The sequence below is a fragment of the Centroberyx gerrardi genome, chromosome 12, assembly GCF_048128805.1.
Source record: "Centroberyx gerrardi isolate f3 chromosome 12, fCenGer3.hap1.cur.20231027, whole genome shotgun sequence".
Classification (NCBI taxonomy): Eukaryota; Metazoa; Chordata; class Actinopteri; order Beryciformes; family Berycidae; genus Centroberyx; species Centroberyx gerrardi.
The window spans coordinates 23,695,838-23,839,260 of NC_136008.1; the positions used below are offsets into that span (position 1 = coordinate 23,695,838).

At 43.1% G+C, this 143,423-nt stretch overlaps 3 protein-coding genes across 6 annotated transcripts; 2 read left to right on the top strand and 1 right to left on the bottom strand.

Moving 5' to 3' along the window:
• The first annotated feature begins 2,799 nt into the window (after positions 1–2,799).
• snrka (SNF related kinase a) lies at positions 2,800–54,865 on the top strand. Of its 2 annotated transcripts, none has more exons than XM_071911770.2 (8): positions 2,800–2,984; positions 3,837–4,550; positions 29,101–29,242; positions 39,958–40,170; positions 43,846–43,980; positions 49,504–49,705; positions 49,926–50,041; positions 50,532–54,865. In XM_071911770.2, exons 2-8 carry the CDS (start codon positions 3,872–3,874, stop codon positions 51,760–51,762), a joined length of 2,718 nt encoding a protein of 905 aa, XP_071767871.2. In that variant the 5' UTR covers positions 2,800–2,984; positions 3,837–3,871; the 3' UTR covers positions 51,763–54,865. The 2 variants fall into 2 exon arrangements, with proteins under 2 accessions (XP_071767871.2, XP_071767872.2); XM_071911771.2 differs by having other exon boundaries at positions 2,800–2,979.
• A 687-nt stretch (positions 54,866–55,552) lies between these two features.
• Positions 55,553–84,034, bottom strand: ano10a (anoctamin 10a). The gene is made up of 14 exons (XM_071911772.2): positions 83,964–84,034; positions 82,874–83,026; positions 80,866–81,063; positions 80,027–80,161; positions 78,780–78,899; positions 78,415–78,599; positions 77,901–78,285; positions 76,883–76,938; positions 76,689–76,763; positions 75,910–76,098; positions 75,221–75,412; positions 74,431–74,559; positions 64,445–64,561; positions 55,553–57,321 (listed from the first exon to the last, which is right to left on the bottom strand). Exons 1-14 carry the CDS (start codon positions 83,971–83,973, stop codon positions 57,280–57,282), a joined length of 1,986 nt encoding a protein of 661 aa, XP_071767873.1. The 5' UTR covers positions 83,974–84,034; the 3' UTR covers positions 55,553–57,279.
• A 558-nt stretch (positions 84,035–84,592) lies between these two features.
• On the top strand, positions 84,593–97,282 carry abhd5a (abhydrolase domain containing 5, lysophosphatidic acid acyltransferase a). Of its 3 annotated transcripts, none has more exons than XM_071911775.2 (8): positions 84,593–84,758; positions 86,565–86,690; positions 88,237–88,316; positions 88,756–89,131; positions 91,788–91,942; positions 92,632–92,743; positions 93,152–93,338; positions 94,392–97,282. In XM_071911775.2, the coding sequence occupies exons 1-8, from the start codon at positions 84,727–84,729 to the stop codon at positions 94,479–94,481; spliced, it is 1,158 nt and encodes a 385-aa protein (XP_071767876.2). In that variant the 5' UTR covers positions 84,593–84,726; the 3' UTR covers positions 94,482–97,282. The 3 variants fall into 3 exon arrangements, with proteins under 3 accessions (XP_071767876.2, XP_071767878.1, XP_071767877.1); XM_071911777.2 differs by having other exon boundaries at positions 86,649–86,690; XM_071911776.2 differs by having other exon boundaries at positions 84,717–84,762; positions 86,572–86,690.
• The last annotated feature ends 46,141 nt before the right edge of the window (positions 97,283–143,423 follow it).

Here is a 143,423-nt window from a genome sequence, read left to right on the forward strand (position 1 = left end):
AACGTAGCTGGGAGTCAGAAATTGCCATGTTGTAACAGCGATCAATAAAACCTTAACATCAATTATATATCAAACTGGTAACCAGTGGAGAGATACTAAAATTGCAGATATATGATCTCTGTTCATCTGCACCACTTCATATGCTGCAATAGCTGTTGGATTCTGAATGATCTAGAGGTGTGAGAGTGATTTTTCACTGATGCAGGAATAGAGGAAATCTCAGTCTAAACAAGATGAGATAAAAGCATTTATGACCTTAATGAATGTCTGGGGGCTGCAGAATGTGTAATATGCACGGTGTGTGTTTGTGTGTTGTGTGTGTGTAGGTGGGTAGGTGGGTGTGTGTGAGTGTGTCTGAGGGGGGTGAGTATGTAGTGGTGGAGTTTTTAAGGTGAGTTTAGTTGCTTTTTCCCGTTTTGTTGTAAGTTATTCCATTAAATTATCAAAAATCAAAGTCTCTCTCTCTCCCTATTTCTCTCTCTCTGGTTACTTTAATTTCTGTGTAGCAGCTTTATCTCTCTCAACATTGAGAAAGTGGTTGAAGTCCATATACTGACGGATTCACTCACAATGCTTTGTGGGGCCAACAGTAAATAATTGTTGAAGAAATCAGGCTTTAGACTTACTGTAAATTCAATGTGCAGCTGCATGCAAAAGCTCAGTAAATAAATGAATGAAGTTTTGTAGAGACAGATCATGTTTGGATAGCGCTAAATGAAATGAAAAATTAATGAAATGAAAATGAAAAGGATCAAATATCCTGGATGCATTGTTGTGGCTGGGAACAAACTTACAGCCTAATGGAGGCAGATCATTTGAGATCGTAGACCATCTTGTAGTTGTCCAGTAGCCCTATCTTTTTTGTGAGGCTCTAAGTGGAGTTAATGGAGGGAACAAGGTGCAGAAAGGATTAGAAGATAATGTAACGATCCTCGTGGTGAAATTGGGTCAGTTGTGCTAAAGAGGCAATGAGCCGATCAGATAGAAAGAGAACATCTATTGTAGACTCCCTCCGTCAAACAAACCTCCTGAGAAGCAAAATATAATTCCTGCTTTCAGAGTGTACAGACTGTACAGTGCCAAGTCAAATGTGAAGCAACACTCCCATCTTGAGTTTGAAACATGAAAAGCAAGTTGAGTATGACACAAATATACTACAATATAGGTATACTTGAAATCATTTAACTATATAAAGAATCAATATGCATGTGTATGCCTGGTCTATGTAAATTAAAGCCTAGTTCTCCTTGGCCCACATTATCCCACTATAGGGGCCCCTGGGCCAGCTGGCCAGCATGCTCTATAGGCCCCCTAATGGTGGCCCCCGAAGGATGACTGCTGGCAGTGCAGTCACCACTTGTCTCTGTGCAGCTGCCCCAGTAAGCACTCGCCCCATCTGATAGGTTAGGCAAATTATGCTAAAATTCAGTGTAAAACTTCATTGCTGAGATAGTGTGAAATTTGTATTAAAGTGCAACTTTACAATTAAAATACAAATGTATCTATAGGTGTCAGATGGTCGGAGGCCCCAGAGCATGTGCCTGCATGCCCTGCTGTAATGCAGGCATGGTCTCAGAGAGACAGATTTCTCAGTCACTTACAGCTGAGAAAAAGTTTAAACCCCCCGCTCCTTGTTATCTTTTGCTAATGAGACATCTGACCCTGGAACTCCTTTCATCTCTAAGTGGAAACAACAGTGCTGCTTCCGGCTTTAGACAGCATTTTATTTTCAAGTCACAGTAAACATCCAGTCACAGATGACAGGAACATAACATACAGTATTCAGATAAGTCAAATAGAGGCCAAAACTATTGCCTGATGTATTTTGCTGTCTCGGCCACTAGATGTCACTGCACACCGCTTATTGGAAAATACTAGGCTAACCATAGACCAAACCAAATGTATCGAAGCCTACTTATTGTATGGAACAAAAGATGATCACCTTCAGTACGGTCGGATATTGCCATAATTGTGTTATATTAGATATGGGGCAACACATTGCATGTCCTGTTATGCGTGTCCCAGACACACCATTGTTGAACCCTCTCCTTCATATGGGCCCAAATGTCATATCTTTGTTGATTATATTGTCATTTTTACCATTTGTTATTTATCATTGCGTATATACAGCATTTTTCCCAGTCTCTCGGATCAAAGACGTTTGTTTGACGTCAGAGCTGAATGCGGTTGATGATGCTCTTATGTTGCCTTCATGTGCTCCTTGTAAACTCCTACCTCTCAGCTCCGAAGTAGTGAATATTTAAGACTTGTCGCGCATTCAAGTGCTTTTGGTCTAACATATGATACAAATTGACCTTTTAACAAAAATTGTTTTTGGTTGCTGTTGTAATAGACAAAAATCAAGCAGCACATAGCGACCTTGTGCTGCAGTGACAGAATGAAGAGGAGAAATTGCGCATCAGGCATACAATTGCTACAATAGTGTTTTACTGAATGTATTAACCAAAAGTAGTTTTATCAACAACTAAAAGTTAAACAAAGAATGAAAACAGAAACATGCAACAATACTAATCATTTACAGAGAATGTCTAACAATACCATATAATAATAATTAAAAAACATCATAAAATACATCACATTTACTGTTAGTTATTGACACAGCAACGCTCTCCGCCACTTTTGCCTAAAGACACGGAAACAGCACGTCTCAGCAGCGCGGGTATTGGAAAACACGATACTTCCAACAGCCCTTGAAGGCAGCATCAGCCCAACCGCTCTGGCTGGGAGGATACAACGATTCCGATGAGGGCTGCCGCTGCCAACGATGCAATGCCTCGTTTCACGGATGAACCCTGGGCATAGGCACCTTCTGAGTGCCACGGTCACCACTAAGAGGGTTTATCATTCCTGTCTGCTACGATAGTTTGAGATAAGCTCCTAAGCAAGAAGACCTGAAGGATCCAAACTAGCCGGCGAAGACCGGACTCGGGGCTTGATGTTTACCGGAGAGAGAAGCTGGTGAGGTGAGTCTAGCGAGCCGTAGTAACCTTAGCTTGCTAACGTGCTACAGGCTATAGCTAGCTGGGTGCTAGTTAAAGCAGCACTTGTGTTCCTCTACAGTCGGTGCTTTGTGTTAAGCGAGGTTTGTTTGGGTAGAGATTATTGTAAGACAGTTTTGTGAATGAGCGAGTGAGTTTCTAAAGAACAAAAGCCAGTTAACTCGCCTATCAGCTAGTTAGCTAACGTTTATCAATCAATGAACAACGAGAGCTAGCCGCTGGTACGCTAACGTTAGTTATCTGTGCTGCCGCTGGGCCTTATGCGGCTGACTTCTGAACCAGTCAGCTAAACTCTGCTGCGACAGCAAGACAGCCGGCTAAACATAAGCTCCTAGAAAGCCGTTCAAGATAGTTATCGGAAAACTTTACCTGGCTCATTGCAATAGCATGAGGCAGCCCGACAGGGTAGCTAATGCTGTAGCTATGATGCTGGGGTCCTGTCAAAACAAGCCCAACGCATGCTCTGAATATTCTACCAATTGGAGATTCAAGTATGTAGCTAAATGTTGTTGTAGATATTATTTTTACGCATCTTCCTAAAAACTTTATTAAATTAGGCTTATTGAAATTCCTTTCACTCCTCCTTATATCCAACCATTACTATCCCCACCAGTGATTTGTTCATATGCAGTAAAGGAGGGGGGCAGGTATATTGGTATTTTCCCTCATATTTTATGTTTAAGTGAACAAGGGAAATGCATTTCCAACCATCAAGATCTCATTCCCTTTAGCCCTGTCATATCATCACCTTTTCCCAATGTGATGAAGTCAGCGTTTGTTGAAATTGCTGTATTTTGTTTCCTCTGTGTCCTTTAGGAAGCTGGGGCCATGGGTTTCACCTACAGCCTCCGATGAACGGAAGTAAGCTGGACCCACATAACTCAGCCAACCTGCCCCCACCTCCAGCAGGGGCACCCCTCTCCCCATCCCCCTCCCCAGCTATGGCAGGCTTCAAGCGGGGCTATGATGGCAAGATCGCCGGCCTGTATGACCTGGACAAGACGCTGGGCCGTGGCCACTTTGCTGTGGTCAAGCTGGCACGCCACGTCTTCACCGGGGAGAAAGTAGCGGTGAAGGTGATCGATAAGACCAAGCTGGACACGGTCGCCACAGGCCACCTTTTCCAGGAAGTCCGTTGCATGAAGCTGGTCCAGCACCCCAACATCGTGCGCCTTTATGAGGTGATAGACACTCAGACCAAGCTCTACCTCATCCTGGAGCTGGGCGATGGAGGGGACATGTTTGACTACATCATGAAACATGAGGAGGGTCTGAATGAAGAGCTGGCTAAGAAATATTTTGCCCAGATTGTCCATGCTATCTCCTACTGCCATCGGCTCCACGTGGTACACAGGGACCTGAAGCCGGAGAACGTGGTGTTCTTCGAGAAACAAGGGCTGGTCAAGCTCACTGACTTTGGGTTCAGTAACAAGTTTCAGCCGGGGAAAAAGCTGACGACCAGCTGTGGATCTCTGGCATACTCTGCTCCGGAAATACTGCTGGGGGATGAGTATGATGCTCCAGCCGTAGGTATGCAAAACATGGGTAGACCTAGGCTGAATAATGTTGGAATAATGGAATGAGACATATGGTTAATGAGAAAGTAGAAGAGAAAAGCAGAGTAATAGTACAGTGCTATCAGATGGGAACTGAGCAAGGCTTTTGAATGCCTGCCCATGTATGGTGGCCTGGTGCTTTCAGACAGGCATAGTAGTTATTTTGCCTCGTATGATCCATTGATTGCACTGAGCTGGACGGACTAGGCGTGTTGCCTTTGGCACCAGCCCACTTATTAAACCCCCCCCGCCAAGCTTGTCCCTGTATCAACTCACAGCCTTGTGGCATCGAATCACGCAGGGCATCTTTTTGTAAAGCCATATTTGAACCTGGGTTCTACACCGTGGTGTAATGAGGTTGGCAATGTGGCTAGCACCTGCTTCACACATTTTTGTCACACCTTGTTGTAACACTTTGGCTGTTTGTTAGCTTACAGAGGCTGGACATGTGTTCGCTACGGCACGCTTTGTATTGACAGTTTTGATTCAAAATAGCCATCAATCATGTGTGTGGCCTCTGTGCAGCAGAGCATGCAGAGTTGGATTTGTTTTGAATATCAAGGTGTGTGTCCCAGCAGTATGTTTCTAACTGTACTTGACACTGATCATTGTGTGGGCCGCCACAGGCCATGTGCTACAAGGTCAGTTCCACTAGTGTTGGTGTCCGTGGGTGTTCCGTTGCTCTAAATTAACTGGCTCATTGATTTTCTATGAGGGCTGACAGAGTGCAGACAGACAGACCGACAGATTGTGTGTCCTTCACTGACTAATATGATACAGTCTTTCTCATCAGGTAGGTTCCACGATGACAAAAACAAGGGATTAGGTCCAGCTTTTGAATCAGATAATGAGATGTGCCTAGTTAAAGCCTGTTTTTGAACCAGTGTGGTTGTTCTTATACTCCTAATCCCAAAGGAGTCTGAAATCGGTCTCATGATCGTTTGTGCATGTAGGGAACACTTTCATAGGCAGTCAGCTAGATATTATTTGCTTCCCGTATTTTGGTCACGGTTCTCACAAACTTGAGGGGTGCGACCGAGGCAATGAGGAAACTGTGGTCACTTTCTCGCTGTACTTCATGTACACACACACATGTCACACACCCACGCCCTGATAAGATCTTTAATAGGGCATCTTGTACCCTGGGGTGTATGGCAGTGAAGGAAGTAGTGTATGACTCTACACTGCTGTTCTGTGCGGCTGTTTATGAGGTGACCTATACTATGACCTGTGTTATGATTGGCTATGCTGAACTGAATTCTCATTTTAAGTGCAGTGCTTCTTAAATTGCAAGTTTAAGTATTTTCACTAGCAGGTCCCCCTGTGGTGAGACTACTAATATGATTTTATTAGACCAGGTTTCAGACGAGACTAAATTTCTAAATTTTTTGTCCTGGTCTTTGCTCTCTGTTATAGCGACGATAAAACTACAAAATCTAATTTGGACTCACTAAGGCTAAGGTATGGTGGGTGTCCATACCTTGCCAAACCCATTGGATGCCCATGGAAAAACCCTTGTGTTTGTGTGCTATCCTGTATTGAACAGCCCCGTGCGGGTTTGCTCAGTGCTAGTGTGCTCTAGTGTTTGCTATGCAGAAACTATAGTATTGTCTGCAGTGCGCGTGTAGTTTTATAACAGTCTGCAGCAGTAGTGCATCAGATCAGGGGCTGTACTAGAACTAACCTACACATTCTGTTCTTGTGGGCCTAAATGTCCTGTGCAATACATTACTGGGGTTGTTCTGCCTATAAAATTCAAATGAAAATGTGAAATGGACTATATATTTTGTGTCTTTTCCTTGTGGAAGGTATTTGAATGAGTTCTAATGCATGCCTTTTTCTTGCTTAGTGCTCTTGAATAGTATACTGTGGCTTATTGCTGCTATTTCTCTTACTTGGTTATGTGCCAAGTGAGTTGCATGACCCTGGGCCCTTGAAACCTGTTCTATCCCCATTTATTAGTTTCAAGAATATGGGGTCAATGTGAAAATAAGCATTCTTTTCTTCATTCCTGACAAACCTACCTTTTGTTGATGTATTGTTTGTCCAAGTTCTTGTATGCTCTAAGTCTAACAGCCTATCCCAATTCAAGACCTATCACAAAGTCAGCACCTGAAGCTCAGGAGTCATCCTGGTTATTTTTTGTGATTCTTCTCAGTACTAAGCTGTGTGCTAGTGCAACTACAGATTCTGCAGAGACTGTACAGGAAAGTAGGGTTTTGAGCAGTCACCCATGAGCTTTTCTATGCTGCTGCTTTTTGTTGTGTGGAGCTGTTGTGTAACTGTATAACACGTCTGCAGTGTGCTATTTCATGAATTTGTAGTGTAGCACCATCTGCAGTGGCTGTGCTGAGAGGCTGTCATGTAGTTTGTTACGCTGCACTCAGAGTTATTGATAGCCATTGTCCATATGCAACTCACTATACTTTGCTGTACTGAACAGAGCTGTTTAGTAGGCCTAACAGTCTGCAGTGTCTGTGCCAGGTGGCTGTTTTGTATCCTGAACTTAGAACCATTGATAGTAATTGCCTAGCTACTGCTTTTGGCTGTACTGTGCTGTACAGAGCAGTTAAATAGTCCCGGCCCTCTGCAGTGGTTGTGTTGAGAGTACTTAAAGCCATTGATGGCCATTGTCTAGCTCTATGGTTTTGCCTGTACTACCCTGTGCAGAGCAGGTTGGTTGGCCTAAGCGTTTTCAGTGGCTGTTGTGGGGCTTATGATGCTGTGGTCAGAGCCATTAGCCTCCTGTACATGTTGCTCTCAAGATGGGCGTAATGAGGCGAGAAAGTGCTTATCGCTTGCCCACGCGCAAGCCCAGGCCACAGTGGGGTTTACTTTGGGCTTTCATGGTGCTTGTCTCTTGGGATTCTAGCTCTTTTTTTTTTATTGCCTAGACTTTTTTGGAGCTAAAACAGGTGTGGTTTAGCAGATGTTTGTGATTTAAAAATGACAATCACCTGTTTAGTTAAGCATAGAAATACATTCAAAGAGGTGATGTCTTGCTTGTCTGTAAGTTGATAGTGGACACAAACTGAAGCTTTCGTTAGAGGCTCAAAGTGCTTTACGCACCTCTTAGCTGCTGGAAAGCCCTTGACTCACGAAACCTCGCCATCAATAAGCAGCCATTGACCACCAGTGTCGAGCTATCTACAGCTCTGTCTGCCAGCCTGTGCTGTTCTGTGGCGCGTGGAGCTGTTTAGCGGGCCTAGGCGTCTGCAGCGCCTGTGCATCAGAACTATGTCTCCAGAGAGCAGCCGGAGGGGCTCTTAATTGCAGCCCCGGTTACTGTTGCCTGCTGCCGGTGAACGGGAGGAACAGTTAATCCATTCTATTGTTTGGACTGGGCCAGGAGAGGACGAGAAGGAGGCAGGCTGCAGCGATTACACTGTCCCATGTTGACACAAACTGGCTGGTTTTGATTAGAACACATTCATCTGGTTCCCACCACAGGGCCAAAGCACATCTTCCTCATTATCTATACTGTTTCATCTTCCACCCCAAACACATTTTTGTAAGTCTTTGTTCTTGTCGTAACCACCAGAGATTATTTATTAGCTTGGCTTTCATATTAAATAAACCACCGTTTCACTATGTGTTGCAGACACGTTGAGTTGGCCATGGTCATGGAAAGCCTCCGTTTGCCCTGCCGGGAATAACTGCCTTTTCTCTCTCCACTTGCCAGAGTGGATCCAAGGGAAGCGAGTTGCAGTATCACACTTATTTAGAAATGGTACCTGGTTTAGCTGCTGTCCATCAATATTTGCTATGGTATTCCTGTCCAGGGTAGTGTTTGTCACAGTAAAGCTGTCTCCTGTTAGGATTGTTTTTCATGGATATCAGCTCTGTCTAGCAGCAGCGGGATGACGGTAAACCCTGGCATATCACAGAATCACGCTAGCAGTATGTTGAAACAACCACTGTGTGAATAGGAGACGATACAAAATGCACAATTGTTTTTCTTGTGAATGAGTGAGATAATGCTAATCTTGTTTAGAAATCAATCAGGAGAGGGATCTAGGTTTCTTCTGTGGGTGGATTTGGACAATGCACACAAAATATGTTATTCAAATTCACATTGTAGATTATGAATGCAACACACTGATACGAATACCCTACACTGCTGACTGCCTGTATTTATCTCTCAGCTGCATTTGCTCTGTGCCTGAGGGATTCTATAATGACAGAACAGGTTGGAAAGATGCGCGCATGCCTGCACACACTCACAGTCACACACACACACACACACACACACAAACAAACACACACTCTGGCAGAACAGTTTCCGATCATTTGGAGGTGTCAGAGAGGCCATTTGTGCAAATATTATGTGTTGCGTAACCCAGCAGTCACATACCGACTGATTGAATATAGGTAGAAATCGTGTTTGGACAAACAGGTTCATCAGGGAGGCGGCCAATATCACGTCAGAAAGAAACCACCACTTAACTTTGCACACAGTCTTTGAGTATGATAACACTGCAGTAATAACAGCTCAGGGTAATGCCAATATATCTGTGATCCCGTCAATGTCTTTTCTCCCATGTTTTGACACATAAAGTAATTAACATATTTTCTGGAGACAACCAGTGTAAAGTAGGGAGGTAAAGTAGGGAAAGTATCTTTGATTGTCAAAGTCCGAAATTAACTTTTTTTTTTTTTAAACTTGCTCGCTCAGTTACACAATGGATGAAGTTTCATCATGAAGTGACTTGCCACATGGGTATAATGTTTAGTTTCAACTATCATGAGGCTAGATGGGTGTTAATGTTGGACTCTGCTGTAGGGTCATTCCGTGTCAACTCAACCAGAGCTCGGCGGCTCGAACTTTTGATTTTGATAATTTTTCTCCTGGTGGAAGATATACATAAATGATGAAGAAAGCCCAAATATTAAAGCTCACTGATCATTATTTACTGAGTTTCCCCCAATTTTGTAGAGTGAGGGTCAAAACGATAATTTTCGCCTATGATTTGGAGCAAGTTTAGGGCTCTATAAAGCAACACTGAGAAAGGTAGCAGCTCCACTATTTTTCTTTTACAGAGAGACTTGTAGGTAGACTACAAGATTCTGGCATTTTCAGCACTTGATTTTGTGATGTGTGCCTATGGCAGTAGCTGAAAAATGAAAAAAAGAGTTTAAATGTTAATCACTCCAAATCTATCAAAGATAGCATTTTTTTTTTTTAATGAAGGAAAAAGATACATTTCCAATTTTTATATTATCTTTACTTCAGAACCTCTTCTTTGTGGACACAAAAGACTAGTTTCCTACCATGTGCCACGCAGTTGGTTTTTGACTTTTGAAAACATGTCAAATTTGACTACTTAATTCTGGAGCTATATTCACAGGTCATTATCTAAGAGAATAAACCACCCAGGTCCTTGCAAATGCATAGCCACCAAGATATTTTTATTTTAAACCAGGAAGTAAAAGGATATTGAGGTATCTTTGATAAATTTGGAGTGATTAACATTTAAACTCTTAAAAAAACACGTGTGATGTTTTTTTTTTTTCATTTTTCAGCTACTGCCATAGGCACACATCACAAAATCAAATGCTGAAAATGCCAGAATCTTGTAGTCTACCTACAAGTCTCTCTGTAAAAGATAAATAGTGGAGCTGCTACCTTTCTCAGTATCGCTTTATAGACCCCTAAACTTGCTCCAAATCATAGGCGAAAATTATCGTTTTGACCCTCACTCCACAAAATTGGGGGAAACTCAGTAAATAATAACCAGTGAGCTTTAATATTTGGGCTTTCTTCATCATTTATGTATATCTTCCATCAGGAGAAAAATTATCAAAATCAAAAGTTCGAGCCGGCGAAGTTCCTGAAATTTGGTTGATTTGACACGGAATGACCCTGTACAGTAATCCTTATTTCACCATTACTTTTTACCTGCATAGAGATTTAGATTTAGATTAGATCAATAGCCAAATCTTCTACAAAGCATTGCAGTACCAAACCTTTCAAATACCTGTCATACCAAAGATTTTTAAAAGTCAAAGTATCCATGGAATGAGGAATCACTTCACATGCTCCATACAGAGCAGTGGTTTGTATTGGTAACATTGATTTTAGGACAAAAGGCATGCCAGAGTCCATAAGACACTAATGACAGAGCTCGTTAGCTCCCCAGTTTGGTCCATTAACTTGCTTTCTTTAATATAGGATAGCATTGTGTTGCGTTGCTGGACATGGCAGAGTAGAGGCAGCGAACAGTATGATGATATGTTAATTAGATAATTGAAGAGGTGGTCCAATCCTATATAGATGTAGATTGACTGACTGGTTCTGTCTGCCTGAGAAGCTGTGGGCCTATAAAACCTGTCAAACTGCCAATGGTAATTAAAGTGTATGTGTGCGCGTGTGCCACTGAAAACTCAGTGAGGTGACACTCAGGAGTAGCAGCCTCGCAAATGAGCGAAATCTCAAGGGAGAGAGAAGTCCGTGGCGGAGTGTTGCGTGTGAATGATGATCGGAATGTTTATGAGCTCTACCCCCCCCTTCCCGTGAGACACACATACACACACACACACACACACACACACACACACACACACGCACAGTCAGCCTGTTCTAATTCCACTAATGCCAGTTTTACTAATGACTTCAGGAGTTGGCAAGTCTGGTCTAGTTCTTCATATCAGCTCTAACGTGAAAATTCATATGGGCCTCAGGAGCGAGCTGCGCGCCCCCCCTCCTCCCACGGGAATTTCAGTTGATTTGTGGATTTAAACTTGAGCAGCTGTCTGTCAACAGTTGCCTTGCGGCAGGCTTTGACTTTAGGCTCAAGTCCCAAATCCTTGTGCTTTTCCTGTGAAGTGCACTCGCAGAACTAGAATGACTAGATGTATTTCCTGCTTAGCCATTCTCTTGCACAGATTTCAAAGCATAAGAATGGAGCAAAAGCTAATAGCTAACCTGATCCATGGTATGTGTGTATGTCTGTGTGTGTGAGAGAGAGTTTGAAACCCAGGGGATGGAGGTCTACTGAGCCGCCATGGCTACAGGCTGTGCAGAGCAGAGCTAGGCTGTCGGTCAGTCATGTTGGGGATTAGTCAGAGCTAGCCAGGCTCCCTATGGGCCATAACCAGCAGCAGAGAGAGATGAGACTGAGTGGGTGGGGTGACAGGTGGCAGAGGTTGTGAATTGGATTCAAACTAAAGACATCATGAGTACATGCTATGAGCCAAAAGGACGGCCCCACCAGTAGACTTAATTTCAGCGAACAGGCGACGCTGTCAGTATGCTTGTGATATTTCATTGCTTAAAGGAAGCAGCATACATTTCTTTATATGCTGTGTGTGTAACCACTGAATGTCAAATGAAGAACAGCTGTTAGAGAGCTATTACAGGTATTGAAAGTATTGCTTTATTTTGTCTTGTTTACTAAAGTTTTTAGTTGTTGTAGTGCCTTTCTTTGATCACTAAGATTTTCAAGTCCTGTATCTATATCAGCTGTGTTTAGCTGCATACAGGTATGAAAGCACCTCCTCCGCTCGGTGGTAATTTGTCCAAAGCAATTTGACTGTCAGCTGAAGCTCATTCCTCCTATTAAGTCTCCAAAAGCACAAAACACTGAAAGATGAGTAAACTTATTAGTACTCTTATGTGCGCTGGCCCACTCTCCTGCCCTGATTATCTAGCACAAGAATAGAATAAAAATGAATTGCACTTAATCTTTCAGCTTTTGAATGCAGGTGATGGGTGGGTACGGACAAGTGCATTGAATTCTTCAGAGAAAGCAAGTAGACAGTTGGGGAACTACCAGTCATTAGGGGCAGGATTAGGCTCAATGTCTAGGCCTATGTGGGTCCCTGGAGCAAGCTGCACAGTGGGACCACCTCACTCAAAGTGGAAAGTGGGAGGGAAAGTGTCAATTAGTTTTCGAACTTGAGCTGAAAGTTGCAACATGAATGAGGCAGTGGGATGGACCCCCTTTTCCTCAGTAGGATTTTTAAGGAAGGTCTTTACTTGACTGGACAGTAACCGTAATTTCTGCCATAACATTGCGCCCAATTGTATCCTAGAACCAACAAAAGCAGGTGTAGACAGTGACGTCATTTCATTGAGGAAATTCATTGTTCATGGGACCAGCACTGGGACCAATGTTCTTTTTCAGAATGGTTGTTATTCACACTTCAAGGACATAGCATGAAGAGAGCAATGCATGGGAAATGAACGTGCCTACAGGCATACTTCGGTAGCCACGGTGTTCCTGAGTGCTGGCGCCCTGTCAGCCCACTTCAACTCCCTCAAAACCTCACTCAGCTTTGTAATCCTCAGCCAAGGTTGGGTCCCATTTACCAGTCCAGAACAGAGGGGCGTGGCAGAGGGCTTTGCAGTGTGAAAGTGGAATATGACATGACAGGTATGTGATGGACAACACCACGGTCACATCGTGCTGTATTGACTGCAGTCTTTTGCATTTCCTTGCTGTGAACCAGGGTTGTCCCAGTGAAATAACAATATAAGGTTACCTTGACTTCAGGGAGAGCTGATTAGTGGTTATAGATCCCATCTTATATCTCTTATTTGCTGTTTAACTCTGTGAGGCAATGTAAGGGGGTCCCATGTCCCAAGTCATCATACCCCCTTTGCTTAGATACATTTGTGAAAGCAGGTTATGATCTATTTTGGAAGGGAAGATGTCTACTTCTGTGGTGTCTCGGGTTGACAGCTATTTGTCGCCTCTTGAGTCCTTGACTCTAACCTTTCTCTCTGAGGCCGCAGGCAGCTGAGACAGCAGCTTGTTGGCTGGTCAGAGAGGATCTGTTGCTACCAATTGCTCCAGGTTGTCTGTCAGTCAACCTAGCTGCTGAAGCCCACTATACACTGCAAATCTTACACACGTACACAGGAAATAGACTAACCAACTAGATGAGGTGCTGCAACTGAAAATCCACTTGAATTCGCTGGCTTCTCTAACCCTAACCCCTAACATGCAGCATTTTTCATGCCTGTATTGAAAGGCTACATTTTCTGACTACCTGGAAGAAAAATGAGATATGGAAATTGGTCCAAAAAACAAAGAAGGCTGTTAAGCCCTTCAGCCCCTTCCAATAATTGGCAGCAGGTCTGTAGTGTAGTGTAGAAAGAGTGTAGGTTCTCAGATTGCTTTTCATCATATGGTAATGGCAACAGACAAATTCCCCCCAAAATTATGAAAATGCTAATTGTGTTTTGTATCTGATAGTATATATATAATATAATAGCATCTTTCCATTTTAAATGGCTGGAGTAGTCACACTCCATCGTTGAACAAAACCTACTAACTGTGTGACCACCCAAGCCTGTTTAAAAGCGAGGGGTAAATTTGATATGTAGCCAGAGTTGACTGAGGAGCACAGCATGGTCAGTGTGTTAGCAGTTTGAGGCAGGAGAGGTGTGTGATATGTCCCTGCTATGCCCTGTGCCAGTATCTGTTTTCAGCGTCAGTGTGAAATGTTCCCACTTTGATTGCACTTCCTTTTGCCTCTTTTCATTACCTCAGCTCGCCTTGGCTTGTCCTCTCCCCTATCTTCTTCTCCCGTCCCTGCCACTTCCCTAACAACAGTCCAGGTTGAGGTGGCAGATGTCTAGTCTGTTCTGTATCTGACACATCTGCTATTAATACACACAGCGAGCTGCTGAGAGGGACGGTGACTGACTTCTCCAAAAGTTCATATCCTAGATAGACCAGGAGAGCCAGCACTGTACCGCATCTGGCCTACACTTAGTCAGCCAGCCAGCCAGCCAGCCAGCCAGCCAACCAGTGAGTCAGCCTGTCCACTGCTTTCTCATTTCTAGTCAGTATCTCTTTGCACTGGAATCGGTGAAGACTTTGGTGTTGTTGTTGAAGGTATTGTTTTTATCATAACCAAATTCTACCACCTGTTTTGTTAATCAGACAGTAAATTAGGAAATGCAGACCTGGCCTTTTTCAGTCTAGCGCTGTCAGATTTGTGAATGAGAGACAAACCTCCTACTCATCTTGACTTAGTCACAAGGTTAGTGCGATGATAGAAGTTGGCATCTCAGCACCCTGCCTTTCCTAATCTCATCTCCTCTATTTTACCTGGCCTTTATGTTCAATGGAATTAAGCTCTACCTGTCTTTTTCAGCACTGTTATCTCAGATGGACAAGAGGAGAGGAGATGAGGAAAGGCAATGATGTTGGGGGTTATTGAGATCTAACCAAAGACAAAGCTGGCTGGGTTAACCATTATCACAGCGTGATGCCACTGCACAGAGAGGAGAGCAAGCAGGCAGGAAGACAGAGACACATGATTAAGTGTAATCATCCCTTTCACTGATCTGTGAGAAATGAGAGGTGGTGCTATCGTGTGAAAATGAGGCCCATCTCTTTGTGTCTTTACAGGCCGCTGGGTAGCTGGCTGCTTGGCAGGCTGACTGACTGACTAGTTGACCAGCTGACTGACTTGTTTGTTGGATGCCTTACCGGCTGGTTAGCTGGCTGGGTGACTGCACAGATTTTTCCATTAGGAGCTTGGATCCTGTAGTTGCCCCAAAGATAAATGTCTGTTAATTAGTGACTCTTTTGGGATTTGAACATAGAGTGCCTACTTTAAAGTGGTTGGTAGTGGTTATGTAATGTTATGACTGAGTGCAGAGCATATGCTAGCTATTTTGGTTGGTGGTCAGGGAAGTTTGTGAGCAGCCTGGTTGACTGACTAGTCACACATATCATGGAACTCAACACTGACATGAGGTACAAATGGGTCCCTGTGAAAAATGGTTTAACTTGCAGTTAACACCCCCTAATGGCACCTAGTTGGGGCTTACTGGCCAATATAGTCTCTCATGTTGGTATCATGTTAAAAGGAGAGGTGAAAATAGTGGAAGGAGAGGATGAAAGTGTTCAGCCAGACAGGGTGACTTCATTCCTATAATTTTTTTTCATGGTTCCAACAGCCCAAGTTGGATTTTAATAGAATTCGTATTACTGTTTTATTACAAATAGAGGTGTCTCCTGGAGCCATTGAAATCAAATAGCCATTGAACATAATTTCGAAGAGGGGAAATGACCCAAAGTGTTTCCTGTAGGACATATTTTTCTGATGTACTACCTCTTCTGCTTGCATGCAGCAGAGCAGCACAGTCATACAGAGCATATGATCATCTGGAGCGTGATTTTTAGTTTTTACAAAGATTTACATTTGTGAGTGCAATGTGTAAATATGATGCGAAAAACCTGTGTAATACCATTCACTACTGGTACTCCAATAAAACAGCTGTTTAAAGCTGTTTTTTTACACAATTCAGTTTTCTCTTATTGATTATAGCAGTGGGATCTTACGAAACAGCCAAACTGTGACAAGCAGTGAGTGATGCGTGCTGCTCAGTGCCGATCTGGTCCAGCCCCCTCAACAGGCTCCCCTGTTATTGGTATTGTGGCTGTTGTCATTTCATGCTGCTTGGTGGTTTATCAGAGCAAAACGCCTGAATACAGAGGAGGAGAGGAAAAGATGCCAAGAGACAAATCCCACAGTCGCTAATTAAAGCATCATGGTGGTGCTGTAATACGGAGAGGAGGAGGAAGAAGAGGAGGAGAGGATGTTCAGGGGATCGCAGAAGAGTGGGGGTGTGTGTGTAGAGGAGAGGGGAGAGTGGGAAGGATGAGTGGAGGAGGACAAGAAAAGTGGAGCATGGTGCTGTGAGCCACAACACAAAGACATAGGCATCGGTGGAAAGGGGGAATAAGGAGGAAGGCGGTAGTGGAAACGGTAGAGAGAAGGAAGAGATGGGAGAGGAGAGGGGCACAGTACTGTGACCCCAATACTGAGAAGATATTAGCATTGGCCTTCGGGAATGGGGAGGGGTGGAGGTGATGTGTAAAGGAAAGAGGAGTGGGAGATGGAGAGGAAGGGACTTAGTCGGTGTGAAGGGTGGGTGTGCAGGATGCCAGGATGGTGGCCGGTGGAGAAGAAGGAATAAAGACGAGGGGAGAATGGACGGCTAGGGGAGTGTGATTGTAAAAGGGGAAAAAAATACTTTGAGGATTGAGGAAATTTGAGGATAAATAGGGTTGAGTAGAGGAGGAGGAAGGGGAGAAAAGGTGGAGGATGGAGATAGGTGAAGGAGGGACTGAGTCTTCCCCTTCCTGTTTCCTCTAAGAGCATTGTTTTTGTTGTTTTGTTTTGTTTTTTTTCCTCTCATAGGTTGCTGACACCAAGAGGGGGGATGGAGAAAGAAAGTGCTACTTTAGTAGTTTCCGACTGATTCTCATATTTACGCAAGCAGGGTGGGGTTGCACTCGTTATTGGCTGCTTGCAATGCTGGTACATGAATTCAAGCTTGTTCTGCTTGTAAGTCACTCTGGATAAAAGCATCAGCATAATGCCTAAAATGTAAATGTAAAATGTAATTGTAGGCTGGCAGCCTTCACTTTACCAGGCTGTGTGACAGAGAAAGATTGTAGACAAATATGGACGTGTAAGGTTGCCATTTTTTCACGTGTACGTGCGTGCATGTGTATGTGTGTGGACAGATTTGCCAGAGGGGCCTGGCAGAGGCAAGTTTAATTCTCTAATTCGAGACAGGCAGCAGGCGTTGCTATGGGAACGGATGCCGCGAGTGTGAGTGAGCCAGGTGTGAGGTGCTGGTAGCATGCCTGTGGTCCCTGGTGGTCTCTCTCTCTCTCTCTCTCTCTATCTCTCCCTAGCTTATGCACACACATAAAAACCAATGCAGACACATGCAAGCCACCCTTGTATAGATGCACGCATACAAAAACAAAGATAAACACACACTCTTAAAGAAAAACAGTAAAGGTAGAGGGGTTCAGGTTCATAGCTCGGGAACATGGATAGATCCCTGCCTGCCCCTTCTAGATTGTAAAAGGCATTCAGCTCTCTGTGACATTGAGCTGGGGGAACCACCAGGTCACATATTACTGCTGGCCCCTATATACTTTCGCTTTTATTACCCAAGATTCCTCCAGCGCCCTGCAGTCGAGGCTTAATTTATTACCCGAGTAGTAGTAGTAGTAGTAGTAGTAGTGGTAATGGTAACCCTTGAGTTAGACATAGCTGAGAGGAGACAAGCTGCTCTGTGCGTGTGAAAGACTCTGTGTCCTGCAGGTCACTCCAGGGTTACGATCTTTGACCTATTTCTGACACCAGTATAGTTTACACACTGCAGTAGGTCTCAGGAAGGCCTGGGATTGTGGTTTAGTTATATAACCCACTTTTCCACTGCAGAGCCATGGCTAAATGAAACATGTTTATGAGACAAGATCAAAAGCACTGTTAGTTTATGTGAAACCGCAGCAGTGGCACAGTGTTCAGATCATCTCTTTTTGCAGATGTGCAAATAATCACAGACAGTTTAGTTCTTGGGGGAAATTCAATGACATGAGTATTTTAATCAAGCCCTGGTGAGACGTTTTTGACCCTATAGTAAATACCACTATGTGTGCTGCATCAGCTTCACACACACACACACACAGAGTGCTAAAGGATGGCTTGGGCTGTCAGAGCATGTGACAATAGCCTTGTAAGCTGAAGGCCTAAGCCTCTCCAACCCCATGGGATACAGGATCGCCTGGCTTATTAGGCTAGCTCTTTGTTTGAAATTCAGGACCAGGAACTACTGCAAGTCTACTTCCAGCAATTACCATCTCACTCTCTAGCGAGTACTTTACACAAGATAGGCCTGGCTCAGTCTAGTGTTGGGCTCATTTTGTTAGTAGGAAGCAAGGACAAAGCATGAGTAATTATATGCAGTTCTGTTAATTATATGTGCAGGGAAGAGATGATGGATGATCTCCACTCTGTGCTGGGTTTTCCTTTTCCTATTAGGTTGGCCCTAGGTAAGTGTTAGCGATCATGCTTATTAGTAGAGAAGTAGGCTAATAGAGTAGCACTGACTTCTTATCACCGCACTTCGAAGCCCACGTAGTCTTTTGTAAGTTATGCATTGTATTATATATTTTACTTCACTTGCCCACCGTGTTTTTCTGGCATCCCCATTCCCAGGCCTGTTTCTCAGCATGATGTCTTGCTATAAATCTTAATGACAGGTTGTTATTACATTCTACAGCCAACACCATGCTAGTCGTCTTAGAATCAGGGCCTTTTGTCTCTGTCATATACAGAGCAGAAGAGAGGCCCCCAGCCATCATGCTAATATAAGACAACTTGGGGCAGGAGATGCCTGGGAGAGAGCTGCACTTTATTCTGGGGCTCTGGCTCTCATCCATATTCAGCAACAGCAACTCTGCTCTTCTCTGAGAACCAGCATATCTCTTTTCTCCCTCAGTTCCTCTCTCTGTCTCACTCTCTGTCTGTCTCTCCGTCATCTCTATCTGTCTCTCGCTCGCACACACTTATACTACATATGCATGTGCACACGTATACACACACACGCATGTTCTTTTACACCAGTCCCCCTCCTCCCTCTGTGATCAGTGACGCGGTGCTATCTGCATCGATGGGTCCTTGCTGCTCCTCTGTGCCAGGGCTCTTTCAACATCTGTTACTCTTCATGTCACTTGCAGGATGAGGAGGGAAAAAAACATGCCCCACTGCTACAATTAGCATTTGGAATCGCACAGGAAAAATCCTTCACAACCCTCCCCCAAAAAAGCGCTGCCACTGTCATTTTTCTGCCTGCTTGTTGAAGCCTTTTGAGTTTCTGTCAGTCAGTGTGGGGTTTCTGTGTTGCTGAATGCTGAGTAGAGTCTGTGAGCTGTGGCATCTCTGTCTGTTTACCCCTGCCCTGCTGCAAGACTGGGGTTAGGCCAGGTCAGTCTGTACGGGAAGGCTTTGTCAGCATTGTCTGTGAGACGTCACTCACTCATTGTTTTCCAGCATACGTAGCATTCTTTAGTTTGGATGTCAAAACGATTACTTTGTTCACTTACTCTGAATCACTTCAGATGTTACAGTAGGCTAATAGCTTGAGAAGTAGATTACAAGTACCTGAGAAATGGCAAATGAAAATGAAAGGTGTATTAAAAAATGCTGGGTACACTGTAGAAAATAATACCACACAATTACCATACCAACCGAGTTTCTCAGCATCTCTCAGGCTGATCGCAGATTTCAGCCACATTCTGCCATCTCAACTAGTTCTGCTCTGCTATGTTAGTGTCACAGCCTGTGTTTAGGAATGAATGTTAATTAGTTTAGCTCTTTGTGTGAAATTCAGGTGTTAAGCCTGGCTATCCTGTATCCCATGAGAATGGAGAAGGTTAGGTCCCCAGGTTCCAAGGCTACTGTCACATGCTCTGACAGCCCCAGCCAATTTTTTTGTAGCCCTATGTGTGCATTTATACGATTTGCTGCAGGTTATAGCAGAATCATTAGCGCATTGAGAAACATGTCAGAAGGATGTGTGAGGAGTGGAGGACAAAGCGTCATGAAACTAGCATCTTTCCTGTTTCGTCTTTTCAGCTTTTCAAAGGATCCTACTGCTCCCTGAGTTTGGCTTTCTTTCTCTTGCATGCGCATGTAATGGTATGCTCCCAGGATATACAGTACAGTATGTGATTCAAACAAACTGTAGAATAAATCAATAACTGTTCATGTTTTTCAATACTGATACAGGTCCCTGATAGTCAAAAACAATGAGAAATCACAAGTTACCAGAGCCCAAAGTGATGTCCGACCAACAAAACGGAGAAAAGAAAGCAAATCTTAGCATTTGTGAAGCTGTAACCAGCAAATGTTTGGTATTTTTACTTTTACGATTAATCGATTATCAAAATTATAATTGATTAATTTTCGTTTCAGCACTACTTTTAACATTTCTTTCACAACACACAGCTTTTACTCTGAATGAAAGCCCCTTTCATGCTGGAGAATAAATTTTCTGTCTGACACTTTCACCCATTGATTTTCTTCTAAATGGAATCAGACAGTGCTCTGTTGATTATTTTCTCAACACAAATACAACTTCAACTTCAAGAATCTATTATTTTGAAACTTTTTGATACCTTTTCAATACCTTTTGATGCCCTCAAGTCTGATAAAACATCAGACAACAAAGGCTTAAAAGTGTCAGACAACCTTGGCATTTTGGAGTGCGGAGTGAATGCTCCTGCTTGACAAAGCTTCAGACAAGCCAGTAATGGCTCTCCAGACAGAGGACAGTCAGGACATCAGCAGTCACTAACAAAGGCGTTGTAACTACAGACTGATATAAGATCCAGACCTTCTATCAGACAAAGGAGTGTACGTGAGGGTGTTTGTTTCTGGGTGTGTCGGTGTATGTGTGTTTGTTTGTTCATGCATGTGTCTGTGCAGATGTGTAAGTACCGTATATCTGTATGCACACATGAGTGAGCCCAGTATCTCACATTTGTGAGGCACTAAAGACTCTAGTATAAGCCAGTAATAAATATTTGCTAACTTACTACTGTAACATTATCTGACTATTATACATCAATCTGATTATCACTACTTTAGTGAAGCAAGTAGGCTACATCATAATTTTACAAATGGGTTAGGCCTACCTCCTCAACATTTAATGTAAGCTACGTTTCAAACTCTGTTCAGTTTGTGTTTCCACTGCCAGTGCGACTCAAAGGAGCACCGACTGACACAATGAGTTAGGGTCATTGTAGCTCACTAACACACTTTAAGTGCGTGGCAGCATCAAAGTGGTAACCTGCGAGATTACCTGATCTATGATCTATGATCAGATGATGATTTATTTTCCCCTTTTTTGCCAAGTGGTCATGTTGTCTTTTTCCTTGGATTTTCTATTGATTTGAATTTCTGTAGGTACTAGTCTTTTCTTTCTGTTCAGCCATGGTGGCTATCGCTGACTACCCCGTTTCTTCAGTTTATTCCAAACAAACTGGTGCTGACTGCTGACAAACTGCTGCCGAAAGCATGAAACGTATCACTTCCTGTGCCCCAGAGGATTCTCCCAGGAAAGACCTACCTGACACCGGGTGTTTAGAACAGCAACTGTAAAAACTTTCATGAACTGGCAATAGAGAGTAGTAGTAGTTTTTTTTTTTTTTAAAAACTACATCAATGAGAAACACAAGCTTTGAACACCAGCTTCGTGCATCACAGCACCTGAAATGACTCTAAAACAAAAATGTACTTGGGAGGCTGTCAATTTATCTGGATGGCCAACCCAAGTGTTAACATTACATGGGAAACACTGGTGTGTGTGTGTGTGTGTGTGCTGGTTTCTGCTCTATAAGGTGGAATATTCCTGACACAATATGTGATGGAAGGCAGGACAGCTGTTTCCTACAAGGAGTGGAGAGGTAGAGCTGCAGTGAGTCTGTATGTGACAGAGAGAGATCTTGTGCAGCTCTACAGCTGTCACCCACAGTGCTCTCTGCGCTCGGTCTGCCTGCCTATGACAAGGCCTGTTATGTTGAAGTGATGAGAGGGTGTGTGTGCGACTCTAAGGGTCTGAAGGCCTGAAGAGTGTGTGTGCATGTGTTTTAAGTGTTAGATCTGAATTGCATGTGTCGTTCGTGTGTGTGTGCGCGCAAGTGCTCTTCCAGTTGACAGCTCCCTGCATGTGTTGGTGACAGACAGACTCTAGAATTGCTGACCATTGAATTGACCGTGGTGTATGTATGTGTGTGTGTGTGTGTTAACAAACTTGAACCTGCATTGCAGTAGGCTGTTTGTGCTGATAACAAGATAAAACACACATGCAAACACACAGGCAGAGGCTCAAGCCGGGCCTCTATCCCAGGGTCAAATAAACTCACTGAGGAGTTTTTATGCCTAGTGACTCTACAGCTGTACATTTCATATGAAGACTGTCAGAAAGGATTTGGCTGGTGTGCAGTTCAGTGATGGGCAACTGATGGCCTGTGGACTCCTTTCCGGTCCCCCACACCCAGTAGATTTGGCCCCCCATCTCAGTTTCAAATCACTGTGCACTAATAGATGCCAGCACTTAAACCAAACTTTTCCAAGGTTTTGAGTCTCTTAAATTCATTCAATATGCATTAATTGGATATCAGTAAACCTCTTATCTTTTTCTTGTTTCAGCCTCCATTACATCTCTGGTAGGCTAAATGAACACGGAGGTTGCTGGTGTTACTGGATAGGCTTGAACGCCAGCTTTGTCACCACACCCGTAATGAATCCAAAACAAAAGATTTATATAGGCAGCTGATAATTTTCCTGGGCAGCAGGCTAACCAAATATTAATATTGTATGGGAAGCACTGTAGTATTCACCATGAATACTAGAGAGAGAGACAGAGAGAGAGAGACCAACCTTTCGATGTCTTTCGTTTTGATGATAACGGTGGGTACAGTTCTGTGCGTGAGAGAGACACATCTAGACAAGATGTTCCCTCAGTTGTCATGATTAGTGCTCAATGGACGCACACACACACTCAGAGGAAAGTGGAAGGAAACTTTGTTTGCTGGTGTGGTGGCGGTGATTATCAGTGATTCTGACTGTTGGAGGCCTGAACACTGTGACGAGGCAGCAAGACCACCCACAGAGAAGGACTGTAATAAAGTCCAAAGCATACAAGAGCACACCAAATTGATTTGCTATGGCCTATATCCTTTTTAGGCATTGATTTCTTTTTGTTGCCGTTACTGGAGTTTCTTGGTTTAGGCCAGATTGTCAGGCAACTTGTTCTGAGCAACATAACATTTTGTGAGCATACAGCAATGTGTTAGACAAAGGTATAGAGTAGCCAGCTAGTGGGGTAGAGTGGTATGCTCCCTCTAGAAGACTTTTTGCCTTCGAAAGCTCAATTTTAACAGTTTATTACACATTTTAGAGGCTTTATTATATTAAAATATAAAGGCACAGTCATCAGTCAAGTGAGTTGGAGCACCAGAAATGGTTTGAGGTAGCAAAAATAAATGTATAGCTAGCAAAAAGTAATAGTAAGATGCACATCCCCCAGACAGATTGCTTAATTAAGTTACTTGGTAAGGCACCCTCCTAGACAACTTTACTGCTAGTAGAACAGTTTATTTCCCAACATATCAACCTTCCAGAGAAGTTAACTAAGCTATCTCCAAACACACTTTTTAAGAAATGGTTAGTTTAGAGCTTGGCTAAGTAACCTGTCTGGAAGTTAGGCGATGAATATTTGTTTTTATGACAAACTGCTATTGAGGTTTCTAGTAGGAGTTTTCCAAAGTAACTCATTTCAAAGATGAATGGTTGTTAGGGTAAAGCTTGATTAGCTTGTCTGAAAAACACATGAGATAAATTTGTTTTCACCATGCTGCCAGCTATAGTTTCATCTGCCAGGAGAATTAAGTAACTCATCTGGAAGACAAACTGGTGTGTCAAAAGATAGCTTGATTAACTCTTCTGGAAGACATAAGATATAACATTTGGTTTTTTTTTTGTTTTTGGCTACTGCTGACATTTGTCTGAATAGCTTTCTTAGTAACTTGCTTGGAACATCTTGCAACTATGATTTTTCTAGGCTGCTACCTACAGATTTGTCTTGACGAAGTTAACTGATTTACCTGTCTGCAAGACAGGCCATTAAAGATGTCTTGAGAGATGAGGCTAGCTTTCATCCTCCATGCTAGACTGTTAACTGTTAAAGTTAACCTAGAAATCAGCATGTTCAGGTTTGTGTGTTTGAACAAGAGTCAGATACTCATGGTGCCATAGCCTGTCTATGAGACATGATAAGTGCCTAAAACGCTCCATGTGCACACACAACTACCATGGCCTGACTTGTTAGTATAGAGAGAGTTTGGCTGGAGCCACGTCTAGTATATTATTCCCTCATTCCATTTGAGGAAACGCAGTGATAAATGTCACTCACATTTTACTCTTTATGTGCTATAGCCAATAGCTGTAGCCAACTTAAAGTCTGCATGCTGTGTTGTAGGCTAAACAAACCATCAGACAACTTCTGCATCAAAGGAGCTGAGCTGCACACGGATGCTGTCTAGCAGACACACACATGGTTACACACAAACAATGACAGATGGGCGCAGTGGAGTGGCAAATAATCACTTTTGCATTTGTTACGTCATTAAGCACTAACCGATTGGATGGAGTGCAATATGCAGAGATGAGCAAGGCTCCCACTGTGACCAGATTCAGGAGATACAGCCCACATTTAAACCAAAAAGGACTTTAAAATTTTCCAGGAGTCCAGTTGTGAAGCCTAGCTGGAAGAAACAACCTTTTTAAGCAGTCATTCACCTTTCAACAGTATGCATACACACACACACACACACACACACACACACACACTTGGCCCCAGCCTTCCTCAGTGTGAGAGCAGAGGCATAGTCTGATCCTGTGTTTGTCAACACATTGCGAAGAGCTAATTGGTACACTGAACGGCGAGCTGCTACACTGATGTCTTGCTGAGCTAACCTTTTTCTACATCCAGGCCTGTTACACTGAGGTACACTGAAATATTGCAGATGTGGTGCCGGTGTTGAGCACAGTGACCAGGAACTTCCCCCAACTGTTCTTTAGACTTGTCACACCAGTATGCCACTTTAGCCTCAGCATTTCTGCATAAGGCTTTATGGCTGCTTGTAAAATAGGGATGGTTTTATCATCTTGTATTCAGACAGCTTTTTGGTCTGAGAGAGAGTAGTATCATATCCAGTTGAAACTGGAATCCATGTCTAGTTCGCTAATAGTCATTACATGAACTTAAGCCAAATGGAGTCACTGCCAGTGCTAAATTAATGGAATTGGGATCATAGCAGCAGTAATAATGCATTTTTTGTCTTGGACAAAATCATCATGAGTCAACAAGTGCTGCTGTTGTCCCTATGATTCCCCATTTGTTCAGTGTTAGCAGTGGCTTAATGTTGCTAATGCCTTTTCACTTTTGCCTGGTTCCTAGCCTACTCTACAAAGGGCCATCTGGATGTCAGACAAAAAATACAGGAATTATCCTTTAACCTGCTACTTAGCGTACTTTTTAGCTTGTCATGGAAACTGCTCTCAAAAAGAAGCTTCTACAGCAGCTTCCATATGCATGCTGTGATTTCAGTGTTTGTATTGCCATTTTATTTCAGTGAGCCTGAGTGCACATGAGTAAATGGATCCTGTATAAAATAAAATGCTTCAGTGGCACTCCTCTCTCATACCATGCTTGAAGTAGCCTAAACCTCAACCCTGATGGCTGTTGTGACGGACAGGATGGGAGAGGCAATCAGAGTTGGAGCAGAGCTCAGGATGGCTGTCCATAGACATGAGCGTAGAGCAGTGGTGTTGGACAGCAGTGTTGGTGTGTGGAGTTTGAGCTCAGGTGTGCCTTGAGATTGAACTTGACAGATGTTGTGAAAATCCACGTCAAACAAATTATTACATTCATTGAAATTCAATCAACTGAGCTTTTCACCAAACATTTTCCTTCAAATGAATGCATTCGTGGTCACAGCCAGCTCATTTTGTTTCCTAGTCCTTTTTGTATGATCACAAAAACTTTCTGTGCAAGATACAGGTAGTCATTCAGGGCGTTTTGGAATTTTCTTTGCTGTGTGACTAACATCAAAAGGTTTTGAGAGCTTTTTGCTAGGGATGTAATGACACATTCAGCTTGGTTTGGTTTGATACACGTGTCGTGGTTTGATATTATTACAATATTTTGAGCAAAATCTCAATGAAGACAATTATGACTGAAAAGAGTGAAAACACAAGCCAAAGCCATACACAGGATGACTACAGGGGTTTGTAAGTTAAATTTGAAAATTTTTAAGACCTTTTTAATGCCAATTCAAAGGAAATTTAATAGAATAGAATAAAAATTTCTCATATCTATGTTAAGACCTCTGAAGCCATATGTCAGACTCAAACGCAATATTTAGCCTTATATGGGCAACTAGAGTTTTTCATTGTGATGATGTTGCACATGATGCAGCGTGTTGCTAGTGTTAAGACAAAGCTGTTTTCTTCCTTAACTAGAAACCCAAAATGCTGCCACACAGCAAACTTAAAACTTGGCCCGTCCTCAGAGTCCATCTTGTCTCCTACTTCGCTACACAGTAGTGAGTTCCGCTGGGCTCACTGGAAGTGTGACGACCCACCTAAAACTTGGTAGCCTTGCGCGAGTGTTCAGACAACGCAAAAGAGAATAGATCACTCTGAATGTAATTTCTTGAATATTAGACCGCAGCTGAAATTGCTGCTCCTATTGTCGAATTTTTGTATCGTGAAATTTCGTGTCACAAACTTTCGTGGCATCCCGTCCTCTTCCCTAACAATCAATGGGAAGGTATGCTAGTAGTAGCCTAAAACTAGTATGACTACTAGCCAATCAGGCCATCTGGATTGGTCGACAGAGGTGTGATTTAGATTGGAGCTTAGGGAATGTTGCTGTTTTTCAGTGAGGCCACAAAATAGGAAAGGACTGACACAGTGAAGTGCTGCCTATAGCTGAGCTACTGACAAAAATCTTGTGCTGCGGTCGATAAATGTAAAATGAATTTTTACTCAGTGTTAGGCAGGATTGTTCTTAGTCCAAGGTCAAGAGTTTCCCCGAGGCTAATTTAGTCTATTTCATGCAGTATTTGTTAGCCCAAGTTCACAGAGAAACGCTATAGGCACACAGAAGATGCTAGCCGCATGCTGAGAAGGGAAGAGATGAAATGTAGGAGGGTACGCTTTGGTTGCCAGGCAACCAAAATAAACAGCCACTCCCCCTCCCTCCCTACCTTGTCATTCTTTGCTTGCCTGTTGCAGTTTGACAGTTGATCTGCGCTGTGGCGCCTCAAAAGTTGAGCTATTTTCAACTTTTTCCAGCCTGCACACACAAAAAAAAAAACACCAGTCATGTTGCAGCGCTGCACCAAGCCGACAAGTGCGAGCAGGCGCATCCTTCCAATAATCCATGGACTAGTTCAAAGCATTCTCCCTAGCTTCTCTGTGTAAACGGCCCCTAAGGCTAGGTTCTACAATACTGCTACTAACCCAGCAAAGTCGGGCCTCACCCTAGCTGGGCTAAAGATTGGGTTAGCCCTATTTAGAATGCATCACTGTTAAGCTGTAGTTAACCCAAGGCTGAGCCCTGGGCTAAGTGCATTTCATAATCAGTGTGAAAAGTCCTTATCATGCTATTCTGCAAAAGTTGAGTTTTCTTTGGATTCTTCACTATCTGGCACTTTTTCCTGTGCGCTATTAGGGCTCCACTCAGCCAACCCATTAAGTGTTTGAGGGCATCTGAGCATTTGAGCTTAATTAGAAAGTTACTTAAAAATCCTCATCATGGTAATTACTTGAGAGCTGCCAATATTTGACTGGAGCCGTTGTGATGTCTCTTTTTTTCAGCCTGAGTGAGTCAGCCCTGCTTCTCTGCTAAGCTGGGGATTGAAGATGTACATGTTGTTCAAATGAATTCACAAGTGTTTGTGTGTGTACGTGAGTTATAAGAGTCTCTTTCTCATTGTGTGTTTGCGTGTGTGCGTTTGGATATACAGTATATGTGAGTTGTTTGTTTACATGAGTGGTGTTTGAATGCATGTAGTGGAGTGTGTTATGGACATGGTGCCTGTGCATGTACTTGTACAAGTGTCTGTCTGTGTGTGTGTGAGTTAAGGAGACTGTGCATGCTATAAGTAGTGACAGGATGGTGTTTACTGTCCTAGCTCCATGCTGGAGGCTGTTTCTCACCCTCCTCCTGTTAGTTCTGTTACCACCGTTCACACTGCTGGAGAGAGGCGTGTGTGTGTGTGTGTGTGTGTGTGTGTGTGTGTGTGTGTGTGTGTTTGTGTTTGGGTTGCTTGGAGTCTACATGGCCCAGTGCTTCTGCATGCTGACAGTTTGGCTTCTCAGGGTACACACAGCAAGTGCAGATATACACACTTGAATAAGCACACACACAAATGAAGTGACATGACATTCATTATATTGCAGGCATACGGGCACACACACATACACACACACTTTTCCACGCTAACATTGTACACAAGTCCATTTTTTGCATATTCATGAAGACACACACACACACACACACACACACACACACACACACAACCCCCTCTGTGTGCACTGATTTCGTGTGTATTCCACCTGTGATGAGACAGGTCTGACAGAACAGGATTGGTTAAAATGCCTTGAGACAAAGAAGATGGGGGTTTTAGCCAGGCTGTTGTTTTTAAATGAACTGACATTTAGGACATTCTCTCTCACACTCCCCTCCACTTCCCTTTCCCCCTTTTTCTCTTACCTGCAGACCATCCCTGACCTGCCTCCTGTCCAGCATGTACACGATCTCTGGGCATCTATTTCCTGCCTTTTATGCAGTGTCCATTTTTTGTAAATGCACATGAGCACATATGAGCTTGGAAGGTGTTTTTATGATCTTTTTATGATTATGTGGCATATTATGTGAATGGTAAATTAAGTTGGTGGCAGCATTGGTTTCAATCATTTCTGTGTTCCATCTCTTTCTCTCATCAGCACAACCTGTACATCCTTAACCAATATATTTGATACTTCTTGGTTCTTCTGTTATGATTCATCGTTGCACATCTGTTGCCCATGTTTGCCTTATCTGGAAAATACCAGGTACATTTGTCTGGCAAACCAAATTGATTCTTATTCTCTCTCTCTCTTTCTGTCTTTCTCTGCCTCAGATATCTGGAGTCTAGGTGTGATCCTGTTCATGTTGGTATGCGGCCAGCCGCCCTTCCAGGAGGCTAACGATAGTGAGACCCTCACCATGATCATGGACTGTAAATACACTGTACCGGCCCACGTCTCCAGCGCCTGCAAAGAGTGAGTGATGAATACACACACACAGGATGCACACACAGGTCTTTAAATACTCAACACCTGAGCAAAAACCTCCTTATTTTTCGATGTATACTATTAGAAATAAATCTTATCCGTCACAATTCCCAACCCTGTCTGACCTGGATTATGGCAGAATTTAACACTTTTATAATGTAGCCTATTTTGAAATTGTTTTGCAAACGCCAGCTATAGCTTGCAAAACCACTAATGTGCTGAGGGACTGCATAGAATATGGACTGGTTTTGTTTGAACTCCTACTCTGTGCCCTAGTTGTTGGCTGCCAGTGACTACCATAGGCCTGGATCTAATATGCTATATAATATTGCTGAGTATCTGCCGAGGTCTGTCTCATTCTCTCTCACACCAGTGTTTCTCTCTCCCCATTTGTTTGTCTGTTCCTCTTTCCTCCTTTCCCTCCCGTACCACTACATCCCTCTATGTATACTCCGTATATGTCCCTACCCTCTACTTGAGGGTGAACACGTGTCTGGCCCATAGTCAACATATATGTGGTCTGGAGAACAGCCAGTTCCATTAATCTGATATGGGCTGTACTGGGCGTTGAGCTATAACCATACTGCAGTTAGCAGTACATTGTACTATGGGTGGCATGTCGCTGCCGTGTTATACTGTAATATAATGTAATATAATGTAATATAACATAACAACAACCCATACCAGTGTTATTGCTATGTGTGCCAAACATAAAAAAAAACATATTTACAATTTACTTGTCATCAGCCAAGAGGAAAGTTTTGGAGGTAGCCTGATTGCCACTGAAAGCTCCAGTAGCCAAACTCCATCCATGGTTCTGGGTTACACTGATCTTCACTGTGCATGGGAAGGCTCTGGAATATGGCAGAAGCCATACTGATTTATTACAGGCCTAGCAAAGCAATTTGCTCCAGTAGCTGGCAGGGAAAAAGTCCCTTCAAGCAATTTGTGAAGTCCAGCTGTAGAGCAGACAAATCCAACTGCAGACAGCACTGTGTGCCACACTCAACTCAGTTAGGCCGTTTACATTTTGTAGCACAACTTAACACAATGTTCTGTGTGTTGCACAGTTAACCATGTATGTTTTTGTAAATCACAATTGTGAATCGTTTCCAAAGTTATTAATTGTAGAATGTTAGCATATTGGCAACATGGAAACATTTCATTTCGTTTACAATGTCCACTGTAGTTAAATAGTCAAGATGTTGATAAGATATCATAAGTGCAGTAAAATAATTTTGTTCTGCTAATCATCGACATTAATAATCAGCATCATAATATGTAGCAAAGTGATTGGGACTATTATTTTAGCCGTAATCCAGTGTATGTTTTCTCCTCCCAGAGCGGGGTTAGGATAGATAACTGACACTAATCTGAACAACAGAATGGCTGTTGTGGATTATTGAATTCTGGCATCTAACTTTATATTAGATTAGGTTAAAATACACAGAGGCTGTGGTAATGCTGGACTCACTGGAACACTGACAATCCCATATGGACCAGGAGGGAGATAGAGGGAGGATTCATTGACATCACTGTTATATGACATCAGGGCATAAAAACTGTACAGTGGCATTTTTACAATTCATATTTTTAATCTCTGCTGTCATGATAGCTGCTTCACAAGTCAACTTTTCAGAGATGAAGAAAGCTACTAACTGTAGTTTCAGTTTGATGACTGTATGTTTTTGGATTGAGGCAGTGGGTTATGAGTGGGTTTCATGGGCTCCAGCGATGGCAGCAGAGCCACTGTACTCAACATGTTGTGAATCCCAATTCTTTATTTCCATGCTCTCGCTGCACATCTGAGTATTTTTAGACACAGGAAATAAACACTTATCTCCTCTGAGTCGAAGGAGAGATCTGACTAGATTGAAGCGCTAAGCGGGGACAGCTGTGAGCAATCTAATGGGCTTGACTTCAGAGCAGAAAAGGTATTTGTCTCATGCCGAGTCGCAGGCTCATATTTTTGCCATGTCACTCTCCGGTGAATTATGCGCCGGTATCACAGTTTTGGATTTCCACACCTGCCTCCGCTGATGCTACGGAGCTTTATCACACAGTTCGTTCAGTATTGCCAATCAGAGAAAGACAGTTGAGCGAGACCCAGACTTAATCAACAATTTACAGATGCTAGGTGTGTAGCGGTGTTGCTCGCAACTCGGTTAGATGCCTGAGACGAGAGCGAGAGACCTGATGAGGTTGGGTGACGGTACCAAAAATAAAAAGCGATGAAAGATGCTTGTGGGTGTCACATGTAGAGGTGCTTATGAAGCGACAGGACCATAGCATCTTCAGATAATTTCTTTTCTGTTTTGCTCTGTGCTTTTTCCCCAGAGGCTTAGGCGGTAACATTGAAAGTAGGGTGGCTAGGAATGGCAAATTGAAGACAAGCACATTACACAACAACTCATAATTTTTGAAACCTACTTTAGGGGCATTCTGCATGGACCCCAAGTCACCAGTGAAATTGATCGAGTCTTGTAGGGGGAAAATGTACAAAACAATATTGGATTAATCATTGTATTTTAGCTGTTGAGAAAAAGACTTTGGCAGGCCACACTTTTAAATGGAAGCAAAACACTGATATTATTGCTTCTGCATGATAGGAGAGTGTGACAGGAGGTAGAGCAGAAAGAGAGATTCAATGAGGGATTTGACTAAGGAATCCAACCCGTGCAGTCGAAATACTTGGCATTGCCTTTACGGATCACCAGACAACTGAGCCACCATGGCACCCCCTCCTGTTGATATTTTTGGATTTGGGAAATTTCTAGCTCAATGATAGCGATTGTTGTCTGGTTTACAGTAGCTGAGGTTTAAATTGCCATGCATGAATTGTAGCAGTAATGGAGAAGAGCAAAATAGAAATGCTTACCAAGTAAGTTACCAGTGCCTAATATGTTTTGGCTTAGCCAGAGATGGTAGAAAAAAGAAGTGGTAGTTCTCTCACTGGTAAAGTGGGCATGCAAACACTTGTTGAGGCATGCCATCTTCTCTGACAGAAACAAACGGCAAAGCTGGAATGTGTCTGCCTTCGCATGTCGGTACGGAAATTCCAGGAGGAAATTATTTTTTACTGCTATGTGGACTCTTTGGCACAAGTGAAAAGACCATGCTTTGTTAAGATGCTAATATCGTGGTAGATCAAGAGAGGGGAGAGTGTAAACAGTGTGGCCACTACAAGAACACATGTTGTTTCTGCAGACGTCTGCTCTCAGTCTGACTTGTGGCTAATTGGGACAGTGGAGCTTGTCCGCTTCCGTATGTTTTGTGACTGTGAAATGGCCAATAAGGCAGAGGGATAGACGCACAGAAGGAATCGGAGAGACAAAAACACAAGGAGAAAGACATAGTTTGTGTGTGTGTCAGAGAGAAAAACAAGGGGCAAGACATGGTTTATATGAGAGAGTGAAACAATGAACATGTGCAGGAAGACACAAGAGAAGGAGGGGGTAGCGAATGAGAGAACAAAGAAAGAGAAAAGAAAATGACAGAACGGAAGAGACTTGGATGTTGAGAATCGTGTGGGAGGCCTCTGTCCTCCGTGGAATCCAATCATCTTTGTTTTGTGTCTGTCTCTTCTCTGACAGTCTGATCCACCATTCGTGACACAGCAGGGAAATCAGCAGCCCCAGAGAGCTGTTGACGCAATAGTAGAGAAATGAGGATCTTTGAGACAAGGGCTTTATACAGCCCCAGTGTATTTGTTATTTCACTGGAGACACCCTGTAAGGAGGCATTATTTTAAACCCAAATAGAAAGCAAAAGACAGTAGTCTCTCCATTGTAATTAGGGATGCACCGATCCGACTTTTTCAGTCCAGATACCGATACCGATAACTGGGCTTTGGGTATCGGCCGATACCGAGTACCGATCCGATACCAGTGTTTAATTAATAAACTGTAGGCTATGCCTCACTGTGTGGAAGAGACTGGGATCATTCTTTTATGTGTAAGGCAACATCAGGCTTGACTTTAACATTGCTTTCCTAACTTTGTAAAACAAAATGTAACAAATAAATACATAGATATAAATGTACTCAATTGTTATTTATTATTAAAATAATAAATAATCGTGCTCCAACAACTTGGTAAAACATCTTCAAAATTAACAGGAATTACAATTCAAGTGTAAACCTTTTAAATGCAGCAACAAATTGGTCAGGAATTAAAATTCCAGTATAAAACAATACAACTGCATCAAATGAGAACAAAATGTAAACATTAAATCACAATTAAGTCACAAACTAGTGCACAAGTAGTATAAACAAGTAACTTGGTAAAAACAAAACATTCAAAATATGCAGAATAAGCCTAAATTACTGAAATAACTCTGTTATAACTGGTAATAACTGGTAATCTTGCTTTATGAAACAGCCCTCAGAAAAAAAATCAAGGTATGTTAGTCTGACTATGTGTCGGCCGAATGGAGCAGCAGTACCTGACGAACACGGAAAACACTTGAAATCGTGTTGTGGCAGGAAACAACGTTGACCTACAGCCGAGTCCCCGTAAACCTTGGATTTATGAATGGAGTCTGGCTGGACGTGCCGATTGTATAATTGGTGGAAAACTACTTTACCTCGCAGGTTAAATGGCAGCCTGCTCGGCCGCGCGGTGACCCGGGAGAGTTTAAACATATAACCGAGACAAAGTATTCATGCAGGTGTGTTTTTAACTACCGAGCATCAGCACCGACCCCCGGTCAGCTCACCCCGACCCCGGCTCTGTTATGAGGGTTGGGCGCCAGGTTAGCTTGTTAGCCTGGATGCTAGCTGCGGGAGGCTCGCGCCCCACGAGCGAGAATTCAGTGCGGGAGACGCTGCGCGCGGCAGGCGGAATCCTCCGGGATCCTCCGGAGCTGCTGGACCGGAGGAGCCACCGGACGGACCGAAGGCAAATGGCCGGGTCTACCGGCGCGCTGCTGACGCATGACGTAGTATGCGCACGTAGACATAAACATAGAATTGAATTGAATAGATCGGCCCCATTGTCACCGATACCCGATCCAGCTATTTGAGTCAGTATCGGACCGATATCCGATATCAGTATCGGATCGGTGCATCCCTAATTGTAATCTTAAATAAGTTAGCCAGTCCCTTTTTAGGAGTTGGTGATTGTTGCAAAATCAACAATTTCCTGCAGATATTGCAAAGGCTTGTAAGTTTGTCCAATGATTGTACTTTTACCACACAAATTCACTGTCATCCTTCTCATCTCATCCGCAGTTTTCATAAATCATTACAGTTTTACTGAAAGACACAGTCTGACAAAACAGATTATCACTGGACACTTATAGCAAATATAAGAACTACCCATTCAGAAGCCATAAGGAACCTGCATTATTGAGATTTTTTTCAGAGGCCTCATGCAAACAAATGGTACAAAACACTTTCAATATTTCACATTTTTTTCTTGTTGAGAAAATAAAGCCACTTGGATTGGCATAGAAACACTAGTCCAATGGAAACAACCTTATCACTTTCATAGCTCTATCCGCATACCCCCATTCTGTGTTTTTGTTCTCTTTTTGCCATGGCGTTATCGCTACAGCGCTATGGTCTTGGCAAATTCAGGTCAGTCGGGGGTGAGACATTTCACTCCTGTATACCTGTGTGCCATCAAACTTCATCATGGTTTATAACACTTGAGAAAATCATTTTTTACGAATCATATCTGTTCTTTATTTAGCTGTATTTGCTTAATAAAATGAAGTATAATATGGATTATTTTGAAAATCTAATGTTAAATCTTCACAACTCGGCTGTGATTCTTTTCTTTGAGGAGTTCTAACCTGAAAGTAAGGGGAAGGGGAGTAGTATTGTAATAACTTAAGACAAGTTGATTGTAATGGTCATGCATTCAGAAATGACAACAAAATGTGTGACAAAAGAACAAGACAAAGTTGTTTGATGTATTGTCAGAATACAGCAAGTTTTTGACAGCTTCAATAGGCAGAGACCGAAAAGGTGAATTTTAACTTTGCGGTTAACAGGGAGTCCTCATATATGGTGTCTGCCTTTCCCTACTTTCTGGGTGAGTCCTTCCCATCTGTTTCTATCTATGAATGGTGGGAATAGACAGAATCTGTTCTTTTTTTGGGTCATTATTTTTTGCGGACGCTGTCAGACCCAAGCCCAACTCTGCCCACTGGCCGCCAGAGAAAGCTATCTGCCATTATAAATGACCTCTGCCCTGAGGAATGAAATGTCTCTCTTTAAATGACATCAAAACTGGTGTGACATTTAACTGTATTTTAAACTCCTAATTACTGAATATTCGAGTGATAGCAGGTGGTATGGGTGGGTGGGTTGGCAGCTCCATCTACAAGGAGCGCAGTGTGCGGCTAAAGCCAGGAGACTGCTGATTCATAGGCATGTAGCTGCAGGCTAGCTGAGGTGGACTGTTGTGTTAATTGGCTGACTGGCTGGTGTTTGACCTTTCCCTTTATTATCCAATGCCCTTTGACAGAGGGAGAAAAGGGAGAGGAAGGAGTCATAGGCCTAGTAACTGATATGTTTTGACCTTTGACCGTACTTTGCAGGGGGATTCTGGAGTAAATTTTCTCTATTATCAGTCTGCTAGGATTCATGATCCGGACTATTATGAGAACCCAAATTAACTAAATGGAGTTTTGTCTGAGAGCCAGGCCCTTATTATGTTGGAACCTGTTTGAAAACGGACCCGTGACCCATTTTGAATCCTGGCCTATAAGGAAACATCCAGCTCAGCCTACAAACCGATGTGACTGCGTGTCTTTAATGCACACCATTTGGATTAGATGGATGGAATTTGTTCTTCGGTTTTGGTTCTAGGTCAACTTGACTTTAGGCACAGATTAGATAATTAAGGTCAAGTCATTTGCTTTGAGTTCCTACACTGTGTGGTTTTTGATCCTTGTTGCTGTTTCTCCTCCCCTGGGCCTGCAGTCCTCTCCCTATAGATAAGAATTCCCACTTGGGACACCGGCCTATTCTCTGACGGCTCCGTGTGCCAAGTCAGTGGATTAACACAATCTCCTCATTACAATATTCTCCCTCTCTGTGACTGTCTCTGTCTCTTTCTCTGTCTTTGGCTTGTCTCTGTAAGTGTGTATGTGTGTGTGTCTTTCTGCTCTCTATTCCCCGTTGACTCACCAAAATGCATTTACACGCCTCAATTAATTAATTATTCACTAGCTCGCTTTTGCAACCCCGCCGCCCCTCTTCCCTCTGAGCTTTGTTTGTTTTTGTCATCCTTGATTTTAATTTCTAGGGATTAGACTTGGAAAATGTGTTTGTTTTGCCCCCCCCCCCCCTCCACTACCACAGATAAACACACACACGCAGACACAGTTCTTGTCTTTCTCACAGCGTGATGTGTGGATGGCGATCATGTGGTCTGTGTTTCTGAGCCAATCGCAAGCGAACAGAACACTGTGTTCCTCGGTTTCCTGTCATTACTGTACAACAGCATGGAACCCACACACATACACACACACCCAAACAAACACTATTTCCGTTTCTCAATCTCTCTATCTGCTTCACACACACATCACTTACACTGAGATGCGGCATGGTTGGTTCATTGCTTGGTCTCTGCGTCACCATCATGTCTTCATTCAGGATGTGCTGTGTATCCTGCTAGGTGGAAGGCCAGCATGTCGGTCTATGTTGAAGTCGGTTGTTTTTGTGCTGCAGACTTCTCATTGCTGGAATCTAGAGGAATGCTAATAATACCCACATTTCTTTTGATCTAAATTCTTCTCCCTCGGTCCCTTTCACACGCTTACACTATCTCTGGTCGGTGGGTTGGTGGGATCTCTCACATGCTGCACACATAGGGGACACACACCTCCCTCTGTGAACGTGTGGACTAGCTGTTATAGTGTGAGAGTGTGTATTCTGTAGTGGGAGAAGATGTAAGAGCAGGAGCCTGCCTTGACTGACTAGAGGTACTGTAAATGTACTGAAGCCTCTTCTGTGTAGGTCCCTAGAGAACAGCAAGAGAGAGATGGAGTGATAGGACAGCCATCCGTAGGGAAGGTTGGTGTTGGTATAAGACCCACATGCAGGAGCTTGAGAAAGGCATGCTATAGCGATGCTGTTTTGTATAGCGCTGTATCCCAGTGGGAGATGTGTTGCTTGTCATATGTAGTGTGTCCGTATGTGTGACAGACACATTCCTACATGCGTACACATGCATGTGTGTTTTGGACTGTCAGTCATGCAGTCTTAAAGGGTCACTAAGCAACCTATGACTTCAACAGCAGGGGTTCTCAACCTTTTGGCTTATGACCCCTAAAACGAAGCCGTGCCTACTAGCAACCCGCATCACAGGCTGCATATGCAGAGCGGTGGCCAATTCAACCAAAGAATGATTTTCCTTTTTCAGGTTGTTTCATTTGATTATGAGAAGAGACCTAGAGGCTAAAAACTATTCACTATTTAACAGGAAAAAAGCAAAAATGAGAGAAAAATCTGAAAAAATAGACATGATAATACATTTGTATAGTACAAATATTTTTTTCCCCCTATCCCATAAATTGCAATCCCCTAAAATTATCTTGCGACCCCCAGGCTGACAACCGCTTCTCTATAGGAACAGTAGGAATTGCAAGAATTGGTTGTACCAAAACTATAAGCTTAGATGTGAAATCTCTTTATGAAGAGTACGTTCCGGAAAGTGAGTTTTGAAAGCCAGACATCTCAGTGAAGTAATCGTTGAGTCACTATTTATCAACAACTCTATTAACCCCCCACAGATATATTATGGTCATTTTGTCCTGTGAGGCAGTAAAAATCTCACTTATTCCCCTCACTGTGTCACTGTGTAATGTGTTCTGGGTGCCGGTGTGTGCATGCATATATATGTGTGCGTGCTTGTGTATGCACAAGTGCGTGTCTATATATATAAATGCCTGACTGTGTGTGTACATGTGGTTGTTAAACCGACACAGCAGTGTATGTTTCTTATCAGTGTGCCGGCAGAGTGGATATAGACAGGCCTGCCCTGCTGCCTGTATCTATCCTCTACTACTCCTGCTGTTACTGCTCCTGCTGGTTGTGGTCCATAGGGAGCCTGGCTAGCTCTGACTAATCCCCAGCATGACTGACTGACAGCCTAGCTCTGCTCTGCCCAGCCTGTTAGCCTGTAGCCAAGGGGGCTCAGGGGAACCTGCATCCCATGGTTTGCTCGTTCCCTCTCTCTCTCTCCCTCTCACACACACACATACACACACTGACGGATTGGAAAGAGTTGGGGGAAAAATGAATTCAATAGGACTAAGATGAGCTGAAATGCACTGGCTTGGTTACAGGACTTTCTCAGCCGCCAATCTCTCCTATAGAATTGTGTGTGAATGTGTGGGTGGATGGATGGGTGTGTTTATGTGCAGCTGTCAAAAGCCCAGTGTCGGTAGAGCAGGAGGTCTTAAAATTCTTTTCAGCCTGGGACCCAAACTGAGTAAAATTCAGTCTCGCCTCGGGACCCGTTCCTGTTAAAAAATACTAGTACCATACCATGTTCCGTGTACCAAGGTAAAAGTCAGCTTGTGACCTGCAGAGCAGACCGGTAGTTTACAGCAGACAAAGCCTACATTCTTTTTTTTATTAAGGCTTCATCAGGCCGGATTCTGCTAGCCAAAAGAGACTATAAGCCTAGCTATTTAATCTCTTTATGAAGAACTTTGTCTTTTGGGGTAAGATGTCTTTACAGTTTCTTTGTCACACCCACACAGTTTCTTTTTTCTCTCCCTTCTTTATTATTTTGTCATTTGTGCAAATAAACTAAACATAAACCTTGGGATTTTATGCCTTGTCTGGCTTATCATGCAAGGCACTATTTCAAAGATGGCTTACTTTTAGATGCATGATGCTTTTTTTGCAGTATTAATTTTAGCCTTCTCACCAGATTTCACTTTCCATTTAATCCTATTAAACTGCAATCTCTGCTTTCAACAGTGTCATTTGCGGGTGGATTTAAGCTGCCGGCTGACCAGCTGTGATTCCACATCCTCAGTCCTGTCAAAGCGAATGTCTTGTACCATCTGTCACTGTATATTGTTCTTTGCTTTTATTTCATAGTTGATAATATTGATGCTCCTTAAGGTAGTGGTACACTGAGCAAGTTTTTGGGCAACTCTGATGGGAACGTGGCCAAGGAGCTTATGCTGTCTTGCTGTTTTATATACATACCACCATCAACTTGGCCTCTGGGACCTTTATATTGTGGAAGTCATGATTGTCTCAGTCGTACCGTTGTTGTCATGCAGTTGTGGGATTTTGGCAATAAATAAACAAATTATATATAAATTCCTGAATACTAAAGTTTAAGGTGAACCCATTCACACCAATGTTACATCTTTTACCTCTCTCGTCCCTTTGGTATAAAGCATCACAGACCAGCCAGGTTGGTAAACATGAGCTCGCTGTGTGCAGTTTACTGATGTCACATTACATGACTTCTGGGTATTGAAGTTCAAATATTTCAAAGAGCTACCTCTCTCTGGCATTTAGAGCCAACAATGTGCAAAGTTGCCTGGTGTAGCTTTAAGTATTAGGACGCACAGAAAAACGAAAACATTACTCAAGCCAGGAACATCATGGCTAACAAATTTTGCTTGTTTTTCTTTTTCTTTCCAATATGTCCTCTTTCTCTTCTTCCCTCTCGCCCTCTTCTTCCCCCTCCCTCCCTGTCCCTCCCCTCTCCTCCTGTCTCCAGTCTGATAGACCGTATGCTTCAGCGGGACCCCAAGCGGCGGGCGTCCCTGGAGGAGATCGAGGGCCACGCTTGGCTGCAGGGGGTCGACCCGTCCCCGGCCACCAAGTACAACACACCGCTGGTCTCCCACAAGAACCTGTCGGAGGAGGAACACAACAGCATCATCCAGCGCATGGTGCTGGGAGACATCGCCGACCGCGAGGCCATAGTGGAGTAAGTAGCTACTGATCACACACTCACACACACATAAAGAAACATCATTCAGTACATCATACTAGGGGACTGAAAACCTGAACCAAGCCATAATCTAAAAGTTGCACATGAATTGAAATTCACAAAACAGCGTAAATAATCAGATTAAGAACAGGGGGTGCAGGATTTGCTTAACAAACATGTGACAGCTCTTTTATGTTTTGTGGAAAACTGGTCTTTCAATTATTTTGGCCAGTGTGTGTATGTACACAGTCACCAGAGCACACACACATACTTTGATTAATAAAAACTAGACTCACCCGTAGCCTCCCTGCAGACGCATGCAATTACATTGATAGCAATCAGAGGACACTGGCAAACCCACAATGTCCCCTTTTCATATTGTGCCTTCATAACAAGCCAGTCTGCCTGTTTCTGTCTCACTTCACTGCTGAGCCATATTACATGGCCCACGTATAAGATTAACTGTGTGCCTGAAGCACGCTGACAGACATTTAACTTAAGGAAACTCTTATTTTCTACCCCGCAGCTATAAGAAAGTCCTGGTGTGCTACCACAGGGTGAGAAAAGGAAATGGAGTTGCTTGAGAGAACATTGAAGGGAAAAAGAGAGAACAGCTGTTGATTTCAAAGTTCACACTTGTTCCTGTCAGCCTTTGTTTCACAGTTCACCTTCATCCTCTGTCTGTATAGGAACACCTGTGGTGCTGATAGAGAGAAACACACGCACACACACACAGCTCTGAGTGTTGAAGCTCTCCATTTGCACATTTGTTGTCTTTGTTGATCCTCCTCCCCCTGTCAGGGCTACAGCGCTACAAAATATCACATCCTATTTCTACATACACACTCTAATGGGGATTGTTTTTGTGTGTGCTTATATGCCTGCGGGTATGTGTGTGTGTGCGCTTCATCCATAGATGCTGTGATCATGTGTGCATAATCCCATGGGATGATAGCAAAGAACTAAACTGTACATTTGTAGCGCACAGCTTTTACGAGCCAGGCTCCCCCACTGAGCATCAATGATTGATGGGATGTGTGAAACACATGAATTGGTTGTGCGATAGTCTGCGTAATATAGTATTACTACAGTTGTGCTGTACTCCATTCTGTACTCCTGCCATACCAGATTGCGCTTCATAAACAGAAGTATCATACAGCAGAGACCTAGATGCAGGAGGGTTGTGTAATAATTAACTAAGCATAAGAAAAGCATAATCGTTTTCACTACCATCATCATTGTCTTAAGTTATTTTTCATTAAAACATTTTGTTATATTTCCATATGAAAAACTATATAATGGGACACAACACCCTAGCATTGTTGTCCAGTGTACATTTTTCTATTTTGCTATTTTATGATCATTTTCTATAAATTTTACTGGCTTTTGATTTTACTCCCAAGATAATTTTGCAGTTTGTATCTTGAGAAAATCGTATATCTTGGACATCATGCTAGTTCTCTCAATTGGAGATGTCTAGTGTTGTGGTTATGGTTAAGTTTAAGGCTTGATAGGTGGGTAAGGAAGGTAGTGTTTGGTTGACAAATTGACACTAACACTGTACATTCTATATAGAATGGATCCTGTATATTGTAAATTAACTTTTCTATAGACACAGTGTAAAAACATGTACCTGCATGCACAAACACGCACATGAAAGCTCAAACTTGTACAGAACACACATGGTGGACGTACACCGTGCATAAACAAACACACACAGTCCTCCTGTGTATGCTGCTGTTGGCAGCAGTCCTGAGGATTTGATTAGTTTGTTCATTAATATGCAGAGCTTCAGCGCTAATCCCACTGGCTGCTGAGGGAGTCTGGGAAATGTGGTTCTCTCTCAAGAGTTCACAGGTTACATCAGGCTCATAGAGGTCACACTTAAAGATGATATATTGGTATATAAAGACCTATAGGGATTGTTTACTAGGCTATAGAGATTGTATTTTATCTGGACAAAGCATTGTAACATGTCAGAAGACCTTGAATTGAATCAGGGAAATGTCAGGAGTGTTAATAATTAGTATATCAAATGGCTTGGGTTATATACCTTGTTATTGCCTTGTTTTTCAGGAGAGAACAAGTTGACATGTTAGAATACATTAGATTAAATATAAATGTATCGGGGTAATATAACAGGCGTATCAATTAAAGTTGTTATATAAGCAACTGGTGAGAGGAAGAACGTGTTGCTTGGATACAGTTGTGATCTGTGAATAACTTTTTTTTCATTTGAACGAATCATCTAACAGGAGCATACGTTTACAATGTCACAGATCCATAATAATGTGGTTAGTTAGATTAGATGTTTGGATAGTTTGAATATTCATATTTCTCTAGGCTAAGCCTTGCTAGCTGAGGAGGGTAGGACGTCCAACTCTTTGTCATGTTTCATTTTGCCTGGTGTGACATTGTTCCTCTGAAATATAGGCTCATAGCTTTCCCAATGTAAATATTGCGGTTAGATAATTAGACTGCTGAAACTTTACAACCCCGGGGCTTGTCTGGCATCACAACCTGCTAAACAGGCTTGTCTTCTGACACGGCAGATATGATTAGATGACATAACAGTGTTGTGTTGTTTGTATGGTGGAACCACACACACCCGCAGCAGTCGTCTGACACATCAGTTTGCAATGTGACTCCAACTTCTCGTTCCACCTTGCTGGTGTTGGGACATGTTGGTCCTCCTCTGTTGTGTTGTGGCATTTAGTACGCTGCAGGGTTTCCGCTTTCGCCTCTATGGCTCCGTGTGATAAACTACAAGTCGGGACCCATAAGATGGCGTGGGTCTACTGCTGCTGAGCACCCCTTTGAGTCTAAATATTTTAACTAGCCTGGATCTCGATGCGAGAGATTAAATTCCTTTGAGTCCCTGTTTTTTTTTTCTGTTCCTTTTTCTTGTACTGTACAGTATATGGAGGGAGGACAAAGGATCTCTGTTTATTGCTCATCATGCTAAATGTTGACTTGTATGAGGGGGCAGCGTTCATTGTGATTGCTGTGGAAGTGTTTATGTCAATATGTCAAGTGATTGATTGGGGTGATTACAGCGTTCTTAGATCCTTATTAGCTTTTATTACAGCATTTTGTCATGTTTTCTGTGTCCCAAGTTTGTTTGTTGCTGCTGCGACAATTACATTTCCCTCCAGGATTAATAAATCTTAACCCTGTGCTACAGTGCTGTCTGCTCTTGTACTCACTTTGCACTATGCAACTTAACACCTATGATGCAATGTGGAAAGTGCTTCTTCCATGATGTTGCTGAAATAATTGACTTCCTCTGTGGTGTTTTGACATAGTCCTTTTGTGTTGTGATTTTTGACAGCTCTAGAGACCGACAAATACAACCACATCACAGCCACATGACATTTGTCTTGTTCTGTGGCGTTGGGGACATTGTTATTGTGACATTCAAAAGTTGTCATGTTCCCTAGAAACCACCAAGCAACAGCAACATCATAGCCACATATTTTTTTTAATATAATTTTGGCATGTTGGGTAATGAGGACTTTCATTACTTGTCTTGTGTTCTTGACAAATACAACCACAACAGAGCACGCCCTGTTTTTGTTCTTAATTCCCAATATCCCTTTTCCCATATGCCCTTAATTCTATTTCATATATATTCCGATTGTATATATTCCTAATGTAAATGTATTGTTTCAGAGCCCTGGAGACCAACAAATACAACCACATCACAGCTACCTACTACCTGCTAGCAGAAAGGATCCTGAGGGAGAAACAGGAGAAGGAGGTCCAGACCCGCTCCTCCAGCCCCAGCAACATCAAGGCACAGTTCAGGTAAAGTAACGCATGCACACACACACACACACACACACACATACACACACACACAATCTGATGTGCACAGATATCAAGGACACACACTTTCACATGCACCAACACTCCCATTATCCCTTTGCATACTTTTTGAATACAGTCCTGCATGAACACTGTCAGAGCAATAACAAAATGCGATGGCACATTAATCAAACCATCATCATTAGAACTTGTATTTGAACTAAAAACCTATCATTACCGTTCCCAACCGCGCTGTGTTTGTTGTACTGCTGCGGCCTATGCGGACACTCTTCCTTTTAGGGGGCTAGTGAACAGTGAGAGTAAGAAATTTCACTTCTCATCATCGTAATGACCATCCGAGTCATAGTATGCTGAGTAGAGGGTAATTGACCTATCTCGCTCCACTGCTTCACACTGCAGCCTGTCTGGCCTCACTGTGGAGAGCCCAGCCCAGCCATAGTCACTTTAGACTGGGCTGGATCTCAAAAGGCTTTATTTCCATCCCCGGGTCCACTGGGCCTCCGTCTGCACTACTGGGAAATGCCCACTGGGCTTTGGGGAGAGAGAGCAGAGCAGAGCAGAGGAGATGGGAGAGGAGACTGTTTGAACTATTAGCTGTCTAGGTCTTTCCTCTTTGCTTCCTTGCCGACGTCATTCCTCTTAAAAGGAAGAAGCGGAGAGTCGGAGGGTGTACAGTTATAAAAGGAAGAACGACAGAGGAGAGGAACAAATAAGGAAGAGAGTAAGGAGTCTCCAGCAGGACGGCTCTGATTATAAAACAACACATTCCCTCTTAAAATAGATTATCTAACTTTAAGGCCTTAAAAGTATTTAAATGTTTTTAATGCAGTTATTACAATTAGGAGTGTTATTTTTCACCATGCAATGGCAGGATTCTTTGTGCTGCATGTCTGCTCTTAGATAAATACGGAATACTGTTAGTTTTACAATATGCAAATCATGTTTTTTTCCCCCTAATTATATCTGCTTTACTAAATACTTTTGGACTTAATGTGCCTTAGCAATTGATTTACTGTTGTCCTTTTTCTTAAGCTGCCTTTTTATAGTTTCCAAACTTTCATTTGCCATGCTCAATTGGGAATAGGCTGGTTTGGCCAGCTTTGTTTCTTTAATTTGGTTAATTCCAGGTAGCATTAAATGGTTCTTAAAAGTTTTAAATTTGGCTTTATGAAACCTGCAGATACGTTGGAATATGAGGAAGTGCGTGGGAAAAGGACGAGCCCTGACACTTCTCCCTCTCATACACTCTTAATAGTATTTTAAGTGGAAGGAGAGACCTGAGATAGGAATGTTGAAGAGAGAGGAGTGGGGGGACTAGAGGAATTTTCACTAGGACAGCCTTGTGATGGTAAAGCGCTGGTGTAACTCATTCTACAGTCCTCTCTCCAGTGGGGGTATGATAGGATATGGAAGAGTAGCAAAGAGAGAGAGGAGGGAGTCGAGGAACATAGATTCGGAAAAAACAAATAAAAGAGAGTACAAAGCAGTAGAGGTGCAGCGTCTACACTGGAAAATCTGTGCGAGTCCTCAGCTGACTCACTGCACACTCCTCTGTCTCTTGGCAGCGAGTTAGAAGAAGAAGACAGAGGCGTGTTGAAGAGTACACAGTACAGTACTAAAAGGTCGGAAGTGTTTCTCATCTCAGGTACGGGAAGAAACACAAACATGATTCATCGCACTTTCCAATGGTGCATAGGGACAGACACAGAGAATATGTACGTAGCATACCCAGAAAAGATTTTTGAAGTTGAATAGATGTTTATACAGCCTGCACCAATGTTGAAAACCTGTGTAAATATAGCGCCAGAATGAAAGTAGAGACGATGTCATAGTCGTCTGTAAGTGCTACCTGCATTGTTTTGCGAAATCAAGACCTGAATATTGTTCTCATATCCCGAATTCCCCAAATTAAAATTCTGTGCTCCTTTGGCTCAACATTGAACCTGCACATCTTACATAAGGGGTTCTACTTGGCCACCTCCTGCACGTTGCAGACTGTGGGAATGCTTGCTGGGTAGATTTCAGCATCTCTTCATATAGCCTTATTGAGGAGGCCGATGGCGATAAGCACAAAAAGACTTCCTACGGAGGTTTTTCTCAAGCCCCGGCCGGAGCAGAGCATCTCCAAATGGGGGTGGAGAGGGCAGCCAGGGTCAAAGACTGTGACCAGAGCCATCCTGTGTTCCGCTGCCTCATACTGCACAGCAAGCTATTTCTGTTGTCGCCCTTTTAACTCCCCAGCTGTGTTATCAATCCCGGCCAATATACTTCTACTTTCCATGCTTAGGCTTCTAAGCCATACTGCAATGTTGAACCCAAGGATGCTCACCAAGATAAAGCTGCACCAAAAAGGGCTTCTTGAAGGTTTTGTCAGATAGATAGTGACTTTATTTATCCTGAAGGTAAATTGTTTATAGTGTCTTTGTAGTAAAAAGGTTTGGAAGGGAAAAAATCAGAGGAGCAGAGATGAGTAGTGGAGTGTACAGCAGCCAAGTCTTATGATACAGTATAGATCCCTGGTTTGATGATACCCTGGTAGATAAAAATAGAAAAAAAACAACATATTTGCAATAGAAAAACCTTAAGATATTGAGCCCTGGTGTAACTTCCTCCACACTGTAGTAGTGTTACAATAAGAGGGAGGACAGAGCAGAAGAAGGAAGGAAGAGAAAGAGAGAGAATGCTCCTGGTGTAACTCCTCATGTGTTGGAAAAGGAAGTTAAAGAGGTGTGTGTGAGAAAGAAAAGAGTCGATGTCGACAAGAAGGCTCAGCGCTACTCAGCTCGGCCAGAACTCCTTCCCTTTGCTCTCTCAGTACAAGCGAGAGACTAGACAGGAGTAGAGGAGCAGTAGCAGGAAAGCCTGGTGAAAAGACACTCCCTCCACTCTCCTCTCTGCTCCCTCCAGCCTCCTGTGGTGTGATTTCCTGTATATGAGATAGTGACAAATGTGTTTAAAGGAGACCTGCGCTAATTGGCTCAGACTGACCCAGATACCAGGGCCTGTTCATCTGCACAGGCTGTCTTCACACACACACACACACACACACACACACACACACACACACACACACACATGCCCAAATACCCAAAACTTGATAATCAAGATAGAAGTAGTATCACCCATCCCATCCATCCATTACTGTATTGTATCATTTGGTTTTGTGATTGATTGTTGATTAGTTAGATCTAGGTAGGCTCATTCTCTGTACAGTCCTTTGAGACATGCTTGTGATGAAGGACTACAGAAATAAATGAACCTGAACTTGAGCTGAAAGTCTGCACATGAGGCAGATGATAGAAGTATAAGCTGTTGAAAGCCCAGATGAGTTAGTCATGATGAAATGGCATTTTGAGCAGCTTCCTTAATGTGATGTATTTCCCGTTGAATCAGGATATTGGGGCGGGACACAACGCAGGGAGGGATCGTTCAAAAGTGTAAAGCAATGGGATATCAGTTAGGGAGAGAAACACAGTTCTATTTGGTACGTGATGGGGTAACCATTAAAGATGCACTGTTTTCCAGGAAATAAAAGTAATGGGTTTTTGATATAATTGCACAAGAAAATGCAACAAAAATATGTAATTTTTTGCCATTTATTGTTCAATAGGTGTATGGCATGGAAAATGAACTAACAAGGTGAAAAAGTTATTTTCCATTTCATTGTGACTTTAAATTGGATGGCAGTACAGCAGCACAAAAGACCCAGAGGCAGCCGCTGTGTTTGTGTTTGTGTGTGTGTGCGCGCACTTCTGCCTGTGCATTTCAGTTAGTGTGTGTGTTTGTGTGTGTGTTTGTATGCAGAACGCATATTCTTTCGATGCAAGCGTGCGCTCAAGTCAGTGAGAGTGCAAGTGTGTGTGCCGACGCCTGCTCGTGTGTGTGTGGAGCTAACGGGGATGCCTATTGCCTGCCATGGGAATAATTGTTTTCTGACTGTAACTGCTCCGTCAAGGGACCGGCTCCGTCTCGCTGTTTGTTTTCAGCTCTTTCCTGTCAACAGAAAGCTTCCAGAAGACTGTTTGCCGAGCTGTATAATCAAGTTCAGCCACTCACTCACCGGCACAAACAACAAAGGCCGGCGTCTCTTCAAATGGCATCTTTTTTATTTTCACCTGAATAGGTCATTTCAGCGCAATTAAACATCATCCAAAGATGAAACTGATTGCCTTGGGCCTTGCTTTTAACATTAGAGGTCACGTAGGCAGGTCATTGAATGCTTTGTTTATACTGTCAATAGAAGTGCTGTACATGGTCTCAAATCACACAAAAACGTTATATATAATATTATATTATATATTATATTATTATATATGATGAGTAATTATTGTTGTTGATTGTGACAGACACACCACTGACAGACAAAAATCCTATTCATATTATTCCTGGGTATTCTTACATCTGTTGGCTGCTAGACTTCCAGTTATTGTACTAGCAGACAGGATGACACTATCTCCCAGCATAAGCTGAATTGTAATGATATTCAGCTTTTACACTGACTGACATTCAGAGGCCTCTCTCCCTTGTGCAACTGACTAATCGGCTTTGCAAACTCCATTTTTCCTTTTTTGCAGGTCTAGGCAGACTGCATTTAATTGGTGCATTACTCAGTGTCATTGAATAGAGGTTCATGGTTTAGCTAACAATGAAAACAGATACACAGTGAGGCCTTTGTGCAGTAGCTCTATAAAACGATGACAAACGCCATATAAAGCACAGCATGGACATAAATATCCTTAGACCAAAATTACATCTGTTGAGTTGATTAGATAGATGGAGCCCTATTTAACAGCAAAAGACCTGACTGGATTCAATTTTGTGAGGTAAAGCAGAGTTCAGTGATGGCAGGTGTTTCACTGAGGAGGTTGATTTATTGATCCCCCTCAAGTCAGGACATCATTTACATATTTCAGTGCTTAACAACTTATATACTGCATCTTTAAAGTCATTGGAAAACCTCTCTCACCTCTTCTTCTCTGCTGCCTTGCAAATTGATTGTATAAATTAAATGTATTTAACTCTGGTAGCATATTTTGAACTTCTATAGTTTACGAGTGGTCAAACACCAATATTGGCATCTCTTGGTACCAGTAGTCACCACCAGCTTTCATTTTCATTTTGAAATGGGTAAGTCTAGTCTAGTCTACATATCATACTTCCTGCACTTCTACACACAAGGCAAACTTTAGCCAGGTTATGCCATTGCATTGTGGATTCAGGGTTGTCCTTTACAAGAACATGCTTTTGCAAGTTCCTGTTCTCAGTTATCAATATTGCAAGCTAGGAAAAGGGGGAAAATGAATGCCTCTGTTGACAGCAAATCCTCTGTTAATATTAGAGGTTGAACCCCTGTGTAGGTAAGTGTGCTATAAAGTGAAAATGTCCTGCTAAAGGGAAATAACACTAAAAGTAAAGGCCTTTTATCGACCAAAGTGCTTAGAAAACCAAAGAATGAACTAATACAGCATATTAAATTCTGTCTCTCCTCCCCTCCCCCTGCAGGCAGTCGTGGCCCACCAGAGTGGACATGCACCAGGACATAGAGGACAGCCTGGCGGCGTCTTCCATCTCCCACGCCGGGGGTCCCCAGTCCCCGGCCCGCAGCGCTGAGAACCTGCTCAACGGGCATCGCTCCAAGGGCCTGATGGAGCTGGGCCGACGAGAGGAAACCACAGTGACCGACTCCCCAGGACAGCCGGCACAGGTACTGTCGTCCACACCAGAGGGAACCAGCACATTCAGAAGAATTTGTCACAGTTTTTCCAGTTTGCCTTTAGTTCCTTGGATTCCTAAAGGACAGCAGAACACAGCCAGAACCTTTTATAAAGCGTTAAAGTTGTCCACCCAGAGACTCTCCAAGATACTTTAGTGACCTTTAGTGACTTCCTAATGATTTTGGCTGATGTTGTTTTGTCTGGTTCCAGGGAGCCTCTGCTGCCGCCCTGGGCCCTGCTCCTGGGTCAGGCTCTGGGCTCCACAGGACCCCCACACCCTCCACTTCATCCTCATCCTCAGCCAAGCAGCGAACCTGCCTATTCAGGTACAATACATTTAGACTTTGTTTTCAGGTTCTTCACATTATGGGCTGTTGGTCCTTATTTTGTTTAGGTTCTATGTATCAAGTAAGTGTGGTACTCTATTACTGCTGGATCAGATAGAAGTATCTCTTGGGAAGTTTATGATCCAAGGTGTGACTGTACAGTCGGTTCTATTTTTTCTTGCCTTAAGGTCTGAGTTGAAAAGCTATTAGGCTTTTTTTAACTTTCATTTGGATGTAGTAACCAGAAAAATCAAGATAAAAACAAAGGCTACTCATTTCTCAGTGTATTAAAAATGGAAAACACCTTACTGCGTTAAGTGCACACCTTTCAATGAATACTCAGTAGAATCACTATATATAACTTAGAAAGTGTGGCAGGGTATTATTGGAAAAAGAGTGCATGTACTTAATGATCCTACCCTGGAAAAGTAAAGGAAAAGACTGAAATAAAATGTATCAATCTTGTGATTTATTTCTCATTGTCCGTCAGGGTGGAGGAGGATGAGGAGGAGGAGGAAGAGCAGGACCCGTCTCCCCTCCCCACCCAGGTGATCCTGCGGCGTAAGCCCCCCTCCATCACCAACCGCCTCACCTCCAGGAAGAGCGCCCCGGTGCTCAACCAGATCTTCGAGGAGGAGGGTGAGTCCGACGACGACTTCGACATGGACGAGGGCCTGCCGCCGAAACTGAGCCGCCTCAAGATGAACATGGCGGGGAACTCGGCAGCAGCGGCCGCCGCCGCCAGCCTGACCTCCGGCGCCGGTTCTGCGTCATCCCCGGGGCAGACGCAGAAGCGCTACCACCGCCGCAAGAGCCAAGGCCGGGGCTCGTCGTGTTCGAGCTCGGAGACGAGCGACGACGACTCGGAGAGCCACCGCCGGCGCCTGGACAAGGACTCCGGCTTCGGCTACGGCTGGAACCGAAGGGACAGCAGCGAGGGGCCGCCCGGGAGCTCGGGGGGCAACGGGGGAGGCAGCAGCTCAGGGCAGGGCAAGCCCCCCGGGGAGGGAGGCGGCACCTCTGGACCGGACAGGGGGAGTCCTCCTGGAGGGGGCGGGAATGGAGGAGGAGGGGGAGGTCAGGGAGGGGGCGGAGGAGGAGGAGGAGGAGGAGGGGGTAATAAAGGACAAGGCAGCCCCTCTAGTTGTTGTAACAACAGTAGCACTACCAACCCCTCCATTAACTCTTCGTCGCGGTCGTCCCGCACAGCGACCCGCAGCACGGAGCTGGTGGAGAGCCTGAAGCTGATGAGCCTGTGCCTCAGCTCCCAGCTGCAGCACCACCGCGGGGGGCGGGCCAGCCGAGGGGGAGGGGGAGGAGGCGGAGGGAGGTTCATCATAGACCCTCGGAGTCTGTCGGGAGGGAGCGTGAAAATCCAGGAGAAATCCACCTGGAAGATGTGCATCGGCTCCACGGGGAGCCTGGACACCATCACCCTGCCCACCACCGCCCTGCCCCGCACGCACGCCGCCGCGCACCACCACCACCACGCGCACGCGCACGCGCACACGCACCGCAAGGCGGCGCCGCAGGGCTCGCCGGGCGCGCGGGCGGGGCCGGGCGGCAGGGACAGTCACCACAACCTGAGCGGCCTGAAGAACGGCGTGCTCCAACTACCTCTGTGCGAGAAGACCATCTCCGTCAACATCCAGCGGGGCGGAGGCTCCAGGGACGGCCTGCTCTGCACCTCAGCTCCTGCCAGCTGCTGCCAGGTCATCTGAAGCCAACGTCACTGCTGCTCCAACCCACTACATCCCTCTCTGGACCATCAGCCCACCCCCACCTAACATCCTGTTTTTTCCCTCTCTGGTCTCCTGCCCATTTGTATCAACTTCTCAATCCCTTCCCTCAACCCCCTTTTCAGATCATCCCTCCAAACTCACGAAACCCCCCCTTACTCCACTCCAAACCATCAACATGAGCCTACTCGCCCTCTTTCCTCCTCACCACCTCTCTCCACATGATTCATTCGAACACACAACTCCCCCTCTTAACCCTCACTCTTTTCGGTTTCTTCTTTTCGGCTGTAGCAGTTACCTGACCTCACAGCACCTCACCACCAACATCACACCTGCCTTCTGCTGCGTCTTAACCACTCTCAGCACCGCGTTGCTCCGCTTCACCTTACTGTTACTTTGGTTTACTAGCTCCACTGCTTTGCTTCATGTACGTATGAGGTGCATGCTGCTAGGGGTTATTTTGGTTTTCACCTTTTATTAGTGTGTGTGTGTGTGTGTGCGTGTGTGTTTCAGTTTTGTTTTCCTGCTTTGACTTTTTGTTTTTTGCTCCCCAAACCGCGCCTCAAATTCTTTTGAACTCATTTTAGGGTGATGTTGCTTTTGACAACATACAAACATGTGGAGGTATTTGAATAGCGATTTGGGAAAACAGGATGGGAAAAGACCAAATTTTTTCACAACAGGTGGTAGTAGTAGATGGTAGCTAAAAGGGCAAGCACTTCAAAGGAACTATTAGAATTGTTACAGTGATGTAGCTCCCCACTAGCACTGGAAAGTACAGGGCAGCTGAGAGGAGGGGAGGAACGGAGCGGTGGAGGAGGAAAGAGTAGATCTCCATGTCAACACACTCCTGACAAACACCCTTCCCTCTTTCCTTCCAGCCTTCTTTCCCTCTTCTCCTCTGACTTTTGGTCTCCTTTTAATGTCTACCTAGCAGTGTCCTTGGAGAAATCACTGATCAGACAACGGCTGGATTAGATCAAGTGGAGACCTTCATGTGAATGCATACAGGAGGTAGCTTTGACCAATCCAGTCCAGTCGAGATACCTGATTACGACAAGGAAGGGATGAGGAAAGGGTTTGAATTTGAGTGACCTCATTTTTAAAGGTGGAGAGCTCCAGTCTGGACAGTGATTTTTACTCCATATTATACTCAATTATAGACAATCTGTTTTATCTTCTGTTTTTTGTTTTTAATGTATGGAATTAAAAATCAATTTTTACCACAGTGAATACAGCTCTCATGCATTGATTCGCAGGCCCCCCAACAGTCACAACGTACAGTACATTACAACCCCTTTGAATTCGGATAAGTGCCGCTTTACAAAGACAACACATGTTTTTTTTTTTTAGCTTAATAAATGGGACAGCAAGGGAAAGCATGGTGATTCGTCAAAGTCCGTTTCAAGTGCACTCCTCCATGGCAGCATAAATGTATCTTTTCAGGTGATAGTGCACAACACTGTAGCAAATAACGCTCATCATCACATCATCTTCACCAACACGTTTCGAGACACTTTATTCAAGTCATGCCGGGAAATCGTTTGACAATGACAATGTTACTGCTGACCATGTATTTATAAATGGGGTATGTATTTTTTTATGTTTTTAATTTCATATTGCATAACCTGTATGTACAGAGTGATTGTACCGGGCGGAGGGAGACGATGTTTGTCGTTCCTTTATGTCGGCTCTCATAGTAAACTTCTAGGCCTTTTCTGCTCTTCCTCTGCTTTGTTAGCTGTCAGTTAAACAAGTCGGCATGACTCTAAAACTACACATAGGGCCGTGTGGAAATGACAATACCAATACAAAGATCCGCATAATGAGAATCCTCATTGTATGTCAAGAAAGTTCATGTATTTTGATTTGACCTCTGCGAAGTTCCATTTGCACCCACATTGTAAGCTTGACTTTTTTTTTCTTTTTTTTTTTTTTAAATGTGTTGACTTTGTGTTACGATTCTGTCCAGACAGGCAGGCTTGCTTTTAAAGGGTGTTTGTTGAGTATGTATATATGTCGAAAACAAAGGTTTATTTTTAAACTTGGATTTTTTTGAGCGATCTGCTGTTTTAAAATGCTGTGTTGATGCGGGCCCTCGAGTCGAGACGTCAAGTCGATGCCTATGTGAAGTCTCTCATTGGTTAGAACAAACGTGTGTGTGTGTGTGTGTGTGCACGTGCGGGCAACTGCATGTGTTTATACAAGTGTGTGTGTGTGTGTGTGTGTGTGTACCCCGTTAACCTCACTAACAAGGGAGGTTTTCTATTGCGACTCAGTGATTTAGTCAGAACACCTCTGCAGGAGAACAGGCTCATGACTTATTAGCTTTAAAGGACCTGGCCTAGACATGAACGAGAGAACAAATGAAAGAGAGAAACCGGGCGAGGGGAACGGGGAAATACTTTAAGGGCATTGGCAATAAGCTATACAGTATGTTGCAGCTATGTGTACATAAACATTTTTCATTTGTTTCGGGTTTTTTTGTTTCAATTCCAAACCTGTGCAGCCTTAGAACGGCCACATTGGACTGAAAAGAAAAAAAAAGGAGAAAGCTGTCTTTTAAGTATTTTTGTTTTACTCTTTTGTTGTTGTCTTTGAGTTTTCTTTTTAAAAATGAAATGTGTGTAAATAGAGTTGTAAATATGGTGCTCTTTATCTAGAACAGCGGAGTGAACCTTTTGGTGCATAGCTGTACAGTAATATAGCCTTATTATAATTAGTAATATGGGTGTCTCTGAGAAAAATAAAAACGTGTGAGAAAAATGACACGATTCTATTCATAATGTCAAGTCTCTTGACCGTTGTCTTACTCAGCTGTATCCAGGTGAATGACATGTGCATGTGTTTCAATGTTTGACATTATCGCTCCAATGACACTGAGAGGAGAGGAGAGAATCACCCACAGAAACGTTACTGGACCAAAACCAACAGAAGAAGAAAAAAAAGAAAACAAAAAAAAAGATGAGTTTGAAATGACAGAATTATTCAATGTATTATTCTGTAGTTGATACCTGTTGTCAAACGTTACATATAGCTATGGTAATATCCAAAAATAAAATGTTGTGGAAAACTCTGTCTCATACTTGGGTCTTGTGAGTGTTTCTTGCTGGGTTTGGCTCAGACTCGGCGGTGACTCACTGCTGCGTGCAACCAACGATTCTCTGTGGTGGTGGAGGGATAATTTCTCCATGACTGAGCTGAAATTGGAAAAAGATCTTAAATTGATAAAATTCAAATGGGAAGCGCTTTCAGCTTGGTGAACTATACCTCTGGACCTGGAATGAGCATTCTTAGTAGAAAGTAGAGTAGTATTTTGAAGCGATATATGGAAATGAAGTGATTTGGACTCGCTGAACGTTACATGAGTGTATATTCTAAGCGAGAGATAAGACACTCGGCCATCCAGGCAAGAGACTTTAAATATATAAAGCTGTGATCCAGGTCATGGAAGGCGTTGAGAGGCGGTCAGTGGTGATTAACAGGCTACCTGACACCAGAGAGGTTATACTCTTGTGTAACCAAGACGCTTCCACTGGTGCTACATGCAGAGTTTATTCATATCTCCATCTCTCTATGAACTGGTCTCTTTCCTAAAGCTACTGAGCTCTTATGAAGCACCAACCAGGAACACACGGTGAATGTACTTAGGCCGAGGAAGACCAGAACCCCTATGTTAGAGATAGGCAGCTCAGTGTCTAGCATGTTTAGAGCCTCGGGCAATTCCATCCAATAATAGCACACACATAGGAAGAGTCGGACACACACTTCATCTCCTTGTACATGGATTTATTTGAGCCAAGGGTTGCAGAGTGGATCGCTTGCTTTGGTTTCATCCTGATTTCCCCCCTACAACAGTTTCAATACATCTGGTAACATTGTAAATACCAGCAGTGTGTGTGTGTGTGTGTGTGTGTGTATAAAACAAAGTTGCGGGTAGGCATCACGTTTCAAGGCACCATGGGGTGTTATAAGAGTGCATGGTCTAAAGTCAAATAACTTACAATTCATTCTCTGACACATTGGAAGCACTAGTGGAGTAACAGCGACACTGTGTCATTAATACAATATTACAGATCATATATTTCTGAATCAGACAATACTCTGGTTGTGTTTAACATGCAAAGACAAGGGACAGTCCACTAATCAGTATTCATCTTGGAGTGCAGAATTGTACCAGGATTCCTGAGAAGAAGAAAACCTGTTTGACGCCCTGCACTGTGCAAGCAGCTTCAATAAAAAGATAGATACTGGCAATTGTTCTACTTTGATTTAACCCAGTGGTGTAGTGGTAGCTGGAGGCGGATACACTGCTGCGGTGGAGTGTGTTTACTGTGTGTACTCCATCATCCTGTGTACTTCGCTAGTAATTATGTTAATGGGTGGGTGTGCTTTAAATGCCTGAAAAACGGGCATACTGTCTAATGCATAATCCTTTAACTACACTACTGATTAAACCCCGAGCAAAAGTGACTTCAGTGGCTGACAAACAGAATATATTACAAGGAAAAACTACTTTGTCTTGGATGTATGATCAATATTTGCATACAGTATATATAATATAGTACGTATACAGCATTCTCTTAGGATTCGAACACCTCTGAGCATTTCTTAGCAGGGTATAGATCAGTTCTCACCATTGCCAGCAATAAGAAGCCAACTTTCTGTCGCCTCCGACTGTCTGTGATCACTTGTTTTGTGTTTCAACAGAACGTATAGTACAATAATTGACATATCTTTCTGTTTCTGCTGTCAGATAGACGCTCGACTATAAAAAAAGTGATTTGATCGAGGGTCACAAAATGTTAACTGGCGGTAATTTCTGTGCTGTTAGCATTTTGTGACTCGAGCTCAAATCACTTTGTTATAGTCGTGTAGCCATCTGACCACAGAAACAGAAAGATATGTCAATGACAACCCCTGTATTGTGTTATAAGCTTTATTGAAACACAAAATGAGTGATCACAGACAGTTAGAGGTGACAGAAAGTTCTTAACATTGCTGGCAGCGGTGAGAACCGATCGACACCCTGCAGAAGCACGTCAGCCATGTTTGTGAAAAAAGGTCTACAGCCCGCAAATGTAACACTTGGACAGTTTACCCTCAAATAAAGCCTGATTACAGTACATTCGATTTAGAGACCAATAGAATACATTTGGTGCACAGCTATGCTCTTAAAACAGTGGTCTGCTGAGGACAACACTGTATTCCTCTATTGCTAGCAACAGTAACTGGGACGCTCGCTTAATGTTTCAGTGAAGATATTGCAAATACAGCACACCGCTACATGAAAACTCAGCAACAGCAAACATCTCATACTCTCAAGAATAACCATCTTTTAAATCCTGTTTGACGACTTTTTGTCTTAATACATATATGCATGGGTAAGCCGCGCCTCGGAGCGAGGCGGTGTAAACAACAGTCTGACTTTGTTTAAACCGTGTGAAACTGTTCTCGACGGCGGATCAGTATCTGTAGGGCGCTCCTCTCCTCTCCCCCTCACTGGGCAGCCTTACTGAGCTCCGTGGCTTCAAGCATTTTCTGAAACACAAAAGGAGAAAACAACAGCGGATGAATGTTTGTTTTGATACGAGAAGGTGCAGTGCAGTTGGGAAGCAATTTGAGGGGGAAAGGGGGAAAAGGGTTGGCATCCTTCTTGCTTTGCTCACTGTAAATTTTATGGAGAAAAAAAAGGAGCAGACACAAAACTATTTCCCATCACCCTCCTGGCTACGTGTGAACAAAACACCCAGGCCATGAATGTTATTTAGAATGTGATAGTGTACAGGCAACTGTATCTGGGTACTACAAACCTATTCCATTCTGCCGGTCCCGCCGGCGGGTCCATCATTACAAACGCATGTTAAATGGTCAAGCTTTATTCAAACCCACAGAACTTTATTTTAAATTCTAGTTAAGATCCCAAAGTTTCCAAAGATACCAAATATGTCCTGCTGAATTACAGGGAAATATGTATAAAATTATGCACATCATCAACACATCATCAGATTTTTTTCCATTTAATGTAATGGTGCAGCCATAAAAGATGGAGTCTTGGTTTGAATATTTCACTCAATGTAAGTCTGCTATAGCTTCAGTGAAACATTGGAAAAATGTGACCTTGATTGCTACCTAAGGGGAAATTTAAGGGGAGAGAAGGAGGAGTTAAGGGGTTAAGAATCTTCTGGCACTGGAAATGTAACAGAGATGGAGAAAGGTTTTTGTTAAATAAACTGTCTGATGAAAATCTCCTCTCCTGTGAGAGGAACTCAACATGGCCACAAAGTAAAAAAAAAAATGGTACAACATTGACGGATATTTCAGTTGACAAGAAACACGGGGAAAAAATCCATAATATGCATGATTAATAATGATGGTTTTTTTTTTTTGTTTTTCTTCTTCATTTCTCAAAGCCTGAGCACAAGCCGCCCCCCTAAGGATGTTGTGGAAGAAGTCATGTAAAGAAAGGAGAAAAGTTGTAAACAACGGTGTGCCGCCCGCTGCTACCTGTGTCATAAGACGCCCAGAGGCAGAGTCTTCTTCTTCTCTCCTCCCCCTCCCTCCCTCCCCAAAATGACATTACATGTCGGGCGGAGAGGGGAACCAGAGCTTTTAAAACAGCATTACATCTCTCTCCGCGGGGGCCTGGAGAGTCTCAGCCAGATCGAGTTAGTCGGGGAGCGGCGGCGGTGTTTACTCGGCTCTCTGGGGTGATGCGGGGACCTTGGAACGACGGCGAGGTATTGTGCGGGAGCGCTCCGCTGACGGCGCGTATCTTGCCGCCGACCCTCGATCGGCGGCGGAAAACCTTGATCCGATACGCCGCTGATCTGATCTGTTTTTCATGGCTGTCCAAACAGGAGAGATTTTTTTTTTCTGCCCCCGTCAAGGTTAGACAGTAATGGAAAGGCCACATCTGTGTCACATAGGTGTAAAAAAAAAAAAAAAAATAGAAAAAAAAGATGGGATTTGAAGTGGATGTGTGAATGGAAGTGCTGTACAGGCGGTCTGCCGTTCTCATTTTCACCCCCAGTGCAGACCGCCGCAGTCGGGCCGTGATGCGACTGCGACAGCTCCTGATTGCTGCTTAATAAATTGCGGGTCCAAGACTTTGCATCGAAGAAACCTCCATCGTCCCTAGACAGTTATCTTGGCTGAGTTACATTTTAATCAATTAATTCCTCCGTGCCTCCGGCGAGAGGCAGAGCCAGCAAATTACATTCGGGGGGGGGGGGGGGGTTCAGATGCGTTGGACGTTATTAAGGTTCCCGTCCCGCGGACTGATCCGCGGCGGGGGTTTCTGCTGAGGCAGGCGTTTAGATCCAGCGCTGATTCTTCAGGGGCAGCAGAAGAGTTAAATACATGTGGACTCCCCCAGGAACAGAGAGGAGAGATTAATTCTTTTCAGCAGTGAGTGGAAAGACTGGATCCTTCCTCTGGAGGGGAAGCAAATGAAAGAAAATATGTTAAAACGTCTGAACAGACAAAGAAAAGAAACTCAAACTTCATCAGCAGAAAATCCAAGGAACAAGACCGTCACAGTGCTGGACTCACTGTTTGATTGACAGGTGATCTCTGGGAAGTGCAAAAAAAACAACAGTGGATTACCCCTTTAAAGAGCTGGACTGGCAGCTACACCAGCTCCATTAGCCCACATTCAAATGAGGGCAGTGAAATTTCCACCACTATCAGTCTTCCTGTATGTTGCAGGAAGACGTCCCCCCCCCCCCACCCCCCGCCCCCCCCCCATGCTGTCCTCGGGGCCTCGTCTCTCGGGCCGATGCCCCTGGTCCACCAGAGTCTGGCGAACATGTCCGGCTAATTGTCCTGATATGTCAGTATTGATCAGAGGAGAGGGGAAGCAGCGCTGTGGCACAGAGCTTCATACGAGCTTATTTGATCTATCAGACACACGCAAACACACACACACACACACACACACACACACACAAAGCAAGGTCTAGGCTCTTATTCAACCCTCAGGGGTTTGGAGGCTACTCATTGTGTTGATGGTACACTGTACGAGGGTTATTAAGGCTACAGGGTAGACAATAAAAGTCATTCTCTGTCAGGCCAGTGTGTGTAAGTGTGTGTGTGTGTGTGTTACAACACCCACCTGACTTGTCACAATCTGTACTGTGGTTGTGAAGAAGTGTATGTGTGTACGTGTGTGTGTGTGTGTGTGTGTGTGTGTGTACATGCAAGCGACATATTATGTGACTGTAATGACTTGTCACAATCTGTGCTGCAGTCACGAAGTCATGAAGTGTGTGTGTATGTGCTCCTCGTACATGCATGTGACATATTACACTGCCGGACTGTAATGGCTTGCCACAATCTGTGCTGTAGTCATGAAGTGGTGTGTGTGTGTGTGTGTGTATGTGTATACTGTGCTCTAGTCGTCTAGTCCTGACCTGCCCCGCTCGCTCCTGTGGGGCAGCAGGCAGCCGAATTCATCCCTGTCAGAGCAATGTGTTAGCTGCTGCTGACTCTGCACGACATGCCTCTGATAGAGGGTGCAGGGCTAAGATTTAACATCCAGCACCCCATGCACACACACACACACACACACACACACAGAACCACAGCCCTCTATCTAAAATCGCTGCTATTTCTAGCTGCATTAGGCAGGATTTTTATGTAAAAACACCCCCGTCTTTTAAGCCCGCATCACTAAGTGGGGCTGCGATAGAGAAGAGCGTCCCATCCCCCCTGGTTGAGACGCTGTAGATTTGACCTATTTGTCTAAATTATTATTATTATTCTTTTGATGTCAGGGATGATCACTGGCGGGAAATCATCTCGGTGCACCGGAAGTGTCTGCTGTTCAGAGCCTGACTGGCTAGTGAACTCAGGGTCACGCTACGGACGGATCTCCTGTTTTGCCCGTTCAACTGCTGTGACTGATCTGGCCAGATGCAGACGGCAGTGCGGAGCAAGGTGACTTGGAGCTGCAGAAGCTCAGCCAAGAAAGTCACTTGACCGTCGGATCAAGCGTCTCCTGTGGGAAACTGAGATCTGCTTACAAGCTCTCCTTACCACTCTATCCTACATGCCCTGTCTGTCAGTCAGTCTGTCAGTCAGTCTGTATGTGTTTGCATTACTGGTGCTCCGATAGGATTTTTTTTGGTGACCACTGAGGACTTAATTTCAACACTGATATGAGTACATTTTATCCGGCTACATTATTATTCTATAGAAAGACATGGGGGGAAAAAAGCAGCATGTTGCATTTTAATCTAATCAAATCCTGCTGTCTAATTTTGTGATGTAATTCATAGATAAAGATCATTTTCAGCATCATCAAATCCTAGAATGCTGTCGTACTTGCAGGGAAACGCCTACCTTGCGCATGTTAAACAGCTCAAACTGTACCTGTACGGTTGATTTAGCCTCTCAGCCCATCTTCTGTTCCAAATTTACATTCATGAAGCGTCTCCCCACTTATTTGTTTGGCAGCCTACTTCAATTATTGTATCTGTATTCCTGTTAACCTGATGTACCTGTATAACTGCCATTTCAGTTTACGGGTGTGTTCACACCAAGCATGTTTGCAACAATTTATTCAAGCTCTGGAGCGTTTAGTTGGGTTCATTTGGCAAGGTGAGAACAATGAAAGTTGAACTCGCAATAACCGCGCTGAATCATGCAGGTGTCAGTCCTCTTCCAAGAGAACTGCGGTGAGGTTTGTTAGGAGTGAGAACGCAATCCAAACCACAGGATATGACAGGATATGACCCCAAAAATACAAGGTTTAAGGATGTATTCAGATGGATGTTGACATCTGATAGCCAGCAGTTACTCATGCTTGGAAAGCCAAGCAAAACAAATTGAAGAAGGGCAAACCATCCTTCATGTGTTCTTAACTGGTCTGAACACCAGAGAAGGTAAATTACGGCAAAGAGCACAGACAAGTCCATCATGTTAATCTTAAAGTCTGGAACTGGATCTGTTTTGACTCCCCAACGCCAAAAATCTCTAACCTGGCGGGACTACAGGTTACCAAAATTCTCCAATAAATGAGCTACTTGTGAGTCCATGTGCCTTTTGTTTATGAGCTCTGGTTCACTTGTAATTAGGTGGCGTGAACCTAAACGAACCAAATATGCAACAAAGTAAGCTTTTCCACTGCGGATAGGACCAAAGAAAACAAACTGTATGTGTGATCTCATCTCACCCTATCTCTCCCGTCTATCCTCTGTCTCCGTCTACTTCAGTCTTCAGTATCCAACTGTCTGTCTGACTGTTGGCTTGGAGCACCTGTCTAACTACCTTCATTTAGTTCTTATTCTGTCTCATTCTGTCTCCCTGTCTGTCTGAGGCCATGGGCAAAGTCATCCACTGCAAACAGGGTAGAGTTTCATTCTGGGGAATTTCCGAAAAACAGGCCAGGTATGATGAAGTGAGGTATTACATGACGCTGACAGTTATTAAGAGTTATTGTTCACCGCTAAATTGATTTTAATGTTGGTTATCATGATGGTGAAGGCAAACCACGGGCGATATTACTGAAATGTTAAAAAAACACCAAACAGAACCCAGCAACTTAGATCACATTCACAACACAAATATTTTAGTTAGATCATTGATGAGCTTTAGGTGATTAGTCTCAATTAATGAAATCTATTGTTGACTCATTTTACCCATTTATTCAACTGTGAAAACACAAAACCATGGACAGACCCACGCAAACACTTTCGTTGAAGGACTGAATAGCTGAGTATTACAAACCAATGCAATCCAAACTCACACACAGCCAAAGCTACTCACCGTCCATGGAGCTGGCTCTGCACAGAACCAAGAGACCACAGAACAACACTGATCAACCCAAACATCAAGTCTCATTCGCTTATACAACAGGAAGCTAATGAAATACACCAATCAATGGCGAGTATTTCATCGTGACCCCACCCCGCATGGGACTGGATACTGTGTGCGAGCTGACAGACAAGTCCATGCTATCATAAGGCATGTGTCTTACTTTCTGCAGCCCTGAATGAATGCGAGCCAATGGCCTTCAGTAGTAAACATTGTAGAAACCCAACCATACTGCATGTATCCTGCATTAGTAATACCACATTTTCCAATCAATTCCTCTTGGGGGTGGAGAAACAGCACAGCAGCAGTGCAGAAAGTGTGTAAAAAGTCAATCTTCTACAATGGCTTCATCTGCATGTCTTACAGGGGCCAATGGAGCCGCACAAGAGCCTCGGACAGAAAACATGTGAGGAGAGAGAAATGATAACCAAAAGCCAAACAGCTCATCACAGAAGCACTCAGCCCTGTCAGTCGCCATCAAACAAATGGCTTGCGGAGCCAGGCGAGCTAATGCCTTACAGTGGAGCCATATCAATACTATTAACATAGGACACACCATTCGTCTTCAGCAAAGTGCTCTGGGACATGCATCAAGAGCCTGTTCGGAATGCACGATGGGAAGCTATTAGGCTAACATGTTATTATGAACATATTCACGTGCACTCCACTCTGTCCACTTTGCTGGTTAAGGGTGAAATCAGTCAGAGGAACACATGCAAGATTTTGGGATAGGAAGTTATCGCAGCCTAGACAAGATCACGATGTGTGTGTGGGTGTGCTAATCGCAAGATAATAGACATCTGATAAAACAGTAGAACCTCATTAACAACACACACACACACTCACTGAGTTTATCTGTTAACTTGTTAGCTAAGCAGAGCTCCAGCGGCAGTATAGCGGTGTGCCTTTTGGGTCATTAAGCGATGAGGACTGGATAATAATACTGATGAGGCAGGCAGACACACACACACACACACACACGGTGATAATACTGATGAGCTTTCCAAGGACTGCATCAGCGCAATCAGCAGTGCAGTTCACGCCCATCGCGGGCGAGTCACTGAGCCGTGACGCGGCTCGCTGCCTCACTTAATGCTGTTAGTCATGTCCCGGCGTTGTCCGTCAGCAGGTGAGCGCTGTCAGCGCTGAGTGACATAAATAAGTCTAGATGCTGTTTCCCCGGGCTCGGACCATCTGCCCTCTTTGTGTGTCCTATCGGTTATCATTAAGCACACAGTGATAGTTTGTCAGAAGAGACCTATTATTGGGAAACCCATTGATGTTTTTGCTTTGACTGATATATCCCGAGTGTATGTGTGTGCATGGATGTGGATGTGTTTTTCCCAATTTCCCTCATTATCATTAAAGTTTCATCTTATTCATTTTTTTATGTAATATACTGTAAGTTTCTGTGTGTGTTATATGTCTATTGTGGTTTGACATTGATTTAACATTCATAGTCCGTCACAAACACTGAAAACAATCCACTAGCATAGGACACTACTATAGAAGAGACTTGTTAGTTTTTCCCATACACAATGCAATGTATACATGTAGTAAGAGGCAGGGTAAATTCTAATTTGATTCATTTTTTCCATTCCTTGAGATTTAACATGAGTAATAAAGTTTTTCTATTGATGATGATTGATGGATGGTGATAATGCCATTTCTACTGCTTTTCTAATTTCTAATGGAGAGTGACAGCTATATTGGAAACCATAGCATTGGGAGTACATTGTAATACTTTAGCCTGCTGCGAAATACCTGAGGAGGAAAGCAACTGTGGTTAGAGGTACTGTATCTTGAAGTCTGCTTCTGTCCAGACCATCATAGAACCAGGTTTTACCTTTTTCTTGAGGGCCTCCAGGGACTCAAACTCCAGGCGGGCCAGTTTGATCTGGATGTGTTTGGGAACATCTGGGATGATGAAGGTCAGGATGAACTTGAAGGCCAGCAGGCCGTGCTGAAATCACAGAATGACAAACCAGAAAGCAGTTAATACACTTTAGGATCAATGTTTTTTGAAGTTCGGCTCAGGGATTCAGAATGGGACTTATTTCTGTTTTAACAAACCTGGCCTAGGGAAAGAATACATTTCCTCAATTTACATCCTCTGTTGAAAAAGTCTGAGAAACCCTTTTCCAGGAACAAAAAACAGATGCTAAGAAAAAGAGATCAACGTAACTTGATTATGTTTTTATTGTCCTTGATGGGACACCGTGGTAAAAAGCACAGAGAGGACAGAACGGGAAGGGAATGACTGAGTGGAACGTCAGGGTGAAACGGAGAGACTCTCCATCCACGTCCTTCAGGCTGAACGAGGACGAGAAATAAAGCAATTTGGCAGTATGGATCAAAGCAGCGGAACACAGTGGACAGAGACTCAGTAGGGTGTATGTACATGCACGCCAAGATCCTGTTATTGATCATAATAATATATGCAAGTATTCGACTCATATGAACGATGATATCTCATTTACAATGACCTGGATAAACTCTTATTGTGATTAGAAGCTTTTATCCAGATAAAACTGGATAAGCTGCCTGGGATATAATACTGAAGAAAGTATTATATTTCCCATTTACTCTTGTCTTCTGCATAAGGGTCAGTTACCAGGATTATTTTCAGAACCTTGTGTTTATTCAAATGCACAAGGGTATTCATGAGTAGCATATGAGAGTAGATATGAACAGCAGGGCTTTGACCAGGATATGAGCTATTACCCAGAATGCTGTGTGTTTGTAAATTTCTTCGCTGAGGAAGCATGTTGTTCTCAGATCTCTGGCTCTCTCCTCTCAAAGAGCCATGCTTGTCAGAAACACCTGACCTGCACACAACTGAATCAGCAGGATCTGTGTTTTCCCGTGAAGATGAGAGTACGCACGTTCACTCACATGTATGCTGAGTGAACACAGTTCCCACACACACCAGGCCACCGCACACACATGCACATGAACACGCACATACTTAAAAGGGTGTGTCGTACACGCACACACCTGTGCCGGTCCATCTGGAGGACTGCCAACTGCCAACAGCTCCTTTGATTCAAGGCCCTTTTTCTCATCAGAGTAATGGATTCATGTATGCTAGGTGTAACAAATGGTGTAGAGTGAAAGTAGATCAGAGGGCATAGATTATTCCAGAGCAATGTGTTCCATGGTTATGATCTAAGTGAGTGATATTGGCAAGAAGCTTCAACAAGCTTCTAGGCAGTCCATAGGAGCCAGTAGAAAAACATCTAGGTGTAATATTCTCTTCAGCAAGATATAGAGGGCTTTCAGGTGACGTAACACACCTGCTGGCGGCCATGATGGAAGCAGCTCTTGGTCAACAATGGCTGAGAACAGCTGGCTGAATGTCTAAACTTGTGACTTGCTCATCTCAAAAGAATGGTTAATTTCTGTGGTGTTTTTACTTGGAACTTATGTTTTCCCCACTGATACATCTGTTATCGGTTTAGATAATGTCAACTTGTTAGCTAGCTAAGCATAGGTCAGCTAATCATCACCGTCTTGTCCTTGCCCTACTCCAAAACACTTGTAACTTGAGAGGAGTCAATCAGTTAACCTAAACAAACAGCTGCTTTTTGGCTTTGTGAGCTAGATAACTTGCCAGCAGGCTAATTTAGCACTAGCAACCAATGTTAATATAAAGGATACGGCTGGTGTTTTTAAATTACATTTCTTACTATCAACAAATCCTATGAAAACAACAAAATCAACAATGTGTTTGCTTTACTCTTACTCTACTCTTACTTTTTTAGCCTTCAAACCGGAAGTCATTGGCTCCAATTGTAATCTAAAAACCTTTAAATACAGCTCACAAAGACATAGTTTCAATTTTAAAAATCGTAATCGCTAACCATTACCACGAAAAGTCAGGCTGTTGTAGTTATTACCAAATCAAATTCAAATGGGAACAAATTCTTCATTACGCCGGGGACTATTTTCGGTGCTATGGAACTACTTTCCTGAGATCGTAAACGTGTTTACAGCCGGCTGTTTGAGGAAAAAGTCGGCTGGCCCGGTGCATCGTGATGATGAAATATGTTGCCCAGAGCAACGGCATGGCTCTTTGACGTGTTTTTAATGTTTTTTTTTTTAATACAATGGAGTTCTATGGCTACTGGGACATGGCTTCATTGGGCTACATGGACGAGACTTGTTAGCAAAACAAATTCATTGCTGATTTTGTTATTTTCATAGGATTTGTTGAGGGTAAGAAATGCATTAAAAAACACCAGCCTTATCCTTTAAGACCACTCATCTCTGCTAATGCTAACGTTAGCTTCTACTAGATAAGTTAAGACCAGACAGTTTAGTGTGTCACAGTAACTTGAATTTTGATACAAATCTACCTTATCGGACAATTCCCTTTTTCTTACAACATTACTAAATTGACCCACACCCACACCACAACAATTTTTTTTCAGGTACCTCTTTTTCTAGCCCGGTTATATATTTTGCCATGATTTGCACAAAGTCAATTTTTCACTAGACCTTCATGATGGCGCTGAGAGGAAATTTGTGACACAAATTCAAAGCTTCTATTTGGTTACAGAAGTTATTCTCTTCCATTTTATTCTATTCTATTCAAAGGATTGGCACAGGCACAAGGGCAACATTTCTGGCTCAAGAACCACAGACTAAGAATTTTTGTCATTCCAGTCAGCACAGCAGCTCCGCTAATGAACAGGCAAAACAAGCAAAGAAATCCCTGGTCTCAGTGAGTTGTCACATTGATTGAAATGGTACAATAAACACTCCGGCTCTTAGCTGATTGCTAATGCTATTCAAGGCTAATTTATATTTCTCTGCGTTCAGCAGTACAAGGTTGGCCTGAGACGGAGAGAACGCCCGGTTAAGACGGAAAGGAGAATGTGACTTGTTTGCAGTTGAAAAGGAAGGTGAACTGTTCTCTTTCTTCTCAAGGCCAAACACTGACTAGCCTATAAAATCACTTTCTATTTAACATAATGGATGTGATCAAACTTCTAATGCTCAGTTTGAGAGGTGTACTCATTGTCGTCGCTACAGTACAGTGAGTTTATTGAGTTGGCAATAGAACTCAGACTTGGCTCCTCTCCCTCACCTATATAATGTCCCACATGTCTCTCTCTGGCAGTCACAATGGGCCTGCCTGTCATCAAAATGGCCCAGTCCTGCTGTAGACACCGAGTCGGTGAAGAGAAAGCTTCTTATGGTAGCCGAAGGTAGAGTCTCTAATAGCATCCTAACTGTTAGCTTAACCATGGTGGTCACGAGAATAGCAATCTGGGGCCCCAATTGATGTCACAGCCTTAAAAATACAGTCTTGAGACGTGGATCAGACAGGTCTTTGAGAGCAGGCAGCTAATGAAAAACACGGTGACAAGATTGGCACGAATCAGAGGACCACGGTGCCACTGCTGTTCCCGCTACTCAGTATTCAGCACTTAATGCTGTTACCATGGCACCACTTCACTGTTAATTGGAAAATTAGCATTTCAATCCACCTTCAATCCAACTGATGAGGAACTACTAGTTCTGCCATTTCATCTGTGACACGACATGAGCAGAATTTCTGATTCAAACTCACGCTCTCTGGCACATGCTAAGCTGTGGCTTCATTACTAGCCTTCAATTGTATTTCTGCTTATGGAAATCATCATAGGTTCATAGACCTGGTCTTTGAAGTGTTTAAAGAAGGAAGCCAAGAGGAGAGAGCGCAATGAAGATCAATCAGTCTTCTGAGATACAAAATAGAGTCATCATAGCTTTAGATAAATAGCTACAGGCGCCAATATGACCACTACAGGGTTTAAGAATCAATTTGGGCTACAAAGACTAGAGCAGACATAAATCAATGACTTTACTGTGATATCATCAATGATTACAGTAAATGTGTCAAGCTACATGTGTTTTTAAAATGCTTATTGTCAAACTAATTAAAATTATACTATAAGACTGTCCTCAACTGCAAAGCTTTAGCTTGTTTGCAACTTGTTCAGAAAGTTGCAGCCAGGCGCTTCACTAGAACTAAAAGAAGAGATCAGATGAGTCACATTGTAGCCACCTTGCACTGGCTTCCAGTTAGTTTTAGAATTGATTTTAATTTATTTTATTGATTACTTTTAAAGCATTATGGCCTGGCTCCAGCATATATTTCTGAACTTCTATATCCATAAGTACAAAAGCTCAGCCTTAGATCAGCAGACAAGACACTTTTGACTGTTCCAAAGTCTAGATTTATGGAGGAGATGGTGCCTTTGCTATCAAAGCACCTAAACTTTGGAACCAAATTGCCTGAAGAATTACATTTGGCAAACATTTTTGGCTAGCTTTTAACTATAGTTTCTTGTTTTACACTAATTGTTAGCTTCATTTGGACGACTTTGTACTTTTTTTTCTCTCAATTGACTGACATTACACATTTATTCATTGTTCATATTTTCTTTTAGCACTGATCTGGCCATGAATCCTGATCATTGGTGGGAAAACCTTGTCCAGACTTGAATCTAACCTTAACCATTAGGAGTTAAACTGCCCAAGTGGCTCAAGGGTGCAGCCACACTATAGCCCACATGCTTGTTTTCCCTACAAACAAATGCCCATACACCGTACCATACACTTCGCCTCCTATGGTAGGATGGTCATCCTACCATAGGAGGCGAAGTGAGAAGATTAAAGTGAACAGTACACGGAGTGCCAAGCCCTGTCAGCACATGCGGAGGGAGGCTAAATCATGCAGCACGACGCTAGGCTAATAGTTGATTGGCGAGTCCAGGTCTGTGGCTTTTGCTGCTGCCACTGGGCGAATGCTAATCTGATTATCTGAAAACCAGCGTAATGGGATTGCTCTGTGGTTGGCTGCTGAAAATAACCTTGGAGAAAGTGACAAAGTGACAAACACACATAGAACTTTACAACACACATGCACATACTGTATGTGTGCACACGCAGTCATTGATACACCAATGAACACACACAAACACACACACAGTTAAAGTTGTGGTATCACTGTGCACAGCCACTGATACAGCTACTGTGTTTGTCTTTGATGAAATCCTTAATATTGTTCTGTACCACCTCAAGGGCTTAAGTTTAGACTTAATTAAGTACAATGTTGTACAATGATTGAAGCTAATTAAAAAACGAATTCAAATCAACCTGCTGAACCTACAATGAATAGAGCCTTATCGAAAGTTTGTTCCAGTAGAATATCCAATTTATCCAAACCTTAGAAATCTGCACTGATTAACTCATAAGGGTACAATAGTGTGAACGTTGTAGAGAAAAACATGTATTCATAATGAATCAACAATACAGTGCATGGAAAAATAAATCTTTTCCCATTAACTGTGTTGAACTGCTCACATTTCATTGTTAGTACATGCGAGTAACAGCCTTTCAATTTTAAATTATTGCTGTTGAGGGCATTTTGGAATGAGTCCTCATTCATGTGAGTGCATTTTGAATAGGAGGCATCACAGTACTTCAAGGTGGATTTCAGTCACCCGAACATTTCATTGGTTTCAACAACACCCATTCACTAGGGGTTGCAATTAGCTACGGTCCTACAATACATACAATGCAGATCCAAAGTTTAAACAATAAATTTGAAGAAACCCTGTGCCACTGGTTTGGGAACCACCAGAGGGTCACTAAATCATATCTACAACATGAAAAAATATAATACAGGCTACAAATACATAATGAGATTTTGATAGTTTGAGATTTAGCCTGAAATTGAAAATTATAAGTCCTTCACTATACTGTGCGTGCCATTAGGTGTTAAGCAGGCGTCCCTTCATTTCTTGGGGTCTGTGAGCCGAAACAGTTCGGAGTCTCTGTTCCGCTGGCTCCGCTGCTCTGAACTGGGTAGATTAAAACAGACAGACCCGTGACTCTGAAAGAAAGTCTCTGTCTGTTTCTGTAGCAGGCTGGCCGGTTGCCTGGTTACCGCTCAGTGATGCGTGTGAGCCCTATACAGTAATTACCCAGGTATCATAGCACCGTGGCTGGAAAGCGTTGAGGCGCTCCCCTCCCCACCCACCCCCACCTTAGAGCCGTAACCAAGGTAAGAGCCGGTTGAATGATTTTTTTCTTCTTTTTTTTGTTAACCCTCAATGCTTTGGTTCCTCTTCCTTCATTTACTCCCCTAAAACGCACTGATGCAGAAAATGACTGGGGTCCAACTCATTTGTCCAGTTGGCTGTTAGACCATGTTTTAGCTGAAGTGGGAGAGCTAGAGGGGGACTGACCCAACGACTGACTGACTGACTACTGACTCAACGACTGACTGACTGACTGACTGAGGTTTGAAATGGCTGTGAAAGGAGAAAAGGAATTCCTGTGTGTTCATAGTCTGAGAAAGATGTCGAGGAGATGAGAAACACATTTGCGGTCCTGTGTGGCTCTAAAGCACAACGCTAATACTGTCAGGGTCAGAGGTGGGGGGGGGGGGCATACTAAAAAATGCATGCACTCACGGGCCTGTTAACGGCTTTAGATAAAAAGTGCCTCTCCAATGGCAATATATTGGACGTTGTGTCAATAAATAGTGTGTGTGTGTAGGCCCCCCTCAGTATGCTTAACATCCTACAACCCAGCTCTCATCATTCTTGTTCTCTCATCTCTTTAATAGCCTGCTTGCTCTAAGAGAGAGAGAGAGAGAGAGAGAGAGAAAGAGAGAAAGAGAGAGAGAGAGAGAGAGAGGGAGGGAGAGAGAGAGAGAGAGAGATCTTTGCTGGCCAGAGGAAATGTGCTGGTGGTAACAGGGAGGAACGTGCTTGGATGTACAATCAGCTAGTGACTCAGGTTCATCACGTACAAACACACTCAGACACACACACACACACTTCTTCCTCTCCCTGACTCTCTCAATCCATCTCCCCCCCATCTCTCTCTCTCTCCAGACCTATCTGTTCTTCCCTCCGCCCTTTTCTCCCTGTCTGCCTCTCCATCTCTTCCCCTCTTGTCTGTTTCTGCCTTTATTTCATTAGCCGACTCTTTTTCACTCCACCTATCTCTACGTGGATCTCTGCCTTCTGCCATCACGGGCCCGCCGTATAGTACTGAAGAACACACACACACACACACACACGCACAACCCTGACTGAGCTGGTGTGCCATCCCGCTCGGTATGCCATGGCAAGATGGACTGCTGACACACACATCCACACAGAAGAAGAGAGAGAGTAATAGTCTAATACATGCTGTGAGCTGCCCTCTTTTTTTCTGTGTTCACCAGTGCAGCACCTCGCCTTTTCTCCTTATTCAGGTGAGGGGGCAGAGTATAAGTCAATAGAAAACATCACCCCGGGGCCGACATGCAGCCTATTGCTATAAAAAAAAAAAAAAAAAAAAAAGTAATGTTCTCTTCTATTCAGGCCAGGAGACAATTTGAAGGAGGTGGGGATGGATGGGAGGTGGCATGCGCTCTGTCAGCACTAAGAAATGCCTCCACATACAAGGAAGCACTCAGGGAAAATAGCGTGCTACTTCCCTTGTTGAATTTGATTTGAAAAACAGACAACTGATTAAAACAGAGTGAAAATAATGTGAGGGAGCTTTTGAAGGAGATACAAGAGGAAATATCAAGTAATTACCTTGTTGTGTAAACTGTGGCGCAAACTGTTGTCTCACTTGGTTTCTTTTTTTTTTTCTTTTTCCCATGGTTGTACATGGCAGTTTGGCTGTATTCCATCTATGTTATGACCTGTTTTTCGTGTTTATGGAAAGTAGTCTTTTTGGATCTTTCAGAATGTATCACCACTCAAAATACAGGTCTGTATTTGCTCAACTGTTACAAGTATAAACAAACCTTCTACATCTACTCAAGCCTTTAAAAAGTCAAGTTGAGCCCTTGTGTCCGGAGCTCAGTCAATTAAGTTGGGAATGCAAAAAGCCAATGAGCCAAAAGCTACGGGTTGTTGGCCTATTAATAAAGCACTAGTACATTTTCATTAGATCAGTGGTTCTCAAAGTGGGGTCCGTTGACCCCCGAGGGTCCTTGACGAGGGCTCCAGAGTGTCATGCAGCAAATTAAGGAATCATTTAATTTCACTGGAATTTAATTCACTAGAAGTTATCCCCAATTAGAGAATGTAGCCGAATGTGTTTCACTCTCACCACTCGCCTCTCCTGCATGCAGTGTAGACAGTGATGCAATTCAATACTACATCAACAACAACAACAAAAACCTTTCCATATGGGGGTGCCCCCCTGGGACAAAACGTGTGTCTATTTGAGGGTTCGTGCAATGAAAACATTTGAGAAGCATTAGCCTAAGAGGCAGAGCGAGGACAAATTGACTCAATTTGTCTCCCAGGCTGCAGGAGTTTGGGAACTCTCGCCAAAAGAAAGATTAACCCGACAAAAGATTACCCTAACAGTCCCTGAAAAAACAACTGCAAACTACTTTTCCATGTACAGCGGAGGCGAACTTTATTCTTACGCAGACCACACATTCAGTCAAACACGCAGAGGATCAATATGACCCAGTTTCTGCCTCTCTGTTAGCAGTGACTCCGCCGTACAGTGAAGTACAGTAGACTTTTTACAGTTTGAGACAAAAACTAGATGGTTAGAGCGATTCCCCCTCAGGAGCTTGTTAGAGCAGCAGCAACATACAAATGTATTCTCTATGATGCGTCCTAATGAAACCTCGCTCCTCTGCATCGTCCCTCCCATTCAACACAACCCTGCTGTTTCTCTGTTTGTGCTGTTATTTTCAGCGTTTTCTCTGGAGGCAAGAGGTGTGTGTGTGTGTGTGTGTATATGTGTGTGTGTGTGTGTGTATGTGTGTGTGTATGGGGGGGTGGAGTGGGGATAGGGGTGTATGTTTGTCTGCGTTTGTGCTGTCTGAGGAGAACAGAGAAAAGAGGAGTGGGCTGATGTTAACGTTAATAGAGATGGACTCGAGAGAGAAAGAATCTGGAGTGGAAATACTGGAAAAACACACACATACACACACACACACACACACACACACTTGCAAGCGCAACAGCCAAAGCGAGGACACACTAACAAGCATACACTATACACACGCATGCACACACACCCTCATCCAAGTAAACACAATCACACACACGCTCTCTCACACATGCATACACACACACACACACACACACACACACACACACACAGCTGCCATTAGATCTGCAGGGATCTAATTGTGACTCTGGCTCCATCTAGTGAGCAAAGCTCTTTAGGAGCATTTCAACTAATGGTGTAGTCAACAGTGTACGCAGACAGTGCAGTTCATTTTATTCAAGATGCTGGTTTCCTTAAAAATTTAAATACTGAAAATTGTTTGGTGTAAAAAGAATGTTATAGCTGAGAATTAATGCTCTATCATTAGCCAATGAATTGCCGTCTCTATCTGCATTTTGAATTCAAAGTGAATTGTCTCCACTGTTCTTTTGGTATTCTGATATGAGATAAAGGTCTTGTTACTACTACTATAATTCATTATTTAAAAACTATTCAAATACCACTGAACCAGGGAAAAAATGTTGATTGGTTGAAGTACACTAAAATACAGTACATAACTTACTACTACTAGCCTACTGTATGTGGGTATTTGTGCATGCAAGTTTAACCCTGTGTGTCTTTACATACAGATGTGTCTTCAGTGGAGAAAGTGGTTCGCACTCAAAGATGAAATACGTTTTCCAAGACCTTTTATGTTCTTTTTCTTCTTATGTTCTTTTATGTTCTCATTATATTCGTTTTTTTACATTTTTATAAATGCAGAAGGGAAATCATGCACAGACATTTCGGCTAGTGCCTTCTTCAGTGTGCAGGCTCCATATAGATGTGTCTAAGCGTGTGTGTGTGTCGCATTACCTCAATAGCCGCTGTCCATAGTATGAGCTGTGCCTCCGACTCGGGGAAGTAAGCCTTGACTTGTGGAGACATGCCGATCAGTGCACAGTTGGTCACTACAGCTATCACACTCATGGCCTCAAAGGCCAGCTGGGAGGCAGAGAGAAAGGAACAGGTCAGTTAGAGACTGCTATTGTTTACGTGCCAAAAATGTAAATGGGTCAGCAATGCCGAAAAAAGGCAGATAGACTCTACTTGAGGTGGATTCTTGGCAGCCAGGCAATCATTGTACACCAAGTATTATCTTGTTCTTAATCGATAGAGTGATATATTTCTCCCTAGAGAGGTGCAATGTTCCCATGAACATTGCCAATTCAGACTTAGCTGATTTAAGACAACAAGAGAAGATACCTGTGTCAGTTATTGACCTAAATCTGTTTATTATAACTGAGCCCTTGCTTTAGTGTGGCTGGTGAACAACGGCTGAAGTTACATTCTAAAATGAGACTTTGACAAAAGCATTACAAGCATGAAAGTGAAACTCACTAATATCATTGAAAAAAATTAGCATTGAGGCATTTTCTTGGGAAGTGAAAGTTGAGAGGATATATTCATCTTCACTTTCAAAATAAAACAAGGAACATGAGATCACATGTTTTTTTGTTTTTTCTCAAAAATAGATGTTTATGTTTTGGAATGAGACCCATCAACTGCCTCCATTGTGCCAATCAGAATCAGCTAATCCCAATAAAGCAGCCGAAGCCATTTGAACTAGTAATGCATACAGTTCATCGCTCTCTCTGCGGCTCACCTGCCAGACCCCTATGTTAGCCGCCGGTTCAGAGAAGGGCCGCTTGAACACGCGGCACATCTTGAAGGCGTCGGAGTAAACCTCGGTGACGTTGTTCAGCACCACCAGGACGGCAGCCAGGGGGTAGACGCAGGAGAACAGGCTGACGTAACCGAACAGCAGGAACTGCTCCAGGTAGTCATCAAATGTACCCTGGGGAGAGGGAGAGAAGCACACACACACACGCACACACACACACACACACACACACAATATAAGGAGGCAGCTAGAGACATTATGCTAAATATGGTGATACATCGAAATCCATGATAGCAAGAATACAACAGCTTGTTTTGTGTACACTGTTGACGTTCTGGCAATGCATCTCTACCAGCAGTGGGTAATTTGTTTGAATTTGACAAGGGTGGTGGTGGAGGTATAATGTCTCTCCTTGCTTCAGCTTTAAAATATACAGCTATCAAGGGGGGACACAAAACATATTTTATGTTAGCAATGGGAGTCATCTTAACCCCCTTTCACAGTACTTCCCATTAGCTAAGTGCTCATGCTTGCCTCTGGCATGGGAGCAAAAAACACGACACCATTGGGTAAAGTCATTGCTTGACTCATGCATAGTTTAAATAACTGTATACCTAATCAATGGTAAGTTTTTCATGTGAATGTGAGTGTAAAAGGCGGTGTGCACTCACCAGGTACACGCTCATGTCGGCCTCCAGTCTGACCTGATCGGCCAGAGGAAGCTCCTTGTCCTCCACGTTTCTCCTCTTCTGGGATCTCCGCATCATTTTCTTGTTGCGCCTCCTCTGGAGCCAGTAGGGCAGGAAGGCCTCCATGAACTGGTTCAGGATCTGACTGGTAATCAACAGCGTGGCCAGACTCTGGACACAGAGGAAGAGCAGAGGGGTCAGGGCAATATAAAGCAGATGGAGGGAAGGAGGAGAGGGAGGAAGGAAAGAAGGGGGAAAGGAAGAAAGGAAGGAAGTCATGTTTTGTGTCAATATGGAGACTAAAATAAAATCATATAAAAAAAAAAAGGAGAAAAGGGAGGAAGGAAGGGAAGGGAAGAAGGGAGGAAGCAAGGAAGGAAGGGTGGGTGGGGAAAAAGAGGAAGGGAGGGAGGGAGGGAGGAAGAGAGGGTAGAAGAAAGGAAGGAAGGAAACAAGGAAAGATAATGAAAGGAATGGAGGACGGAAGGAAGAAGGGATGAAGGAAAGAGGGGAAGGAAGGAATGAAGGATGTAAGGAAAAAAGAAGGAAGAAGGAAGGAAGGGAGGAAAGGAGGAGGGGAGGAAAGAAGGAAGGAAGAAAGGGAGGAAGGAAAAATGGAGGGAAGGAAAGAAGGAAAGTGGGAAGGAAAGGAAGAAGGAAGGGAAGAAAAGATGGAAAAGACAAAGGAAAGACATAAAGAGGGAAAGAAGGAAAGAAGGATAGAGGGAAGGAAGGAAAGGAAGGAGGGATGGCGGGCCTACCTGTCTGAGCAGCACCATGTCTTGCATTACAAAGGCGATGTAGAACAGCGAGGCGAAGCAGTTGAAGAAGTTGAACTGAGGAGAAATAAAACAACAGGACTGATGAGTGGAGCGCTGACACACCAGCAGCTGCATCTGGATCACTGCAGGATGGAAATGGCAATGTTTTGCAAAAACATGTCATTGATACTCACTACCAGCACTTTGAGGACCAAGTGATTCTGATATGAAGACTCTAGCCTGTGATTTTCTAAATAAACAGAGGGGGAAACACAGTTTGGAACATGTCAGTAGTCAGTAATAAAAATAAACTGCTGATCCCCTCAACCCCTGCCATTTCCCTCATCATCTCATTCTACCCAAATACATTCAAGCATGTCTGACCACCAAAAGGAAAATGTAACATATCCACACCCAAAAATTCAAAAAATATACAAAGTTTCTGAATGAGGTCCAGTGGCGTGGTTTCTTTGCACAGGGCTTATGAATTTCAATATTGTTTTATCTTTGCATCTGAAAGAGCAGTTTGTCTGCTCTCGTGAGTTTTCAGCCACCATCCCCATGCAAAACTGACCCTCCGTTGATCCCCAGCTTCTCTAAAAGATAAGAGAAAAATCCTATTTTTCCATCTACCTCCACCAAATCCTTTAGTGACTCCAACTAATGACAAACTGTTGGATGGAAGACATTTTCTACTCGCTTCAGTTACAGTATGGTTGATTGCTTGTGTGTTTTTCATATCTAAACAGGTTTGTGTAAGTGCACCTCCAAAGATTTCCCCAAAAATTGAACTGTGCATTAGTCTCACAGACATGAGTGGTTGCCAGTAGTTGTCTTCCAAAAGGAAGTAACCTGATTGGTCAGTTAAACATTCATTCTACACGACTATAGACCGCAAAAATCTTCATCTAAACAAGTCATTTAATTCAATATTGAGCCTTAAAACCTTATTTTTCTTAAAATAAGTGAAAAAAAATCACCAATTGTCTTGATACTAGTGGAGAGAATGCCTTATTCTGCCTTGTTTCAAGATACTGACACTCATTTCTACAAAAGTCCTGAAACAAAGACACAAGTGGGTGCAGTGCATGCAGTGGTAAAAAACAAACAAACTGCAAATTCGACATGCAATGCCAGCAGTGTGGCTCATACACAAGTATAAACCTAATCTAAACACACTACAGACTCTTAACCCTATTCCTAACAACTCACCCCACTCAGTGAGGAACTCGGCGGCGTATCTGTAGATCAGGTTCATGACTTCTATCACCACAGCGTAGATAATACTGGGGATGAACAGCAGCACTCCCGTCCAGAACGTGGGGTCCTCGTCATGGACGGACAGCGCCAATCCCTCCATCTCAAAGTAGATCATCATGACGTAGAGGGACAGGTAGAGGCAGAGCAGGACGAAGGGCAGGGAGACCAGGTAGACGCGGAGCTGCCTCTTGGCGTTGGGGTAGAGGGGCTCTTCGCGTCCCGTCACGGGGTTAAACCCGAGGACACCGTGGAACCCGGGCCGAGGCTCTTCGAAGGCCTTCTTCCTGCTCAGCGTGCCCCAGCCGTACGCTAGTGAGGCGCTCGACCGCTTCCAAACCTAGTGGGGTAAAAGTTGAGCCAATCACTCAGTTCTTGGAACCAAAGACCAAAGAGCCTCAATTGGTTCCCAGGCTAAGAAAGTTTAATAACTCTGGTTTTAGAGGATCTAAAAACGCAATCTTCCTACCTCCAGGATAACAGTGCACCAGACCAAGTTGAAGGCAGCAAAGACAACATATTTGTCGTAGTTATCCCAGTCAAACAGATAGTAAGGCAAACCGATGAGAGCCATAGGCACCAGGGCAAAGGTGAAGTACTCCAGGAAACCAAAGTACAGCGCCAGGCCCTCGCCATAGTAATGTCTGATGTCATCTGGGGATAGGGGATGGATGGGAAAGACGATGAGTACATCTTTGAACAGGTTCTCTACTTATATCAAAACAAGTGTTCATCTAGGATTATGTGAATGTTACGTGCACAAAGTTTTCACAGAAAAGTCAGATGAAAAGACAATGGGTGACTATCGAGCGATTGGTACTTTCTTCCACTTACCAAGAGGCTGGAGGGACAGCTTGACCTTTTTGTACCAGGAGAAGGAAAGTCTCTTCAGTTCCTCCTTTTCATGGAGAGGAAAAACCTGGACCAGGATCCCCTTGGACTGCAGTCTGCGAACTGAAAAGCAAACAAGAAATCAATCATTTGTTGTTTCATTTCCCCCAAATTTTGGTGTTGCTTCATCATACTATCATCATCTTCTTTGATAACATAAAGCATCATGAACTAGCATGGTGCCTACAGGGACTTGGCTGAAGTTTTATTTGCTCAATGTTATAAATCATTTGGAAGACAACAGATTTTTGAGAGGCAGCACGGCTGCATATTTTTACCCCTTTCTTTAGTTTGTCTCAGCTTGTCTTTCCCAACTAAATAAACAAACAGAATTTTCTAAAACAAGGACATGCAGACAATAGCTGGGACCCAGCTGATAGTACACAATGTATTGTCTATAGCAGTAATTCCTATTGTCTAATACGGAGTGCCTAAATACGAGTGCATGAAAGCACTATCATTTCATCTGTCATTTCTTGAGTGCATCATTTGTCGAAAATGATTACATTGTGCTTTCACACAATTTGTCAAACACAGATGCTGAATAGAGGCATCCTATCTGCTCTGCAAGTTCATTGCTTCCTTATCTCACTTTGGGAATAATTCACTACATTTGCATATTTATTGTTTCCATATTGCAGCCACTGAGAGAGCGACAGAGAGAGAGGGAGGTAAAGACACAGTAGAGGAGGAGATAGGATGTGCTCACTCTGCTCCAAAGGAGAGGTGGAGACAGAGCTGCTCTTCCTCCTCAGTTGGGCAAATTATGAAAATATCAGAACATCATATCTCTGCCCAAAGTTCAGGTTAGGTTCAACTTGAAACTCTTGGCACTAATAAGAAACTCCAATGCATACTGGGAGAAAAATGTGAGTGCGCCACACTAGCTGCCAAAATGGTAAAATCCTGTCACAAGCTGAAACAGGATGGACAAACTATCCTCTAAAGACAGAGGACGAATAACATCATACATGTAGTTGATTTTACATCTCCTGATTAACATATTCAATGATTTGTTTGTTGATTCATTTATAATGTATATAACGATTATCTCTTATTGGTATTGTTGTTACTCTTGATTGTAAAAATTGTTTAGCACCACTTGCTTTGGCATCAGACACTTGGGTAATTAATTACAACAAACCTCATTTGAATTTGAAAATAAAACAGAGAGAGAGAGAGAGACTCACTGATGGACTTCCCTGGGTAGAGCTTGACCTGGGTGTAGCCTGGTACGTGAGACTCATCCTTGGCCCTCAGTGTGTCCAGCTCATGTTTTATGATGAACTGACACTCCGCCATACTGAGGAAGTCGTCGCCATCGCCTGCAGAGAGAGATCAGGGACGAGCGGCAAACACACAACCACCGTGACACTCAGAACAAAGGCTTGTTAATTGGTAATAAAGCGGCAGCTGTGAAGCAATGATAGCGAAGTTAACGATTTCAAACTGTGACCAATATTATAGTTGGAGTGTGTCAATTACAATGACAGCGGTTTGCTGTATCAACACAATAGATTCTCCCCCGGCTCTCTTTAAACGAAAGCGCCTTGCAAGACTTGGGAGTCACACCGATGGGAGATCAGCTACATGGTGTTAGCGTGGTAATAATGCAGCGAAGATACAGTTAGCCAATTTCAAACAGTGGCGACTAATTTGCATGCCTGTTACACATGAATAGTGGTACTGCACACAGCATGGCTGGGGTCGAACCAAGTTCAAATCATAAAAGTAAAACTGTAAACAAAAAGTAAACGCTGTAATTCAAAAACCGGCATGGACATGTTCATTCTCAGTCATTTGAGAAAAGATTGGCTGACAGAAGCATTTTTGTTAAAAGTCTATATTATTAGCAAGTTTTTATTGTATGGAAATTGACTGTAAAATTTCTCCAAAGCAGAAACTTTTACTTGACCAATCAGATTGTGCGGACGGAACTACCTGTTGTATAATGGCACTTCATCACCGAAGCATAAATATTCACAAGGCAAGCAACAGCCTTCATGCGGGCCACCTCCTTGCACTGTACCTCTAAAGTCTTTGAAGTTGTGTTTGTTGGTGCAGGTGAAGCCCCTCATGGAGCCGTCACTGAACTCCTTGAAGAGGCCCACATCCTCAGCCCCGGACAGCAGCCTCTGCCAGGACGCCCCCACCAGGAACAGGTTGGGGTTTTCCTTCTCTAGAGCCAAGGCTCCAGGGCTCAGCTGCTCCACCAGCAGCTCCGCACCTGGGAGAAGAGCAGACATGGCAGGGATAAGTGCATCTATGACTAAAACGGAATATAAAATAGAACGGAGTAGAATAAGAGAGGACAGGAGAGAAGAGGAGAGGGGAGGAGAGGAGAGGAGAGGAGAGGAGAGGAGAGGAGAGGAGAGGAGAGGAGAGGAGAGGAGAGAGGCAGGTATGACTATGCTGAAATTTGCTCAGCTGGTATCTGCTCTGCTGCCAAGTTACAAACATTCAGCAAATGAACTGTCTAGTTCATTTGCTGCAACAGACCCGAACGAGTCACAAGGACATATAACTTATTAACGGGCCTTTCTGACCATAACATGACCCTGATTGCCAGAAAACGAACAAAAACGATTACGAAAAGATTGACCAAGAGAAAGTGGGTAAAATCATCAACAAATTAAGTAATTCAAAGGCAAAGGATCTGTTTGGGTTGGATACTGCTCTAAAATCAATGCAAAACATTCAATCCCCTGACGATCCAGAATGGGTATTCCACAAGGCTCGATCTTGGGGCCTCTGCTTTTCAGCTTATACATAAATGATTTACCAACATGCTGTAAAAGAGCTGGTTGTCAAATGTACGCTGATGACACAATCATTTATGTATCAGCTAAAACCCCTTGTGTAGCAGCAAAGACATTAACAAACGAAATGGAGGGTGTATCCCAATTGCTCAAAAACAATCATCTAACCCTGAATCTTAAAAAGACTGTGTCAATGTGTTTTTCCATGAGAAGGAAAGCAAAAGATAAGCTTACAATTAAAATAGATCAAGAAGAAATAAAGGAAGTCAGTGATTTTAAATTCTTAGGTGTCATTTTGGACTCCCAACTCAAATTTGATAAACACGTTAAAAAGCTATGCAAGACAGTAAAGACAAATCTGAACTGCTTTAGAATGATAAGACATTACATACCCCTTAAGGCAGCTCAACTGTACATGCATGCCATGATATTTTCACATTTATCCTATTGTGTAACTGTATGGAGCCAGGCTTCACAGTCAACTGTCAAACCAGTTACATCACTATACAAACAAGCACTGAAAAATAATGGATCAAAAACAAATGAAATGGCACCACTGTATAATTTTGAAAAAGTACAAGTTGCTCAGTTATGACAGCTTTATCAAGTTTTCTTTTATCAAATTGATTTTTAAATGTGTGAACAATCTCGCCCCAGCTGTACTTTGTCCATATGTCACAAAAGCAAACACCAATAGAATCGCCACTAGGGGATCAGCAAATGGCAACTGCAGGGTGGCACAGCGCAAAACTACTTTCGGTCAGTCATCTTTTTCAGTAAAAGGGATACATTTTTGGAATGCCCTACCAACAGAAATAAAAACACAAACTGATCTGAAAACGTTTAATGAAAAGGTGAAAGACTGGCTGAAACAAAACCAAACCTGCGATCATTGATCATTGATCATGCACTTGTGCACGCACACATGCACATGGACATGTACACACAGATAGAGGAACAGACACACATAGACAAACATACATACATACTCACATGTCACACGTATGAGAATGTCACTATTTATTATGTGCTCAATTAACTAATGTACTTTTGGTAATGATGATATGTTATGACCATTTTTAAGTAGAAAAGCCTAACCAGGGACAGGGGTCGCAAATTAGCCTTGGCTAGAAATCCCATATGCAACACATCTGTATCATGTTATTGTAACCTGTTACAATGTTTGTTATGCATTGTCCCTGACAAATAAACTAATAAATAAAAATAAAATAGTTCCAAGTTCCCAGATGAGGCTGCTGTGTCTAAATATTTCCATACCTCCATTCTGTTGTTTGTCTCTTATCCTGTTCAGCAGCCACGCAATGGCTTCCTCCTTGGTGTCGGAGGCCAGCTCCACCACCACCAGAGGAGTGAACCTGGAGCCATGACTGTCCACTGGCTCTTGCAGCATCTTCCCCTCTCCCAGGGCGCCTGGACAAGAGACCAGTGAGAAATGAATGTCAAAGCAAATGAGCCTTTATGTAGCCGGGTGGTACAATCAGAGAAGAAGTGAGGAAGAGAAAAGGTGGTTAGACTAAACACACAAGAGCCCTGCTGTAAGTTTTGATGGGATCATTTGTAATGGTATAATTTCTGAGGCAAATGTTTACCCTTGTGTGGCGGTGTGAATAGCCTACATTGTACTCATAAAACGTTAACTGTGGTAAATTCAAATGTTATGCTACCCCATATGACCATATTGTTTATGCTGAGGGTATTTATGTCATGGCAGCTTCAATGGTCCATTGTTGCAAACAGAAAAATATAAATTGTTTCTAAAGATCAAAAACAAAATTGTAACTACAAAATTGACTAGTGTATAGGACACTTTGTGGTTAAGGCAACAAGCACAGAAAATGGGAATTAATAGAGAAACCTGCTCAGATCAGAGTAGGGCGGCCATCGTTAGGGCTTAAGTCAAAGTAAATACTCTGCAAATCTCACTGACAGGGTGAGACAAGGTGTGTCAAGAAGTGCTCCACCCAAGTATGCATAGTCTACTTCCAGCCATAAAGTCATCTTATCAGCAGGTATGGATTCATTACTAGTCAACATAAGTCCAGGATCCACTTCTTAGGGGTGACTGCATTTATTTGATATCCATAAGATATGAGGCCACTGGAGAATAGCTGACAGATGCAGCCATACTGACAGAGACAGCTGAGACCCAGCTGACAGAGAGGGTGGAGCTTATCTGGCAGCTACACATGTCAGATTTGAGTAAAATAAACACTAGTGGGGAAAGTCGCAGTTCAAAAGCTCAGACTGTGTCATAACAAACCTTCAGACACCATACTAAACACCTCAGACCAAAACCAATCCTTGTTATTGTCGAGATTTCTCAGCAGCAGGCCTACTCGGCACTCACCCAAGTCCATCTATCTCTGGTAGGGGAAGACTCACTTCTAGTCCTGGGGCGGGAGCTGGCCCTGGCGATCTGTTAACAACAAGATTAGATCTGTCGAGAATCACTTGGTGGACGGGTGGACTTCAGTTATGTTCCACGTCACGAACCAGCGCAGCAAACTTCAGTTGTCACACCCACCAACGTTAATACTGTAACTGTAGAGTCAGTGCTGCCGTGGACATAAATGGATAATTTAATCATTGCCTGACCTTATCGCTATGATTTTAACAAAGGGATGACAATTTACTAAAACAATGTGCAACATGTTATTATTTAGGTACATAAGTGAACGCATAGAGAAATACAAGGATTAACTGTTGTAACGTTAGATAGAAATTGGTTTATGTGAGTTTATGGTAACGCAAGGCTGTGGGGTTGTACACTGTAAATTATTCAGCACGAACAAAAATAGCCTTGCGTTGTGTTAAATATGCAACAATGCTTGTCGAGAAAGAACAACAACTGTGATTTACTTACCAAAGCTCTTTCTTCTGTTGAGCAATGTTTAGATTTTTGATAGGAAAGCTTCTTCCGCAATGTCTCACACGCTGTCGTTGGGTGCGCTTGTTTTGTTTAACATAGAAGCGCGGTGATGCACGTCGGTGAGCAGAACAGGGTGCAGCAGTGAAGGCACCGCTTGGCGGGGTTATCCGAGACAACAAATCAATCGCCTTCCTCTTGAAGCAACGTCAGAGTTTCTCAGATCACGTGACCGCGAGAAAGAATGGCCGAACAAGCGGTGTCAGCCAAGAGAGGGTGAGTGTAACTTCATTTTAGTTTTCTTTCAAACTATTTTATTTTTGTAAGTATGCGTAAGTATGTGTAGTAAAGTGAACTAGACTAATAGTACTTAATAATTTCTGTCTGTTGGCATTGTAACGATAGTGTGAAGTTCTATTCAACTCAAGAAAATACCTGCATATTGTCGTTTGTCATTCACTAGTAAAGTTAAACCACTTGTGTTTGTCATTCACTAGCAAAGTTAAACCACTTGTGTTTGTCATTCACTAGCAAAGTTAAACCACTTGTCAGGTCTCTATTCAGGTGAACACGAATTAAACATGGAGCAGGTGTTTTAAATGTCACTCAAGTTGACTACTAGCATACCTGTCAACATTGGGCTTTGAAAATAAGGGAGATTTTCCGCCGGGACCCCCACCCGACCATAATTTTTACATTATGAAAGGGATTTCCTCTCTCGGTTCCAGATATCTACCAACTAGCATGCTGGTTGACATCTTTTTTTCCCACCGTGACCAATAACGTTACTAAACTCCACCCTAAACCTTGCAAAACGCATGGTTGTTGCCCAACATACTTCTGGTCAGGAATGGATAGAGGAATGGCTTTTTTTTGCTGGCGTCTGATCAGGGACGGACTGGGACAAGAAAATGGCCCTGGACTTTTTGACCCAGACGGCCCACATCCAGCCTGCGAATATTCCACCATCCCCTCCCCATTGACGCATACATGAATACAGCAAGACTTAATGTCACTACTTATACAGTATATAAATTAGTACTACATACGGTTTGTCGACCAGCAGACCATCACTGTGAGGAGACCACAACACTGAGCATTTAGTGCATCATGATAAAGGGCTATATTTGAAAATGCAATATGATCTATATCAATATCAAAGTCAGGGATTGCCATTGCCATTTTTAGCACTTTAATTTGGTAACTTTCAACAATAAATATTTAAATTAACCAACACCAGGTAACAATAAATTCTAATAGACTACAACGTTGTCAAGTAACAAACTATAAACAATTAAAAGGTGGAGTAAAGAGATGGGCATGTAGAGAGAGGAACTGAGCCTCTTGATGCCGTTCCACCGGCAATGGAAATGCTGGTGCTTGCACTACTGAAAAGGTCAGTCATTTTTGCGCATTTTGATGCCTCAGCTTCAAGGGCCGTTATTTCTTGTCCCTCAATTTCTCTGCCCCACCTTTTCGTTTTTTTGAAGGATTCCTTTCCATTTTGTTACGTTTTACTGCTGTCTGATCGCGCTGTCTGATCGCGCTGATCGGCTCATCTGACGCTCCGTTCGCGAGGTGTGGGGGCATAGCTCACTCACCTCTCTCTCACTCTCTCTCTCTCTCTCTCTCTCTCTCTAACTGTAAAAAATGAAAAAAAGGAAATACCGGAGATTTACGGGGAAAATTACCAAACGAGAGCACGGCGGGAGAGGGGGTGAAAATACAAACCCGGGAAAAACGGGAGAGTTGACAGGTCTGCTACTAGTAGTAGTACTACTACAGCTCAAAGATAGTTGAACTGTTTGCAGTATTTCTTAGTATTTGTACACATTAACTGAGAGTCTGTAAGTATATAATAATCTTGTCATCTGCCTTTGATCAGATGGTGTGAGGGGAGATGAAAGAGGATGGCATAATCTTTTTTAATGTCATGCATTTTCATGTTACATGTTTTACTGGAAATTGATGTGGAAACAACAGTCTATCTGCCTATTCTATCAGCCTCTTTTAAATGTATTAAATTCACGCACTGACAACTATAATTGACTATAGACTAACATTCTGAATCCATTCCCTCAGCAACCAGCCAATGTCCTTCCCCCATACACTTTGTTTTGGCTTCAGAGCGCTTCAGCGAATACTGACCTTTCTTGGTGTTCATAGTCTGTTCAGCAGTGTGTTGGGGTACCTGGACACCACATTAAGGTAATCCTGACCTCTGACCTTTCACCTCCTGAAACCCTGACCCTGTGGCTGATGTTGCCCTTGTGCTTGTACGGCTGTTTTAATGTACAATATCACTTCAGACAAGCTTTCACACAGTTGGTCCCCTTTCCTTCCAAATGCCTGTCACTCACCTGACCTTAACTGTTGATTTGTTGGGTTTGATTACACCACAAGAAATATAAGCCATTGCTAGCTAAGAGAAAGAACAGCAGTGCCCACCCCCCCTCTTCCTTGCAGTATTAGTAATAATTTTTGTATCACAGCCTATAGTAGATACTAAATAATAATAGATACTAAAACCAGATATGGTTTATTGTAGCATTCATTTTATTTGTATCTTATTTATGGGTTATCAGTTCTCCACCAGTTCATCTTCCTTGGACACACACATAATAGAGATTACATAGCAAATGGCAAAATCAAACAGCATTTTACATTACATCCATATATTTATGGCAATGAGAGAGCTGTGTTTTGAGGGATTACTGAATGTGCTCTCCTGACAGTTGTAACACATAGGTTGTGTGTCACCTCACACAAATACCTCACATACAGATACCTCACATCTCACAAATACCTCACACACATAGCTGCCATATCTGAACAGCATAGTTATCATCTAACAATCATAGCTGTCATCAATCCCATATATTGTTTCCCATGCCAAGACTTAATTGCAGCAATTCGCCACAATATCAACCAGGTCTATCGCAATTCCCCAGGCCGATAAACTAACATAATAAAAGTGTTTATTGCATTGCTTGTGCACGCCTCTTTTCACTGCCCGGTTGACTCCCTGTATCCCCTCCCTGCCCCGGCCTGCCACCATCACACATTGCCTAACAACCTGAAAGAAACACTACATAGAATGTAACAAACCTGCACCTGACCGCCCCTGTTTCATTTATTGACAAGACTGTGATACGGTTGACTCCCATCTCCCATAAGTTTTTTTGCAGAAAATTTGACTTTTGTGATTCATTGACAGTAATAAATAGCAGTAGAGTTATACAGAACTTTTGTTGTAAATAAGAAATCATTTTGTAATTGACCCACTTTATAAAAAGATGAAATGAAAAGACTGCATTAAATTGTGGGTCTGGAATTCAGCCATGGTGTCACAGCTTTGCAAGCGAAGCCCTCTGGTGTTCTTTTACATCAAGTCTCTTACTGTCCCTTAAACCACACTGTGTCAATTGAGATCGCCTTAGAAATCACAGTTTTCTTGGGTGGTAAGTAGCCTGTACCACACGCACAGAAGGCCACACATAGCATACACAGCTGAAACACAGCTGAAACACAGCTGAAGGACTTTATTTCCAGTGTCAGTTCATGTGAGGTTGTTCAATACAATAAACGTTCAGTTGTACATTTCCCATCTTATTTTAGTTCTCTATTCCCATCCAACTTAATGCATCCCTTAGGCGCAGTCCCGCACAGCTAGCTCAGTTTACATTCTATAGTTGTTGAGGATTATGTGATGATGAGGGTCATGGATGTGCATTCAAGTCTTCCTTGTGTGTAGGTGGATCCCCAGCTGGCTGCCGTCATGGTGCCCCACCTCTCAGAACCAGCTGACCACAGCAGAGGACAGGATGCTGCGATGTAAGGATCAGCCCTGTCCACTGCTCTATTTTAAATCACACATTAGAAGTCATAGTGTTAAGGTTAAAATAATAAAAATAATAATAATAAGAATCAACTTAATTTTTATACCATTTAAAAAAAAAAAGAGTTTACAAAAGCAAGCATTGTACTCATAAATGACATGAAAACAAGTAAAAACAAGAAGTCATCACAAGATAAAAAGATTTTAATAAAGTTTAAAAACAATGTAATAATAAAATATTCTAGGATAAATGACATCAAATAAAAGCAAGGGTGTTCAGGCCTAGAATTGATGTTCATACCATAGAGGAATGAACATTTACCATAGTTAATGTTCCTTCCTCTCTTTCAGTTGCTAAAAAAATCAGCAAAGGGGCTATCTATCTTCCTTTTTCACCTCCGCCCTTCCTTTTTCCTCTCTTCCCTTTCCTGCCAGGTGTAGACAGCAGTTTCTCCAGACAGTATGTCCCCATCTCCAACGGCAACCAGCTGTGGACCCTGACCTTTAACAGCGACGCCACTAAAGACAAAACCCCTGTGGTTCTGCTCCACGGCTTCGGGGGCGGCGTGGGTCTCTGGGCCCTCAACCTTGGTTCTCTGTCCCAGCGGCGGCCCGTCTACGCCCTGGACCTGCTGGGCTTCGGCCAGAGCAGCAGGCCCGTGTTCTCCGCTGACGCCCAAGAGGCAGAGGAGCAGTTTGTGGAGTCGATAGAGCAGTGGAGGGCCAAAGTCGGTCTGGAGGCCATGATACTGCTGGGACACAACCTGGGAGGATACCTGGCCGCGTCGTACTCTCTTAGATACCCAGGCAGGTGGGTGGAGTTTATCATATTTAGGGCGGGTGGGGCTTATGGTATTTAGCTGATGCTCGTGTTTTTGATTAAGGCAAGGCAAGGCACGGCAAATTTATTTATATAGCACATTTCATACCCAAAGGCAACCCAAAGTGCTTAACAGAGTACACAGGCAAAAGCACATGAAACAAATGATAAAAACAATAAAAGCAAGCAAGCAAAAGCACATAGAATAAAAACAATAAAAGCAAACAGGCAGAAGCACACAGAGTAAAAACAATAAAAACAATAAAACAAACAATCAAAAGCACACAGAATAAAAAAACAAAACAAAACAATAAAACAAACCAACAAATAAAGAAAATTAAAAAAGAAAGAAAATTAATTAAAAGCAATGGTAAACAGGTAGGTCTTTAGCTTGGATTTGAAAGTAGTCAGCATTGTCTCAAGTCTTAGCTCTACTGGCAATTTGTTCCACATTTGAGCAGCATAGAAGCTAAAGGCAGCTTCACCATGTTTAGTTTTGACTCTGGGAACAGCCAGTAATCCAGAACCAGCCGACCTGAGAGGTCTGCAAGGTTCGTACTGGGTCAGAAGATCTGATAAGTATCTTGGACCTAAACCATTCAGTGATTTATGGACAAGCAATAGAATTTTGAAATTGATTCTGTGAGAAACTGGTAGCCAATATAGTGATCTGAGAACTGGAGTTATATGCTGAGCTTTTTTAGTCCTTGTTACAACCCTGGCAGCAGCATTCTGGATCAGCTGAAGCTGTCTGATTGCTGTCTTAGACAGACCTGTGAACAGTCCATTGCAGTAGTCCAGCCTGCTAGAAATAAAAGCATGCACAAGTTTCTCTAGGTCATGTTTTGACATCAAGTCTCTGATCCTTACAATATTTTTAAGGTGATAGAAGGCTGATTTTGTTATTGATTTAACGTGACTACTGAAATTTAGGTCTGAATCCAGGATAACACCAAGGTTTCTAGCTTGATTTTTACTCAACAACAGACTATAAAGGTGAGCACAGACTTTAAGTCTTTCTTCTTTGGCCCCAAAAACAATGACTTCAGTTTTGTCCTCATGTAACTGGAGAAAACTTTGGAACATCCAGCTACTAATTTGTTTAATGCACTGTCCCAGGGAGTCTATTGAACTGTATTCGTTTGGTGACACAGCTATATGTATTTGCGTGTCATCTGCGTACATGTGATATGAAACCTTAAAATTGAATTAGAAATTAGTTGAAGGTGGCTTTTGCTAGCCTTTATTATGAGATCAATCTTAAAGGTGAGTGTATCGTAATGTATTTATAATATTATATGTATGTATATATTATGTATATATTAGTCACCAAATAAATTGTTAGACTCAGCAGTTACCGTAGTGGTTGATTATTGCAGCACGATCTTAGATGGTACTTCATAGTAATACAAATACATGTAAGGATCATAAATGACTAGCAGTTACTGTTAAAGCATTCCAAATAAGGGTATTATAATTTCCAATGAAGAAAGATTTTTTTTTATTGTGGTGTCGGTGCTGCCACAGTTATCTTGTTTGTATACATTTAGCCGCTATTGTTAATAAAGAAAAGGACAAAAGAAGCAGAACCTGCCTGGAAGGGTAAAAAACTGACTTTGGGTTTTGAGTAGTGTTTTGAATAATGTTGCTGTCCTTTCAGTGCTAACATGACTGTAGCAAAACATCCCAGCGTCTTTACAGGATATAGTTGTACCAGTGTGCCTGTAGGTGCTGCCAGCCTCTGATAACAGCAGTGTCCTCCAAGCCTCTCTCCTCCCACTGGACTGTATCTCTCCTGAATCATCTCCTCTCGCTGTGTCCCTAAACTCGGAGCTTCCAGCAGGCACCCAGCTCTCCCCAAGGGATGTCTGATAAAATGTCCTCAATACCTTATCGCTCTCCTTCATCAGTAACGCTAAAACATCCTCTCTTCCTGTCCTCTTATTGTTATCTCAGTGTTCCAAATGGCCTTCAAGTTATAACATGAGATGCTCTTGATCAGGGACATACGTCCTTATTTAAGCTGAACGGTGCTCGTTGTTCATGTTGTTGCCTGAAGAAAAAGCTTGTTGTTTACTTACAGCGGAGCACAATAGACTGGAAATAGAGGCCCCAGAAGCAATTTGTACTGAGTGTAATGTTGGACTATTTGGTATAGCTGGCATAGAGTTTGGTATTTGAATTCTTATGGATGGTCTGTGATGGGCTGGCGACCTGTCCAGGGTGTTTCCCTGCCTTCTGCCCAGTGCATGCTGGGATAGGCTCCAGCCCACCCTGAACAGGATTATGTGGGTGGAGAAGATGAATGAATGAATGAATGAATTATAAAGGACTTATGGCAATATGATGCCAGATGACTCCCAACAGAATGTAATACATTTTAACAAAATTAGTTTTTATTTTGAATTCTAAAAAGAAGTTTGCTTGATTTAAATTATCTTTAAAGAGATGTGTCCAATTTTAAGCATTGTGAAAGCAATTTAACCAAAATAAGTCAAACACACTTGAACTAGTTCCAGTATTTGAATCCGTATGATATTTTTGTGGCTCTATAATAAAGATCCATTTGACTAATATATAAAACAATATATAACCCAAAGGCCAGATGCTTCTGTATTTATTTTCTCCATCTCCCCCTCTCCTATAGAGTGAAGCACATAGTCCTGGTGGAGCCTTGGGGTTTCCCTGAGCGCCCGGACACGGCAGACGAGGACCGTCCCATCCCGGTGTGGATCAAGGCCCTAGGAGCCATGCTCAGCCCCTTCAACCCTCTGGCCGGCCTGCGACTGGTCGGACCACTGGGTAAGACTGGTGCAGTGAGCTGAAAGACAGAACAGTACCATAGTGTTGACAGCAAGGGCTCACGGTCTGTTTTTAGCAATTAGATTAGATGAAACTTTAATGATCGCCGTGGGGAAATTGGGTTGTGGCAGCAGCACAACGATGGAATACAGCAGAGGAAAAAAATAGGATATAAATAAGATTAGAGCAAATGGGGTGGTATCAAACATAACACAGACAACAGTGATAGAAAACGTATTAAGTAGAAATGTATGAATGAAAAGTATGAATGTTATAGGAATTACAGCATGAATGCAGGGTATGTAAAATAATAGTAGAACATTTGAATGAATGATATGCAGTATGAAAATGATTAAAAAAGACAAAGGCATAGGAGAGTTTGGTTAAAATGTGGATTGGTAATTTGAGCTGAGGGACGGCAGAGTGCATCTGTTGTTTTTTTAATATATAAAGCATTGCCTTCAGAAAATGTATGACTTGTTGGACTGCCAAGTAAAGCCAGTGATGTGATGAGTGAATGACTGAAGATCCTTTAAAATATTTTGATCCAGAAATCAACTCCAACCCTGGTTCGTCAGTGTCCTCAAACCCTCCCCATTTTCACGATGTAAAATATAATTAAGTAGACCTCTCTTAACCAGTACATGCTTAGCTTTGATACTCGGGTGTCTCCTCTGTGATCCTGGCAGGTCCCACTCTGGTCCAGACGCTGAGACCGGACTTCAAGAGGAAGTTCTCCACCATGTTCAGTGACAACACCGTCTCAGAATACATCTACCACCTCAACGTGCAAACACCCAGGTCCCAGCCTCCGTCTGCTCCTGTCTCTCTTTCTCTTTGTATTTCTGTCTTGATTTCTGCCCATATGTCCCTGCCTCATTGTTGCTGCTTAGTATCTCAGCACCACAGCCTCCGTTTCTGTCAGTCAGCCTTTGCCTCACTGTGAGTGCCACTGTTTCTGCTTCTGTCTCTCTCCCTCTGCCTGCCATTCTGTTAGCTTTAATTTTAGAAGACAATTTGGAAATGGATTTATTTAAATACCTGCAATGAAAGCTTTTTATTCATTGCTTTTGTTGAAATCAGTGTAGGAAACCGCCCTCCCCCCACTTAGTAATGATTTAAGAGTATTAGTATCCAGTATTATCCCTTGTCATCAGCATTTGATACGCTGTACTGAAACGACCCATGTGTAATTTTGGATTGTCACAGTGGGGAAACAGCATTTACGAACATGACCATTCCCTACGGCTGGGCCAAGAGACCAATGCTGCAGAGGATTGTCCAGCTTCGACCGGAGATCCCCATCACCATCGTCTACGGTTCTCGCTCCAGCATAGACGGCAACTCGGGCAACACCATCAAAGAAATGAGGCCGGACTCTCACGTTGAGATCACGGTAAGTTCACGGTGTACCGAATGGGACCGGGGCAAGTTCAGGGGTTTGGGGCGAGATCGTTCGGTGCAGCCTGTAAGACCCCCTCGCTCTTAATCCTGCATTATGAATTTCCCCTGCCAGTTCTCTCATGTTGGATTTTTTCCAGCTTTCTGTAGTATCAACCTTTTAACTGCACCTCCCTCTGCTTTTAGCTGTTAGTGAGAGGAAATATATAGTGAGTAGTGGCAGCTTCAGCCCTGCTAAAGAAAATAATTTCAAATTATCTATTCACACACGCATGCAGACTCACACACACACACACACACATACACACATACACACAGTCTCTTGCCCCATTACTTGGAGTTTCTTGTGCTATCCCTTGGTTTTATCGCGTGTTTTATTACCTCCACCAAGGAGGTTATGTTTTCGGTGCCGTTTGTTTGTTTGTTTGTCTGTTAGCAGGATTACGGAAAACTACTGGCCCGATTTTCATTAAACTTTGTGGAAGGGTGTAGCATGGGCCAAGGAAGAACCCATTAAATTTTGGAGCGGATCCGGATCCGACTCACGAACAAGCAATAATAGCACAAACCTTGGCGGAGCTCTGCGCTCTCCGAGTGCCCTTCTAGTTATTTCTTGTTTTTTATCTGTATTTAGTCAAAATCAGTTTAACAGTTCTTTAGAAATAAGATTGACTTGACTTGGTTAGTTTGTGGTGATAATTGAGGGAATATATTGATATTCAGCAGATATTGCTTCTCACTCATGCAGTTAGATACCAGTAGAGATAGTGAGTGTTCAATAAACATATGTATTAACATATATTGATTGGTGGAAGATAAACATTTAATTATCATAATATTTAATTATTCTCAATTAAAAATAAAATTAACATTTGCTTTCTTTCTATCACCATTTTATAAAAGCAATAAATCACTCAACGCTGCTTTACAGTAGAAATGACACTGTAAAGCATGGCGTCTCGTGGCTTATTGCTTTAGTACTGTGTATGTGTCCTTGTAATGTTTTTAACTCGCCCTCCTCCCTTTCTGTGCTTCACCCTCCCTGCAGACTATCCGTGGAGCGGGCCACTATGTGTACGCTGACCAGCCGGAGGACTTCAACAACAGAGTTTCACAAGTGTGTGATCAAGTGGACTGAAGCAGAGACAAAGGTCAGAAAGGGTCGCACCTACAACAGGCATCACTTTACAACCGGTGTGGAACCATACTGTGTGTATCCCAGTTTCTCAGAGTAGGCGGAACGGTTGTGTTTGCTTAAAAAAAACCTTCTAAAAGCAGCACTGTTGTGATTTTGACTCATAGTTCGTGTCATGCTGAAGTTCATATTAGTCGTGTCATCTGACCACTGCTATTCTTAGACGCTTAGTAAATACGGGCCGTGACCTGACATCACTGATCAAGTCCCCTTCCACATCCACATAATACTGAGCTGAGCAGCAAACCAGCTCTGACATCAGACTCCTACACGGATAATCATGATGCATATGGGCCCGGATCACATGGCTCTTCCCTCCCGTGGGTGTGCATCCACATTAGAGCAGAGTTCCAACAGTGCCTTCAATAACACATACAGTAACGCACAGACACGTACACACATTCACACAGAGGTGAACTTATTTAATTTGATTCCTTTGCTTCCTAATTAATTAATTGAAGGAGTAGGTTACATTGTATTTTCTCTTCTCTGTGCTGTATTGTCTCTTCCAAATGTTCCAAATGCAGTGCGAATGACTGAAATTCAAAAAGTTATTCTATACAGAACCATAAGACCACATTGTACAGTACATTCAGCATACTGGCCTATACTAGTTCTAGTAGTACTTTGATACGGTAACAAATTAGGCCAGAAAGCTCAAAACAGAAAATTAGCTCTTGCAGATGACTGATCCAAAAGTGCCAAAATAGTGCCAAAACGTTTTTTGAAAAGTGTGTTTTTTTATGATGTGAAATTCCTCCAAGGGTGAGTTGATATCATATTCAGATATTTCTTTAAATATCTTTGGGAATAAGTGCAGTGTTTTTTCCATATAATTCCATGTATTGTAGAGATATTATAATATAAAGTTACATGTTGAATTATATCAAGCTGAAACAGAATCCATGCCAATGTATGATATTACTGCATCCAAAAAGCTCAGTTTGCCCAATGTGCTTGCTAATCATACATTAGGTATTTCCTGTGCAGTGCTGGCTCTGTGGTTTGTGGTTTTTCCACATGATTATGATACAGACCGAAAGTATTCTCTGTTGTATAACGACACATCAGCACCAGGAAGCAGCTATAGATTTACCTGCAGCTAATAATAATCTATTCCATATTTGCCCTCTGTGGGGCAGATGCACCGTTTTTGCCTTGGCTTTCTTAACCAAAAATTCCTACTTTCATTTCAATCATATTTCATAGGGAGTATTTCTCAAAGACAGATTAGGTTTAGTTTAGACCAAGACCATATTTACACCCTGAACCCAGTACACAGACCCAGACTTATTTCTAACTTCTGTGTGCAAAAATCACCATTAGATCTTAAACCAATTGTGTGCATCGTTTCATCTTCCTTAGCGGCCTGTGATGCACGTACAGCTGGTACTGAAACACAAAATTTATTTTGATATTACCATATGGTCGTGTGACAATGTGCATTTAGAGGCCCCATAGATTTTTCATTTCAGCAATAATGATCCATACAGTGCCATCTTCCCAGTGGCCAAAAGCGTGTGTTTTTGCCTTTTTGTTTCTCTATTGAAACTCAGTTTTGTGTCGTTTTTTTCAACCCCTCAAAAAGGAATGTTTTCAATTAGGAAGCTTTCTCAGATAAAGATTAAGCCTAAAATCTGGAGTTTAGAAGCATGCTTTGAGAAAACTGGCAATTGAAGTTATTTCTTAATGCTAAACTAATCTCAAAAAACCCCAAATAGCTTAGGATTGGATGGGTACCAAGCCAGGCTTTATTTCTATCCCTTATTAAGGTGCACTGAATGTTTTTGCTGCCACTTTGTTTGTTTCATTTTCTTTTGTTCTTTTATTTTCATAATGGGTCAGTTTCACAGTCATGGCTCAAGTTGAATTAAGTTAAAAAAAAAAAAAAAAAAATTCTTAACAAGAACTAGACTGAATAATTTTTTTGGCACTAACCCAATGTGCTTTAGTCGCACAGTATAAATACACACTAGAGACATCAGGCTTGAATTGAATCTGACCTGTCTTTGTCCTGCTAAATCATTTTGGATTGTAAAGAGGCGACTATAGGCTACTGTCCCTAACAATACGCTTTAAGTCAGTAACTCTAATTGAAGTTCAAATTATCTACTAATTAAAATAAGAAGTGGAAAGTCTGCTGTGTAAATACTGCATTACAGAGCCGATCGAGTCTCTGCCACTCTACCTCCTCAGTTGCTATTTTAGAAAGAATATATTTACCACTATTTTAATTTTTGTGTTGAATGGATCATCGAAATGGGAAATTAAATAGTTAATTCCTTAATTGCAGTGCTTTCACTGTGTATTATAGATATCCACGGCTATAATATGAAAGGTGGAGTCTCCAAGAACTTAGAAAGGCCTTGGTGCTAGCCTTAGGGAAAAAATCACCTTGATCTTTAGCTGTGAAGTCTTTCATAATGTGTATGTGTAGCAGTGTTTGTACATGAGCTAATTTGTCACAGGGAACCATGTCTATGTATTTTTACTGAGTTTGCTGAGTTGGTGGCTTAACATTTATTGTTTCCAAGTGTGGGGAACCTAAACTTTTCTAGGATAAGAGAATTTAAAAATCACATTCAAATCTTGAATCAAAAGCAACATGATTTTGTGCCCAAGGTGAAGATTTTTTTGTGTGACTTTTGTAATATTTTACTTCAAATAATCAAATTCTCAAAAATGTTCCCTTTTGTGACAGCTCCCCCATCTGCAGTATTTCTAATTGTAAAGAGACATGTAAATAAAATGTTTGGTATATTATGATCACGGCCCTTTTGCTGTTCATTCTTTCTGGTATGAATAATGCAGCTCTGAGTTGTGTTTACATCATATGTTTAGCCTGCGATGGAACACTATATCATTCTGCTTCTCCCCTTTTTGCTTTTCACTTTAATGGAGCAAAGGTGACACATCAGTCAATATTTTTCCTCCAGCTCCCCTTATCATTTCTGAGCTGTCAACTGTCTGGCAGTGAGAGAAATGATTCCTATTTATCAGCGTTTAGCAAAAGGCCTCTGCAGTGTCCCCTCGCCGCCACTAGAGAGCACTCATATGTAGATTAGAAGATGTGGAGCTTGGAGAAATGTCCTTAATGCTCTCTCTCTCTCTCTCTCTCTCTCCCTCTCTCTCTCTCTCTCTCTCTCTCTCTCTCTCTCTCTCTCTCTCTCTCTCTCTCTCTCTCTCTCTCTCTCTCTCTCTCTCTCCCCCTCTCTCTTTCCTCTGTCAGACACACTTCAGTTTTGCACTAACATCTCCACTGATTGCCACCTATTTATTCATATTGCACGACAAGCAGGCTGCAGGAGAACAAACGCGTGACGTGAGACGTTCACATATTGGTGGCGTGACACCACACAAATATGATTGCACTTTGCCCATTGCAGTAAGGGTGTATCAGGAGTGTAATGAAGGGCGGCGAACAACGCTGCTGCTCCGAAAAGAGGGAGGGACAGATGGAGAGAGGATGTCAGGAGAGGATGTTTTTTTTTTTTCATCTCTCTCTCTCTCTCTCTCCATTTCCATCCTCAGATCCGGACTAGGAAGCTTACACAACATTAACACAGATATTGATCGCAAAGACATCCTATCTGTTTTTATTCTACTCTTTGATCAATACAGGGGAAATATGCAAGCTCATGTGAAAGTATTTCCGAGTCATATGGAGCCGGTGGGTGTAGTTTTGTACCAATCAGCTGTTTGAAGAATGATTGAGGTGGGTGAACTTTCCTCTCAAAGGTACAGTAGCCGTTGATTAATCTCGGAAACACACAGAACAAATCTCATTCATGTCGGTAAGGAACTTCATCAGGGGAGATTATCCAATATTTTATATGCATTTTTTTGTCTATAGTGCAGGTTAGGTTGACTGTGTAAGCACTATTCACATTAGACCGCTACAATACAGGCCACTACACTCTCTGTCCAAGTTTGTACAGGAATATCACATCTTACAAGATATCAGAGTTTAAAATTGAAGAAAATTTGTGGACCCTCAGTTGGTTGCTTATACCTGGAAATACTGAGACTGCAGATTTGTGGCTTTTCTCTGGTGGTTTATCAATGGCATTAGTTGATTATAAAGCAGTTAACTTGGAGCACACCTCAGGGTACAAACTCAGTGCATACAGAGCTACAGCAATGCCATCATTCTCTGACACGAGACCAAAAGGAAGAACGTGGCAGGGTGGTGCCACTACAGACCTGCGAGTCAAACACTGACAAAGAATATCAAACTGATGAATCATACGATTGAGTGCTGTAGCTTTAGTTTTCCAACGCTTATCCAGTCACGGTCAGATTTGGCTGGAAGCTGCATCATCATCAGAAAATCTAGTCCAAAGGAAGGCCACTGATCCTCTTGGGTAATAAGGGACCAGATATGGAAGCGCAGCAGTGAGTCCTGATATATTCTACATAATACCGCTGCCCCACAGGAGAAGACGGGCGCGCTGCAGTTGCAGTCGCTTAGATCGCCCAAAGAACTGTCCGTTCTGCTGCGTCACGCCTCGCAGCGTCTGCAACAGACAGCCGTCAAGCCGCTCCTGCAACATGCGGATCTGGGCCACAATCTGCCCCGCTTTGCTGTGCTGTGACTCACTGCAACTGTGCAGGTCGAGGACTGATATGAGCCCCACAGGAGAACAGCAGGACAAGACAGAACATGTATGCATGCAGCCTAATGATTTTCTTATTTGCTATTATCGCACAGTATATCAGAAGCCTCATCTGACCTCAAGTAACCACATGTTTCCCGTCTGAAACTTGACACTTATTGGGATTTCTTGCACAGAAACAGTTAATCTAATGCATCTGTCCGAGGCAATCCAGTGTACAGTAACACTGACTATTTTTCAACCAGATCTGGTATCTGTAGATCATTTAGCCTTGTTAATATGAACCATCAATGAGGGCGCTGTAATGCTGAGGTTTTGTTGTACATAATAGGCAACATTTGACATAATTTTGTCAGTTTCTCCCAGAATTGTATTCTTCTAAGGCCAGAAAAGCCTCTGAAACATGGGGCATTAAAACTCTCCATAGAAAGCCATAATAATGACATTCTTTTAGGTAGGTTAGCAGCCCCTTAAGGCAGCCACCTACTCAGTGCTATGAGAAACTCTGCTCAGCACATATGGGCTATTCCTACCTGTGTGTCAACCAGTATTGGATGGTAATATATTATGCAGTGACACATTACATTCATAATATTGCTTTTCTCAGGGATGACTAGTGTAACAAATTACTAGCTCAATTTCAGGAAAATATTACAGTTACCAATTGAAAAAAAAAAGTGCTAACAAAAGTGTTACTTTGGTTACCGTCCCCTCTAATAATAATTCAACAGATTGGAGTTTAATTATTCAAAAGTGATATCCTTCCCCCATCACCCGATTTGTTTTCCATAAAAGTAGCTGTCCTCTAAGTTGACAAGGCTCAACTAAGCAAGCCTAGATGACAAATGGCAGAAAAGTTTACTTTCTCTTGGGGAAGTATTCCTCGTATTTTGATTTTAAAGAGCAAAAGGAAAGAAAAACATTTGGTTTCCCTGATCGTGACAGAAGTGGACTTATCCCAGTTTTTGAGGGTAAGAGAAGATGCAATTATCAAGTTTGGGGGTGTGATGTAAAAGTAGCCTAATGTAACGAGTGACGTAAGAAATTACTGCTTTCAGGGAGTAATATTATTACTCCAACTCCGTTTTCTGAAAGTACCTGCATTGTAAATTTCTGGCTCCATTTCACGACAGTAAACGAATCCCCCCTCTAAATAAACCTGTCGATAACGGTGATTCGGATTGTGATTCTGTTCAGCGCTGATATGAGCGAGCGGAGGAGGAGGAGGAAGAAAAGCAGAAGGAGATGGTGGAAGAGGCGGAGGAGAAAGACCTTTACTCTGGAGCACAGACCAGGCCAGACCAGGCTCGTCTCGTCTGGGTTGCTAGGAAACCGGCGAGGCGCCTGATCTAATTTATTAAATTCTGCCTCTCGCCTCCTCTATATCTCTCTCTTTCTCTTCCTGTGTCTGCCTCGCTCGCTCGCTCACTTTCGGCCTCCATGCTGCTTTCCCTATCTGCCGTTATCTTTCCCACCCTCTAAGGCGCTTATCTCCCTCCCTTCCTCCCTCTCCCCTCCTCTCTCTTTCTCTCTGTTCCCCCTCACTCTCTCTCCGGCTGTCTCTGTCTGCCTTGGTGTACGGGTGGATATATGTTTCTCTGTCTCTCTCTCTCTCTCTCTCTCTCTCTCTCTCTCTCTCTCTCTCTCTTTCCCTTCCTCCCTCCATCTCAGACCTCAGACAGCGTATCCTCTCAGGCTGTGCGGCAGTGCCACCCCCATATCTTTCACACCAAGCCGTGAGTACCGCCCTCAGGCAGGCCAGACCTTCTGTGACTTACCAAGCACACAGAAGACAAGGAACACACACACACACACACACACACACACGTGTAAACACACACAAACACACACCGCATTACCATTTAGACTGTGACTTTGCCTTTGCTTGCTCTAGGAGTCTGGATTCATAAGTGTGGATGCATCAGCCCCTCCACTATAATCTACTCTACTGCTCTTATTGCCTGAATTATTCAACACCACCGCCTGCTATCTTCAACCCAATCAACGATCATTCAAGTTCAAGATAATCGATAAAGGAGTAGATACCCACAGGGAAGCTTTTGAGTACTTTTAACTGAGCAGAAAGTTGTATTTTGTTCCCAGATGCAAAAGTACGCGATGCTAGATTCTGCAGGACTCGCCAGTGTTTCTTAATTTAACAATTATAGAGCAGACAAAGGTTACGGCATGTTATGACAGTGGAGGGTTGATGGGATCGGGCTGTTACAATAATTATGTCTGACACTCTGAAACTCTGTAATATTAGATACCTAACGTCTACACAAATAGCACAGTGACCAGACTTAAAGTCCCCATGAAATGAACTCCCATTATTTTTACTTCTTGGAAAACAGAGTATCTTTAGTGGTGACCTCATGCTGTATCCAGTAGGCGTAAAAATAAAGTCCAGCCAATAAAAGCATCACTGATTTTTTTAAAATCTCGCCCCTCCCACCAAACAAAACTGCCTTTCTCTCCCTGACTGACATTCGATTGGTTTAGTTATGTCCCGCCCCAACATCCTATTTCAAAAAAGAAGAAGAAAATACATCAAATCAAGGAAGTAAAGATGCTATTTCATGGGGTCTTTAATCAGCAAATACATTGGAATACAGTTTGAATTATCTTCCCGATCCCTAACAGCGAATGCATCACCTACACGTCGCAAAATAAGGCACATTCAGCACCCATTGTTCTCTTTCTTCCAGAAGTATTTGAACGTATATTCAGCTGCTGTTTTGTGAATGATCTGCGAGAGGCACACAGGATGTCTTATGAATATCGAAATCAGCGGTATTTAATATTCCCTTTTGTTTATTGTGCTGTTCAAGATGGCGGTCACGCAGCCGCTCTCATCACAGGTCAGGACAGGTCATGAGCGATGAAAGGCTGTGTGATGAGGGAACACTTAGAGCAGAACACAGCCGTTTGACTCGTGTCACACACACACACACACACACACACACACTCAGGCAAGTGGACAGGGGCGAGCACATGCACATTTTCTCTTGCTCTCTCTGTCTCACACACACTCTCTTTCTGTCTTCTCTCTTCTTCTCTTTCTCTCTTTTCACCGGTGGGAAAACCTGCAGTCTCGGTCACAAACACACACACACACACACACACACATCATAGTCCCTCCACCCATCCACAGGGGGACCAGGCATGTACGCTGTAATTTGAATCTACAGTCTGAAAACGGAGAGGATGCAGAAGCCTTGATGCTGAAGTCAGCCGCCGTCATCCTCAGACGATTCCGCGCGCCGCTGCCGGGAAGCGCAGACAGTTGCCTTCTGGGAAATGGGGTTCTTCTCATCATCGAGGGTGCAGTCGATCGTGACCTCAGCACAAAATGAGATCAGCGGCGCTGCCCTACATGCGTAAGCCTCAGTCATCATTTTGTCAGCCACAGTGACACAGCAAATTGGGAGGCGGGAGGTAACCCAGCGGTGCCATTACCCGCCCCGAGTATAAAACGCCATTAAAAGCCTTGTTAAATCACACTTTTTAGACCCCCCCCCACCCCTCCCCGTACCATCCCACCCTAGCTCAGGACCCTCTGAATCATCCCCCCCCCTCCCCCTCTTAAAGCCCTCGTGAGGATAGCAGGAGTGTGTATGACAGAATCAGAGGGTGATGAAAAAGAGGAATAAAACCCACACACTGGAGTAATGCCCCCAGGGACCCGCAGGCTTGAGCAAAATTTGAATAAGGAGATCTAGTAGCAGGCGCGCGCGTGTGTGTGTGTCTGTGTGTTCGTGCATTTTTCTGTGTGTGTGTGTGCGTCTAAGTGTGTTTCGGTGCAAGTTAGCAAAGGGACACACTATTAAAACAACAGTTAAAAGTGTTAAAAGAGTTGTGAAAGCCATAAAGCGGTGGTAACTGAGCTGCCACCGACTGAGGGGACTTGGAACTATTATGGCTGATGTTTACAGACCTGCAAAAACACTCTCTGGTATTTCTCCTCTTGAATTTGCAGCCTCCTAGACCCCCTCAACTCCTGGCATCAACATGCGTCTTGGGCATTTGGATTTTGTACAGATGGAGCTTAATCACATAAAAATCCAGCTGTATATGTATCCAAGAGGCAGCGGAGGCCGAATCGTGATCCGGTCGGAGACGTTCGGCTGCGTTTGACCACACTGATTAAAAGGTGTGCACGCCACAGCAGTTCCTATCCAGATACAATAACTGCTTAAGTGGAAATAAACTAGTCCCTATCATTGTGTGCACTCAGCCAGATGGCCTGATTTCGTTTGTATTCGTCCGTCTCTTTGAGCTAAAAATGACTGTTCGTTGCAGATGAACAATAATATAGTCTTGTGATCGACAGCTTGCTTGACAGCATTGAAACGGGGAGGAGCAGCTGTTGTCTGCAGGCCCATTGTAAATGGCAAAACACATTTTGAGGTAGAAGGAAAAGTGTATGTGTTACCTAGAGACTATGGAGTTGTGGTTATAGCACCAGAGAAATAGTTTTGCATTTGCTGTGAGAGACAGTTGTTTGGCGGGCAATGCATTATTTGTGTTTGTGAGGAGAAAGAGAAAGCTGATACCATGTGGAGAGCGGAGACAGTTTTAACACCAGGTGTAATTGAATGATTGATAACTTATATTTGAATACGATCTGAATATGAGGCGTTAATGCAAGATGTAAAGGTAATATCAAGGTGGATTGAGAGCAGGGACTTTTTTTTATACTTGGTGTCATCATTTTTATATTACAAAGTTCATTTACAATATTACATAATCAGTAATCATATTCCACATTCATATATTTAGATACTTTTTTTATATTTGTTGTTTTTGTTGCACTGATGGTTGTTTTCACAATTTGTTTTCCGATGATATCTTAAGATAAAAATCCCACTCAGTTTACATAAAGTAAGAAGTCAAAATGAGACGTTTTGGACAAATCTCATTTAAATGTTTTAATATTATTTTTAGTTGTTTTTAGCAAGCATCTGAATTCAGATTTTCCAAGCTTGCCTGGTGTTTTCTTCTGTAGTGCGTACCAGTGTATCTACACTTGTATTGGGTTTGCCTTCTAATCATCATCGCCAGCGTTATGCTTGGCTGCTCTCTTAGTTTCTTTTCACAGTTGGCTTTTCTTGGTTTCTTCAAAACACAATCTTGCCATTTTGAAACACTTTAACAGTGCCGGGGATGTCAGGGGAGCATCACTGCTCAGCCGAACAACGCCTAGTTTGTCTCATTGTGATTCCTCACCACTGCCAGTACTGCCGAGTTCACAGAGAACTGTCAACCAGATTAATGAATTAGTTTGCTGGCCACACGCACGCGCAACACACACACACACACACACACACACACACACACACACACACACACACACACACGTACATACACATACATCCACACAAAAACACAAACCTCTCTCTTGTCTTAAGCTCTGACTTTGTGGCAAGCCACTTTCAGCTCTGTTTAAAAACATTTAAATTCACAGCCAGGAGTTTCTCGTCTCGTCTCTTCATCGACCCGCAGAGGGAAACAGCAGGATAGCTGGCGAGCTGCAGTGTCACTTTGTATCAAGTTTCATCCATTTCATGCAGATGGGCTCACATTCTGTTTATCGCGGGCGCTGTGAGTGAGCAAATAGTCACATTGTATTGCGTCTTATACTGTATGCAAAGCTTGTGAATGACCTTGCAGTACAGCACAACCTGTTGCATCTTGCTTTAAAATGTTGTTCTACCATTAGGTATATAGTAAGTTATTAAGTTATTTTGCTAATTTTTACAGATTTTCTGGATCAGGTTGCTGTAGGAGGTATTATATGTTTTCACTCTGATCCTCTCAATATTGGGATCAAGAATATGACAACTTTGATAATTATTATTTGATTATGGCCAGAAATGGTGCCTTACCAAATGATTGACACCTGCTCTTAGAGCTGGATCAACATACGATTTGGAATAGTTTTCTAGAATAACATGTTTTGGTCAAGCATAACAAAACCCAACAGATTACCCTAAAGAGTTTAAACTCCACCCGTCTCATGCTCATTTAGTTTAGTTGAAAAGATCTTCACCGGAGCAGCAAGAATAGAAAAAGTGGGACTTCTACAACAGCTGCACCTGTAAACAGAATCATTAGTCTTGTCTCAGTAGAATTTGAATTGGATTCAGTTACTTTTCTAGGATTAATTCATCTTGTCGTCTCATCTTGTCTCACAGTGGAATCCAACAAAAGTGCAAAGCCCAATCCTTTTACAATCCACACAGGTTAAAGTTAACAGTGAGTTGAAATGATCTGAGTTAGTAACTGACCTGCCCAGTCATAATATATGAGGCCAGGAGTAACTCCACTGATCCAAAACAAGGCTTTCTCACATTGTGCTCAGCCTGCTGCCTACAGTCTTGCTATGAGAATCCCTCTCAGTGGAGTTATTTTTCATGAACTTGGTCATTTACTTTTTTTGGTGTAGCCACTTTCCCTCAACCTGCCTTGTCTACTTCTACATTTCCCAGAATGCCTTTCGACAACCCCCAGAGAGAAGGCTTGAACTTGTTGCTTTCAGCTGTGGGTTGTATGTGTAGGTGGAGAGAGAGGACCGAGAGTTTTTTTCCTGTCGGGGGGGAAAAGTGAGAGTCGCGTCCCTTACCCAAAACGCACCATGTCCTGTGGCTGTGTTGCATTCTGGTCTATTGAGGCTGCTGTCGGTGGAGATATTGGTCTCTCTGCCTCCTCTATGATGGATTTCTCCCTGTGTGATTGTTGAACGCCGGTGCAAAACGTTGAGTCTGGAAAGAAGCCCTCGCTCTTCAATTCACTGACTGACTCCACCAACACATTTACTGTTGATGTTTTATATCGTTAGAAACTGTGCTGCTATTACATTCCGTTATAGCCACACTGGAAATATCTCATCATGATGTCAAGTCATTTATGTTCGGAAAATAAAAGAAAAATACACCGCCGAACAGCAAAATGGACCCAGAAATGCAAGGTAGCTGCTTTTGAACGGCGATAACAGGGTGGTAGGATGGATTTTTCCTTTAACTCCAACTGTGCAAGGTTATCAATACAACAGTAGAGTCTAGTCCTGCGCCGACTGTTGCGGTGTGAAAAGAGGCTAAATTATCCGGGGGCCGTCCTGGTTGGGAATTTGCCGTTTGAAAAGCACTACAGATGCCTACAAAACCCGAGCGCACACAGACAACAGAAGAAATAAGAGAAGCATAAAGCGCATCTGGAAAGCGGAGCAGAGATGCTGTTATATTTTCAACCACCCTCTGAGGCTCCACTATCTCTCTCTCTCTCTCTCTGTCTCTCTCTATCCCCCTTTTCTTTTTCTTACCGCTTTCTTTCTACCCCCCCCCCCCCCTCCCGCCCAACCATCCTTTCCTCTCCGAATGGCAATGTGTTTTAGCACCAGTGGAAAAATACTGTTTGTGGCCCTGCGGATGTTGTTTGTCCCTCCCACCCCACAGGACTGCTGGCCTGATTGTACACACTCCTACACTCATACACACACACACACACACACACACACACACGCACACACACACACACACACACACACACACACACACACACACACACAGGTACCCACAGATTACGCTCATGGCAGGCCTCAGCTGCTGTGACATGGCATGGGGAATATGAAAGGGACGGGGGAGAGAGAGAGAGAGAGAGAGAGAGAGGCAAAGACGAATAGAAGAAAAGGAAGAGTGCTGGAGAGACTGCAAAGTGCCAGAAGCAGTGAGAATGAATAAAACGGATGGTGGCTGAGGAAAACAGATGGAGAGAAATCTAAGGGAAAGAAATAGAGAAGAAGCAGTGAAAAGAGGCAGAGGTGTGTGTGTGTGTGTGTGTGTGTGTGTGTGTGTGAGAAACACACACACAGAGATTGTGTGCACGTATGACCAAAAGAGATAGTGATTAAAAGAAAGAGACAGAAGAGAGACTGTGCACACATGTACTGGATGTGCGGACGAGAGAGAGAGAGAGAGAGAGAGGGAGAGAGAGAAAGAGAGGGAGCAGGAGAGGAAAAGGAGAGATCTTGCATGCCAAAATCAATGTGAAGCTGGCTGTGTCGGGTTATGTGGAAGCGGAGAGAACAGAAATACACGCCTAAAAATACCCTGCGACTACGATCGACAGCGGGGGAGCGGCAAACAAAGGGAAAAAAATCCATAAAACATGACGGTGATGATACTGTATAGGTGAGTAGGTGTGTGGTTGTGTGTGTGTGCGCGTGTGTGTGTGTGTGTGTGTATGCACGCGCTTTCTATCTGTCACCCACTCCAGAGTCTGCCAGGCGAGGCGGCGTTCTCTGACACCCACGGCGACATGCCCACGTCGGCGCAGGTCTCCATGGTGATGTCTCCATGACAATGACGATGATGATGATGATGATGATGATGATGATGATACAGATACACACCTGCCCACAGTCTGTCTGTCTGCCTGTCTGTCAGTCAGTCTGGAATCGCTCAGGTGAGGCGCAGTGAGAGCCCCCGAGCGGGGTTGCCATAGCAACCAGGGAAGTCCCGACTGAGAGCGGGGGACGTTGGCTGGTGACTGACAGACAGCAAGACGGGCAGGTGTGTAGACAGATAGGCAGGTAAAAGGGAAGGCGGACAGGCAGACAGGTAGGCAGCTAGGGACAAAGGGGCGGTGGAAGCCTTGACATCGGAGAAAGGCGCTAGTCAACGGAGCGTCGCCGGTTCAAATGGGAAAACCGAGACAGGTGAAGTGAATTGACCTTATTCACGTGGCGGCCATTTTGAACACTCTGTGTGGGAAATTGTTCCTGGAAGAGCAAGTCCAGCCCAGCTATTGTTGTGTACCAAGATACATCATACAAACATTTATCATTTCACAGATTCCCCACTAAAAAACATATTAGAAACAAATGGATCACAAGAATCTGAAGGTATATACAGTATATTAACATTGTAATATATTTGACCCATTATCGCTAGCTACCAGAGTCTAGCCTAGGTAGCTAGCTCTGGAGGAAGAAATAATCTCATTGGTTGAGCTAAACCTCAGTGGGCGGAGCCAAAGAACCACAGATTTTCAGAGTGCAAGTAACTGGCAAACCTGAATGGCAAAAAGGAATATAGCCTAAATATAATAATAATTTAAATATAAATACAAAATATAAATGGCAATGACTTGCTCTTATCATTCATTCATTATGGCATTCATGATCTTGGAAAGTCATCAGGTTAGCTAACAGGGTTTGTATGGGTGCTTGAAATCCTTGAATAGTTCAATATTGTGTTTTCAAGTTCAGGAATATGCCAGAAATTTGAATGAAGTTCTTTAAAATACTTGAATTCATTTCAACTACAAGCAGCTCTTTTAATACCAAATTAGTGATCTGCATAATGCGTCATTCCCTTTTTATTGATGAAATGCTGTAATCAATCATAGACAGTCAATTAGTTTTGCCATGTGGAGACAGAGTGCTACATGTGCCCCTCTCACTTGGGCGGTCTTCTTCAGATGTGGCCTGCAGCCACACTGCCCACATACTGAAACAAAGAAGCATGTTGCCTTGAGGAGGTTGCCGCTGTAATGCTAACTGGCTCGAAGATGAACAATACAAATTATAGACAAGGCCCGTCCCCATGCAAGGAGTATTGCAAAGTCTGCAAAAAAAGAAATCAGTTTTAACAGTTTTTGCAATGGGGGAATTGGCGGTAAAAAGTCGATCACTCTAAAAGTAAACAGCAATTTTCCCAATAACACAGTCTAGGTACTAACTCATAATTGGTGGCTGGGTTGGATTTGGACTTTGTAGGTGGCAAATAAAGAGTGATAGGACCATATAATGATGGACTAATGCAAAGTGCTGTTTAGCTTTTCTGCATTTGTTGGTGAACCTACATTCAGCCGGTCGGTTGGGGCTAATTGTGGATTGGTTGCATACATGTTGATTAGCCAGCTAGCCCAAAGGACAAAATACATTTATGGTGGTTTATTATTATTTTAATCTTTAAAGGTTCCTTGAGGCTAGGAGAACAGAGAAACAAACAACTTAAAGTCATTTGTTTTGTTCCGGGTTTTTCGTATGTGGAGTTTGTATGTTCTCCTCATGTCCGTGTGGGTTTGTTCTGGTTCTGGTTTCCTCTCACATTCCAAAGACACAAAAGTTAGGTGAACTGGAGACGCTAAATTGCCCATAGTTGTGAATGTGAGTGTGTTTGTCTGTCTGTCTGTGTTAGCCCTGTGATGTACTGGTGATCTGGTGTTTCCAAGCCTTCTGCCCAGTGCATGCTGGGATAGACTCCAGCAGGGTATGGGAAAATGAATGAATGATTGAACACGTTACCCATATTTGATGCTCTGTCGCCACCGAGAGAAATTGCAAGGGAATTAGAACACTGGTAGAACAAGGTATGGTGGAAAGCAAGGCTGGAAATATTGATCAGCACATCAATTTAGACCAGTGATTGCACTTAGTCGGTATTACACACTGATCTTACCTCTGACCTGAAGTGACCCACCTCTCAACCAAAGAGAACTGAGTGTTCAGCAGAGCTCTGGTATAAATGTGTTAACATAGAAGAATGCAGAAAGCCTCAACATACAGAAGAAAGTCTAAAAGGAGTAATCTATATTTGTTTTAACTTGCAGTATGGACATATGTGGTCCAGGTCAGGTTTGGTACTAAATCTGCTATTCATAGAGTGAGACTGTACACAACACTATAGTATATTGCTTGTCAAGTTTGGCAGGATTTAAATGGTCTTTTTGGTGTGCATACTGTACATAGTCTAAAGACAGGGAGAGTATAACCAAGTGAAATCAAATAGAGAAATTATCACACATTGTATTTGCTCATGACAAATTATTCTAGACAAGCCTACTCACCTAATGACTCTCTTTAATCAATATTCATACCAGTGAGATAACATGGTGAAATATTAAATATGTTAGATTTGTGAATCTAAGACATGGGTAAATTCACTCACCCCGTCCTTCATTAATGACAATTAATTTCATGAACTTGTGTTTGCACCAATTCTATATTGCATTTTATACATTATAGGAACAAGCTTGCTACGTGGGCTAGATTCGTTTGGCTCGCTGTATTTCTCTGGATTCTTAAGATTCATTGATTTTAATATGCTTTTCAGTGTGGAATCTGTGGAATGATAGATGTCTGTCCGATTCTCGACATTTGTATGACCAAACGCAACAGAAGGACATAGCAGGACTGTGCTTGCTCTTCCAGGTAGTTTCCCACCCCGAGTGTGACATAAATTAAAAATTATTAATTATTAATTATTATTAATATAGAGGTTTACCTCCACCAATGAGATTATTGCCTCCAGAGCCGCTCTGCCTCTGAGAAGTGCCTGTATACCTAAAACTCCAGTCTGCTGGTCGTCCCAGGCAGCTCCCAGGTGGGACTGCGTGTGGCGGTATAGACGCGAAGCAGGGCGTTGCTGAAAAAGAGCGTGCCTGCACAGTTAACCTTCCCTGGATAAGTAAAGGTTAATAGAAGACAGGTAGAGGCAGCCTGAGACAGACAAACAGAATGAGACAGAGGGTCTTTGAAGGAAAAACCTTGAGCTGCTGTCACTCCAAAGATGTTTCATCTCTGTGAAATAGCAACTCCAGACATCAGCGCCTTGAGCACCCCTGGCTGTGTTTGTGTGTGTCTGTAGCTGTGTGTAATAATGTTATATCGTCTGTCTGCGTGTGTGTGTGTGTGTGTGTGTGTGTGTGTTCCAGACTTTATTAATTTGTTGTGCGAGTGAGTCAGTGTCCATATTTAATAGCTGTGTGGTTGTCTATGTCGCAACCCCCTGACACTGCAAGTATTGAGCTGTGATTCAGAGAAGGGGCAACAGTCCGCCAACAGAGAGGGAGAGAGAGAGAGAGAGAGAGAGAGAGAGAGAGAAATACCCTCCCACCCACTCACTCACACACACACACACACACAAGTCCAGACACCAAGGCACATGCACTGGCAAGCAGACACTAGCACACACACACACGTACTCAATGACACTCATGCAGCACACAGCAGGGTAGCAGATGATTCATTCCTTAAACTGGAGGCAGTAGCCTGGTATCTGGGGAGATGCTTACTGGACTGTGAGAATTTCCAGTCTAAACACACAACGAGACACGATGATGCTGCTCGACACTTAGCAGTTTGACCCTCCATTTGGCTCTGAGCGCGCACACACACACACACACAGAGGAACACATACACACAGGGCATAAAATCACACAGCATGGACACACACAAAGTACGTATGTATAAAATCAAATGCACACGCACATATAGGCGTACTTACTGTGCACACACACACACACACACACAGCAGAAATACACTCCTATCACACACAGAGACAAACACACTCAATTTGCTTTGCCTTGTGTCAAGCTCAGCACACACACACACACATTCCCCTACACACAGCATCTGCTGTCAAGGGTGAGTTAATTGCAAGGTGGTAGGAGACTGGGGTTTGCTGTTTTTTTTTTTTTTTGTGAAAAACACATCCTGCCACTATACACACACACACACACACACACAAACACACACACACGTCACGCACACACTCAAAGACATGCACTCATTTCTTTTCTTCTTCTACTATCACACACAGAAACATACACACACACACAAGCAGACATGTACGTATATGTTGGTGGGTCCCTCCATCTCTCCACAGTACCAACATGTGTGCACAATACTCACATAGACACCCCACCCCTCCTTCAGACACAGACACACACACACACACACACACACACACACACACAGCCCCCTCCCTGCTGTGAGCGTTGACCCTACAGTAACAGGTCTGGTCTGGTGTGCTGAGCTCTGGCCTTATGACCTTTGTCCACGTTACTGGGCAACCAAACAAGCTGACACACACATACACACACACACACACACACACAAATGGACAGAAAAATGAGCATGAACACATATACTGTGTGTACATTTACACAGCACTATCACCAACATCCCTGCTCCTACTCCTCTAGATATTCAAACACAGTGCATTAGTGTGTGCACATCAGAGGTCTGTTTTGTGTATGAGTGCGATTATGTGTGTTTGTGTGTGCACGTCTGTGTGTGTGCATCTAACTGCATCCGTGTGTGTGTGTGTGTGCGTGCGTGTTCCTGCCAGGCCCGCACTAATAGTCCTAATGCTTCCTGAGGAGTTGCCCAGAGTTGCATTAGCCTCTGGATGGGCCATTGATTTGACGCAAAGAGCCTTGGCCCTCCACCCTCCCCGCCCCAACACACACACACACACACACATCCAAACACAGACGATCCCCCCCCCCACAACACACACACACACACACACACTCCACCCATCCAGCCCCCTTAAAGCTCTATATGGCCAAGGCTTCCTGTCTCGCGCCCACAGGGTTATCTCCCCAATGCAATTAAGGTGCTTTAAAAGTGCATTTTCAGGAAGAAGAAGCATGGGGGTAATGAGGGAGAGTGCTGGCTGGACAGCTCCTCCGCCGAATGGGATGGGAAGCCCCCGCTACCCGCCAAGAGCCGGGGCAGACGGATGGATAGATGGACGGACACACCCCGACTGAGAGGAGAGCGAGAGCGAAGGGGAGGGGGGGGAGGAAATGGATGCATTACTATTGGGAGGAAATGTGTGTGTGTCTGTAATATTAGAAGGGGGGGGGGGGGTATGGTGCAATTATACTTAAAGGAAAATACCATAGTTTTACAATCATCCGTTTTTTTTTCCTGCTACTTTAGACACACTGTGATCACTGCTGATGCGCCAGTCGATATGGAATTCAGAATCGATTATGTAATTCAGCCAATAGGACATCATACAGTTTAATACTCTACCTGCCGACTTGAATGTTCTTTTCTCTGCAGGTAAATAGCTTCTTTCCATTAACTTTGATAACAACTAGCTGGTTCTTGCACAAGTAGCGTCTGAATCAACCGACACGGCAGGAATAATATAGTTTACCATGGAGTTGATGGCTGTATTTTTTTTTTTTTTTACAAATAACTGAATTCAGCAAGCCTGCACTCTGTGGCTTTTACAGCCTTGCCCAAATCATAACAGCAACGATAAATTTCAATGAGGCACGGGCAATGGAAGTAAGATGAAGGGAAAGTGCCATGAAGTGAGCATCAGTGTGCGTGTGTGTGTGTGTGTGTGTGTGTTTATGTCTCCCTGGCAGTCTCGCTGTCTGTCATGCGGCGGGTTTTCTGGGTGAAACGGCCCTAGTAAAGCGGTGAGCCTGATTGTGCAGTACAGTAAGCCGTTTCCCCATCCAGATGATTTAGACACATTAGGGTTAATGGGCTAATTACTGCGGCTGCTCCAGCTCTCTCGCTGCACGTTATGCAATATCTGGGAGGATACAGACAATTGGGTTTCAGCATCTGACACAGAATGTCTGTCTGACTGCCTCCCTGCTGCCCTAAGCATTCCTCCAGCCCGTCCAGGAAAACACCGCACACTGCGCTCGCGTCGAGGCGCTTTCTAAAAAAACACGGCGGGGGCGGTAAAAGTCAACTGTTCCGCTCAGTGTGAAGGTCTCCTCAGCGGTTTGCACCCTCTCTGATTTAGCTCACCTTGAGGCGCGATGCAAGATTGTAAACCGCGACAAAAGAAGTAGAGACTTTAAAGAGAAGCGAATTGTGAAGAGGCCGCTTTTTAATAAGATGAACTTCTTGAATAACGTGCGCAGAGAGGCTGTACCTTGCATTCAGCGGCTGCTCTGGAGTTATGTGTGAGAGAGAAGAGACATAGGAAAGGGGTTAGGCTGGGAATAAAGGGAGGGAGGAGGGAGGGAGAGAGAGAGAGAGCGACAGCAGAAAGAGAAATGAGACAGACACAGCTGATGTCCCTAGGCTCAAATGAATCATAATGGCTTTTCAAGGAAAAAAGGCAAGAAAAAGGAGAGATTTTATTAGAGTGCAGTAGGGAATCAAGGCAGGAATAAAACTACGGCGAGACTTCATGAGAGGTCTAGGGGAGGGGGGGGAAAAAGAGAGGTGGGGAGGGAGGAGAGAAAAGATGAAAAGAGAGTAGAGAAAGGACAAGGGAAGATGACAGGCGGAGAGAGGAAATATGGGATCAAATAGAAGAGGAGGGGAGAGGAGAGAGAGGAGGAAAAATGAGGAGAGGAGGAAAGAAGAGAGCGGGGTCCAGACGAGGAAGAGGTGGAGGAGGAGGAGGTATAGCTAACACACTATAAGCTAATGAAGTGGGAGTACTCTCCTCTCCCAGCCTGCCTCTGGTCCTGCTCTGCTGCTCTCAGTAAAACTGCTCTCTTTCTGCAATCAATAGCCCCATAATTTCACCCAAATAGCCGCCCCGGCTGCTGTGGAATGGCGACAAATCATCGGCGGCGGCGGCGGCGGCAGCAGCGCCGGGGCTCGCTCGGCCTCATCGCTTTGACGAGGAGCCAAATATTCTATTTATCTTACTTCAGATCGCTGAATGCAAACTGTGAATAAGATTTGTGAGAAGGAGAGATTTGTGAGACGGAGAGACAGAGCGAGCGCGGCGGCACATAGTTAGACAGGACATGCAGGCGCGGAGGCAATGAGGCGTTTTATACCAGCTGGCTTTGAAGCAGCAATGGTGTTTTGATTGCATTGTTAAGGCTTTGTTTGAGGTCCGGGCACATCTCTTTAGTGAGGAGCAGCCATGTCGGAGCCTAGTTTTGTGCCTCTGAAAAAAGCCTTGGTGGAGCGTTCCTTCCATCCCGAGTCACGTGCGATTCATTAGCCGTTTGGGTTTCATGTCGCTCGAGTCGAACCCTGCATGTCATTAGTCACCATTAAGGGGAAAATAAAGGAGGATTTCTCTTATTTCAAATTAAGTCACTGGACAGGACAGCTGCTCCTGGCTCTGTGCCTAAATGGACCCACAGAAGGATCAATTCTTGGGCTTTTTTTTTTTCCTAAGTGGGACCCGTAATGTCAAGTTTTGTCTTGGGCCCTGGGAATACTTACCCGGACATAATAGCATCTAGATCACATTTAGAGCTGTTACAGTGACCGGGAGGTGCGGCAGGAAACAGGCCAATATGTTGTCAGGAGTGTTGGTGCTTTAAAGAGGAGGGGAAGTGCCGGTCTGGGGGTCATTATGGGGCTTAAACCTGATATAGCTATCGGAGAGGCAGACACCTTCCTGCCCACTTAGAATAAAACCTTGTGGGATGAGACAGAAAACGGTGCGCACACACACACACACACTTTACATACAAATGAACAGATGCGCACAGACGGTACAGCAGGCTCACTAAAAAAACATTCAAGTAAACACACACACACACGTCCATATACTGTACATATACTGTATACTACCAGTCAAAAGTTTGGACACACCTGATTGAATGCACTATGTTTTTTATTCTCTTAAAGCCATTTCGATCAAAAGACTTCTGCTTAAATGCTTGAAATGTGTTTCTTAGACAAATATAAATAGTGAAGTTGATGCCTATGTATGAATTTCTTTCCAAAGCCTTTGCCTTTCCATCAAGGCAAAGGGCGGCTACTTTAAAGAATCTAAAATATAAGATAGTTTTGATTTGTTTCACACTTTTTTGGTCGCTGTATAATTCCATTTGTGTTATTTCATAGTTTTGATGTCTTTACTATCATTCTAAAATGTGGAAAATGGTCAAAATAAAGAAAAATGTGGTGTGTCCAAACGTTTGACTGGTAGTGTATGCAAAAACGATGAAGTGAAAATGTGACTGTAAAAAAAATAAATAAAAAAAAATAAAACACCTTTGAAGCGTCCATAGCTCTGAGACCTGATAAGCCTCAGATAAGCCTATAGGAGTCATTGTCACTGACAGACTGGCTGTTCTCCAAGATGAATCTTGTAATTTGCAACGCTGCGCCCTGCAAGCCGCTCTGCACTTCCCCTGCCTGTCCCCAGACATTACAATGATGATTACAATCTTTCATATCAAACTAGTTGACCATTATTGAGTTGGTGCAGAGAGGAGAAAATTAGTATTTGTGTTGAGCAGCACCTCATCAGCGTGACATAAACTCAGCTGGGGCTGGGGAAGAGCAGATTACATGCAGGACTGTAGTAATGTGATTACAAAAATAGTAGCTGTGATTGGTTATACTTACTAAAAAATACACTCAGATTACAATTACACACACACACACATATATACACACACTCCTCTTACAGGTGCTATGTGGACATGCAGTAGGCTATGCTGCCGTCATTTTAATATGTTAATAGTTTGCTTTTTAATCATGCTCTTCATAAGCTATTTTCTACTTTTTATTTTATTTATATTTATATTGAATTTGATCTTGTGTATATAAAGTCTGATGAGTTGATTTTTGCTGCTGGAGTGCCAAAAACAATTTTCCGTTGCATGTAATGTAGTGGACAATAAAGATCTATCTATCTATCTATCTATCTATCTATCTATCTATCTATCTATCTATCTATCTATCTATCTATCTATCTATCTATCTATCTATCCATCCATCCATCCATCCATCCATCCATCCATCCATCCATCCATCCATCCATCCAATTGTAATCTGATTGCACTTGAAGACTTGGAAAAAATACATGATTTTGGGAACTGGCTGCTCATGGTCTTTTTTGAAAATCAGTTCACAGACACATGGATTACATTTTGGAAGTTCTCACCCCTGCATTTAAAACCAGCTTGCTGACAACTGGGGCACGTTGCTGAGAACCAGCCGCGCCGCTTCACCCCTCCATCCTTCCACCTCTCCACCCTCCATCCGTCTCCTCTGACTTTGTGCATTCCAAAAATGCACAAATGCACGCGGGGCTATTTTTTTTTTTTATGCGGTGAAATATTCATATATGCGAGCGGGCCCGCGCCGAGTCGTTCTACACCTACACAGAGCGCTGTGACGGGCAGACGGTCTGTTACACAATAAGAGGCTTCTCCCTGGAGAGGCCCACTAAAGACTGGGAGTTAAATCTGAAATGGCTCACTGTTAAGGAGGAAGCGTTGTTTTTGTTACGGCGGGAGACGAGGAGAGGGTGATTGAAGGCTGCGGGTGAGGAGGGGCGGAGAGGGGGAGGATGGAGGAGGAGGGGGGGATGGAGGAGAGGAGAGGAGAGGAGTGGAGGGATGGGAGGGTTAGGAGATGATGAATGCAACAAAGGCGCTGTGGTTTAGGTTATGATGAAGTGTCAGAAGTACACAATAACGCATCGAGGATTATTCACTCTCTCCAAGACGCGCCACGCAGCGTCAGCCGATGAATTTTAAGTTATCAGAGTTGGAAATGTGACTGCTATTATTTTTGTGTCATGGATAATGTAAAATTGTGTTTGAATGGAGTATAATGGAGATGGTAGCCAAGTAGTTTTTTCCTGGGTAATGGCCAAGTTTCATCCCTGATTATAATTGCACAGTTTATTTATTGAGAGATTTCGAGGCATTCTGCCTGCTACATGCTGTAGTTCTGAATATAAGAGAGAATAATTTACAAGGTAGACTGCGTACCCTCCTATCACTATCTTAAGATCGCTTGAGACATTGAGTCTTCTGATGTCTTAATACATATTAGTGAAGATGTTTTAGTGAGGAATTAAAACTATTCCTCAAGACCTTCTAGTTGTCTCAAGATGAACGGAGCTTAATTGAAATGATTAATTGTCTTCTGGGTCTTGTCTCATTTATCCTCTTCTAAAAATGATATGAGAAAAACAAATACACATACCCCATCACATCATATTTTACAACATAGTAAATGTGTAAAATTCTAATTATTAGTCTAATTATTACACTTCAGGCTTCAGACAAATGTACTGCAATCCAAGTTAAATGAGCCAAATTCTAATGCCACATTACGCTTTGAGTCACAGTAGAAAGTAAAGAAATGAAACAGTTGCAACAAGACGGGATTTGAGGATACAGTGTTATAAAAACCATATGGACAATCATTTCAGAAGTGAACCAGTTGCGGCATGTTAATTGAGGATACAATATTATAAAACCAAATAAACTGTGTGCAGTATGCAAAGTAAATTACACGGACATCTGCACAACAGATTGAGGGAACAACGGCGATAGTTGTTTGAGTATCCACGCATACATGGAGCATTAAAGATTAAGGGCTGTGATGTGGATCTGTGCAGCCGATCAAATGAACTGAACATCAAATATACAGCAATTTATCACAAAGTCGTCATTATGCATGGATTTAAAGATAGAATGTGAGAATGTTGGTTGAGGACAAAAACCTCGTGTCCAGCCTTGTAGATTTGGCCTCACTCACAATCACCAAAACTGTTTTAGTTGAGGCTTTTCTATCTGTGTGCAACCCCAAACAAAATGCAAAGACCAGCTACCACTACAAGACTTACCAGACTTAATAAGACTGGGAAAAAATTACACTTAACTGGCAGATGTTTAGCCATCTTAAAAGTGTGTGTGTACTACCTGAGTTCTTACACCCCCCCCCCCCCCCCCCCCCCCCCCCCCCCCAATCTGGTGTAGCACTAACCTAACACGAAACCAAAACAAATTAATTCCACACTTATTGCATTCTTTTTTTTCTCTCACGCTAATCAGGGATCAATTTTACACTTCCCTCGTTAATGGTTCAGGTTGGGAAACGGTGCACTGAGAGGCAACTTTGGTCCCATTATGTTTCATGTGGCACGCTGAAGCAAGATGAAGGGGGGGGGGGGGGGGGAGCCCAAAATTCACTGAGCAATAATTTAGATGGCTGCAACTGTAGACAGACAGATGAGCGGAGAGCGGAGCAGCGCCGGTGGAAAGCGATCCCCATCACAGAGCGCTGTGCGCATTGTGCCGCCTTGATTAAAGCCTTCAGCATCCACAGGCTCAGTTAACATGCAGGGGAGTGGGAGAGAGAGGGGGGGGGGGGGGGACAACCTGAGGAGAGAGGGAGTGTGTGTGTGTGTGTGTGTGTGTGTGTGTGTGTGTGTATGTGTTCACCCAATTTGTCTGTTCCAGAAAACGCTGCTTGATTTCTAGAGTGCTACATTTGAGAGGGAGAGAGAGAGAAAGTGTAGGAGAGAAAGTGAGTACATGAACACTGTGTATGTGTGTGTGTGTGTGTGTGTGTGTGTGTTACATGCAGAGCAGGGGAACCTAAGGAGCCTTTACTGGGATCCAGACAGGAGTGGCAGTAACCAGCTTTGTTGCGTAACGGCTGCTCCCAGGCAGCAGCCTCACTCACTAAACACCCTAAACTTGTCAGAGATGCTCAGCCCCCAGCTGGTTAATGCTGGATCCACAGGGGAAGACATGCATGTATGTGAGTGTGTGTGTGTTTGTGTGTGTGTGTGAGAGAGAGAGAGAGAGAGAGAGAGAGAGAGAGAGACAGAGTGTGTGTATGCAGATGTGTATGTTTGTGTGCAATAGTGTTGCTGTGTGTGCGTTTGTGGGTGCATGTAAGTAGGCTGATGTGAGAGTGAGTGTGTGTGTGTGTGTGTGTGTCAGGGGAATGGGGAGGAGGAGGAGGAGAAGAGGGTAACAGCATATTAACAACACTAAGAGTAGGTGGGAAGAAAAGCTTACTGCCTATTTTACAGCAATTAAACACTGCAGTCGGTTTTATCCTATAGTCTGCCGCACCTCCCTCTCTCTCGCTCTCTCTCTCTCTCTCGCTCTCTCTCTCTTTGTCCCCCACCTTCCTCTGTCTGTCTCTCTGTCTCCAACCTGCATTTTTCTCTCTATGTATCGAAGCTCATCTCTCTCTCTCTCTCTCTCTCTCTCTCTCTCTCTCTCTCTGTAAATGGGTTCCTGATGGACCAGTCTCACTGGTTTTTAATGGGGATGATTATAATTTAGATTTTCGGCTTTATGATTATGGCTGGGGATGCATTTTTAGGGTGTTGTTACTACAAACATCTAATATACATTTATGATTATGCCTGCAATCTGTCCAGGACCTACAGCATGTTTCAATTATTTATGTGAGGAAGGAAAGACAATGGTTTGGATTTTGTTTGCTATGTTATATTGGTATGATTATTGACAAATAAAAGTTGCTGAAATATTGTAGTCAACTGTATATAGTAGAATATTACTGAAGCCTTTTTATTCTGGTTTCCACTCATTGGCCCTTATTTACAATACAGTGTCTTATCACATGTATCAATATTTCTTGAACGTAGTGCTGTTGTGTACTGCAAATTATTATTATTAATGTTAAGTTTACGTAAAGTTAAGCTAATTGAGCTGGCCCGATTTGTTTCTTTCTTACATTCTGTGGTGTTGTACTTGTGCACCAGCAAAATATAATAATTATCCAAAAATTGGTGTCCTATGAATTAGCAGCATTTGGAATAACATAATAACAGTAGTTAGGTACAAGAATGCTCTCCAGCAGAGAGCAAAAAAGGAGTTGAAATTCAACATCAGTGCAAGCTTGTGTGTATGTATGCTATGTGAGTGTATGTATATGTGTGTGTGTGGGTGTGTGTGTGTGTGTGTGTGTGTGTGTGTCAGTCTGCCACGTGTTTGGCCCACAGACAAGGTCCAGTGATTCAGCCGTTTCTCAGTGCCAGCCAGTCAGACCCACAGTGATCCAATGTTCCTGTCTCTCAGAAAGACAGAGACACACTCAAGCCTCACACTTAAAAAAAAAAAAGAAAGAAAAAAGAATATAAATAAAAATATATAATAAACCAAGACACCCAACTTGGAGGATTATACTAAGGGACTTTGACAACAAGGGAAAACACCTTAATAGTATTCCAATAATCTCAGACAGCCACACACAATCCTTATTTGATAGATTATACTAAGGGACATTCAGTTTAGTCCACACTGGTTAGAATGAGCGTCTCCCAAAACCAAGATTTAATCTGCGATGTCATCAATTGACTCTGCAGACGGACTTTGCGGACACTGTGACAGCAGCCGAGGGGATTTTCTGGTGATGTGAGTGCAGAAATGTTTGCGCATTAGTCAACAAAGTCAGTTTCCCGTACATCGTCAGTGGGGCAGTTCCAGAAACGGTCTGGAAAAGCGGCGGTGTAGTAGATTAAAAGTCTGGCTTCCCTGGATTTTGACATTCGTGGGGCATGGGACTTGTCAATATCACAACGTTAAAAGCAAATGACAATGGGAGCAGCGATACCTGACAAAATGTGTGTTCACTCACATTTCAAAAAGCCAAAGCCCCAAAAGTAAAGCTCCACTGAAACAGGCTGAAACATAGAACTGGAGACATGTTGTCTTTCTCAAATTAACTGACAGCTTAGATCATGAAAAATACAGATGCAGTCAAACACAATGTGCTTCACAGTGGGGTAATTTGCAGCACTGTGTGTTGCCAGACTTGATTGATTGTCTCTATGGTGTTTCTTGAGGCACATTCAGGCATGAAACGGCAGAAAAGCAGCATATCTGAAGTCACTGACTGACACTGATGACTCCAACTGGATTTCTAAAATATGTAGTTTAAGACGATATTAAACATGTCACAGATACATCTGTAACAGGCCAGTGGTAACTGCTTTATGTTGACTATTTACTTTCATTTCTAAACAATGCTGTACTCTACTGTGCAGGAAAAATAGTGCTAGACATTTTTTATGTCGTATAATTTCTGTTGTACAATGTTGCATGGAAACAGAGGTGCAAATGTTTACATTGCATTGATTATGCACACATTAAAGAACATAGAAAGACTGTGGCTGGTGGAATTAATGAGTACCTTGTTAGACTCAAATATTTACTCAGCACTTATATCACTCAGTGCCCTTGCTTTACTCTGCTTGGTGAACAGCTAATTATCCTGTGCTTTGTGCCTGGACACCTCACAAATTTTTACTTGTCTCAAAAGAAAGCAAATGACATACGCTGTCATTCTCCTGGGGGGATGAATAACTAGCCATACGTTTATTTAATTACCCAGAGGCCAGATGAATGATACCTCTGTCCTTTTGCCTGACGGCACAGTGACCTGAGTCATGGATGATGTTGTTGTTGATGATGATGATGATGATGATGATGATGCTGATGTTGACGATGATGATACTCTTTATGATGATGACCGTGATCATCACCTACAGGCTGAATCACTGTATGACTGGGGATGATAAAATATGCAGAAACAGACCTGTCTGCTCAGAGACAGAAAGAGAAAGAGAGAGAGAGAGAGAGAGAGAGAGAGAGAGAGAGAGAGAGAGATAGTGAGAGAGAAAGAGAAAGAGAAAGAGAGATGAAAAGATCCAGGCTGAGTGGGGAAGCTGACTCACCGGTAGGTAAGGAGGTAAAGGAGATGACAAGTGGACAGCTGGTGGCTGGTGTCTGGTGGCTGTCATATTAGAGACTGAGAGATACCGGAAAGTTCCACCTGCAGTCTTCTTGGAGGGGGGGTTGCAGAACACAATGTCAGTGCTTTCACTTGCACTGAAGGCTAGTGCAACACAGAAGGAAAGTTACAAACACTGGTAGTACTGATGAGAGAAAAACGTGTCCTTATTAAGGGTCTGGGTCAGCTCAGCCCAGGGTCCACAGATGATGCAATTTTCTGTTTTCTGCTGTCAACTTTTTCGGTATTGGCGCCACTCTGCCAGTGAAGCAACACAGTAGGAGGCATGTTAGCTTGAGGTGTCGAGGAGAACATCAGCTTCCTACAACCACCGCACTAAAAACAATTTAAAAAACATAAAACTTTATTTCCAACTTGTTAAAATGGCACGCATCCTGACTGGATTGAAAACTTTTTATGCTTGCCGAAAGGGAACAGCGTGATCTCGTAAAATTTTCGTGAAATGAACACTGAAACGTTGTGGACTCAAATGATGTCAAGATTATGTTCCTCCGCCACAAATTGGATTACGTGACACTACCATGAATTCGACACGCCAGAATTGGACAACTTTAAGTATGTAGCCTAAAACAACTTTGGTTAAGGTTAAGGTTATGGTTAAGGTTAGGAAACTAAAACAACTTAAGGTTAGGGAAAGGCTTCGGTCCTGGTTAAATAAGAAAAACGTAAACAAAAAATTCAAACTTAACTCACAGTAGAAATCTTCTTGGTAAGACTTGGGAATCGAGCCCAGGTCGTCGGAGTGAAAGGCAAATGTTTACACCCATCTACCACCCCCTTACTTTACATCACTCTATTTCAATGTGACACTAATGTACTCTGTGTAGTCGTGCCTCTTTCACGTAATCCTTTCATGGTGGGAAAACATATTTTTCTCACTTTTCGTGCACGGAGCACATAGTTACATTTTAAGACTTATTTCACGAAATTGAAAGAGATCAGGCTGAAAGGGAAAGTATCTACATGTGTTGATGTGGCTAAGAGACTGTAGGATTTTCATTAGGTCCTTGTTGAACTGCACATGTCTGAAATGGCTGTGGTAATAACATGGTGGCCTGTAAATTACTGCTCCTGCTGTGGCTATTTTTTCAGTGCAGTTGCACTGGAAGATGAATTTTTCCATTTTGCTCGCTTTATAATTCAAATTGCTTGTAGAAGCATTTAGCTAGCTAGTATAATATAATATTCTCTTTGCCTGGTTTCCTGATTGCGTAAGTCTTGCCATTAGATTTGATTAATTTAAGTTTTGCATATTGTTTGTTGGACTTTGTTGCTTTGTTGAGGCTGTAACATTACTGTAGATGGCCTTGCTAAATGAATGTAAGATTAGTCAGTAAGTTGTAGTAGTGAGCTATTACTGGTGGTTTGATTTTATTACATTATTTGCCAAGATGCTTACAGCTGGCAAGCAACTAGCACTAAACTCGTTTCTGCTTGTTTTGGATAAATCTGCTTCCATAGATCTGAAAGATGGCCGACTTAATTACAGATATACATTTTATTCATAGATTATTGATGCAGCTGAGAACATCAAGGATATGTGATTTATTGTGCCATCTTTTTAGCGGCCACTCATAATACTGCCATGGATTTTGAAGATTACTAGTTTCACTGGTTTACTGTCACATGGAGAAAAACAGGAGAGAAAAAAAATAGAATGAAAAACATAAACTCCTAATTTACCTCGCAAGAGAAATTAATTGGATTTCTTTGATTGCCTAATGCCTGTAGCTATGTACAGTATCAGATAATCAGAAAACATGCAGATGAAAACACTGTGCATAGTGACATCTGCTTCACGCTGCTGCAGTTTATCTTGCCTCGTCTTTAATTGGTATGCCAGTGGCCTTAACTTCTGAAACCTCCTTCTGTAGCTTTACGTGTCTTTCTGTAAGTGTCCTGTGTGACTCACCCACTTTGTAGAGACTTTGCTGAGAGCCTCTTGCAGGCTCATACCTGAGGCTTGGTGGATAAGAGGTGAAGAGCTTCCTCTCCTGCCAATACTCTCATATCATCCTCTTTAACGATGAATCTCACAGCAGATTTTGTGTAAAATGCATAACACAGATTTACAAATTTTACAGGTCTGAATTCGGTTAGTTTTCAATTACCCATAATGCCATCAATACCAAAAAACGACATTGTGAAGCTTCTGCATTGTCTTCTCAGGCATTTGTGTGTCATCCTTGACATCAATGCCTCCCATTCATTTGAAAGTGTCCTAGTCGGAATTAAGTAAAAATCAGCTAAAGAATATACAGTAAATTCCCTAATGATATCCTCAGTATCACATTGATTCATTGTCCCTCCACACATTCAGAACTAAAGCATACTGTATCATCTCCATCCTTGAATCTCCAATTTTGTCTTTTGATGTCCCGCCATCATAGCATGGCACATCACATGCAGGACATGATGTCGTCATGGCATCTGTCTGTGTGTGTAGACACACTCAAGAATAGTATGTGATAGAAGTGTCATACTGACACCACAGGTTCCCCCTATAGAGAAGATGATCTCATTAAATTTTGAAGCACCTTGCTGCATAAATTTGCAAATTAATGAGGAAAAAAAGATTTTCTTAAAACTATTATAATTCCTTAATGCTTTAAGATATGGGGTTCATATTAATACCGCCCATGAGTTATGTGAAGACAAGTATGTTGACACAGAAATGTTTGCCAAATAATGTATTAATTAGCTTAATTAATGACCTCATTAGCATAACTTAGGTTGAATATATAATGGTGTTTATGGTGGGGCAAGAGGCAGCTCAAGTGCCTCTTGTTTCTCATTCTAATTGTCTCCCATATGTAGAAAATAAATGTCCAAGCCAGACCAGTACTGCGTAAACTGTAGAGTAAATGGGAAAATCCACCAGGTTTACTCAGTTTCTAAAAAGGTTGACTGTTTGTAGTTAGAATGCTTCTGCAGGACACTGAGGGTACGGTACACCCGTTGACCACCTTCAATGCAAAAAAAATGGCTCATTTCAATAAAAGAAAGCCTGTTAGAACACACTCCAGTAAACACAACAAAAGCACAGGCAACCAATTTAGCAACACACTTATTTTTACTTAGAAGCCACATTCGGCAAATGTGACAAAAGCGCACAGACAGCCCATCATCACTGAGTCCATCATTACAGTGTTAGCGGGACCTTTTTGCATCTCTCTGCTCCTTTCTCTGTCCCATTAGCATTGTTTGGTATGTTAATATCGCTGCTAGCTTATGTAATCATAACACAGGCAGAGGAGTGGGTTTAGAGCCTCCTAATGGCCTCATCAATGTAAATCTCCTGGATAATAATAAGCTGAAATGTGGGTACATACAGTAGCTAATGCTTCACGCTGAGAACAAAAGATTTGCGCACATAACTTAAAGCTTTAGACATCTCAGTGTGTTTAGAGGCGAAACATATCAACATGCATAGGTGCTGTGCCTCTTTAGAACGGCATGGGCATGTAGAAATACCTCACACACACTCAATGAAAGGGAGAAGAAAAACATGCAATTTTACGTTCTCCATCTTGAGCATGTAGCCTAGTCCTGGTGGCCGTGTATGATTAGAGCTTCACCAAAGCCATGGTGTTTATTTTATTCTGGTGTTTCATTTTTTAAAGTCTGTGTATAGCAAGAAAACATGTAAATGCCTGGTGTTTACATTTTACATTAATTTACAGTGTTAATACAACATATTGGGGGCATGACTGGCTAATAGAGAATGTTGATAGAGGAGAGATTTGTAAAATTGCATCCTCATGTTAATTATTTAGGTGTTCGCTGACAATGTGTAAAAGAGAAAGTGCATATTTGCGTAATACATACATGCATTGAGAGAGAGACAGAGAGAGAGAAGGAAATAAAAGTTATCTAGAGTACTATTTATAGGCGTATTAATGCTTAGTGTAAAAAAAAATGGTTGTCTTCTTTTCCTCTTCTCCTCTTCTTCACCTTCTCCTCAATAGCTCTTCAACTTCAACTCAAAATTGCTTTCTTCCTCGAGGTTCCGCAACACTATTGGCACTTCAAAACTATCGGGCAGGAAACGGCACAATTGGCAATTACTAATGATCATTGGATTGTTACCACTTGTTCATACCCTAAAAATATATTTGACAAGTGTTGAGTCTACTTTTTTCTCTCCCTTTTTTCTGTTAGTCTTTCTCCCCTCTTCAACAGAGGAGCCACTAGAAAACCATTGCTCCTCTTCAAAAGTGACAATGGGGCTTGGTGGCAGAAGAATAAAGATTTTGTGTTGTGCAGCGGACAGAAAGATCAATGCTATAATCCTAATCAAATCTTAGTTTCTGCTTGAAGCATGAAGCTTAAGTTGTGTGTATCATGTCATCAATTTTCGAGATTTCTATGAATGTGCAAGAGGCGTGAAAATGTGTTTCAGTGTATAGACGCACAATGTCACACAGTGGCCGAATAACAGTCAGGAAAACAGCAGAAGTAATACATCTATGATACACAATACTAACACAACACACACTGTGGTGCGTGTGTCAGTGCATGGCCAGGCTGCGCAAGACACAAAGGGAACCATGTCGCTCGGTTTATGTACACCCCCATCTTTCTAGCAGATGCACAGTCTGCATAATTCCCTGACAAAGACACAGTCAACCTCTGTGTGTGTGTGTGTGTGTGTGTGGTCCGTGTTAATCTACGTCCGCATGTATGTACAATATGGAAAGCTGGGGAGTAACAGATTACATCTAACAGAATTGCAATATGTGAATGGTAACAGTAATCGGTTGTAGATTAAATTATTAAATATTTTTGGGAGGGAATAAAGATATTTTGACTGTAAGATTATAGAGAAAAACATCATTTTAAACGACTAGAAATAATGCTCAATCATTGTTGTTAGTGATGATAAAAGTAAATTGGCATAAAGCGATTTGATTTTGCAATCAATACATTTTGGTGGCACAGTATGGAAGAGGAACAGAGAGTACATTTCTGAGTCATCCAATAGATTATGTTACAATTTTAAGACGATGTGTTCACTAATCTTTAACACGTATGTGTGTGTGTGTGTGTGTGTGTGTGTGTGTGTGTGTGTGTGTGTGTGTGTCAGCTCAGTTGGGGGCAGGGAGCAGACAAACACACACACACTGCATCTGGAACCTCACAGCCACCACAAAGCACACACAGCACTTGGATGTGCAAATGTTCACATTCACGTTCATATCACACCTACTCACCTACGCGCAATATTGCATACGCACACACCTGCTTGGATACACAGCCACATCAACACACACACACACACACACACACACACACACACAGATGCACAATATAAGCTGTCCAAGAAGTGATAGGGGGATGAGGGATCTGGGAGTGCCTCCTCTCGCCTCGTCTCGCCTCTCTAACCCACACTGAGACCAAGACAAAGGCAGAAAAACAGCAGTGCAGGGGAAGGCATGCTGAACAGATGCAGCTGCGCTTAACACAAACACACTCTTCACACAGCTGCACACATATACACCTACATATGCACACATATGTGTATGACGTGCATATGCATATACTTACACACATTTTCTTACACTCACTTTGACATTCACGCTGATGCTGCATAGAAACGTAGCCTCTGCTTGGCTGTGCTTCCACTGTCTTCTTTGCTTTGTAAATGATTTTAAGGCTTAGGAAACACTTCATATACTTCATATGGAGTGGCGTCCGACGGTGCCGTCTTCGTCAAGTCAGAGCTAGTTAGCTTACCGTGCTGCTTACAAAGCTGAAACAGGTTAATGGTACGATTTGTTACACAAGCGTAGCGGTAAGATTGGTTTCTCAAGCTGCACGTTCCTCTACGCGGCGGCATGTAAATGGGGCCGTATAGAATATGGCTGCAGCACACTCAGCCTTGACTGCAGGGCTTCTTTGTGCATCTGTCAATCATGCAGCCTGTCGATATGAGCCCTGATGCCCATTAGCCTCTCCATATGGCGCTGGAAGCCGCGGGAATCTGCTATATGCATACTCATATATGTGCTGTATAAAGCACCGACATAACTGTAATCTGTGCACCTAGTTATTAGTTAGGTTGAAAGAGGAAGAAATCTAGCTTTAGTCAATCCATCTATCTATCTGTCTATCTCTCTATCTATCTATCTAACTATCTGTTTATCTATCTATCTATCGATCTATCTATCTATCTGTCTATCTGTTTATCTATCTATCTATCTGTCTATCTATCTGTTTATCTATCTATCTATCTATCCCACACAACATGGATGAATGAATGTTGGTGTCTATATGTTTTTATATACAGTATCTATCTATATGTGGACAAGAATATAGTATTGATAATAGATACTGTTCAGCAGTGCAACTGAAGTGACAATCACTGTATAGAATAGAATAGAATAACACCTATTTTTCCCATGGGAATCATTAAAGCTTCATCTTATTTTATCTTCTATCTATTTTATCTTCAGTCTCATTATAACATATTAAACTTGTCATGTGACCCTCTAGCAGACGGCCCCTAAGTCCTTTTGGCTCCCAGTTTAAGAAACCAGTGATGGAATGAATTTATTTATTTATCTCTTATGAAGGCTGAAGGCTGTCAGTTGCACATATGGTGTAGGCAATACTAATTTCACAGTCCATTGTGACAGTTCATGGTAGAATGGTAATCAATACCCCATCTTAAAGGCATGGCTAACCTACATCAACAATAGCTCTGAATTCACACCAATCCATATGTGGCGCATGGGTTTGATGAGTGCGATGCGTTTGGCTAATACATTTAAATGCACTTTTGTTTCTTCCTGTCTTTGGTATCGGAATCACTGAAAAGAAAAGCCTTCACTTAACTGCGCCAACCTTTGCCTTTATTACTGAACACATTTCAAGCTCAAGCCCTGTTTCTCAGCTCAAAATGTCGCTGAAGGTTGGAGCCAGCGATGGTGTGAGCTCTTCTATTCAAAGCTGTCATCCGCACAAAAAAAGGAGCTGTCTTTACATCAAAGTGTGTTTACTAAATGTGTTCCCATCCCAGCTGCTGTCAACTCAATCCCTAGATATAGACAGATCTGAATAAGCTATTGTTCGTGTTGCTTACTGTACTTATGCCTTCAGTTTTCTGTTTTTAACTCTGTGGAGTCATATATGTCTGAATGGCAAGTGAAGTATTTTGAGATCATTTCAATGGCTGGAAATGAATGTTTTCTTTGCTGCCATTTGACAACATATTGCCACCAAGGAATATTTAAATGTTAACAAAAATCAGAATGTGGAATTTGTAATGGATGAGAAAATGGATTTTAATGGTAAAAAAATGTGGCAGTAAAATATTACTATATATTGAATGGGTGTGTGTTTGCATTCTATATCCATATCTTGAAACAAATGCAGTCATGTCTGATTTCACATAGATACGTTGCTATCTTTATTATTTGATTGATGTCTCGCAGTGAAATTGTAAACATTGTAATATAATAAATGTATAAGTGATACAATAAATCTGTGTATAATGTTGCATTACTATGGCAGTCCATCCGCAGAGTTTGCCTGCCCTTCCTTTGGAGAGGAGATGAGCGCTTAACAAGGCAGACAGTTCAGGCCAGCTGAAGCAAGCAGGACTGCTCTCAAGAATTACACACACACACACACACACACACACACACACACACACCTCTGGCTCACCTTCCTTCATGGTTCAGTGGTTATTCATTCAATCACACACTAACTTCACTCTTCCCCACACACACGCTCACACACTTTCACATTTGCATATCCCACCACAGCACTTAGAACCAGCCTACTGTAACATATAGGTAAAGCTCAGTCAATTACGGCAGATTAAAATGTGCTTACATGTATTAACATGGGCAGTTTTGTGTAGCTCAGTTGGCTAGAACCCCATTCTCCCTGATATAATATACATTGAAAATGCATGAAATTGCAATAGTGTAAGTCTTTTCAAGCAGTATAAAAAGCAGCATTAAGCAACGTTTTTATGCAAAAAAATATATGTTTAATTTTATTAGTGTGAATTATGTAGCGGGGCGCAGATGAGGAGAATGTTAAACTGTGCCAGAAGATCGAAATCATTAAGATGATCGTATAATAGGTCAAGAAAGATCAAGAGGATCATTAAGAAGATCGTATAATATATGTGGAAAATGTCTGAAATTGCAATACTGTAAGTCATTTAAAGCAGTGTTAAAAGCAGTATGAAGTACAAATTTTATGTAAATACATATTAATTTTATTGGTCTAAATGAAGTGTGCTGTGCAAGAGAAGATCGGCTCACTACCCCCCCCCCCCCCCCCCCCCCGCTAGAAACTCTGTGGAATTGGCAATATTGAGAATATGAAAGATGAGGATAAAACAACACTTGGTCCCTGTCTCAGGTCAGCTGATAAAACCGTCTGCAAAATTGTTTGCTTAATGGTTTGCAATTGAGCTGCTGTCAGACTGTTATAAGATACCTGCAGGACTGGGGTCAGTTCACTTTTAATCCAATCAATTGGAATGTATACACACTGCCGTTCATTTGCTAATTACAGAGCAATCATTCTCATTTATTTTTCGATTGGTTCGGTATGACGGCCTCCTCATACCAAAAGACTTGGACTGTTTGGATGCTGGATATCCTGAGCTGATTGCGATGAATGTGAGCCAGCCTTTGGGTAGCAGAGGATGAATGAATGGCGTTGGCAGTTTGACCGACTGTGGGAGAAACGACGAGTCACAGCGAGGCAGGCAGACGGTCAGTCACCCCGAGACCTAACCTCTGTCTTTCTCTGTCTCTCTCTAGCTTTCTCTCTGCCTCTGCCTCTCTGTCTGTCTTATACACATACATACACACACACACACACACACACTATCACTGTCACCAACTGTGTGGTTGGGCTGAGGTTGCAGCTGAAGGGATAAGGCATTACTCATGAACAGGCTCTTCATTCTTATATGTGACTAGTTTCTCCCATAGTCTTTCCTCCTGAGCCAACGTAAACAATATTTCCTAAGCTAAGAGTCTTCAGTGAATCAGTCCACAAAGCTTCAAGGCATTCCTCCCTCCCTCTCCTCTCTCCTCTCCTCTTCTCTCCTCTCCTCTCCTCTCCTCTCCTCTCCTCTCCTCTCCTCTCCTCTCCTCTCCTCTCCTCTTCTCTCTTCTCCTCTCCTCTCCTCTCCTCTCCTCTCTCATCCGATTCCCACATCTTTCTTTCTTTCTTGCTCCCTTCCTTCCTTCCTTCCCTCCTCTCCTCTGCTCTCCTCTCTCCCCTCTCCCCTGCCCATTTCCCTGAATCTCGGCGCGCAGAGAGGATGTGGCGAGGCGAGACCTCCCCGTCGTCGGTGGGAAAAAAGGGAGAGACCATCGTCTCGCAGACGGGGAGGGATGCAGCGAAAGGTATAGCGCCGGGAGGTAGAGTATAGGCCGGCCCTGTCCTCCCTCTCCTTCCCCTCCCCCTCCCTCCCTCCTTCCCTCCCTCCCTCCCTGCAACCCGCCAACCCCCCCCTTCTCCCGTGCCAGGGTGGTATGACCTGCCGGATTACAAAACAGCCCTCCCATGTGTCTGCCTGTTCTCTGTGCCAGCCGAGAGACAGCGATACCAAGCTCCTGGAGCGCTGGTGAGAGGAAGAGAAAGAGAGAGAGAGAGGGAGGGAAGAAGAAAAGGAGGAAAGAGAGAGAGAGACAGGGAGGGAGAGATGAATGGAGAAGAGGAAAGGAAGAGAGCGAGCGAAAGAGGAGACAAGAGAGAGCGGGAGATGCGGAGCGAGGGAGACAAGGGAGAAGAGAGTGTAAGGGAAGAAGAAACAAAGGAAGAAAAAAGAAAGAAAGAAAGAAAGAAAGAAAGAAAGGAGGAGGAGGAGGGAGAGAAGGGGAGGCTAGATGAGTAGGAAGGAGAGGGAGAGGGAGGCTGAGAGAGAGAGGCTGAGGGAACCAGGAAGAGAGGAGGGATGAGCAGGGATGGAGGGAGTGTGGGAAGAAAAGAGAGAGAGAGGGGGGGAAAGGAAAAGAGGAGTTTTGAGTGATAGCGAACATACTGTAGAGAAGCGAGAAGCTTTCGGAGGAAGCGGGACGCTGAGAGGCATCAACGCTGTCAGAGCGCGCTCAGCCCTCGGGACGGCCGGGGGTAAGTCACACACACACACACACACACACACACACACACACATGCATGCACGTGCATTTCATACACACTCACACACATGCACACACTCATTCATGCATTTACACACTACTGCATGCTTTATCTTCCACTTTCCTTTCTACAATGCCGTAACTAGGCCTGTGCTGTCTTTCACGTGAACTGGACACTTCAGTGTTACTTTACTGTGGGAAAAACCCTATATTTCTACTGCCGGTCACATTCATTGATTTTCCGCTGGTGAGCAGAACTATCCTGATTTAGCCGCTGCTCCAGGTGAAAGCGCCATGGGGCTTTAGCTGCTCAGATGGACAGGTAGACCGGCTCTAGGTTCGCCCGCCTCGCTTCACACAGCTGGATTTCCTCCCTCAAAGTGCCTCCGATGTTCTTTTTTTTTCCCCTTCCCTCGTCTGCACTTTTACATCGTCCGTTTGTTTCAATTTCTTTCCCTGTCCGTCCGTCTCTCTCTCCCTTTGTTCGCCCAGCCTCGGTATGAGGTGGGCCGTTTTATAAGATGATAAGAGATAAGGGAACGATCAAGAGCGGGGTTTGTCGGGGGAACGGATAATGGCGTAGGGAGAGGGGAGCGCTCTCTGCGTGGAATCAATTTCATATGATGTCTGACAGGCTGTCATGGAATCATTATGCAACCCCCAGAGACAAAGAAATGCTTTAAGAAGCTGTAGGAATGGCAGCCTGTGTGTGTGTGTCGCTCTGTGTGTTGTACTTCTAATGGAATACACACACACACACACACACACACACACACACACACACACACACACACACACCGTTAGCACACAATCATCCTCTCATATCTGCACACAAACAACTCAATTTCAAAATAAGCAGGCGATTCGGCCGCCCCGGCCCTAAACCGGTTACAGCAGTCATTCAAGGAATTTTCTTGCAGCGCAGCCTCTTAGCTGGAAGAATCTTGTTGAATTTTCTCCGGGCGGCGAGACGGAGAAAGGCTACAGTCCCGGGGAGTTGATAGGTTGTTGGTTAGCGGCGCTGTAGATCCAATTGATTCCTCTGCCAGGAGGCGAAGGGTTGATTAACCCAATGGAACCAGGGGGATAGAGTGGGTTTTATTGTCTGAATGAGAGGCACTTCCTCGCGTTTAGTTGGCTTTACCCCCTGGGGCGAGCAAATGATAGGGAGGGAGAGAGCGAGAGAGAGAGAGAGGGAGAATAGGGAAAGGGAAATGTATGAGCAATAGGGTTGCTGAGGGAGCAGGGGAAGAGAGAGAGACAGAAAGAGAGAGAGAACGAGAGAGAGAGAGAGACAGTCAGGGCGGTTTCAGTCTCATGGGTTTCGACAGCAGCCACATTAGCTGCGTTGCAGGCCTTGGCGGACAGATGGGTGACAGAGGTCGTCATGGTAAGTGGTTGTCATGGAGAGGGGTTGTCGTGGTGATGGCGGATGGAGCCGAGTGGGTGGGACCCCCCCTGTGGATGGGGCTCACCTGGTCTGAAGAGACCATTATCCTCAGCTTTACCTTAGCTTCCGGCCTCAGTTTCCATAGCATTATACTGCGAAGACCTTATACCTCCTGCAAGAGACTGCTGAGAGCGTTTCACATCACCTACAGAAAAATGAATTCATGATCCTGAGACTGAGCCACGCTGTTGGAAATGCATAGTACGATGTAAAAAAAAAAAAAAAAAAAAAAAAAAAAGGCGGGGTCAATGGTAAGATAAATCTTTCTTTAATTCACTTTGACGGGGTCTTTCCCTCTCTTGATGTACGGTATGCACACAGTATATTAGCACAGCTCTGTTCTATGCTGCTGGATGTGTTTCATTAATTAATCCATAACTAAACTAAATCACGCTGTACTCTTGTGTTCAAGGCTGCACTCTGTTTCCCAAAAGCATCGCTGTTGTCTCATTAACTTGGGCTGCATTTAGACTTTCACCTAAACTGGGAGGATGTGGTTTCAGAAGGGCAGAAAAGGATGCTCTTATTTAAACATCAGATCTCTAGTAACTGTGTAGATCCAGGCCTAGACTGGAAGACTATCTTGGTGCTAAGTTGCATTTGGGAAGATGAACTACAGTTCATTCTACATGCAGCTGCAGTGATTTGCTTGCTTTCATTGCGGTTGAAACCTCCTTCTCTCTGCCTTTCCTGGTACAGATGGGAGGACTTTTCCTATGAGGAGGCAAGTGTGTGAGCGCACGTGTGTGTGTGTGTGTGTGTGTGTGTGGTGTGTGTGTGTGTGTGTGTTGCCATCACAGTGAGTGGGGTAGCTCATTAGTAGGCCAGGGGAGAGCAGGTACATGTGCCACCAGCCCCACCCCCACAGGTTCTCAGATAGGGGGAGCCACATGTGACATTTCTGGAGAGGCACACACACACACACTTACACAAATGTGTTTTCTCTCCTCTCTCTCTCTCTCTCTCTCTCCCTCTGTTACTCTCTTTTTCTTTCCAGCCTTTCCTTTATCTTGGAGGAGATCACTGTATTTTCCTCCCTCACCTAACACTTTTCTTTCATGTGCTAATAATTACCCAAAGCATTGTGACACTGATAGCATATGAGTGTGTGTATATTTGGCCGTTTCTTTTTTTTTATGCCCTAAAGCCTTTCCACTCTCATGTGCCAGAGAGCAAAAGATAATTTGAATATCTATACCCACAAAGCACAAAGCAGTTACTGTAGAGTAAACCATGTAATGCAACAAACCCCCTGGGCCACGAATCATTATCAGCACATACAAATCCACACTGTAAAACAGTAGAATGTCTCTCATTAATCCATCTAATGCTGCTGCTTAGTCATCACAATCTGTTGTTCGGTAGTTTCAGTCTTAAAGCAACTATGAGTTCAGTTCTGCCATTATTGAAACGCTGTATATCAATCGAAAACCTCCAAACTATCACAGTCATACCTTGAAAGTGTCATTTTGCAAAAAGGCTGGAAACACAGTCCAACGTTTAGCAAAAAATAGACATCGCCAATTCAATTTGTTTCATTTGATTTGATCAGCAGTAATTCAATCTGATTTTCTTTCTGAATGCTTGGTCATCCTCCCCCCCCCCCCCACCCCCCCCACCCCCGTCTCCAGGAGCCTGCGAGGCGCCAGCCACGTTAGCCGAGCCGCGGGTTTCTCTGCGGAGAATGTTTTTTGTTTTTTTTTCTGAGGATACAGCAGTATCACCACAGAAAGGTCTAGTTTCTTGTGTTGCAAAAATATAGGAGTAATGACCGCTGAACCCGGGGCCTGTGAGTGTGAGCTTCTCCCCCTTGAAGGACGGGAGCGCAGTAGCCCTACAATGTGCTGGAGTAAGGGCCCTTGGGTGTGGCATGGACTGAGGAAGCCTTCTGCCACATCCATGCATTCCTTCCCATGCTTTGAACCAGACGTACTTAATTTGGCGTATAAGCCTTTCCAGTGTCCCTCTCCATCTCCTTTCTCCATCTGCCTGTCTTGTTCAATTGATTTTTTCTCTCTAATCATGCTTGGTGTCATTGCATTTATTCCATTGCTTACTAAAAAATTTTTTTTTTTAAATGGATGGATAGATACATTTAATAACCGGCTTTTATGCATGATTTTTTTTCCGTTTTTTTAACCGGCTTATTGGATTGTTAGAAAATCAAGCTTACATACTTGACATGCTTAGGTTTTTCCAATTTTGCAGAATGCATTTCTTGTGAATTTCATATGGTGTGTGAATAGTGAAGTAACAGCCGCATGCGTTATTGTGGAATACATTTAAATGCTATTTGTGTTGTATGAGCTATTTACTATGCTGCTGCATTAAATGCCTACAATTGAAATCATTGTAAAAGTGCAATGAAATAACCAATGGGAAATGGTGCATTTAATATCCAAATGGCAAATAATTACCGTTATCACCGAAAATTCATTGCATACATCAGGCCATGTTCACTTGAGTGTGTGTGTGTGTGTGCGTTCATGTGTGTGTGTGTGTGTGTGTGTGTGCGTGAGTGTGCGTGTGTGTGTGTCACTTAGAGGACGTTGAAATCCTTTGTTCTCCATCACAGAGTCGATAACAAAGACAGTTAGCAACAAATTAATTAGATTTTTAATGAGTGTTTCAACACATCTCCACTCTGACTTTGTTGAGGAAATTGCTTTAGCGAACACTGAAACATGCTGTAAAATTGTTTAAATTTCTAGAGAAGATACAATGTTAATAATTGCAAACATGACTTAATTTACATCCTTTTTATTTTTATTCAATTATATATCATTTGAAAAAACGTGTTTGATCAAACTAACATGAATATGGGAAGGTATCATACTAGATTAAGTGGAAAATAAGTTGTCTTTAAATTAAAACATTACAACTGTTATCCAATCCAAATTTCCTAATTTTCCTATGGCTTTCCATGCATTTTCCCCAATAAAAATGAAAGTAAGAATATACATATATGGAACAAATTTGCAAAATTAACAAATAATTGTGATTCTAAAAATGGAAAATAGTTCTTGTCCAAGATTCCAAAAACACTTACATGATCTTTTTTGAATAAAATCTAAAAAAGGGACTTTGTATTCTGTTATTAGTGGTGACTCTATGTTTTGGGTATGTGTGTGAGAGAGAAAGAGAGACAAGGCAAAAAGAGAAATTGTCAGAAAGTGTGTGTGTGTGTGTGTGTTCACGCATGCATGCCACATGCTTGTGTGTGCCTTACACTTGTAGCCGTGTGTGAATGTGTATTCTTAATTAGTTTGACAGATTGTGAATGTTGTTCCGATACAATCCCGACCTTACAACCTTCCCTGTTTTCACTTGCTTGCTTGTTTTTTTTCCCCTCGTAGAAACACAGCAGGCATGCAATATTAAATGAGAAGCCGGTCTCGCTTTTTTTGCGACACACACACACACACACACACACACACACAACTTCACAATCACGCACACTTGCTAAAACGTAGCAGTCCACTGTTTTCAAGATTTATATCCATCCGTGCTGCTTTAAGATTTACGCCAAGTCTGCGCAGTCAGAAAATACAGACGGCCAAGTTGTCGAGTTGGCTGGGCTCAAACACCTACAGTCAGCAGAAAATGACCCAGACCGGCCCGGCCCGGCCCAGGCCAGCATGGCTTATCCTATAGCTTGATTTCCTCTCTATACCTCCCCATTACCACGTGTTAAAACATGTATTAGCTGCCTGTGCTGTGTAATGGCACAATCAAGCACAATATGGCTTATATAGAGTCTGATTCCCCTTCCTTCCCCCAGTCCATGTTAACATATCTGCTAGCTCCCTCTCCTGTGCAGCGGCACAATGAGCAGAAATCGTTCCCCCGCCCGGCCCGGCCGACTTTGATTCCTCCCGCGTCCTCATCAGCCCATGTTAAAACATCCACCGGCTTCCTATCCTGTTGTAATGGCACCATTACCAGCCATCAATAATGCAGAGGGGGTAAGTACATGTAGCCATGCTGCCCCTAGGGACTAATAGAACAGATGTGAGAGCTGTATCCTCTGCTATTCTGGTAGATGGCCGTGGAGAATGTGGGGTTGTAAAGGTGCCTGTTTGTTTAGCCTAACACCTAACCCTTCAGTAACACACACACTGTCACATATATGGCTGCTGCACACTGGAACCAAGCCTGTGCATGTATACTGGTTTTATTATAGCAGAGTAACAGGCATGCGGGCGCACACAAAGACGCACATTATTATAGTGTGCAGAGATACAGACGCATGCACACGACAAATACACAAAAACATGCACATTATTACAGTGTAGTTAGTATACACACACACATACACACACACAATGTACACGATATGCACAAAATGCCGATAAGGAACAGGCAGCGGAAAGACACCCCATGTGCTCTCACATGCATGCACGCGTCGCGCATCACACACATCACATGATCACACGGTCTGTGAGTAGGAGTCTTTGTGTAGAGACCAGTGCTGTGTGCTGTGGTTCCCAAGCGTGTGTGTGTGTGTGTGAGTGTGTGTGTGTTGGAATTCCTGGTAAAGAGGGAGGCTGCAACAAGGTAGACTGTTGATTCCGCATGTTTTCATCCAGGCTGTATGTGTATGTGTGCGTGTGTGTATGTGTGTGTGTGCAAGTGCGTGTGTGCAAATGTGTGTGTGTGTGTGTGTGTGACTGTTGCTCCTACATGTTTCCATCCAGACAGAGCTACGCATACGTGTGGGAGGGGTTACGAGAACAATGATGGGTCCTCGTCTGCCTCCTCACACGGTGTGTGTGAGCGCGTGGGAGCGCATGTGTGATGAGCGTGTGCATATATATATATATATGTGAGTCTGTGTGTGTGTGAAGCGATGTACTCTCACATGTGGCTGTGGCACAGAAAGGTAAGCTCCTTCTTCTTCTTTCTCTTTGTATTGCTGGATTCTTTTTAGTGATGGGCTTGGATTTCCTGCTGTCAGTTTTGCATTGACATAGATGTATTGTCAAGTTTGTTTTTTTTGTTCTCAGATATTATCCTTCTACTGTCCTTTATGCTCGCAATTATTTCCATCAGCAATATGAATGCGATGCCAGTATGGAACAAGCATATCTCTTTGTTCAGAGCGCCTCACTTGCTGTAACAGATAGTGCCGCTAACCTTTCTGTACTTTGAGCACTTAGGTACTTAGTGCGGGTAAGCGGGTTTGAATACATTAAAGAGCTTATTGGCTCATAGTAACTCCATCATCCACACCTACCATTTGTCATGTGTCAGTTTGATGTGCGTATATTGGCTGTGGGCTGCAACAAACGTTCACACATATGTACCCTCAGTCCCAATTTGTCGAAACGGTTTACGACAGGGTTCCCCGAGGATACACCCTCCATTTTTCATTGTCTTCCCACGCTCGGCTCTCTCTCTCTCACACACACACACACAGAGAGAGAGAGAGAGAGAGACGCAAAATCAAATGCAGTGCGTATGTATGCATCCTACACAGCGGCACCATTTCCATATCAAAGATTGCCTCCCACCAAAGGAGCGGTAATGGGCGGTAAACTCTCCATTATAATTTGTTGCAGGCTAATATTAGCTGCTGGCTGTGTCTGGATGACATCTGAGGGACAGACTGACAGGGCAGGAGGAGAGGAAGAGAGAGAGAGAGAGAGAGAGAGAGAGATAGGAAATGAGACGTATCAAGAAATTAGAAAGAGCAAGGGGGTGAAAGGTAAGGGGGCTGCTGAGAGGAGGACACGAGGTGAATGTTGTGTGTAGGAAACGAGAGGGGTGAAGGACGGCTAAATGAAAGAGAGAACGGGGGAGAAATAGAGCGCAAAAAAAGCAGGGGAAGAAGAGAATCAGAATAAAGGAGAAAGGAGAGAGGGGGGAGGGAAAGAGAAAGAGAGAGAGAGAGAAAGCGAGAGAGCGAGAGAGAGTCAACGTGGACTATTTTCACACGCCTGGTTGCTCCCAGCAGACAGCATCAACTCCCCCCACCCCACCCCCCACCCTCCACACACACACACACACACACACACACACACACACCACATCTCTGTCCTCCCTCCCCCCCCCCCCCAGCTCGGGCGTATGGACGGCAGGCAGGCAGGCGTAGCGGCCCTTTGTTTGACATATAGCTACACACAAAGGCATTGGTGCCACGGACCTGAAATAGCGATGGAGAGCGGAGGCAGGGCTGGGGTACACACACACACACACACACACACACACTCTCATCAGGACCACTTCTGATTGGCTCAAACTGGGCTTCACACTGGTGCCGGCAAGCAATTTTATTATTTATTTTACCTACTTGTATCGCACGTTATTAAGCAATACTGGTGGGTTACATTTTTTTTTTGTGATTCTATCCTCTTCAGAATCTATATGTAATCCTATAGCGGCATTAATAAATAGACTAAATCTAATGGTTAATGTGTTTTTAGCAATGTATTTAATGCAGCTTTCAACACCTACTGTACAAGAGACCTTTGTTTCTCCTCCGTTCCCCAGCCGGGAGACAAAAGAGCTTGTATTGACCATAGGGAGCAGCACATGGACATCTCCCCTCCCGGGGCAATGTGACTCGGCCGTTACCGAGATCGCGGTGGAGACGCGGCACGAGCGCTTTCCCGCGATCAATTTTTCCAATCAGTTTTGTATTCACAAACCGGCGCCGGGAAGCGTAGGTGGGGAAAGAGGGCCGGGTGCGTGCTGTATAGAATTGGAGTGTGTGAGTGTGTGAGCCGGGAGGCGGCGTGGAGGGCCAACACACACACACACACACTGTCAAATCAGCATCTTGTCTCATGTTTCCATATGGCGCTTCATGCTAAATCTGCAGTTTACAGAGATCTGCGATGAGTTTTGAGTCACGTTTTGTCAGGAAAGTTCACCAAATACTGTGTGTACCAGATAAATTGTGATTAAAATGGTTAAATACTGGTTACATTGTCAAGGTGTCAATGCAACAGCAGGCACCCATAGTGAAATACAAGAAATATTAAACCCCTTCACTTTTTCCCCCCCGTTAGTATTTCCAGTGCTTCAGGGACCCAGACAGTCTAAACTCAGTTCGCTTCTCTCCTGACACCTTTTACGAAAGATTAACCCCACCGTGGCAGAAGCAGCCATCTTTGTTTACCACCAGGGAGACATTTTTATTTCTTTCCTCCACACACACACACACAAACAGGAAATTGAACGAGAGACAACGCCTCGCTCGGCCAACGCAAAAGAGCGCGCGCGCGAGAGAGAGAGACAGACACAAAGCAAGAGAGACAAGCGGCGGGAAGATATTTACTAGAATAGAACTAAGAATATCGTACTTTTTTTTTTTTACACCTAGAGGCTTCTTCCATATTTCGGCGGGGGGATCTTTTCAATGAGATGACAAGCGTTCTGCAGGAATCTGTGGTAAATGGATTTCACGCCACACTCCTCGCAACAGGGGATTTGGGCGCTGGCGGGCAAGAGAGCAATATCTGCCACCGGAATGTCAGCAGTTTCCAATCCGCCATTTGAACTGCGAAACACTGTGGCACACACCACACAAGGCAGTTCGTGGCATTAGCCCCGGTTCGTGTCGTGCCGTCCGAGAAGTCTATAGCAGAGGGGGGAAAAAAACACCATACTAGTGTTTTTACATGATAAAAAAAAAAGCACACATACAGACAGATATGGTTCAACGCTGCAGGTATACACCAAATGTAAGGCAATTCTATTTAGAAAAGCCAAAGTCTTTGTGAGCACGAAGAAGCCAAATCTTGCATTTTTCAATATGGAAGTTATTACCACAGCGCCTAATCCCACACACTCTGCTTAGCTACTTAGTGAGAGAGAGAGGGAGAGAGAGGGAGAGAGAGAGAGAGAGAGAATAAGTGGGGGAGAGAAAGAGGTGAGCCTTTAATTCCAGCTGAGGATGGCAGGTATGTTAAAACCAGATAAAACGAGACATTAATTGACTGACAGAGTTTGCTAGTGGGTTTTATCGGAGGGTGTGTGTGTGCGCCGGCTCGTGTGTGCGTGTGTGAGAAAGAGAGAGAGAGGATTTATGTGTGTGGTCCTTCTCAAGTCCTCTCTCTCTCTCTCTCTCTCTCATGCACGCCCTTTTTTCTTATCCCCCCCCCCCCCGCGCCTTTCCCTGCGTCTCTGCTCCCTGCTCGTTTTCGCCCTATTTGGTCGACTTCTGTGTCTCAGTGGGAGACTGGAGGCTTGAGGGAGAGACGAGGCAAACCAGGTGCAAGATTACATCGAGAACATCAGCATAAATGACTCTCTGAAAAGCCTCTTAATACCAACAGAAACTTGAAATCAGAGCGCTTTGAAATGCCACTCTGGGGCTTTTTAAAGACGTAAAGGCCCTTGTTTGTCATTTCGTGGATGTGAATGTTCCGCAGTTCTATCAAGATACTTAGATTCTCACACACACACACAGTTAAATCACCTCAGTCGCATAAAAAGACGAACAAAAATCCATTTTTTTTTCTCTCTTCAGCTGCACGCTATTATTCAAACCCTAAGCATGGCTGTGATTCCCAGATTGACTGATAACGGGTTTTTTAATCGATACTCAGATTTCTTCTGTGTCGTTTCAAAGTGCCGCAGTTGAAAGCTAATGCACCAGTGCACCATCCAAGGCCTTCTGCCTGTCAGCGAGCAGGCGCTGTCTGGTGCTTTTAGCCGCGCTGTGAAGACACATTTACTTTCATTTGTGGACCAGACTGAGGTAATTTTGACCGGACCCTGGAGCTTTGGCGCTCATCTTTCTATTCCAATCTCTTTTGTAGGCTGCCCTAATTCCATATCCTCATTTCTTTTGGAGGTGGTGAAGGATTCTTGTAAGAGAAAGTGCAACATTCAGCATGACTCCCCCAAAGTTACATTTTAATTCACTGTGCCTTGAAGATTTGAATCTATTTAGGCTTTATTGTATTTCATCGATTGCATATAAATTATTGATTTCAGTGGATTTAAATGATTTAATATTATAGCTAGAATTACAGGAGGCAGGCATTTTTCAGTAAAAAAGGTATATATAATATACCATATCATATTATACCATAATATATACCATATACTGTATTATATATACCAAAAGGTATATATAATACATCATAGTGTATCATTGCTATCGACAGTGAATTCTACTGAACAGCAGATCAATAATCTGTAAGCCTTGCAAATCATGTGTGTGTGTGTGTGTGTGTGTGTGTGTGTGTGTGTGTGTTTGTGTTCGGGGGGGGGCGTCAGTCAGATGATATGAGCATGACTTTATTAAACGCCAGTACACACCATTGACTCCTGTTAAAAGGGCTGTAAATGTGGAACATTGGTGTCACTCCTTACATTTCCTAGGTCAAGTGTGTATAAATGCGCACAATATAGGAAAACAGTAGACAAATAGGTAATTATATGCAGAATCTTCCAAATTTAAA

Coding starts and splice junctions, on each gene's coding strand:
- snrka (XM_071911770.2), top strand. CDS start 3,872: ATGAACGGAAGTAAGCTGGACCCACATAACTCAGCCAACCTGCCCCCA. Junction 43,981..49,503: donor AACATCAAGGCACAGTTCAG/GTAAAGTAACGC, acceptor CTCCCCCTGCAG/GCAGTCGTGGCCCACCAGAG. Junction 49,706..49,925: donor CCCCAGGACAGCCGGCACAG/GTACTGTCGTCC, acceptor GTCTGGTTCCAG/GGAGCCTCTGCTGCCGCCCT.
- abhd5a (XM_071911775.2), top strand. CDS start 84,727: ATGGCCGAACAAGCGGTGTCAGCCAAGAGAGG. Junction 88,317..88,755: donor AGAGGACAGGATGCTGCGAT/GTAAGGATCAGC, acceptor CTTTCCTGCCAG/GTGTAGACAGCAGTTTCTCC. Junction 89,132..91,787: donor TCTCTTAGATACCCAGGCAG/GTGGGTGGAGTT, acceptor CCTCTCCTATAG/AGTGAAGCACATAGTCCTGG.
- ano10a (XM_071911772.2), bottom strand. Junction 78,286..78,414: donor GGTGCACTGTTATCCTGGAG/GTAGGAAGATTG, acceptor TTACCCCACTAG/GTTTGGAAGCGGTCGAGCGC. Junction 64,562..74,430: donor TATGGACAGCGGCTATTGAG/GTAATGCGACAC, acceptor CTGTGATTTCAG/CACGGCCTGCTGGCCTTCAA.